Source organism: Patagioenas fasciata, chromosome 21, assembly GCF_037038585.1.
Source record: "Patagioenas fasciata isolate bPatFas1 chromosome 21, bPatFas1.hap1, whole genome shotgun sequence".
Lineage (NCBI taxonomy): Eukaryota > Metazoa > Chordata > Aves > Columbiformes > Columbidae > Patagioenas > Patagioenas fasciata.
The window spans coordinates 1,940,978-2,078,888 of NC_092540.1; the positions used below are offsets into that span (position 1 = coordinate 1,940,978).

General features: G+C 50.1%; 9 protein-coding genes and 2 long non-coding RNA genes across 21 annotated transcripts; 3 read left to right on the forward strand and 8 right to left on the reverse strand.

Annotated features, from left to right (window-relative positions):
- Positions 1-2,965: 2,965 nt before the first annotated feature.
- KCNA2 (potassium voltage-gated channel subfamily A member 2) lies at positions 2,966-13,602 on the reverse strand. Of its 7 annotated transcripts, none has more exons than XM_071817695.1 (3): positions 12,004-12,095; positions 11,194-11,579; positions 2,966-10,438 (listed from the first exon to the last, which is right to left on the reverse strand). In XM_071817695.1, the coding sequence occupies exon 3, from the start codon at positions 10,360-10,362 to the stop codon at positions 8,863-8,865; it is 1,500 nt and encodes a 499-aa protein (XP_071673796.1). In that variant the 5' UTR covers positions 10,363-10,438; positions 11,194-11,579; positions 12,004-12,095; the 3' UTR covers positions 2,966-8,862. The 7 variants fall into 7 exon arrangements, with proteins under 7 accessions (XP_071673796.1, XP_071673795.1, XP_071673794.1 ...); XM_071817694.1 differs by having other exon boundaries at positions 2,966-10,472; XM_071817693.1 differs by having other exon boundaries at positions 2,966-10,589.
- A 2,463-nt stretch (positions 13,603-16,065) lies between these two features.
- On the reverse strand, positions 16,066-31,888 carry LOC136110890 (potassium voltage-gated channel subfamily A member 3). 2 transcript variants are annotated; one of them, XM_071817585.1, is made up of 3 exons: positions 28,285-31,888; positions 21,246-21,366; positions 16,066-20,806 (listed from the first exon to the last, which is right to left on the reverse strand). In XM_071817585.1, the coding sequence occupies exon 1, from the start codon at positions 31,670-31,672 to the stop codon at positions 29,915-29,917; it is 1,758 nt and encodes a 585-aa protein (XP_071673686.1). In that variant the 5' UTR covers positions 31,673-31,888; the 3' UTR covers positions 16,066-20,806; positions 21,246-21,366; positions 28,285-29,914. The 2 variants fall into 2 exon arrangements, with proteins under 2 accessions (XP_071673686.1, XP_065710668.1); XM_065854596.2 differs by having other exon boundaries at positions 16,066-21,366.
- Positions 31,889-35,697: 3,809 nt separating this feature from the next.
- On the reverse strand, positions 35,698-52,473 carry LOC139829536 (uncharacterized). Of its 2 annotated transcripts, XR_011742049.1 has the most exons (4): positions 52,346-52,473; positions 52,123-52,252; positions 38,559-39,585; positions 35,698-38,287 (listed from the first exon to the last, which is right to left on the reverse strand). It is a non-coding gene; the product is annotated as an uncharacterized lncRNA (long non-coding RNA). The 2 variants fall into 2 exon arrangements; XR_011742048.1 differs by having other exon boundaries at positions 35,698-39,585.
- An 11,060-nt stretch (positions 52,474-63,533) lies between these two features.
- Positions 63,534-71,879, reverse strand: PNPLA1 (patatin like domain 1, omega-hydroxyceramide transacylase). 2 transcript variants are annotated; one of them, XM_071817587.1, is made up of 9 exons: positions 70,943-71,879; positions 68,415-68,647; positions 67,338-67,403; positions 66,635-66,847; positions 66,343-66,403; positions 66,122-66,262; positions 65,732-65,831; positions 65,033-65,143; positions 63,534-64,324 (listed from the first exon to the last, which is right to left on the reverse strand). In XM_071817587.1, exons 1-9 carry the CDS (start codon positions 71,142-71,144, stop codon positions 64,285-64,287), a joined length of 1,167 nt encoding a protein of 388 aa, XP_071673688.1. In that variant the 5' UTR covers positions 71,145-71,879; the 3' UTR covers positions 63,534-64,284. The 2 variants fall into 2 exon arrangements, with proteins under 2 accessions (XP_071673688.1, XP_065710919.1); XM_065854847.2 differs by having other exon boundaries at positions 63,534-64,473; positions 70,943-71,874.
- Positions 71,880-76,346: 4,467 nt separating this feature from the next.
- LOC136111028 (uncharacterized) lies at positions 76,347-80,057 on the reverse strand. Its single transcript, XM_065854848.2, has 5 exons — positions 79,218-80,057; positions 78,373-78,507; positions 77,942-78,003; positions 77,414-77,677; positions 76,347-76,825 (listed from the first exon to the last, which is right to left on the reverse strand). Exons 1-5 carry the CDS (start codon positions 80,005-80,007, stop codon positions 76,781-76,783), a joined length of 1,296 nt encoding a protein of 431 aa, XP_065710920.1. The 5' UTR covers positions 80,008-80,057; the 3' UTR covers positions 76,347-76,780.
- A 4,198-nt stretch (positions 80,058-84,255) lies between these two features.
- ETV7 (ETS variant transcription factor 7) lies at positions 84,256-87,316 on the reverse strand. Its single transcript, XM_065854849.2, has 6 exons — positions 87,104-87,316; positions 86,731-86,838; positions 86,344-86,526; positions 85,890-86,032; positions 85,640-85,740; positions 84,256-85,195 (listed from the first exon to the last, which is right to left on the reverse strand). Exons 1-6 carry the CDS (start codon positions 87,165-87,167, stop codon positions 85,084-85,086), a joined length of 711 nt encoding a protein of 236 aa, XP_065710921.2. The 5' UTR covers positions 87,168-87,316; the 3' UTR covers positions 84,256-85,083.
- A 1,809-nt stretch (positions 87,317-89,125) lies between these two features.
- KCTD20 (potassium channel tetramerization domain containing 20) lies at positions 89,126-108,525 on the forward strand. 2 transcript variants are annotated; one of them, XM_065854362.2, is made up of 9 exons: positions 89,126-89,199; positions 91,411-91,483; positions 101,796-101,995; positions 102,285-102,564; positions 103,093-103,195; positions 103,736-103,856; positions 104,141-104,338; positions 104,807-104,917; positions 105,476-108,525. In XM_065854362.2, exons 3-9 carry the CDS (start codon positions 101,845-101,847, stop codon positions 105,766-105,768), a joined length of 1,257 nt encoding a protein of 418 aa, XP_065710434.1. In that variant the 5' UTR covers positions 89,126-89,199; positions 91,411-91,483; positions 101,796-101,844; the 3' UTR covers positions 105,769-108,525. The 2 variants fall into 2 exon arrangements, with proteins under 2 accessions (XP_065710434.1, XP_065710432.1); XM_065854360.2 differs by lacking the exons at positions 89,126-89,199; positions 91,411-91,483 and adding an exon at positions 97,697-97,796.
- Positions 108,526-109,269: 744 nt separating this feature from the next.
- On the reverse strand, positions 109,270-122,573 carry STK38 (serine/threonine kinase 38). Its single transcript, XM_065854342.2, has 14 exons — positions 122,357-122,573; positions 120,560-120,692; positions 118,777-118,828; positions 118,514-118,636; positions 118,083-118,166; positions 117,414-117,537; positions 116,635-116,789; positions 115,483-115,585; positions 114,972-115,033; positions 114,318-114,435; positions 114,059-114,182; positions 113,261-113,356; positions 112,928-113,022; positions 109,270-112,285 (listed from the first exon to the last, which is right to left on the reverse strand). Exons 2-14 carry the CDS (start codon positions 120,688-120,690, stop codon positions 112,155-112,157), a joined length of 1,398 nt encoding a protein of 465 aa, XP_065710414.2. The 5' UTR covers positions 120,691-120,692; positions 122,357-122,573; the 3' UTR covers positions 109,270-112,154.
- Positions 122,574-122,693: 120 nt separating this feature from the next.
- LOC139829537 (uncharacterized) lies at positions 122,694-124,470 on the forward strand. The gene is made up of 3 exons (XR_011742050.1): positions 122,694-123,097; positions 123,696-123,786; positions 124,174-124,470. It is a non-coding gene; the product is annotated as an uncharacterized lncRNA (long non-coding RNA).
- On the reverse strand, positions 123,379-125,532 carry LOC136110738 (parathyroid hormone 4-like). Its single transcript, XM_065854344.2, has 2 exons — positions 125,415-125,532; positions 123,379-124,634 (listed from the first exon to the last, which is right to left on the reverse strand). The coding sequence occupies exons 1-2, from the start codon at positions 125,501-125,503 to the stop codon at positions 124,232-124,234; spliced, it is 492 nt and encodes a 163-aa protein (XP_065710416.1). The 5' UTR covers positions 125,504-125,532; the 3' UTR covers positions 123,379-124,231.
- A 5,920-nt stretch (positions 125,533-131,452) lies between these two features.
- SRSF3 (serine and arginine rich splicing factor 3) lies at positions 131,453-137,172 on the forward strand. Its single transcript, XM_065854428.2, has 6 exons — positions 131,453-131,575; positions 132,374-132,581; positions 133,133-133,267; positions 135,441-135,479; positions 135,987-136,073; positions 136,329-137,172. The coding sequence occupies exons 2-6, from the start codon at positions 132,376-132,378 to the stop codon at positions 136,354-136,356; spliced, it is 495 nt and encodes a 164-aa protein (XP_065710500.1). The 5' UTR covers positions 131,453-131,575; positions 132,374-132,375; the 3' UTR covers positions 136,357-137,172.
- Positions 137,173-137,911: the final 739 nt, after the last annotated feature.

A 137,911-nucleotide genomic window follows, 5' to 3' on the forward strand; every position in this document is an offset into this window, starting at 1 on the left:
ACTCACTCAATACAGGGCTGTATCCCCTGTTGCCATCTCCGACAACTCAGAAATGTATTATCCCCAGAGCCAAAGCCGGTAAACTGCAAGATAAAAAAAAATGCTATTTCCGCAGCTGCCTCCCAGATTTTGCAGCCACTTTCTACTTATTAAGGCTCAGCTCTGACAAACTGTGTTCCTTCGGCAGAGATTTGCCTTTAATTAGCCAAGGAGAAAAGGACGGTGGAAGACAACCCCGCGCCGCAGCGGGAAAGGCTGCGCTCTCTGGCGCTGCCCCCAGCGCTATTTCGCAAGGCGGGGAGCAGGTGCCTGGCAGAACAGATTTGTTCTGCTTCCCTCGCTCGCCCCCCCCGGCCCCCTCGCTGGGTAAAATCCGCATCCTTGGGGCCCAATCCTGCTCGGTGCCCGCGGAGCGGAGGCCGCGGGGGGACGCGGGGCAGCTGGTGGGTTGTCTGCAGCTGATGTCCGTGCCCGGAGCACAATGACCTTGGCACCTCCTGCTCCCCAAACCCCAGTGCTGCTCTTGCGGGGAGCTCGTTTTTGGCTCCCGGAGACTCCCCGGGTTCTCGCCAGCCCTGGGGTTTCTCTGCAAACCCTGAGGCTGCGGAGCCTGATCCCCTCGGGTTCCTACAAGCTCAGCGAACCATCCTTGAAACCAATAATCTCCCGAAGGCTCATCTGTGGAGCATCATGGTGCTCGGGCTTGGATCAACACCCCCATCTCCCGAGCAAGCTGTGCCCCAGTGACAGCGAGGACAGCGACAAACCTTCTGCCCAGCCTGCCAGAAATCTCCCAGGCACCCCAGAGCCAGCTTCTCCCCTTATTTTTAAGGATAAAAAAGCTCTTTTTATGCATTTCTGCAGCACAGGGTAACGTGACATCCAAGCAGGACCTCAGCTGGGTGCTTCTCTTCTCCCTGAAATATTGGAGCAAGAGACGTAAATATTGGGGTAGCTCTAAATATATGGGTATAGCCGGCTTTAATCCCTGCATCACACACGATTATTTTGTCTGCCCTAATGCTTCGAAGATCCAGGACCTCAGCAGACTCAATTCTGCATCTGTAAAACCATAGATTTATGTTTAATACGCCCAGATATCGCTCTCATTTGCCTGAAGCTCCCCTTCTCCCGCCCCGTACATCACGCCGGGGTGCGGGTGAGAGCGCTGCTCCCAGGAATAGGTTTTTCAACACCCAGCACAAATGCAAAGGAGGGAGAAGAAGGAGGAAGGAGAAAGTGGGAAGGAGAAAGAGGGACCTGGCCTGATTTCCAGAGCTGTGGGATAAATGTGCAGCTCAGCGAGAGCTCTGCAAGCACCAAACCTTCGCCTGGAGGTTACCTAAAGATAGGCTGCGGGGGCCCAGTTTGCACACCCACCCTTGCCAGTGTTTTCTGCACCAAGGTGCTGGGTTAAGGTTTCCCTGAATCCAGAGCAGCGATGGTTCCACTCTGCAGCACCGGATCCAAAGCACAGAGCTGTTTTCCCCTCTCGGCATCTTAATGGTCCCTTTGCAGCTCCGGTCCAGGAGGTGCTGTCGGGATCCAAGCGCTCACTTTGCCAAATGGAAGCGGACTCGCCTTTTAGCCAGGAGGGCTAAAAATTCCCGCTTGTCCCCAGGGCGCAGGTGATGGGCTGTAATGGGGTTTGAGCATCCTGAGCTTTCCAGGGCATGGAACAGAGGTAGTGCTTTCTTGGCACTTCAATCTTTTCCTTCCTCGATGTAAATGAGGAGGATTTTGAGGGCTTGAGCCCGTCAGCAGAGAGAGGAGCTCTTGCGAAGGCGTGCGGCGCAGTCTTCCTCGCGGCGAAGAGCATCGGCTGTGCCACCTTGGAGCTCTCTGCTACTGACGAGCTCCGGAGTGGATCTGCGAGGGGTTTCATGGGGTTTTGCCTGGCAGAGAAGCAACACTCAGCAAAGAAAGTGGAGGAAAGTAGGTCACTTAGAGGCGAAAGCAGCCAGGCTGTGCTCAGCGGGCTCGGCCGCTCGCCGCAGTCGGGATCACGGGCTGGGAGCTGCCGATTGTGGGGTGAAACGGCTGCCCAGGCACGTGGGGGTCTCCACGTCGGCCGGTGTAATCCTCCCATCCCTCTCCTTGTCTCTTTGAATGGTGTAAAAGCACAAGCGGGAGGATGCAGCACCCCTGACGGCATCTCCCGCATCCTCCGAGCGCGGCCGGGATGGTGCAGCACGCTGATAAACCGGCAATTTAAAATAATTACCGTATCTGCCTTGCAGCCTTCTCCTGCTGTCTCTTCGCAGAGCCTGTGCAGAGCTGTCTGTTCTGCAAATTCCTTGTACCGCTTGGTGTTTAGATATTTATGAGCCCACAAGCCAACAGGACACAGCTAAGGGAGGGTTTGCATCTACTGAAGCTGAAGCTTCTCCTGGGCTTGGAAATGGAACTGAGGAACACAAACCAGCCCGGTTTGGGGATTGCTTCCACTCAGCGTTATAGGAAACACTGCGACATTTCACTCATAAAGACTGATGTTACCTTTTGTGCACCCAAATGGTTTTCCACGCCTAAATGTTCAGAATTGGCTGCTCTTCAATACTTCTGACCACATCCATCGCAGGTTGAGCTGCCCATTTCAGCCCAACAGGTCCATCGCCCGTTATCTGCTGATATCCCAGCTGGCGCAACGATGGGAACGTGGGCTCGACCCCGGCCCCAGCCCCTTCCCCTCCGCCCACGCTGCCACTGGGGCTGCTTTGGAGTAGACCCCACCACACGCACCCCCGTCCTCACCCGTGCCCATCGCCGGGACCCCCAGCTCCTCCCAGGGGGTTTCCCCTCCAGCAGCCCCTGCAGATCGGCTGAGGGTGGGGAATAAGCTGATTTTTCCACCATTCCTTTCTTTTCTCAGCGAAAGTTTAAACATACCGAAAAAACCCAACACCCAGCCTACGGAAAACACCGTTGCTTGTCCTCCCCACCCTCCACAGAACTGATATCGAAATAACTCCTCAATAATATACATATTTATTTTCTCTTAATTAGTGCCGATATTTACAAAAATGGTGGTACTCTGTGAAGAATAAATTATATATACTCATGATAAACCAGACAGCAAATGCTCATTTGGAATACGTATGTACACAGATCTGTATATACCTATATACAACGGTCAGCCTTATTGACTCGGGCGCCTCGCAGCCCGTCGAACCACCCGACCCCCCCGGACACCCCCGCATGGTCAATAAGAGCAGTAACGTCTATACACACTGTGCAATTCGGATACAGCTGGTGTCTAAAGATTTGTCTAGCGAACGCATGGTTAAATGACTTGAAATTCCCACAAGTTCTCCTGGAACAGTTTCTCGGTCTCTCTCCATTCCCGGCCCCCTTTCTCCCGTAACCATGGAAACAAAAGGTTCAGCTCCAGCATCCTTGGGATGAGTCCTTCTCGGATTTCCTCTTCCTATCGATTTGCTCAAATTAGGCACCGCACACGGGGCTGATCCAATACCCAGCTGTTTTTTTCCCCTTGTGCTTCGATATATGACATTGGAGGACAAGAGCACGGTCTCGAGCAATGAGGGAGCAAGTGCAGACGGATATTTACAGTCTTACAGGCAGCAGAAATAATAATCATTAAAAAATCAAAGCTAACAAAAAACCCCAACCAAACCCCAAAAGACCAGCACCCATTTCTGAGAAGGGGGGATGGAATTCGGGCACCCAAATGCAGTAACATCACAGGGAAACCGAGGCCACGGGGTCCCCAGGGGGCGAGGGGAGGGCAGAGCTTTGGCTGGTGTATGGGGGGCTCCTGATGAGGGGCAGCAGCGGGTCCCCAATGGGAGGGACCGAGGGATGTGCTGGACACAGAGCAGGTTGAATGTTGCCAGGGGTGCGAGGAGGGAGCCACAGCCTTTTTTTTGGGGTGCAAACCAGAATGGTTTGGGGCTGATTCCTCCTCTCCTCAGCCCCTTCACCCCCAGCTCCCACTGACAGAAGAAACCCCTGAGACCCCCCATGGATGTAGAGCCCAAGGTAAACCCACCCCAGCTCCAAAAATCACAGAATCCCAGAGTGTCAGGGGTTGGGAGGGACCTGGAAAGCTCATCCAGTGCAATCCCCCCGCCGGAGCAGGAACACCCAGCTGAGGTTCTCACCAGCACCCTGGAACCCAACACCAGCGCAGTTTGAGGGACTTAAACCCCATCCATTCAAAGAAATAACCCAGCAGGCGTGGCACAGCATTTGCATCACAAACAGATCCCTTGACTTAGAATCACAGATGTTTCGGGGTGGAGGGACCTTCCCAGCTCCCCCAGTGCCCCCCCTGCCATGAGCAGGGACATCTTCACCAGCTCAGGTTGCTCAGAGCCCCGTCCAGCCTGGCCTGGGATGTCTCCAGGGATGGTTCATCCACCACTTCTCTGGGTGCCCTGGGTCAGTGTTCAGCCACCTTCTGCTTGGTTTTGCCTCCAAAGTCACAGAAATTCTAATGACAGCCCCAAGCTGGGGATTCGGGGTCCAGAGCAGAGATGCTGCAAAGCTGCTGGTTTGCAGAGGGATGCACGGGGAACGTGACCCCAATCGTCAGGGTCCCCCCACTTCCAAGGCCAGATCCTGATCTCCTCCTTCACTCGGGCCCATCCCCAAGTGTATTGCAAACTCTGGAAAAGCTACAAGAAGACTTTGGCAGCAATTTCAAGGGCTGACCAGGAATTATCTGATAACAAAGCAAGGCCCTTCCTGAAATACCTCCTCCTCCTCTGTCTTTTTCTCTCCTTCTGTGTATTTATGCACAAATATGCCCATATTTATACACCCACGTGCTGCACTCTCATAACACCAACCTAGAGATTCTTTTCTTTGTATAGCTCAGTGTTCAATCTGTAGGACTTGTGCACCAACCATCACTGCAGAGATGAGCCTTCCCGATCAAACACGTTGCCCCATACAGATGTATTTTCCTAGCAGCCCCAATCACTTGGTGGTGTCCAGCCTCACCCCACGGCCCTTCGCAGGGATTTTGGATGATACTGAAGGGCTGATGGGTTGCTTGCAGGTTTGGGCATGCGGTTGGGTGTTAGAAGACAACCCACACTGTAATCACCACTCTCCAGCTCCCCACAGCCACGGCACAAAGGGTAAAACCAAAATAGGGGTCTTGTCTTCTCTGGGTGCCAACCAAGGGGCACCTCCAGACCTCCATCCCAGCCCGGGAGACACGAACACCTCCATGGGAGGAGGAAAGGAGCCACATCACCTATATGAGGTGGTCCAACAGAATCCAACATAGACAGTGGGACTCTCCCCCGCCCAGGACCCCGATTTAGCATCTGAGCCACTTTGCAGCTCATTTTTGCACCTTTTCAGAGTCAAGGGGAGTTTTGGGTGCTCAGCATCTCCACAGAAATAGGCCCAGAGTCTCTCAAACCAAATTCCTCAAGAAAGAAAAAAAAAAAAAACCAGAAGAAAATCACAGTCTCCTCCTGAAAAACTGGTTCAAGATCATATCAGTGAGTCAGAAGCAAAGCTAGAAATAGCACTAGAGCTCCGACCTGCAGGCACAAATCCCATTAAAAGCTAGAGGGGAACCATCTCTCTGCGTGGGGGAGAAACCCGGACCCTTGTGCTTGGTGCAGCCCGACGGGTCCTGTCCAGCGCAACCCCTGCGGGTCTTTAACTTTACCCCAAACCAAACGTCCGAGCGCTTACCGGGGTGCATTCCCCATTTCCCAACCATGGTGCCAAGGGCAGCGCGGAGCGACGCCCCACCAGGGCTTGTTTAGACCAGGAACATCAGAGCAAGAGGCGCGAGGTCCATCCTAAGGAAGGGACCGGCCGTGCTGGTTCCTGCCATGGGGACAGGTGCCAGCACACATAGGTGACGACGGGGGGAATGTGACCTCTTGCTCTTCAGCCCTGTTGGACCCCACAATGTGGCTCTGGGGCTTCCCAGGGAAGCCAGGACCCCCCAGTTTGGTGCCGGGGTTTGGATGTGCCTGATCCTGCTTGTGGATCTTATCTCCCCTGCTGTCTGACCTCAGAAAGCCCATGGGGACACTGTGCCCAAAACAACATGTCCCCCCCAAAAACCACGATCATCCTCCTCACCAAGCCACGGCAGCACTCGTGCTCCTGAGATGCACCCAGCACTTGGGCACAGGCTGCCTGCAAATCACCCAAAGCCATCAAGCAAACCTGAGCACTTTGCTGGTTGAGCCCCCGCATCCTCCCCGAGCCCCGCAGCAGCCTGGGCTCAGCCCCGGCGCTTTCCCGCACGCAGGGATGGGATCACCCGGCACCAGGAGCACCCACGGGTGGGCGGGCAGCGTCCCCACGCAAACTCACATCCCCACGGACCCACCACGAGCCGGATCGATGGAAGCTGGAACACCGCCCTGGGAATCCTGCCCGTGCTGGCGACTGCGCCAGCCCCGTCCCAACCGACAGGATGAGCTTCAGAAGCAGAGATTTATTGCTTTTGGTTGCATTGCTTCTTTTTATGTGACTTTTACGATGTTAACGGGCTTCGGGGGCTCCCGTTTCAGAGCTGCAGAGAGGGAGGAAAGGGCTCATAATATAACAAGATGTAATTAAAGACAGGCCAAGGATCCCATGCTGCATGATGCTGAGAACCTTTGAGACCCAACGCATCGATGCTGCTGGTCCTCTACACCAAGCAGAAGCCAGGACTCTCATGCACTAATTATGGACACTTGGTATTAATTATAGCCAGGCCTGAATCAATCAATCAATACAGTAAAAGCAAGGAGTGATTCCACCTGGCTGAGTGGAGCCACATCAGCACGAGAGATGGATCCGGCCCGAAAGCAGCATTTTGAACCATTGCTGTAGAATACGCTAGCACCGTTTGGTTTATTGTTATTAGAATGGTTTTCCTCTCTGGTGAGCTCAGGAAGGGTCTGACCGACCTCGCTCACATGCTCTGCAATGGGGTTCCCACTTCACACGGCACCGACCGTGCCCCAACTCAGTCCAAATTCACCCCAACTCAACCCAAATTCACCTCAACGCCTGCTGAACCCCGGCTTGCACCACAACCTCAGCACGGGTTTCCATCCCTGTCCCCTGCGCTGGCAGAGGAGCGGGACACCCATCCCCAGGGATGGGCGGCAATGGGGGGAACACAAGGAAACCCACGCGGGGATGGGGGAAGCAGGTGAGACCCCCTGGACCGACAGCTCCTGCTTATCCACAAACAACACTCGGGGTGGCGAAGCAGCAGCGACAACCTCAGGGTCTCTGCGCCTCGACTCAGCCCTCCAAAAAACCCTGGAAAAAGGCAAAGCAAAGGCTCAGAGGCACCAGCTCGGACCCAGCCCAGCCCCAGCACGTCCCCTGTCCACCAGAAAGGAATGAACCGCCAGCTCTCAGGCTCTACATGGTTGAAAAGGAGTTTTCCAGCCCCAAATGCGCCCTGCCCTGGTGAAGCCATGGGTGCCACGGGGCAGGTCGTCCTGCTCCAGCCTGTGTCCCACCATCCCGACACCCCGGAGCGCTCACACCTGCTGAGATTTCGGCCCTATAGTCGCTCTCTAAATATCTATACACACACACACGATAATTGTACGGGAAACGGCTGAAAACTGCTGACCAGACACGTCAGGAGAGCCCATACCTGCTATTCCACCTGCTCCTCCTGCCCTCTCTGGTCCACCGTGGTTCCTGCTCCTGACACCCAGATTAATGACTAATTACTCGGCCCATAATGAGTGCAGGTGTTTAACTTTCAGCTCACCTTCCCTCACTCGTGTCAGCCGGCTCTCGCGTCTGGATGCTCCGACACTCGGGCTTTGCCTCGTTATCTATCAAACCGGTGTCAGCACACGCCTTCCCCATCCAGGTTTTAAACACAACGGAGAGTTTTTTAACTCGCCTGAATCTCCTTCGAGCCACCGGAGAATCTATAAACACTATAAACATGAATACTGTATAGTCTACTAAGAAAATATATATTTGTGTGTGTATTAAATATTCAGATTCATGCAACGAATACCCATGCAGCTGTACTGTATTACTGGTTACATTTCACTGCAGTATAAATATATTATAGGCCACAGCATAGTTGCTCCGGTTTGATATATAGATGTAAAAAAAGATGCTTTTCCCAACTCATTTTCAATGTGTCAGTGGAGGTGTCTTTGGTGATCCTGGAAATACAGGTGATGGAGGTGTCATCTAAAGAAATAACTAACAGCTGAGTGCTTGATTTATTTACTCGTCCCTCCCAATGCCTAGCATAGAAAATTTAAGACTTAACAAATAATGTGCCGTCACGCTAATTATCCCTCCCCTGGGCCTCACACTGGCACACTGCAGTGGCTGAAACTATTGCAGCATGCAGCACTCGCCGTTATGAAACACGAGCCTGGGCGATGCGCTCGGCGCTCCCGGGGCGCAAACCCGAGCCTCCCAGCCTTTGGGACACATCTTCCCTTCCCTAAAGCTCTGCCTGACCCTGCCCGGCCGGTCCCCACGCCTGGGAGCTGCTTTGTCACCCCAGGGGACAAGGACCGGTGCCTGTGGGACCCCGGAGCTGCCCGCCCTGCATTCCCATCCCGTTGCTTGAAATGCCCATTTTCTCCGTGCCTTTGGAAACCCACAAGCCTGGGATGGGAGAAGGGGAACAAAATGGTTGTTGCTTTTTGTTGGTTGTGTTTGCTTGCTTTTTTTTCCCCCTTTTTCTTATTTTTTTTGCACAAACGCTTATTCAGTGTGGAAATCAAAGGTTAAAAGTCACTTACACGGCTATTGCTTCCCATGCAGAACCAAATATACACCGTAGAAAATACTGTATTAACTACAATGCAGAGCAGCACTCAATATCTGCAGTTGTTCCACTTCAGCTTTAAATACGGTACTAGATTTTAGCGACTAGACATCGGTTAGCATTTTGGTGATATTCACATAGTTTGTGTTAGCTAGCGTGCAATTGGCTGTCTTCAAGTTCTCCTCCCTAAAATCCTCATTGCTATTGTTTACGCCTTCCTGAATCTCCATATAATCAGACTTACTAATAGTAGAGGCACTTCTGCTTTTCTTTAGGTCAGGGGAAGAGGGGATCTTTGGGCAGCTGGTTACTTGCAAATATTGAGCCTGCTCCTCTCCCTCCGTCTCCCGGTGGTAGAAGTAATTGAAGTTAGACACTATGACGGGCACCGGTAAGGCAATCGTTAATACGCCAGCGATGGCACACAAGGAACCCACGATTTTCCCCCCGATGGTGGTGGGGACCATGTCTCCGTAGCCAACAGTCGTCATGGAAACCACGGCCCACCAGAAGGCATCGGGGATGCTCGGGAACTGGGACTCGCTCTCGTCGGCCTCGGCGAAGTAGACGGCGCTGGAGAAGAGGATGACGCCGATGAAGAGGAAAAATATCAAGAGGCCAAGCTCCCGCATGCTGGCCTTGAGAGTCTGGCCCAGGATCTGCAGCCCCTTGGAGTGCCGGGACAGCTTGAAGATCCTGAAGACCCGCACCAAGCGGATGACTCGGAGGATGGCCAAGGACATGGCTTGCTGGCCCTGCTGACCGTCCTCCGGCTTCTCGGCCAGCTCCGTCCCTAAGGTGATGAAATAGGGAATGATGGCTACGATGTCTATGATGTTCATGATGTTGGTAAAAAACCCAGCCTTGCTGGGGCAGGCGAAAAACCTCACCAAGAACTCGAAGGAGAACCAAATGATGCAAAGGGTCTCCACGATGAAGAAGGGGTCTGTGAAGGAGGTGGATTGCTGGTACCCCATGCTGCTGTTGGAGTAGGGGGGGTGGCTCAGCCCGCTGCCGTGCATGTCTTCGTTCTCATCCCGAAAAATGGGCAATGTTTCCAGGCAAAAACTGACGATGGAGATCAAAATCACCATGACGGAGACAATAGCTATAATCCTGGCAGGGCCCGAGCTCTCGGGGTACTCAAAGAGCAACCAGACTTGTCTCTGGAACTCGTTCTCAGGCAACGGTCTTTCCTCTTCTTTGATGTAGCCTTCATCCTCCCGAAACATCTCCATCGCCTCTTCCCCCAGTTCATAGAAACGAATCTCTTCCGAGAAGATATCTAAGGGCACGTTAACCGGCCTCCGCAACCTCCCGCCGGACTGGTAATAGTACAAAATCGCATCGAAACTGGGTCTGTTCCGGTCAAAGAAATACTCATTCCGGAGCGGGTCGAAATACCGCATTCTCTTTTTAGGATCCCCCAGTAAGGTCTCTGGAAACTGGGCTAACGTCTTGAGCTGTGTCTCGAAACGCAGCCCCGAGATGTTAATGACCACCCTCTCGCAGCACTCGTGGTCGGTCTCGGGGTTGTACGTGTCCTGCGGGTGACCGGGAAGAGCTGCAGCTTCATCTGCAGGATCTCCGGTAGCAACTGTCATATTGGGGTTGGAAACAGAAATCCTTACGCTAAACTCTTCCCGGTGGCGGGAGCGGGTTCAGGGCAGGGTTACTATCCTGCGGAAGGACAGGTGCGGAGGTTTGCAAGAGTCTCATGAAAAGGCGAAGGGATGGTATTTAAGGAAAAAAGGAAAAAAAAAAGAGAGAGAAAATAAATTTTAAAAAAATAAAGAAAGGAAAAAAAATAAAAAAGGAAAGAAAATCGCCCCTGCTGAGAAAGAAAGAGAGGACATAAAGTTGGGGGGAGGAGAGCAGCTCCCTTCACCAGCTCCTCTATCCCCTTCCTCGGGGGCTTAATCCACCGGCTTTGGGACAGAGTTCAAGAACTCCCGTCTAAACCCATTAGAGGGAAGAGAGAAAACACCTGAGGAACCGTCAGCTATTCAAACCCAGCCTGGCAAAAACCGGCACTAGCAAAGCAGAACTTTTTCTTTTCCGAAAAATAAAAATTCAAATTAAAAATAAAAAGTTTGGGGGGGAAGGGAAGAGAAAGGAGGGAAGAAATATAACCCCATCCGGCCTTGAAGTGGAGAGGGGACCTGGTGGGTGCTGGGGGTGGCAAACCAGGCTCGGTTCATTTCCAGGCATGCAGCAAGGGGTTAATATTTAACCGTGCAAATCCCAGGCCACCTACCCTCCTAATTTCCAGCCGCTCTCGCCCTGGCCACAAAGCACATGCTGCCCTCCCTGCCTGCAGCTCCGCGCTGCCCCGGCCCCCGAAATCACCGCAGTCCCCTCCTCGAGCGCCGGGGTCCCGGCTCCTGCCATTCTCTGCAAACCGCCATGGCACACAGAAAACAAAAGCACATTACCTGGAGAAGCCAAATCTTAGTGTCTCTTAGTAACACCGATTATCTGACCCCTGGGGAAAATCCTAGAGAGAAACACAGGCTTCCAAGATCCCCATAATTTCCTCTCGCTTCAAAGTTAAAAATAATGGTGAGTCATCGTAGAAAAAGGAGAAGGGACATAAAAGGGGTGAGATTCCCAGATGGTGGAAGTCGGGTCTTGTAATGGTTTGGACTGGAGAGAGAGAGAGAGACAGAGAGACAGAGAGACAGAGTCTTCTTGGTGGCGGTTGCAGATCTGCACTTCAGGGCAGATGAGCGTCTGGCTGATGCCTTCGGTCCGACGATGAGAAGCTGCTAAGCTCAGCAAAACCCGATGTCCCCAGTGTCCTCGGGAGGTGTGGCATCGCCTGCAAAAAACACCCAGGAGGTAACAAGCTGCCGGGGGTTTAAAAGGAGCATCTGCAAAGCATCTCCTCCGGACACCCCCTTGTTTTGCTTTCCTCCCCGGGAGCCGTTCGCCCGCTGCCCGGCCGACCCGCACTGCACCGCGGGCACCACTGCACCATCTCCCCACCGTCTCCCTCCGCTCCCGCTCAGCGCCGGGGCCGGGCTGCCCGGGGGAGCCGGTGCCAGGCCAGGGGGGGTTGGACCGACGCAGCCCCCCCCGGTTGGTGATGCTCTGCAAAGCCGCGGTGGGCTCCCACGGGTGGGTACCCACGGGGTGCCGCGGCCATCGCGTCGTGTTCTCTGGAGGCTCCGGCTTCATCCGTGAGACTGAAGCCCCCGCCGGGCCCTCTCTGTGCACCCCCACCCCCCCACAAGGCCACTTGCCCCTGTAAATGGTTCCGAGGAGCCCTCAGCATCGCGGTCCTGAGCCACACGACCTGTATCCGCCATCCCCGTCCTCCAAAAAGCCAACCCCGCCCCCCAGCCAACACACCCCCTGTGGGGATTGGGCTCCGGTGGGGAAAATTTCGTATGGGGGTGTCGAGGTTTTGGTCCCCGTTGGGTGCCGGGTCATTAGCAATTCCTGCTCCTAACGACCGCTCATTTAGATCATCCGGCGCCGCCTCGCACTGCGGAGATGCTCAGCCCAGGGGGGTCCAACCAACCCCTCATTTTTCCTTTATTTGTTTTTTTCCCTCCCAAAAAAAGATGAAAATAAAACCCCTCTAACCTCCCTTCTTCAGCTCCAACTCGACTTGTCTACTTTGAGCCGGGATTACAGAACCGGAGAGGGGAGGCAGGTGGAAAATAACCCCGCGGTGCCAATCCCCAGGGCGAAGGTTTCAGGCGGCCCCGGGCCACGGGCGCCTGTTGGTTCCTGTGCCCATCTCCCGAGATGCAGAGATTGCCGCAGATTCCTCTTTTCTTGGAAATTTCCCCTTTCTGTGCAGCCTCCTCTCCCTTCTCCTTATGCACTAGAAAAAATAGTACAACCCTGAGCAGGCTTGCAGCATCCAACCGCCTCGCTTAACCCCTTTCTGCCGGGCTGGGAGGAGAGCAGCTGCAATTTGCCCCAGTTTTTCTCCTTCTCCTGCATTTTCTCCCCAGCGACTCGCTCAGGAGTTTCGCCGGCTTTGACCTTCCCCGGCTCCACCGAGCACCGCGCTCAAACACCACAAACACCCTCTTCCTGCTGCTAAAGAACCCAAATCTGGCAGCCGCAGCCCCCATTTCACCAAAAATCAACCAATCTTGAGTATATATTTTTTTCCTAAATACAATTTTTCTCCTGCATGAAAACTCCCTCCTCCCCTTTCTCCCCTCCCAAGACACCCCGGGTTTGTTTAACAGCACGGAGATTGACTTATTTTGTGGCTTTTTTAGTTGTTTAACATGTTGATTTTATTTGCCGCGAGGTGCTGGCTCCTTCCTCCGCGTCCACACCGAGCGGTGACGCTCGGCGCTTACCGGAGACGGTTCTGGCATCATCTCAGTTGACATCACGCATCCCGACACTCCGCAGCTCCGACTTTCTCCCCACCGCTCGCTTTGCTGGCAAACACCCCCCTCCCCCAGCATCTTTGGGGTTAATTCATGCAAATTTGGGGGTTGGAGGAGGTGGGGGGGAGGATGGAGGAGGTGAAGATGTGCCCAAGCCCCTCGGTTTCTCCCCGCTGCAGGCAGGAGCCATGCCGGCGCTTCCGAGGGGTGAGAGGACAAAGTGGTGTTTGCTGCTAAAACACAAATCCCTCCATTTGCGGAGTTGCTGGATTTAAGCAGGGCAAGGGCAGGGAGAGGGAGCGGGGGGGGAAGGATGCACAAGGTGCGGGGGGGGGGAAGAGAATAAAGCACCAACTCACACTGGGCTCCGCAGTCGGGCATGCGGCGAATGCACAAGCAGCCGCTCGGCTCCGCCGCCGGCACCTCTCACCTCCGGCCCCCCCAGCTCGGACCCCGGGAATCAACCTCCAAAGGCAGCAGAGCTTTGCCATGAATATTCATAAGATTAATATGAGCATCTTTCCTCCCCCCCCCCCGCCCCCCCGCCTCCCTCCTCCCAAGCAAGAGACCTAGATTTCAACCACTGGGAAATAATCAGATCCCTGGATACGGGATGCGGATTTCCCGGGCGGCTCCGGTCCACAGTGTGTTCTTGAGAGCAGCCTGGGGGGGGGTTGGGGGGGCTGGAGAACCACCAGCCCCCTGCAGCTTTGGACAAGGAGATGGGGCAGGATTGGGCTCGCAGCGATGGGGTGAGAATGGAAGACGCAGTGATTTTCTCTCACTTGGCATTTCCAGAGCTCCCTTCCCAAGGAGGCATCTCCTGGCCCTGAAGGATGGAGATGGCCAAGCTCCTATGGACCTGGTGTATAAACCCCATGGAGCAAGGGGGAGATGCCTCCACCTGGACCGCTCTGCGTCGTCCCGCAGCAACAAGTCCTGCAAGGCACCCGCCACCCAGCGAACAATAGAAAGCAATGGGAAATATTTCTATTCCCATACACAGCTGGCAAATTTGCAATGAGCTGCTGCTGCCAACAGTGATCGCCCACAGAATCCCAGAACCGTGGGATGGTCGAGGTGGAAGGGACCTCTGGAGATCCCCCAGCCCTGCTCACATGGGGCCACCAGAGCAGATCCAGACCCCTCGGCATCTTTGTGTCCCTCCCTGGACTCTCCCTGTCCACCCCAGGGACAACAAGGTGGGTTAGGAGGGCATGGCCCACCCTCAATACCCAAGAAACTCAGTGCTAAGTGTAATTGCACATCAGGCAGGGGATGTGGGGACATAGGAAGGCTAAATAATGTTATTTTAGCTCCCCAAGGGGCAGCGGGTGGCACCGAGCGGGTGCAGCACCGGGGCTTGCGGGGGGTGTTTTCACCCACTGCTCCTCCCAGCCCCACAAAAACCTATTTCCCAATACTGAAAAGGACTTTCTAAACCTATAGCAAAACTGTGAATCCTCAGTGCACGCATCCGGCCGGGCAGGAGGCTCCTCCACTTGGGTTTAATGTCATCTGCATCGTTTTGGCCTTTTCCGAAGGCAGATCTGCCATAACAGGTTGAATCCAGAAAACGCTCTGCCCGAGGCTCATCCTTATGCAATATGCAGAAACTGAGGCCGGGGAGAGAACGACTCGAGTGCAGCTGAATTTCTAACTTGTTATTCCTGCTGCCGCCTTGCGAAGGTTTTGAAAACAGTGTTGTTGTGGGGTTTTTTTTTTCATATAAACAGCTCCAGCTCCTTACATGGAGCCAAAAAAAGGTCTCTAGCAAATCAGGGGAATTTCTGTGAATTGAGTGAGCTCTCCTGATTTACGATCCTAATTGTGGAGCTATTATTGCAGGGAGCGGCAGCACCCACCCCCAGCCACGCTGACATCTCCCGCGTATCCCAGCCTTGCTCAGGCTGCAGGAGCTGGGGAATTGCACCCACTTCTCTGTTATACGCGGATTTAACCACCCAACATCTTTGCATTAATATTAAAATTAAAAAACTACACCCTTCTGGATTATTTATTTTATCTAAATGGACTTTATAGTCACCCAAACTGGAAATCTTACCCCATCTGTATGCGTGGCCCTGGGAATGTCATGCCAGGTGCCGAGAGGGGCCGGCGATGCCCCGTGGTGGTGACACCAACCTGGCACTGCAGGTGTGTCCCCAGCTCGCTGTTCTCACGGGTGACTCGGGCAAGTGACACTGAAAGGTGACACAGGGAGGACAGGTGACACGCCCAAGGCCACCCAGGCAGGCAGTGTCAGAGCCCACTGTGCTCCCTTCCATCCACGGGGACTCCCCGACCCGCAGCATCCTCATCCCTGTCATTCCTCTGCCGTATTTACTATTTCTTCATCTCCCACCCCCTCTTTTGGGAAGAGACAGACTTCCCCGTCTCCATGGCAACCCTCCCCCTCTCCCCTCACTTCTTCAAAGAGGTTTTCAGCCCTTTCTTTCAAAAATAGCTATTTTTAGCTGCGGCTTCCCCTTCTCCCCCTGCTCACCCCTGGCTCTCAGCTCACGCGTTCCCAGACGAGCAGCACCCACCGGGGCACCACAACCGAGCACCCCTGGGAGCCGCAGCATCGCCCGTGGGGCTTCAGTCCCTGCTCAGGTCCACAGTCCAGATCCTGGAGGTTCCCGTAATTTCTGCTTAATTCCCTCCGGGCTGCAGAAATGTTGGTGTATAAAGGAATTGCTGCTGTTCCACAGGAAGGTGTGGGGAGCATCCAAAATCCTTCATCTCCATCCATCCAACCCTCCAGGGATGGTGACTCCAGCACTGCCCTGGGCAGCCTGTTCCAATGCCCCACTGCCCTTTGGGGAAGGAATTGTCCCCAAATCCAACCTCAACCTCCCCCCGCAGGGGACACATCTCAAACCCCATCCTCACCCACCCCCTGCATCCCCATCTCCCCTTCGCCCGCTTCAGCTTCGAACCACGACGCGTTACGGCCATTTTATTGAACTTTGCGTATGAAAGAACAGTTTCGATTTCTAATGAAAATAAACCAAACATTAAAAAAATAAATTCGACATCAGGTAAAAAAATCACACAACTGAAATAAACCCCAAACAAAATCACTTTTTAACCGGTAACGGAACACAAGGTCCCCAGGGCGGTGGAGGACGGGACGACGGGTGCAGCGGCTTCTTTGAGCATCAGACTAATGTCAAAAGAACAAGTTTTAACAACCGCAACACAGCTCACTGGCAAAAACAGAGTTTAAAACGAACTCAGAGGAACAAGACTGCACTTCACACCTCCAGTTCAAAACCGCGTCATTCCCGTGGCACCTCGTCAATCGGGATTTTTCCTCCTTTAGTTTTTCAGTCAGATGCACTGATTTTCACACGGCAAAACTTCACTGTTCAGATGGACCCGCCGTGTGTTCCGGGCCAGGGGAGCATCCCTTGGCTTTGCACGCCAAGGAGGGAAAGCAGAGTCAAAGTGGTATCCAGCCATCCAGCCCCATTTACTTTGCATAGTAAATGATGGGACATTAAACAGCAGCTGCTCCTGTGCTGGAGGCCGGTGCTCAACACAACATCCCCATCTGCAATGCTTTTGGACCTCAGGTGATGGATTTAATCCTGTGCTCCTTGAAAATTCAGCCGTGGGGATATCCGACCTTCAACAACAAAGGTGGGTTTCCTACAAGACTGGAGCAATCTGAATGACCGAGTCCCATGTCCAATATACTAATTGCACAAATACATCGTTTTGTGTTAAAACTGCCCTATTTCAGGCACTAGTTTACAATTTCCCGGCTACGTCTCCCCTTAATACCATTCGATGTGCAAGTCCAGCTCTATCAGTGACTTGTGCACCGCCAGATAAATTGTCCAGCCCCAAAATCATCCTTGGGAACAGGAGCGATGCATTTAAAACACAGCATCAGTGTCACCAAAGCAGGGGGTGGTGCCAGGGGGTAGTGGCGGCTTGGGGAGGGCAGAGAAAATGTGAAAAAGACACAGGATTTACCTGTATCAGAGGCTGGCGGATGAAAGCGTGGGGATTATAGAGCTGGGTAAGTTAATTCAGCCAAGGCTGCTCCTTGGGTTTAGTCTCAGCTCAAGGGACAACTTTGAGCTGACTCTGTGCAATGGAAAGAAAAGGCTGGGGAACACGCCGGCTCCCAAAGGTTTTCAGGGAGAAAAGCGTTATCCCACAAATTCCCTAATTTTAAAAGGATTCAGTAGCAATAACAGCATTCAAACATCTGCCTCCGAAAACATCCAAGTGTGTGAGCAATTCAAGCCCCTGGGGTGCTCAGAGCCTGGGTTCGGAGACACAAATATTCAGGGTTTTGCCAGCACCGGTGGGAAGAGGCTGAGAACAGGAGCCCCGAGTTCTCCCCGAGCCCAGCGGGGCCAGCGGAGCCGCCTGTTGGCCGCTGTCTCTTCTCCAGCTGCCTGCGACCCCTCATCCCATCCCCAGTGCCCACCGAGCCCTCCTCAGCACCTCTGAGTACTCCGGGAGGTATTTTGCTGCCTGATTTTGCCACCTTCTTAAAATCTGCTCTTAAAACAAGTGGTTTACCTGCCCCGACCCCAGGGCTGGGTTTCCTGCCTGCTCACCAGGGTGGCCCCGAGGACAGAGCCCTCATCACTTTAATTGCGCCCTGAAATGAAAAGGGGTCCAGGATGGCGTTTGGCGTTTGCCAGAGATGGCAGCAGAGGAGAAACAACGCACAGCACCCCTGAGATGCTCAGCATCAGAGCTGGGCTTTGAAGGGCTATGAATAAAGATGAGCAGCCTGCGTTGGGATGATTACAGGAATCAATGCACGCTGCGTTTTGCATCTTCTCTTGATGTCAACCATCATTAAATCGCTCCCTTTTTTGTTGGTGTTTTGTTTTAATCGACTGGATACGTTTTGAGTTTGCGTTCCCTTGCCAAGCCCAGCGCTCCGCTCTCAATGGCGTCGCAGCACGGCCGTCCTGGTACCACGGCTACCGGCCTTTAAAACGCACGAGGCTCGAGACGTGGCGACACAGATTAATACACCGGACTGACAGCTAAAGACTATCGAACTGTCGATTATTTTGACAAAGCACATTAACAATTAGCTGGCTTGGCGGCCAAGCGAAAGAAACCCAACAGCATGGAGCAACAGAGCAACGCCGTCAGAATGCACGACAAGAAGAGGTGGAAATGTGGCAGGATTGCTGGGTTGGGAGATGTTGGTGGGGTTGGGGAGCTCCAGGAATGGGGCATTTCTGCTGCATTTCTTCCCCAAACCCAGACGGGTGAAAGGATCTGGTTTATTCCCATCTCTTTGCTCATCAAACTACACCTTTTGAACCGTAACACAGCGATGCTCTAACAAAGAGGCTGTTGGAAACAGATGGTTACACATGTGCCATAAAAAAGCTCTCTGTAACACTGGTGAAAAATAAGAATAACTTTAGTACTGATACATTCTATCCCCCATTTTAAGGGCTACTAGATCATGTTCCAAAAGAAACTAAATTTAACACCTTTGGGAGCAGAGCTTCCCAAGATCCAGGTCTGTGTTGCCATCTGGAAAATCAATCCTCCTCCTGTTAATGTCCTGTTACCCCCATGGGTGATGTGGGGGTGTCTGGTGCTTTGGCTGTTTGCACCCCAAACCCCCAGCGTGGTGGAAAAGCCCTTTCTGGGTCAGTCCCTCGGGATTTCGGTTGTTAAGCTGTTGTTCTCCCCCCTTCGCAGCCCCCAGAGAACGTTACGAACCCGCCGCGCTGCGGGGAAAGCGGAAAACACAGCTGGTTTGCAGCTGCTTCGTGGTTTTGGAGGTGAGATCTCCCCCCCAAAAAAAGCCCAGCCCCATCGGCCCCAGGGAAGGGCCCACTGCTCGGTTATTGGGGCACAGCCAAATGTGAAGTTAATAAGAGCCGCCACTCTAATTAGCTTTAATTGGCGCGGACGGCTTCCACACCGCATCGATTTCACGCTGCGGGGGCTCCGGGACCAGCTCCTCCCCAACCCACCTCCCTCTGCACCTTGTGCTGCAAAACCTGCGTAAAACCAGGTGCCCAGCAGCACCACAGCAGCAAAACCCTTTCTAATCCATTTATCCACGGGGTTTCTGCCACGCTGGGAATGAATGCAAACGAGCCCAAGGAGCAACATCCCACTAAGGGCCAGACCCACGCGTGCTCTTCGTTCCCCGAGGTGAGCAACGCAGCTTTGACTAAAACCGCTGCTTTTCCCACTGTTATTTCGGCCTGTTCTCCCCAGCCCCAGCGGTTTCCGTCTTTGGGACCCCGTGACCAAGGTCTCCATCACCAACGATGCGTAAGCCAAGACAGGAGGAGGATTTCAAGCCAAGGAATGATCCCTGTTTAAAAACCAAACAAAACAAACGCGTCCTCACCGAAGTCGACGCATTCCTTAAAAACCACGTCACATCCCCGCCGTGCCGGGAATTTCTCAGCCCTGATTTCAGCTGAAGCTGGAAGGAAGATGAGTTCTGCTGACCCACAGACAGGCCCGGAGCCATCGCAGCCCGAACGATGCTCAGAAACCCACGTGGGTTTCACTCCTCTTCAAAGCTCTTCTGCAAGCAGAGAGGCCTGGTGCAGGCAGCCTGTTGCTTTGCCACGAATATTCCCCTGAGTCTTCCCATTTCAGAGCCTTTCGTCTGGGTAGGATGTGTATTTTTAAGTGCATCCTCACCTGGGTTGCACCCTAAAGCATCTCACGTGTGTCTCCTGTGGATGTTCCCCATCTCCTGCCCGGAATCTGGTTTGAAATGTGGGTAATGAGCTCTGCTTGGTGATGGATCCAGGTTTTGGTGCTGCTCCTCGCTCTGTTTTCCAGGTGTGGACCTCAAGGCTCGTCCTTGGATATGGACCTAAAGCGATGAGCAGCACGAATTCAGAGTCTGCTCCACGCACCCGGTGATGTGTCCTCTGTGGTCTCTCCTTGAGCATCCCCAGCGAACTCCATCTCGCTTCGCTTGCTCCAGCCCAAACGAACGTTCCCCAAACGACCCCCGGGGAGTTATTGCGATGCAGACACAGGTTCCCGTGCTCACCAGAGTCCCCATGACATTATTTTCACCCAGAAACCCAGCTCTGTGACGGGACGGAGTGTGTGCCGCGTGGGTTTCATCTCCAAGCTGGGACGGAGGCAGCGTGTGGAGGGATGAGCTGGGGCGAGCGGGGGAACCAGCAGCACAGAGACCATCAGCCCCTTTGCCATTTGCATTTATGCCTTTGCAGAGCATCGATCCCATTGCACGGGGCTGAAATTATCCACCTATACATTCCTAGGAAGTGCGGTGAGGTTATAGAAACCCCATTTTCACAGCTTTACAACAGCGTGGGCGACCCCCGGCTCTTAACCCCTCACCTGCAAAATGAAACAACAGCGGGCAAAGGGGCGATGGAGGGCCCGTTTATTATAGCGTTAGCAATACAATACTTCATATTCCCTGGGGCCTGAAGAGCCGTGGGACAGCAGAGAAAGGCGCCTGGGCTCTGGTGAAATGCAGCACGGGCACAACCGGCCAGGATTGGGTTTTCCACCTTTTCCACCCCTGGAAGTTCGGTTGCTCCTTGGTTTTTCATGAAGCGATCCTGAAAGCAAGGCACAGCTTGTGGACGGTCGGACACCGCTCTCCTCAGCATCGGCGGGGATGTTGCTTTCTTAATAAGGTCTTAAAATAAATCACAGCCTTTGGTACAACACACACCTGCTTACAAAGAGCATTTACAGGAAGGTCAGGAAACAGGACAGAAATTATTCACCACCAGCGCTGCAAACCACCCGTGGGCTTGGGCAGGGAACAGTGAGAGCAACCCAATCTTCCCCATCTCCCTCCCACCCCGAATGAAGCACTTGGATGCGTATTAGTAGCTCTGGTTAACGTTTCCTTTCTGGTTGCTTCATCTTTCAAGAGGTTTTTCTAAATTAAAAAACAAGACTGAAATAATGTCCAAGCGATTTTCACCTCCCCTCCTCCTTTTTCCTGGCTTTGTTCAGTTATATTGCACATGGTATGAAAATAAACTTCGGGCTGCAAAGATATTCCCTTCTACATAATGCACTTGGTAGGAAACACAGATAACATGGCAAATAGTTCATATATATAGATATGAAATATGAAATGGGTTCAAGTGGGGAAGACAGACCCTCCATCGGTCGGGTCCACAGCAGCGTCGGTCACGGGGTCCGTGATGTTTTGCCGTTTCCTTGGAGATGTTTGATCTCTCAACACAGTCCTGAAGGTCTTAGTTTGAGACGTCTTGTCATCTGTGGGCAGAGCAAAGAACCACTTTATGCACAGCCTGCTCTGGGAAACAAGCAACAGGTTATGGTTGTTTTTTCAAGGCGAAGTAGAATGAACGTTGCGCATTGGTGCCCTTTGACAGCTTCACATCCCCGTCCCCCAAATAAAACAGGGAAAATTTGCTAATTAAAAGTGTTCGACAGACCAAACGCAACAGGCTAAAGCAAGCTAAAGATAGAAAAAAGAATCATTAAATATATTCCGGTTATTAACTATTATCTCACATCAACAGCAAGTTCCAAATCCAGAATAATTAGCGCAAAGCGGGTTTTCCTCATCATGTTTTTATCTTAATCAAGCTGGGTTTGTTCCGATTCAATATGATTCACGTAATATCAAGCAATTGCTTGATCTTACAGATCTGATCTGGGGCTGATCCCGCACCCAGCGCTCGGACCGCGCAGCTCTGTCTTTCAGACACCAAAGCGCCGAGAAATTTCAGGTAACTGTTCATATCCTTCTTGCTCTGCCGAAAAATCAGTGCTCTGCACTCAGTGCACAGCGCGGCAATGGGCGCTCCCCACCTCCCGGCCACATCTCCCATGGGTTTCAGCCCCGGCCGAGCCAGCGGGAGTCGCGCACCCCAATTCTGGCCCTTTCGCGGTGATTTTTCAAGAGGGAATTAGTAAAGCTTCCTATAGCGAGGTTCATTAACTGTATTAAAACCAGTGTGTGGTGCACGCTAATAAGATGAGCGCTACCGCCAAATCAGATTATGTGAGCCGGATGCTTCATTAGCAGCCGGTGATGAGCCGAGGGTAGGAAGGATCTGCAGATCCCAGCCTAAGGCGGCAGGACCTGCCTGATCCTGGCTCATCCCCAGAAATGAGCCTGTTTGCCCCAAAAAGAGAGTCAGGATGGAGGGGATAGGATTCATGCACTGAGGAGGGGGAGATGTGATTTTGGATGTTGCAGAGATGATGTAGGGATGATGTTGGGGAAATGAGGTTGCAGGGATGATGTTGGGGGATGATGCTGGGGGATGATGTTGGGGGATGATGTTGGGGGATGATGTTGTGGGGATGATGTTGGGGGATTATATTGCAGGGATGATGTTGTGGGGATGAGGTTGGGAGGATGATGTTGGGGGATGATGTTGGGGGGAAGATGTTGGGAGGATGATGTTGGGGGATGATGTTGGGGGATGATGTTGTGGGGATGATGTTGGGAGGATGATGTTGGGAGGATGATGTTGGGGGGATGATGGGGGAATGATGTTGGGAGATGATGTTGTGGGGATGATGCTGGGGGATGATGCTGGGAGGATGATGCTGGGAGGATGATGTTGGGGGGATGATGTTGGGGGATGATGTTGGGAGATGATGTTGGGGGATGATGTTGGGGGATGATGTTGGGAGGATGATGTTGGGGGATGATGTTGAGGGGATGATGTTGGGGGATGATGTTGGGAGGATGATGTTGGGGGATGATGTTGAGGGGATGATGTTGTGGGGGTGATGTTGGGGGGATGATGTTGTGGGGATGATATTGTGGGGATGATGTTGTGGGGATGAGGTCACAGGGATAGTGTCGCAGGGATGATGTTGCAGGGATGCTAAAAACAGGCAGAGAAAGGATTTCCCACAAGAAGCAAAGATCCCTCGCAAGGCAGCGCGGTGCTCAGACAAATAAGCTACCAGAGAGGCTTAGTGCTCCTTCAAGGAGCTGGTTATTCAAGTACCGGCTTATCTAGAGGTGCCAGCAGGACTACTCATGGGCTTAAAGCTGACTGGGGTTTATGCTTTATTGGACCGGGCTTGCTGGGGGGATTACGCGCCCCTCCCACCCGCCAGCAGGGAAGGGCTCCTGCTTTTCTTTGCAAAGCAATGGTCAAACTGCCGGGATCCTCGAGCATTGCTGGGGTATTACACAAATAAAACCCAAACAGCACCTTCGGCCTCGCGCAATGCGGGAGATACAGTCAGTTTGGCTGAGAAGGGGACGGCAGAGCTGAGGCTCTGCAGGTTACACGGTAAATGACAATTCTCTCAAGCTGGGCAAATAATCCAGTGGTTTGGGGTAACCTGGTGCCTTTCCAGGCTCTATGATCGCCCTTGGAGAACGAAGCCCCAAATCCTCAGCCTAACGGTGACGTTATTGCACTGAATTCAGCAGGAACAGCAGTGGGAGTGAGGAGCCCGGAGATATTGCTGCTCCCTGAAGGGATCCAGATGCATTCCCATCGTCCGGGGGTGATGAAATCCTCTCCGCTCTGTGAGAAACACAGGATATTAAACAGCAGCCCCTCAAATTAGATGTTTTGTAAGCCAGCTGAGCCAAATGACTCGCATCCAAGCACTCGGAGCTGGCGAAGCAGCTCGTGGGACTGCAGGGGCTGAGCATCTCTTGGGGCTGGACCTGGTGAAGATCCAGAGGGCTGGAAAATAGCTCCTGTTGGGCCAATTGTTTTAAGGGATAAACACAGCGACCTGCAAAAACGATGGGTCTGGCCATCTGCCGCCGATCCCAAACAACACGCTGGGACGGCCAAGAGTCTCAATACGGAATTAAAAAGGAAGGTATAATCGATGCCAACCAATGCGGGGGTTAAGGAAAAGAGATCATCTTAACCTGATATCTCTACTTCCTGAGTTCCACGTTTGGCTGATGAAGGTAAATGTTCGTGTGATGCTCGTGACGGCTTGGTTGAGAAAAAAGAGCAATAAAGCCAATTCCCAGGAGGTATCAGACGTCAGAAAACCAGCTGAACCCGAGCTGCATCCGAAAAGCCCGGGCTGTTCTCTCCTAGGGCTGGAGACCCTGCAGCGAGATCTCTCCGTCCTGGTCGCAAAATGTCTGGAGAAAGGAAGGAGATGCGACCCCAAGCACGGACCCTGCGGCCAGCAAACCACGGCACAAGCCCAAAGGACCTTCTGTATCTTCAGAGGAAGCAAAGCAAAGCAGCTGGTGCTGGTCAGCATCAAAATCAATGGGTTGCTGTCCCTGTGTGAGCACAGCCAGCTGCTGGCTAAGCCGGTCGTGCGAGCCGCCCATCCAAACCAAGCCTTCCCACCCAGAATGTGTGAAAGATGCTAAAAATGAAGTGCAACAACTGCAGAAAAGCCACAGACACGACAGAGCTTAAACAAGCTCAGAAAAGCATCTGAATTACGAGGTTGAAGGAAATGAATCATTCCTGCACAAACACAGCAGCGCTGAGCCGGGGTCTCAATATGAGTGTGCAGCGTATGTAGGTGAAAACTGTTCCCGTTATGAGTAAGGGAAGACCAGGCATCGGGGAGTATTTTAGCTACTCCTGACTCGAGTGACAAGATGAATGAGATAGGAGATGGGTTTTAATTTACTCGAGCATGTCCTGGTTCATAAGAAGAAGAGAAGTGACGGTGCCCTGCGGGGAGGTTGGTGCGGGAAGGTTTCCCTGCCCGGCTGCAGAGCATCCTTAGTGCTAGAAATTCAGGTGATGAGACACAGACAGAGCCCGAAACTTGGGGGTCTCATAAAGCAGAGCCTTGTTTGTGGAAGGAAAAGCACACGGGGGGACTTTCTCAGAGCATTTGTGGCTGAGTTTTGCCAGCAGAGGGGACAAAAGGGCTCCAGCAAGAAGGGCGGCATGGGACCCTGCACGCACCCGTCACGCGGAGGATGGTTCTCATGAGCAAAAAATGGGATTTGTGGGTGACAAAAAGCAGGAGCCCTCGTGTCTTCCCAGAGTAAAGCAGCAAACATGCGTCCCACCAGGTGGGATGAACATCGCTGTGATGGAGACACCATTACTCATCTTCCTGTTTGGGAAGCCAAGTTTGGGAGTGAGAGCTCTCAGTTGTGTCCCAGGCTTGGCCACGATGGAGCCAGCAGAGCTTCAGCTGGGGCAAGAGCCAGATGCTGCGGACACGAGGTTGGGGCTGCTCTGCAGGAAAACAACGTATAGGGAACGATGTATAGGATACTACCCTGCCCACAGCACCCTATGGTGTCCAGAAAGGCTCTATTTCCCTGCACCCATCGCCCATCCAATTGCCTTTGCACCTGAGCTCTCCTTCCCAGCACCTTCAACAGCTGAGACTGAAGGGCAAAATGAGGCGTTTAAATTCCGTTTGTCTGTCTGCACTCGCAGGTTTGCAGCCTGCCCAGAGATCACTTGTTAAAGCGTTTGGAAACGGGGGTAAAAAAGGCCCTGCCTTCCAGCAGGATGCAATGGAAGCCTCCATGCGCTCTCATCAAGAGATGCATATTTTAAAAGCTTGGCAGGAAGAGGGCTCCAAACTACACAGTTGAAGAGATTTCATGTCAAATGCTCTCGGCACACACCAACCGCTGCAAGAGCCCCTTGCCCTGTGCCGCAGCCCTGCAGGACAGAGCTCTTCGCATCCCCTGCGCGCCGGGTGGCTCCTTCCCTTCTCCTGGGGAAGCCGCTCGTCCGCCCTTTGCCTTCGCTTAACCGTCCATAGACTCGGGATTAAAAACAAAGCCCGATGTCCTTTGTCAAGTGATGGAGCAGGAACAATTGCCTGGAAAGAAATTGAACCCTTTGGGAGGAAAGAGATATCTGCAGCGCTTGTTGGTGCCCGCACGCGGGTGGGATGGACGCTGCTCCGCTCCTCCGGCCACCCCGAGCACCTGAAGGGCACCTATTGTGCTGGAGAACAACAGAACCATTTGAGAAGAGCTCAGGCCTGGAAACACACACACAAAGGGCAAACAAGCAGGAGGAAAAGGTGACGGTGTCAAAGTACCAAGCAGAGGGGCCGGGGTCAGGGCTGCTGCGTGTCCCCTGTGTCCCTCTGCACCAAGGATGCGTTTCGAGGTGGCATCCAGGGCTGGAAACGGGGAAGGGAACAGGTCCTGGAAAACACGCAGAGGGAGGGGAAAGGAGGCAGGAGCCTGTACAAGGTTCTATATGATCAGTGCTCTTATAGATACCAAATATGTAAAGCATCAGGGGAGGCAGCTACAGCCTCGCAGGGCTGCATCCCTGGGGCAGGAGCTGCATCCCTGGGGCAGGAGCTGCATCCCTGGGGCAGGAGCTGCATCCCTGGGGCAGGAGCTGCCCGCTCCCCTCCTCTGGTGTCACTTTGTCCCTGAGGTGACAGGCACGAAGGACAGGGGAGGAGGACACGGACATTTCAGAGAGCATCCCTGCCACGCCGCACATCCAGACAACCGACCGGGGAATCCAGGCCGGGGACGACCTCGGGACGCAGCCTTTCCCCTGCTTGCTTTCCGTGTGATCTTAAATGTCAGCCAGCAGCTTTCGGTAATGCACTTTCCTCCGGTTAATGTAATAAGCTGAGTCTAGGCAAGCCCTTCACCCCGCCTGGGAAGGCTCTGCAGCAGCTCCGCTAATTCTCATCTCCTGCTGCTGCCCCCTCTAAGCACATCAGACCCAGCCGGGTCCAACCCGCTGCAAAGGCTGAGGCTCCGCTTTAACTCCCCAGCGACCGTTAAAACCGGCTCAAGTCCTAATAGGAGCCACATTGCAAGAGAGAAGAGTAAGTTAAATAAGCAGCTGGCTGCAAAGGGAGCAACCTCGCAGCGACCGCCGCGATTCCTGGCACGACACACACGGCGCTCAATGCACGAGGAGCCGCCAGCCCCTGCAACAGCACAAAGCGTTGATCTCGCCCAATGGTCCCTAACGAGACAGCGCAGAGAAACGGGGCAGAGCATCGAAAGCATATCCCTGGTTTTCCTCTTCCAAATTTCGGGTGTATCTTAAAGACAGAGCAGCAGTGCTTGGATATTTTTCAGAGATACCACTTGATACTGCAGCAAAACTTCCTTTGGCTCCAGTGGATGAAGCGGTTTTCTCGCCGCCTCTCCCACACGGCATCTTTTACCGGTAATAAAATCAATTTGAAATTATTCTACCCCTACAAAATAAGGTGGGGAGTTGCCAGGAAAGCAAACCAGCAACCTGCAAGGCTTCTGCTTATTTTAGATGACACAGAAACTGAGAACTGCGCTGTGCCATTTCCAGGAGAACATGTGGTTTCCGTACCCCGTGCAGCTGCCACGGGGAGAACGCAGACACAAAACCCATCTGCAAACTCTCCCGCGTGGGGCTGTTTCCACTGCTTTTCAACCCAAACCCTCCTTTAGTAAGAGGTGTGCGGAAAAAAAAGGCTTTAATAACAATCAAAACGTTAGAGCTCGTAGGCAGAAATGACGTCTCAGGAAAGGGAAAGGCACGCTGGGGTGATCCCGTTCTCCCAGACAAGGGATCCAGGGTTCGTTGCCCCCGCGATGCTCTGGGGCATCTTCCTAATAAACACCATGTTAGGCCACCAGTTTGCAGCAGCCCCAATAAAGCTGCCATGTACCACGAGTTAAGACGTTGTTCTAAGGTTTTTAGTACCTGGGGCTAAGGCAAGGATGAGGGAGAGCGTTACAAACTGTCCCGATCCCAGCGAAACTCCGATTTCGGCATCGCCAGCGTCTCTCAGGACAAATCCCCCTTTCCACGTGCTTGGGAAAGGTGAGATGAGCACAGGCTCAAATCTCTCTTTGTCACAAGAGGTTTGTAACAGCATCTTCGAAGGAATCTGGTTCGATTTAAGCCAAACCCCAGCAAAGCAGAGGAGAAAGGGAGCTGAGGCCGAGCAGCCAGGCCCTGCTGCCACGGCAGAGCTGGGGCCGCAGCGTTAAAACCGCTGCAAATAACCCTTTGAGCACAGCACTGGAGAAATGCAGCTGCGGAAACCAAGCAGCAGGGTTTTCCTCCTATGCACAGAACTGAAAAGCAAATTGAAAAGCAAACAGAAGCAGCGGAGCAATAGGATGTTATCCCGCTTTACCTAATGTGCACAAAAATACCTGAGATAAGCTGAAAAATAAAAGTAGGCAGTGGAAAACATCAGGTTTGTCCAAAAGAGCAACATTACTTTATGATGCTATTAAAGTGGACCCCGTGCAGAGCTCACCTGGTCCCATCAGATGTCCCGTGGCCCCTGGTGCACACGTAAAGACGAAGCCGGTGGATTTTCCCCGGCGGGGTTTTGGTTACTTTTTGATCCCGTTCTTTACAGACGTGTCCCCCTCGTTTCAAAACAGCCGCTGAGGTTTCTCAGCCGAGCCGCTCGGTGCCATTTCACACCGGGTTTTGGGGGAAAAGCCACCGGGTTTGGTGCGGCGCAGGGCGAGCGCGGGGTGGTTCTGGGGTGCTGGTTTTTGCAGGATGAGGCTCCATCCCCAAATTTCCCTGCCAAGGTGTGAGCTCCTCCACCAGGGACAGGCGGATTCGGGGGGTGCTTATTGCCTATGGGTGCTTTGCTGGGTGCGGGGGGCACGTGGCGCGGGACGGGGCGCCGGGCTGGGGTGACGCAGCGGGGCAGATCCGCGGTGTCCGTCGGGATGGAACCATCTGGAAGGGTTTTTTGCGGGAAGAGCGAGGAGCTGGGGCGGGGGGGCGGGATGGGAGCAGGGATGCCATGACAACCTTTGGGGGTTTCCCAGGAAACCAGGGTCGCCATGGCAACTGCATCACTCCGCTCGGAATTCGCGACTTCCGCTGGAAGGCGTGTTCGCCGCTTTAATCTTCTGGCGATGAGCGGCTGCATCGCTCCCGAATGCATTGCAAAGAGAAAAAGGAGGAGGAAATATCCCTTTTGTCTGCCGCTGGGGGGGCTGAGCCGCGGCGAGGAGCGGGTCCCAGAGCCCGGGTCCCAGAGCCCGCGTCCCCGCCAGCAGCGCTGCCCGCGCACCGGCGCCTCCCGAAATCCGTTCCTTGCCTCTCGCCGCCCTCCTCCCGCACGCAGACCCGCTGCACGGCCTCTGATGGCCGCTGGATGAAACGGTGCCACCGGCTTGCAGCGGGAGGGAATGCAGAATAGAAAACGAGTTGCTTTGGGGTTTTTTTTCCTGTTTAAATCAGCGCTGATTGCACTCGGTCTCTGACCAGATTAGAATTTCAGAAGCGATCTAACGGGGCAGAAAAGGGAATCCGTGACGTGCCCGTAATGGCACACCACAGGTTTCAATATTAAGCATCATTTAACAATGTGGTAACAGAGACTCTCTGCGAAATTAAACGGTTATTTCCTCCCAGCCCCCTTCCAGTGCGCTCTGCAACGTGTTCTCCTCGTCTCCCCACCCAAGCCGGGGTTGTTAATCCAACAAGTGAGCTTATGCCATGGCACAGAAATCGGCTCCGCGCTGCCTTTGGGGATGGGGGGGATCCGGGAGCAAAGCGACACGTCCCCAAAACACAAGGAAACACAAGCAGCCCCGCAACACGTTGCAGAACAAACACCTGTTTCGACGGTGAGTGTGTTTCGTCTTCATCTTCCTTCTCTTTACCCTTTAGCCGTCCTCTTCTTAGGAGAATTTTAAATCCCTTTTTTTTTGGATCTTTAGAAAGGAAGGATCTAAAAAAATCAACGTATAAAAACGAGGGCACACACAGACCGACGATGGTGCATGTTCCACACAACACCGAGCACACAGTCACTTTGCATTATTATTGTTATCATTGTTATTTGTTTTACCGCATCCTCAGGTTTGGTCGCTGTCTGTTTGGTTTTGGTTTGTTGTTGGTTTGGGTTGGTTTTGTTTTTAAACATCCGTAAAGATCTTTTTGATGTTCACACAGTTGGGATTGTTTGTGGTTGTGCAGTTGGCTGTTTTGAAGGCAGCCTGTTTGAATGCACTGTGGTTGATTCCCCCTTCCTCGATCACCATGTACTCGGACTTGCTGAGGGTGGAATTGCTGCGAGCCTTCCTCATCTCCTCGCTGGACGAGAGGTGCTGGCAGCTCCCGACGTGCATGTACTGGGCTTGCTCCTCACCCTCCGTCTCCCGGTGGTAGAAATAGTTGAAATTGGAGACTATGACGGGCACGGGGAGAGCGATGGTCAGCACCCCCGCGATGGCACAGAGGGACCCCACGATCTTGCCCCCGATGGTGATGGGGTGCATGTCCCCGTAGCCCACGGTGGTCATGGTCACCACCGCCCACCAGAAGGCGTCGGGGATGCTACTGAAACCCGAACTGGGGTCATCGGCTTCGGCGAAGTAGACGGCGCTGGAGAAGAGGATGACGCCGATGAAGAGGAAGAAGATGAGCAAACCCAGCTCCCGCATGCTGGCCTTGAGGGTCTGCCCCAGGATCTGCAGCCCCTTGGAGTGCCGGGACAGCTTGAAGATCCGGAAGACCCTGACCAGGCGGATGACTCTGAGGATGGCCAAGGACATGGCTTGCTGGCCGTTGCCCTGCCGCTCCGCCAGCTCGGTGCCCAGCGTGATGAAGTAGGGGATGATGGCCACAATGTCAATGATGTTCATGATGTTCTTGGAGAAGGTGGCCTTGCTGGGGCAGGCAAAGAAACGGACCAGCAGCTCGAAGGAGAACCAGATGATGCACAAAGTCTCCACTACAAAGAAAGGATCGGTGAAGGACGACACCATGGAAGGGGCTGAGGACGAGGAATTGGTGAAGACGTCAGGTGGGAGAGGAGCACCACCCGTCCCAAAGGTCCCGCCAGTTCCCTCATAGTCGTGGTCATCCCTGAATTCAGGCAGGGTCTCCAGACAGAAGATGACGATGGAGATGAGGATGACCAGGACAGAGACGATAGCAATGCCTCGGGCCGGCCCAGAGCTCTCGGGGTACTCGAAGAGGAGCCACACTTGGCGTTGAAACTCCTTGTCAGGAAGCGGCCGCTGCTCCTCCCGAATGAAACCCTCGTCCTCCCGAAACTTCTCCATGGCCTCCTCGCCCAGCTGGTAGAAGCGGATCTCCTCGGAGAAGATATCGATGGGGACGTTGACGGGTCGCCGGATGCGCCCGCCGGACTGGTAGTAGTAGAGGATGGCGTCGAAGCTGGGGCGGTTACGGTCGAAAAAATACTCGTTGCGGAGGGGGTCGAAGTAGCGCATCCTCTTCCGCGGGTCCCCCAGCAGCGTTTCGGGGAACTGCGCCAGCGTCTTCAGCTGGGTCTCGAACCGCAGCCCCGAGATGTTGATCACCACCCGCTCGCAGCACTCGTGCTCCCCGGCGCCCGCGGGCTGCCCGGCGGGGACGGCGGCCGGGGTCGGGGGGTGATCGTAGCGGTCCCCCCCGAGCAGAGGATGAGGATGCTGCGGTTCTTCCAGCAAAGGGTCTCCGCCGCCTCCGCCCCCCACCACGGTCATGCTGCCTTCCTCCCCTTCTTCCCCCTCTTCCTCCTCTTGCTCGGGGACGGGCTGGGGGGCGGCGGGGGGCAGCTGCTCGCTGTAGCCCAGGTTGTGGTGGCTGCTGGTGGAGTCGCCCCGCGGGTGCCGGCTGGCGGAGGAGGCGGCCGGAGAGTAGAGCAAGCTCCGGCGCTCGTCCATAAAGGTGAGGGGCGGAAGGGGAAAGGGGGGGGAGGATCGGAGAGGCGGCAGCTGAAGTCTCTTCTTCCTCTTCTCCCTCTTCTTCCTCCTCCTCCGGGCGGAGAGGGAGAAACAGCCGCCCAACTCCTCCAGCGGCTGCCGCTGCTCTGAGGAGCTGAGGCTTTTTCTCAAAAAATCCGCCCCCAGCCCTGGCACCGCCTCGCTCAGTCACCGCTCCGGAGACACCCACCGGCCCCCCAGCCCTGCCCCGCGGCCCCCAGCACCCACCGGCCATCCCCGCACCCCCATCCGCCCCCCCACCCCACCCAGCCAGGAGCTCCGCCGCCCTCCCGGGAGCATCCTCTGATGGTCACACCGCAGGGAGGGGTTTTTCTCCCTGGCAGAACCGCTGCCTTAGGAAGAGTTTTTCTGCCCTTCCCCCGGGAAGGCAAAATGTAATTTTTATTATTAATTTGGGGGTTTGCCTGTTTGTTTCGAGTCACCGTGCCGAGGCGCGGCGGGGCTGTGGCTAATGGAAAGCAGACGGCGGCGACGGAGCCGCCAACAGTTGTTTTGAATCAGCGTTTCGGCTCGAGTGCTGGGGATTTTTTTTTGTCTGTATAGAAGAGAGAGCATGTGTGTGTGTGTGTGTGTGTGTGTGTGCACGTGTGTGTGTGCATGTGCCTGCGTGCACACGCGTGTGTGTTTGCACACACGTGTGCATGTGCATCCCCACAGCAAAACAACTGGAGCAGTGAAGCCGAGCCAGCCCCCAACCAAGGCAGCTTCTGTCTGAACCCAGAGCTGCATTTCAGACTCTCCTGCAAGAAAGCCAAAAGGCTTCCAATTCTTTCTTTTCTTTCTGCCTTCAATTGATCTTCTTATTCAAACAGTTCCATTTGGGTCAAAAGGGATTTTTTTAAGGTGAAAGTCTCCTCTGCAGGCACCCGGTGCTGGAAAACGCTCCGTCCCCCAGAGATGTGCACTGGGGACAACCTCTGATCTCCGCACCCCCAAATGGGTCCCCATTTCCCACCCCCCCGACAGCAGAAGCTCTTTACTCCCCAGCCATGTGCCAAGTGGGTTTTGGGCATTTCAGGGAGTTCCCGGCTTGGGAAAGGTCCCGACCATGAGGGTTGGGGGAGTGAGAAGGGTGACGGTGCTGCCATTGCCACGCCGGCCGGGTGGTCCCAGCACCACGCAGGTTTAAACCCCCCACTTGAGCTCTGTTATTTTTAACCAGCATCAGCCTCCAGAAGGCAGAGAGAAAAACAGACGAAAAGATCAAACTTATTTATACTTTAGATTAGAAACAAGCTGTACGATATAAAAACTCAGGGGGCTAAACAATGATAAATATCAGCGTAAGAGCTGACTCCGGACTGTAAACGGCAAATGAAGAGCGCAGACGAGCTCTGAGCGAGCTGAACCCACCTTCCTGGCACCACCAGCGCTGGGGTTTCCACACCAGCAACAGGCAGCAGCTCGGTGTGGCTGTTAAACACGTTCACGATCACACGCAGGGACACTCGTCTCTGGGCCGTGTCACCTTCCCCCAGACTCGGACACATGTCCCTTGTTGCCACCTCCATCCTTGGCTTTCAGCCCCGCTTTCAAGTCCCATTTAGTTTGAGATCTCCTGGGAGGAGGGAGTTGGGGCAATGGGTCCCCAGTCTTGCTCCCCCATCATCCCTACAGTAATTAACAGTGCTAATCAGCGCGGTCCCAGGAGAGCATCCCCTGCTCCTTCCCACCACGCAGCATCTCCAGCCACCCCAAGCCCCACATCAAGCAGGAAGCAAAGCCCTGGAGCATCATTAACCCTTGAGCTGCCCATGCTGCTTGTAGGTTGAGAAAACACCCTGGAAACAACAGCTGACATCCAAGTTTGAGGATCTGTTTCCCACAGGTTTCATGATCATGAAATAACCATCATCTGCTCACTACACACACGTGTGTAGCACTTCAAGACTTGTCTGGCTCATCTCTTTTCTCTGCTAGGATTTCTGCCAATAAATCACTGTCATCTGGTCTAAGGCAAACAAACAAGGCTGCTTTAAACCATCAACATTTATTGATGACAAAAGGCTTGAGGCAACAAGGCAGAACTTCCATAATTGCAACAGTTTAATCCAGATCTCAGTCAGGGGCAAACTCTTTGGAAATTACCGAGAGTCGCAGCCCTTTGGGATGCTGCTAGGAAAAGCCTTTCCCTTAAAACCAGGAGGAGGATTAAGCTCTTGCCCCCCTCAGCGGCAGCCAGCCCAGCACAGACGTTAACCCTTGAGCTCCGGGCAGCTCTGGTCCCGCATGGCGCTGGCTCAAAGGATTTCTCCGGCTACAGCCCGGTGGCCCCAGGCACCGTGTGGCCTCCTGCCCCGTTTGCTCCTGCGCTGCTTCCCTGTAATCCCATCAAAGCCAATTAAGCTGTGCCAGACCAGCAGCGTCGCTGCAGGCAGAGCGAGCGGCCGCAGGGGCTGGTCACCTCAGCTCCATCCTCCTGCTGAGGTCCCCAGAGCCGAGCTTTGGCTCAGCATCGGGGATACAGCAACAGCATCACCTGCTCGGCATCACCCTCCGCCAGCCCCACACGTGTTTCCCGGAGGGGTTTGCAGACAGACACCCCCCGAAGCCCAGATCTGCCAAGCAGCAACAGAGGTGGCTTGGCTCCTGTCCCCAGACCAGGAGCTCTGAGCTCAAGGGAATAAAAGCCCAGGGGAAGGGACATCTCTGGGTGAGGTGCAGCATCAAACCTGCTCCTCCAGGCTGTGGCTTTTCTGTTTAATGCAGGATGTTCCAGTCCTCCTTCTGCAAGTTTTCCTCTGCTTTTTCATCCAGCTCTTCTGATGCATCTGCTCTCAACAAATTCAATTTTCTTCTTAATGGTCATTTAAGAAATCCCCCTGTGCCATGATCTGCGGGCTGATCTGTAACGTCAGATGCAGTTTCTATGAAGAAACAAAGCGAGCATCCCTCTTTTCCTCCTTTAATGGCCTTCTCGGGGCGGATTTCCAAGCAGAGGGGACACACAGCTGCTCTCCTCCCACAACCAGACCCGAATCACAAGGGGAACCCCCCAGCATCCCTCCCCAGGGGACAAGGGCTGCAAAAACCAGCTCAGGAGCCTTCCCCCGACCCTCAGCCATCCCCAGGCACGGGGCTGCCTTAGCACCCTGCAAATCCTGCCTCCTCCTTGCTGAACCCCATTGCCTCTCAAGCAGCATTTTGGGGTTGTCCTTCTCCTACCAACCCCGCTCTTTGTCCCCCATTGGCACCAGGCAGCGCGGTACGGTCCCCTTCCCAGCATGTGAATGGCAACCCTGCCTCCATTGATAAATCTGGGACAAATCCGCTCTTCTTTAGCTGGGAGGATCAGAAACCCTCCAGCGCAAAGGCTGTTCCAATAATACCTTAATGCACTGGAAGTGTATCGTCTCTGCTGCCGCGGTGGGGACCGCACGAAGCCCCAACCGCTCCGTCGAGGCAGCGTTAACGCCCTGGTGAGGTTTCTTGTATCAGCTCAGAGACGGGAGCTCTACCCCTGCTGCAAATAACGGGGACACAACCACAGATAAAGGCTCGAGGTTGTCACTTGGGTCACTGATCACAGCCAGAAACCTTTGCAGACAGACTGCAGAGGATCGTTGGCATCCGACAGTGCAGCATCAACCCAGCTTTTCAAGATCAGGTTGAAGCAATCCATATGTTATACAGCTAAAACATACATCATACAGCTAAAACAGATGAACAGATGCTCTAACCCTGCTCTGCTTTTCTTCCTCCAGCCAGGTTCGGCTGCTCGCCCTCCCTATAGCCTTCCACTGGTTTTCCCCTCTAGATTATCCCTGATTAATTACGATTACTTGCTTGGCAGTTGGGGAATAAGTTGAACGATGTGACCTGTGGCTCCAGACTGAGCAGTCCCGCCATCCTCTCCCTCTCCTTTGCAGAAGCATCCCCGAGGCTCACACTGGTCCAGGAGAGCAGATCTGCTATCCCAACATACACCCAGAAATCAGGCATCCCATCCCATCCCATCCCATCCCATCCCATCCCATCCCATCCCATCCCATCCCATTTCGCCACAAAAGATGAAGGTGACATCTCTGGGTAACAGCTGCAGTAAGACAAATTCTCCATCAACGCCACCCAGAGAGGCAGAGAGAGGGACGGGAGTTGAATCTGGAATTCCCAGGATGAATGTGGTGCTCTGAGTCTGGAGCACACGGTTCCTATTCCCGTCCTCGCCTTCCCCAGCCTCCGGGTGTAACTCAGTCGTGCGGTGAATCCTCCCATCTCTCCGTGCCTCAGTTTCTCATCTGTACATTAAGAGAATATTTCTCGCCTCCCACCTCCAGTCTATTTAAATCCTACACCAGAAGCCTCTCGCTGCGCTCACGGCTGCAAAAATAAGAAAGAGACTGAAATATGGAAGAGGGAGGAAAATTCAACGCTGTCGGAACACTGCGGTTGCTCAGCGCTCAGCTCGGGTCAAGAGCATCACTGTGAGCTTCACAGAGTTCACCCATGTTTTCCTTTAATAGCACCAAGCCCAACAGGACCCCAAACACCCCGGGATCCCCCAACTACTGCAGGCAGAACGACTTTTTAGAGAACATCTACTCATCTACTGTTAATAGATGAGGGGAAGTGAAAATTGAACCATGAACCCAAAATAACCAAGCATGGACAGGAGCTGATGCTGTGGTCTAGCAAGAGCACTGGCCCGCAAAGCCAAGAGCTGGTGGCTGAAAAAGATCAGCCAAATTATTCTGCATCACTCGGCCATTTGACTCGGTGACTCCGTCGTCTTTAACGGAGCTGCCTGAGCTAAATCCCATCCAGCCCTTTGGGGATGTAGGAGTTACAACTCAGGACAGAGTTAGACCTATTTTAATATCCTAAAAACGTGATTAACCGGGTGGGATTATGGTGGCCAAACAACGTTAATGTGCATTCCGCTGTAATGGGGATCATGTTCCAAGGCCTTCACAATGACAGCGAAACGATACGCCCGGACTTCTGACGCAGCTCCTGTTGCACCCCATTATTTGTTCATTAAGATCTAAGATTACATTGACAAAGCAATTTAACCTCAAATCCAGGGAGACAACGGGGCAACGTTACTGCGTTTTCATTACGAAGGAGCGGCAGGTGACCCGTGTCTCAATGAACGTGCTCGGGGCGGTTTGCCCTAAAATACAGGATTGCTCCTTCACAACAGTGTTTTAAGTTGAATTTTCAGAGGTTGCTGAAGACATTCAAGGTGAAACGGTGTCCAACTCCACTTGGCTGCACAATTCTGTCCTTAAGTATTTTGCTTTGCATAGAAATAGCGGAGAATCTCTAAGTCGCTGCTGTGCCACAAAGAGCCCTTGTACAGGCTAAAATCTTTATTTTTAGAGAGTGTTCTTTTCACCTTTTCCCCCACTATTTAGCCAGTTAAATTCAGAAAATAAATGGCACCACTGAAATGACTTTTCCTGTGTTGGGGAGCTGGGCCAGGACCCTTCTCTGCCCTGGCACCAGCACCGCGGCCTCCAGCAACGAGATGGGTGGAAACTGGGCAAGAAGGAGGTTTCCCGAAGGCACGGAGCTGTCTGAGCCGAGCACGGAGCCCCGTGACAGCCGCTGTGCCGCCTGGAAAGCAGGCGAGGACCTTCAAACCCTGTTTTGTCTCTTGGTTTTCTCAGCCTTTCCCCAATCTTTCCAATTTTTCCGTGACTTTTCATTTGCTGGTTCAGTGAACATTGCGTTAGAGAGGAGAGAGGTGAAATGTGAGCTTGCAGGAGTTTGATTGATGCAGCCCGGGAGCAAATAACGAGGGATGACGCGTTGCCGTCACGTTGTATCCGAGTGAGACACGACTGCCATCACCCACACACGTTCAGCATCGTTGGGGAAGAGCCATCATTTGGCAGGTTTGGTGTTAGGAAGGAACAAGAAACACAAACAGTGCTATGTTCAGACTGGGGACAAGCCAGGTCTTGGAAAGCCAGGTCTCAGAAAGCCAAATCTTGGAAAGCCAGGTCTTGGAAAGCCATGTTTGTCCCCCAGAGCATCCCAGTCCCCAAAGGGTCGGCGGGACCGGGGGAACCTGACCCAGCTCTGGGGACCCAGACCCAGCTCTGGGGACCCACAGCCCCCGCACAACTATGTGAACCCCAAAAAAACAAAGCGAGGAAGCGCTCTGGTTTCCACCAAAATCACACAAAAGGTTTTGCCGGAGGTGAAACTGCTGGTGGTTAAAATGGGGAAGATGATGGGAAGGGGACAGCCGAGAAGGAACAGAAAAAGCCTTTCATAGGATTTTTTTGTTTCTAAAAACCATGTTCTTAGGGCAATAACGGTTGGACTTGATGATTTTAAAGGTCTTTTCCAACCTAAAGGTTTCCATGATTCTACAAGAAGCTTAACTGGGACTTATTTTCTAACTCCCACGGTACCTGCACAGTGATGATCAGAAACTTCATAAAGAACGACTTTCTCATCGAGCTGGCCATCCACAATTTCTTCTTACCATAAATTCTTCTTTTTAATAACGGTTTTCAAGCTGCCTCTGCAGAAAACTGACGATGCAGCCATCGCTTTCTGCCTTCTGCCAAACAGAAGCAAACTCTCCGTGGTATAATTGTTCTGAAACAATCAAACTTCCATTAGAGTTGGATAAAGTCGTGGAAGGAAAAGGAGGGAGCCATGGTACAAAGCCAAGGATGCTCCATAACACAGGCCTCAGGCTTTCGGTTTGAAAGGAAATAGCTCAATAGAAAATTAAAACTTGCACAGGTCACCAGGCAAAACACATCACGGCAGCCCTGGCTTCCTGCTTAAGTTCGTTAAGTTAATGTTTGGATAATGCTTTGAAAGAACAAACAATGCATTAAGTGCTAATATGGTCATCACTCACTTCTTGCTGGCAATCCAGGGGGAATTCTTGTCTGTCTGTCCTCCCCGTCTTCACCATGAGTTTAATCCTCAATCACCGGTGCTGGGCACTGGTTTGTTATGACAAGTCCTCCCTCCCCCATAATGTTATTACAGGAGAGGCATTTTCTGCAGGGAGATGCATTTGCACAGCAGCATCTTGGTGCTTCCTGGTGGGCAAGGGGAAGAATTTCCAGCTGTTAAACCCAAACCAGCCCCAATTTGCAGCCAGGGAATTTGTGCAGCACCACAGGGGGGATGCAGCAGAGCCCAAGGCCCCCAGCTCAGCCCTGGGCTATATTTATAAGCAGATTTCCTGCTTTCTTAAGCTACGTCCCCTCTCCTCCGGGATCCCCCTCCTTGTACAGCGCGTTTCTGAGAAACCCTGGACACCCGCTCGGAAATCCCCGCCTGTCACAGGGCGTTTGCAGGAGGAACCCAGCGAGAACGGGGCGAGGGGTGGCGGATGAGTCGCTTTTGTGTCTTTTTAAGCCCTTCCATGGGGAACAAGGGGTGCAATGCTGGGTGATGGGTGACACAGTCCTGCCAGGACATCACCCCCGGGTGCACAGTGAACGTGTTCGCTCTGCTGACTGACATCATTCTGCTGAGAGCTGCTAATAACCAACGAGATCCGCTAACAATTAGCGCAAGATGCTCTCGAACGCCTTTCCTTACGCAACCTCAAAAGGAAAAGCCACCACGTTCCTCTTTTCCATTTCTCTGAGCCTCAAATGACAATGTAATCCATTTGGGGATGTTTTCTTTGGAGAGGGGGAGGCTTCCTGGAGCCTGGTGGGTTGTTTTTCGTTTATATATTGGGAAAAACAGGTCTTAGCTCAGGCTGGGGACACGGGAAGGCTGCTCCGCGCTGTCACCTGTGACAGTAACCCCAGCAACAGCTCGGCTGTGGCACAGGCAGGAGGATGCTGACTCACGGCTGCTTCGCTTCCACAGCTCACCCTGCAGAAAACGCTGCTCTGCAACAGTCTCGCTGCTCCTCTCCTCCCCTAAAAAATGAAGAAAGAAACCCCAATTATAAATGAACACATCAAAAAAAAGTATCAGTGAATATCAGGGAAAAGTTTCATTCCACGAAGGAATTAATTTCGGTTCAAAAAGCAGCGCCCAGCATTAATTCACCAAAGTCATTGCAAACAGAAATGACTCCCGAGATGGAAGGTTGTGCTGCAGATATAAATCACTGAATTATTAATAGGTTGGAGATGGCAAGAAAGGGGAGAAAACTCGAGAAGACCTTCTTAAAAGGAGAAGTCTCCCCAAAATGACTGAAAGTCCCTTCTCTCCTTGGACCTTATTTCTTTGTTTGCCACTTGCTTTCTATTTCTTTTTATAACGCAACTCTTGTGCTTTCTCCACTTTGTTCCCCTTCTTCTCTTGGGGAAGCACAAAATGAGACCCAGAACAGGCGAGAGAGAGAGAGGAAATAGTTGACTTTGCCTTTTTCTCACAGCTTTTGCTCCTGGTAAGGCCGTTTTGGCCAGGGAGCGATGGGAACACAAGGAGATGCTGGTGGGAGTGGGACCCAGGGCAGGTTCCAGCACCCTGGGGACACAATTCTGCAGCTTCCCCTTGGAGCAAAGCTATGGGACACCCCTCCTAAGAAACGGGGATCTTGGTGATTTAATTGCAAAAACCCCACACAAGGTATTATTATTATTATCTTTCAAAAATCTCCCATTTCTGCAACATGTGCCCCATGTTCAGCCCTGCAAATCAGGGTCATGGAAAAGCCCGGAGGCTCAACTCAGCACCCATATCTGGGTCTGGTTCAGCCCATCATTCATTATTTCATTAAGCAGATGATTTGGGGACTATTTCCCAAAGTGATGCTCAAAATTTTGGGGAAAAAGGGTCTCATCCCTGCTGCTGAGGCTCCAAAATGCCCTCAGGTGATGGTGCCTCCATCTTTTCATCTGTAAAACGGGTCGCAGGTCCTTCCTTCATGGAATGCCCTGAAATCTGGGGAAGACATGATTAGCATGGCAATTATAATTATTTACACCACCCTAATGGCGTCTCAGAGCCCATCACGGTTATGGCTGGATTTCTAACATTTGTTAGAAAGAGATAAAAGCTTTTTCCGCTGGATGGTCTGAAGGCTTTCAGGCTCTCTTTGATGTGCTGTGGCTAACAGCCCCTTCATTTGATTCATTTTCATTTCTGCCATCGGTCTTTAAGAGCTGCCACACAGACTTTGTGAATGGATTGGAAGAGACAGAGCAGCAATCCCCCCAAAGCTGCTCCCGTTCTCATGAACGCAAATCCCCGCAGGGCGAACTCGTGTGCGAGGAAGCCGAAAATAGCAACGTTTATGATAATAATAATAAATAATGGGGCGGGTGCCAGAAAGCACAAAGTGCCTCCAACGGATTTGGTGTGTGTGTTTGTACGTATGTGTGCGGGAAGGTCCCAAAATGCAAGTGACAGCAATAATTGAGGCTTTTGTCAGAGCGTGAGTGTTGGAATAATTGAATCGCTGCCTTGTTACATACGGACCGATTTAGACCCTCATTATGCGTTTGGCAAGTACTTAGCATAACGAATCAATTTAAAACGGCACATGAGACTCAAGTAATTCATAATGAAACTCCAAATCAAGATTACAAGGCAAGACTAAGCCTCCCCAGCTCAAAGTGATGGGATGGAGAGGCACCTGGTGATGAAGATGAGGGTGGGGAGGAGGCTGAGAAAGGCTTGAGCCTCTGCCACTGCCTCCCGCCTGTCCTTGGTTCAGTCATTTAACCCTCCCGGAGCTCAGGACCCTCCTATCAAAGTGGCACATGTGGCACTTCAGTCCCAGAGAGTATTTAATGTCTGGCTCCTTTCACAAAGCTCTGTGGTCACTGTTGGGTGTCCCCAGCTGTGCAACATCTTCTCTCTTGCTATTCAAGAAACAGCCCCAAAACAAACAAGTTTCTTCTCTTGAATTGACCCCATAAAAGCCCCTTTGCCACCACAACATAGAAGTGGCTGCAGCTCTGTTGTCCCTCTCTGCTGAGCCACAACACATCCCCGCCTCCCAAACACCGTGCAGTTTAACAAGCTTAAAACGCTGAGATGGGGAAGAGGCATCAGATGAGCCGCGTGGGCGAGACCGAGCACCCACGGCAGCGGCGACGTGGAGACGAAGCACGTACGTCCCAAAAGGCTTCACCAACATCCCTACACACGCAACAAATCCAGCACGCAGCGGCAAAACTTCGCAGGAAGGACCCAGCTGCTGTCCAGGAGGCACAGAGCAGGGCAAAGCCCGGCCTAAGCAGCGCTCAAGTCCGGCTTTGCACACACAACGCAGCAGAGAAACATAACAGCGCGTCCTCATAGCAGCTGTCTGCTAAGGCTTTACCTCTGTGCGTTTTAGGAATTATCCAGCTGGGATTAAAAATACCTCCCACTCCTTCATATTTAAATACAGGTTTTCACGCTAACAAAAAAAAAAAGACAGAGACAAGGTTTTGCTCAAGTAGAGCTGAATAATTAAGGATGACTAATAGGATGTATTGGGGGAAAGCACAGAAGAGACTTGTGCCAGGATGCAGACCCCGGCTGATCAATCCTGTTGTATCCAGGGCACAGGGCAGCCGGGGTTTTGGGGGCACCGCTGCTCCCACTTTCCAGCCTCTCTTCCTTCGGAGGCTCTGAACACGCTGCTTTGCTCTAATATCACGGGTAAAAGATGAGTTTGCTGGGCTGGGAGTACCCGTGTCCTCCTGTTCCTCTGAAGGGGACCCCAATATTCACCCCCATGGACGTGAGGGCTGGGAACTCTAATGCTACATAAAATACTTCCTAGGAATGAACAACAGAATGAAGTATCCTGATTTCATCCAAGTTTGGTCCATCCTTATAAATTTATTTAGAAATCCCCAGAAAAGACTGGGAGGAAAAAAAACACAAAGATAGAAATAATGGGAAAGGGAAAACTTGGTTCATATCCAGCTCTAAGGGATGTGCTGCAAACACAGAGTCCTTCTCCAGTGAAAACATGGGATTTAGAGCATCTCGAGCGAGATTATAGAGGTTTTTGGATGGAAAATGAAGTTGGTTACCTCGGCCAGCAATGGAGCAGCTGTGTGCATGGACACGCGGGTTCACGGAGGATAACTGGGACACCGGGGAGCGTGGATGGTGTGTTTCACAGAAATTAATGTGCTCCAGTGGTGGTTCCTCATTGGTATCTGGCAAACCGCACCCAGGTCCAAGGGGCCAGGTCCTCTGTGGACGTGCACAGCTGGTGTTGGTGTCACAATGCCTGGACAGCGAGTCCCCAGGTGTCACCCAGAATGAGAGCAGGTTTGTAGGTTGTCACGTAACCTCCTCCTGCCATTCGGTGGCTTATGTAGGACACGCAGCCCCCCGGGAGGCTCCAACGCTGATACAGCATCGCCATCACTGCGGTTTGTGCTGCAACGCGTTCGTTGGCAGATGGATTATCTGGGCCAAATCCCACACTTGGGGATACCCAACACAGCTCTCGATGACTTCACTGAGCTTTCTCATTTTGCCAAGTGACACAGGTGGTGTGACCCTGGGGTCTGTGTGCAGCTACTGGAACAGTGTCCCATGTGTTCCCAGCAAGCTGTCCCTGCACACAGCACAGGGACGGTGGGGACATCCCTCTCAGGGTGACAAGGAGTGTGTCCCCACCCCAAGGAGAAGGAAAAGGATGAAGGGGGGATGTTCATCAGCTCCCCAGCATGGGGGTTGCTGTTTTAAGTTAAAGGATGGGTCAAGACAGATTCCAGCTCCTGCTTGTTGTACTGAGCATTTATCCTGAATCCTCCCCAGAGCCCAGATCTTGAGAAGAGCCAAGTCCCAGCTGCACATGCTCAGCTTAGGAGCACAAATGATTAGAAACCTTCTCCTAAAGAGAAGCTTCCCCTTCCACCCCCTCACAAATCAATGGCCCCTTGCTGTGGACAGGAGATGACCTTAATTCCAGCTGTCCCCTCCAGCACAACCTGGGAAGGTGACACAGCTTGGAGATCCAGCTGTGCCTTGCAGGTTATGAGCCAGTGCCTTGGGCTTCGTTAGAGCATCCTGCAAGACGCCTGAGCCTAGCAGATCCAGACACACAGCTTAGCCCACTTTCTGATTGATTTTTTTCTGAGACGCAGATTTTTGAATGAAAAAAGCAATTTTGCTTCAGAAGAACACTTTATGTTCACTTCACATGCCACAGCCCTCAGCACCATCCCACAGCAAACACAGCAATCACGGCCATCTGAGGTCAAGGAGCATGTTTCTTACCCTATCTTAACACCAACTGGGCCCAGGTGGTGGAAAGACAGAACAAGTGCAGCCAAAGCTGCTGATTTAATTTGTCTCCTTCCATTTTTTCGATGCTGAAGCTATTACATTTGATACATCCCACGAAGATGCTGCACCGTTCTTCTCGGGAAGCGTTTCCACGCGTTATCCAAACAGAGCAAGCTCAGCAGTGACCAAATCCTTCCCGGTTCTTGCATTAATCCCCAGTCTCTCCATTTTACCTAATAATCTCTGCGTTGCTCTATTTAGACCACTCTGCTGACCTCCAGCTACACAGGCTCCCCTGCACTCCCCGTCTAGGAAAGCCAGGGATTAGGCTTGTGAATTTTCCAGTCCTGCAGGCATATACCCAGGTGATGAGTTAAAAATCCTGGCTTCAGATTCACAATCTGTTCCCTTTTTTTTCCCCCTCTCTCGCTTCTGGAGACTGAAAACGGTGTGAGCTGTGGGGTTTGGGGGACAAAACCGCCCCAGCAGCTCCCAGCCCCATCCGCAACGCTTGTCACCCAGGAGCGATGCAAAGGACAAAGAGCTGAGGATCCCCTGGGTGGTCTTTTCATGCCTCATCTCACACTGACCCAACCATAAATATGTAAGAAGAAAAAAAAGCTATTTTTAACCATCACTAGGTGGACAGGAAGGTTCACTTCTGAGGCTCCAAGACCAACCTTTGTGGGCCAAGGGACTGGAGCTCAGCCAAGCGTAACGAGTTCATCCAGAAAACCTGCTGCCCCTGGTTATCAGCGCTGCTTTAACACAGATGCCACAGGACACGGCTCTCTGCTTCGTTAGCCAGGATGTCTGTCCTCAGGGAGGCTGTGAAGACACACAGACACCCCACCTGATCCCTTCACCTGCATATCCAGACACCTCCCTACACACACACAGAGCCCCAAGGCCTCAGATTCTGCTCATGTGCCTGGGGGTGCGTGTGTGCGATGAGCATGGAGATGTTTTCCAGAACGGAGAAAACCTCACTGATTTCCCCAAGTCTTCCCCAGACGCCTTCAGCTCCCAGCCAGACTCTTACAGAGCCGCGTGCATTAAAATCAGATGCAAATCTCCCCACTGCAGAAATATCTGACGGATACAAGCCTTTGTTCCCTCCCAGGCATAATTGCAATTTGAAGAATGCTCTCCTCTAAGAGAAATGTCTATTTAACCTCCGCGTTATCTGGAGGTGGTGAAACTCCATATGTCCATCTGCAGCAGCTGATAGGGAAACACTGAAGGAAGCCGATACCATCTTTCATTTCTCATCAGTAACCCCACAGCTCGCCTGCTGCCAGCCGGCTTATTTTCCATTGTATAAGGCACCAGCTGCATGCTTCCGGGCCCTAACAGCCCACTTTGAGACCTATTCAAAGGCTGTCATTTCTACCAACATCCTTAACGAGAAGATTTGGGACAAAATGTTTTGCACCTTGGGTTTTTGTTCATTTTACAGGCACAGCTGGGAGAAGGAGGTTTGTTTTTTCTGCTTTGCAAAGGGAGCCGCTAGCAGAACGACAAGCCTTTGTTCTTCCTAGGGCGCTTGGAGAATTGGCACTTCCAGAACTCAAGTCCTTAGGAGGCCATTCAGACCCAAGGCTGTTAAGAAAATTGATTATAAATTCCATTAAGCAAGTGGAGACAAACCGAAGCACTGTTGCCAGCCCTGCTTGCCTCAAACACACACTCCCCAAAGCCTGAGAGGCCTTTGAGAAAAACCCTTTCTGCAAAGTTCTGCAACACGGCTGAATTGGCACAACCCTTCGATTTGGCCCCTGCCTTGATGGGATGTCTATGACGGTCACGCAGTATCAGGCAGCCTGGCTGTGCCAGAACTTGCACCCAAACCCTACGCAACCACTGAAAGACCACTTTTGTTCCAAAAAGCTGCAGTTGAATACGTTAAACTTGCTTCAGAGAAAGGAAACTGAGGCACAAGGTTTCCTCCAGCAGCCTCACATCAGGAACCACAGGCAGATCTCTCACACCTGACCTCAGTGTCCGGGACACTAAACCACATGCACCCCTTTGCCCAGCAAGGCACAGCTGCTGGGGAGCTGAACAGAAGCTCCTTTCAGTTGCAATTGCACAAAGACAGCTGAATTCTCCCCATTTCCAGAGCTCAGGCTGCAGCAGGATCTATTCCCGACCCAAGCGCCTGGCCGACATCACTTCCCCAGGTGTGTGTGACGCACCAGCACGCCTCTATTTTAAGGTGCTGCTGTGTGACGGCTGGAGAGGTGTTTTGCTTTTTCCAAATCTGTAGCGGTGTGAACACAGCATCGGGGAGAAGCTGGAGACGGGCGCTCCACCACAGCACAGTCACACGTTCAGCTGTGCAATGGGAACAACGCTCACATTGTCAAGCTGAGTCCTCACCGAGCCATGGAGAAAGCAGCCATCCCATCCCATCGTGATTCCTCAGGGGTGAGAGAACCAAGTTCCCAGTAACATACAAGCCTCCATCACCCCTTGGTGTCACTGGTGCCTGATGACAGCATCTTAAAAACATAGAACAGTTAGGGTTGGAAGGGACTTCTGAAGCTCATCTACTCCAAGCCCCCTGCAATGAGCAGGGACATCATCACCTAGATCTTCAACCACTTCTACCTGGAGACCACCACCCAAAACCACTCGCAGAACTCGGTGCCCAACTCTGAGTTTGCTGCTCCCATCCTGATTCCAGCAGCTCTGTTTTGCTTTCTACCCACCTGGACACACAGCTGAACTCAGAGAGGGAAGCTTTGTGCCCCACCAGCCCTGCCATGAGAAGACACATTGTGCTGAGCTCCCTCCAGGCCAGGAGTTATTTGTCTTCTGGCCTTCGGGAGGTTTATTAACGCAGAAGCAAAACTAAGCGGACAATAAACCCACAGTGTTAGAGCAGCAGCACGTGTTGTTTCAGGAAACTTAAAAATCCTGTCAACAGGGACTTCAGCCCAGTGGTGGTTAACCCTGTTCTGGTGAGCATGGTTCTGTTTATTTTTAATAATAATTCTTCTACTAAATATGCAGTGATTGGGGGTTGTGGAGACAGGAAAGTAAAAAGAAGGGCTATTGAACCTGGAAGCCCAGGCAGGGACCTCCACTGTTTTCCTTACCCTCACCAAAATAATCCTAAAAACAAGAAATCACTTGTCTCCCCAGCAGCCCATCCTTTCATCTGGGGCTCCCACAAACCCTTGGCAGACCTGATAGAGCAAAGGAAAAAGCCCTAAACACCAACCTGCCTCTGATAACCAAGTAAACCCACATTTAGGGGATCAGCTCGGATAATCTCTGGTAAACGCAGTTTTGTGGCACCACATTTGGATTCAGAAAACCACCAAGCATTAAAAAAACAGGATGAAGAGCAGCGGTGCTGGTATTTGGATGGCAGCAGGGAGAGGCAGGGAGGGCAGGTGATGGTAAACACTAAAACCCAGAAATCAATCCAAAATGGAGCCTAGGGGAGAATTTACGGTAGATGCAGGTAAACCCCGATAGGGAACCCCAGTAATGCCCAGTCCCCCCAGTGCAGCACTGCTGCTGGGAAGAATTAAGTTAATAACTCTGCTGATGGAGCAGACACCCCAGGGATGTCCCCAGTCCCCCCGTGTGCTCCAACACCTCCTGCTCTCTGCTGTACCCCAGCCTGCACGTCCCCCGTAAGGAATCCCACAGCTCCCTTCCCACCTCGACACCCAGGCTCTCAAAACGCACAGAGCGTGACACCATCCAGCGCACCCGAGGCCACATGAAGAATGCAAATCCCTTCTGCCAGCACGGCTGGACACGTTTCAAACCCCACGAGAGCTCACCTCAGACACCGCTTTCCTTTCAGGTCTGCAGCAACTGATTTTCTTGCTTTAATGTGACTTGACGTGATTTTTTTTTCCCCCCATGTACACTGTCTGTCTTTTCCTCTCTCCCTCTGGTTTCTTGATCGCTGCAAAGCTGTCAGCCTCATCCTGCTCCACAGGAGAAGGCAGAGCTCTGCAATAGCAGGGCATATGGGGGATTTTCATAGGAAGAACTATGAGATATTTTCTTCCCTTTAATTGCCAAAGGAGGGTTAGCTCCTGCTCCCTTCTTTCCCACAGGGACAGCTTTTCACAGGGACTACATATTGCCACAGCACCTTGCACAAGGACACCACAAACCACAGTAAAGTCCCAAAAATATCCAGATCCTCCAGACTTTAATGCAAACTAGGGTGGTGAATAGCAAGAGACACCCTGTGACCCTCCACTGTTGCAATGGCAGAGATGAAGGGTTACACACGGCAACCCAAGACTCACGACTGGTACAGCTTGAGACTTATCTTGAAGACAAACGCCTCCCCCAGCTCCCGCCCCCTTTGCCACGGCCTTCTCAACAGCAACAGCCCAGCGAGCTCAGGCCCGGCGTGCCAGATGGTGGACCTTGGGGCGAGCGAGCACGGTTGGGTTTAACGTGCTGAACAATCCCATCAAAATCCCGGGTCCAGATCCTACATCTGCTCCGGCCGCCCGACGGTGCCTGCAGCCAGACTCCATGGAGTTCTCTGCGCACAGGGAATCCCCAGCACGACACCGATACCCAGGGTGGCGAGAGAAAACAGGGTTCAGGCCGGGAAATCAAGCTATTCCTGTAAAAGCACGTTGGGGACATGTTACCATAGCCTTGGAGCTGGTTTAAGCAACACATGGGGCCATCAGGCAACATCAAGGCCATAAAACAGGGCTGGGTTGCTGCTCCGCTCTGCCAGAGGCTGCATATTGGTGCTGGTGACGCAGCCAGGCTCAGATAAGGCTGAAATTGCCCCATTCTATGCACCCCACTTTACAGCAGTAGTACTGCAGACCCCCCAAACCACACCTGCAGTGACACGATCACCGCCCACGTTTTGATACTCCATGTATACATCTTCTAGTCCACTGCAGCAGGATGGAAAAGTCCCAGGAACTCCAGGTCTGGCATCCTCCCAGCGCACCAGGAGATCCGTCGCAAAGGGAGCGCGATGGACTTGTTGTGGATGCCGAGTGTGGCAGGATCCTTGATGCAAGGCACAGCGTGCTATCTTTAGAAGGAACACATGCTATGCACGATTCCTTCTGCTCTATTTCCTACATGAAACCCTTCGCGGTGCACGCTTGCAGGGGTACGGAGGGAGGAGGAGGTTCCCATGTCCCACAGCTAGTGCTAACACAACCAGTCAATGAGCAGCAAGCAGGTTGGTGTTTAAGCTATGATACCATAAAACACAGAATAGTTTGGGTTGGAGGGACCTTCCCCGCTCCCCCAGTGCCACCCCTGCCATGAGCAGGGACACCTTCACCAGCTCAGGTTGCTCAGAGCCCCGTCCAGCCTGGCCTGGGATGTCTCCAGGGATGGTTCATCCACCACCTCTCTGGCCAACCTGGGCCAGGCCCTCACCACCCTCAAGGCAAAAACTTCTTCCTGGCTGGGGTCCAACCTCTGCTTCCCGGTCGAGTGTTTTCACTGTTAGACTTTGCTATAAAATGGGACAAAATTGTATTGCCTGCCTTGCAGAGTCTGCAGGAAAAGTGCTGATGGTTTTTGTGGGATTTGGGTGTGATCTCAGCCTTCTACCTCACAGCCCTCCTGAGACTCAGTCATCCAGCACCCCAGTCTGCAAACCACAAAGAGGTCAATGCAACGCAGAAAAGCTTGCAGTTCTTATCAGCCAAGACAGCTTCACCATTTCCCCCGGATTTCAGGGGCTTCCATGCTTTATGGGAATCTGTCCCCAAAAACGTCAGAAGTAAATGGCGAGCATTTGCACCACCTGGGATGGGGGGTCCGGGGACAACTTAAACCCTAGCACAGCCCCAAAGGAGAAACAGGAGTGAAGGGACACCCAGACTCTCCCCACACACACACTCCCCTCTCTGAAAGTCTTTTCAGGCTGCTCCCACCTCTGGGGTTTACAACTGAGCCAAACCACGTGAAACAGAAAGAAAACACTTGGCAAGGAGTCAGAGGCTGCTCTTCCGCGCTGCCAAAGCCCATCAGAGCCACCTCGGTGCAGCACCGCACACAGCCGCCCACCAGCCCCACCGCGGCACGAGGAAAATGCGCTGCCAGAAAAGTGAGCGGAAACTGCCCAAAAATCCTTGGCTCCTGGTAGAGCCAAGGCAGGATTTTTAAACAGCAAGACCATTCTCTCTATTAAAAAATAAATAGAGAGGTGGGTCATTTATTGTCTCCAGCAAATGTAAGCCCTGGTGCGTGATGTCTCAGAGGGGTGACAGTGCTGTCACCCATAATAACCTTGCCCGCTGCGTGCTGACAGTCACCCGAGGCTCCGGCAGGGCTGGGGACGCCAGGCTGGCTGGCGAGACAGCTCGGGTGACTTCTGGGCTGTTGCACAGCAGAGGGGACGCAATCACAGTTTATTGCAGTAAGAGGATGAATTCCTGTTCTGCGAGACGCTGCTCACCGCGAGGTGCCGGCTCCTGTTAACTTTGCAGGGTGAAGCGAGGGGGAAAGCGGGAACCCTGCGCATGGATCCAAACTGCTCCACGCACTTGAACTCAACTGAAACAAGGAGGAGAAACTAAACAGGGGGAGGAGGGTGCTTGATTAAATATTCATGTGAAAAAGCATTACTCTCCCTCATAAATAACAAAAATATGTTCCTTCTCAATTAACATGCATCACTACTAACTTCTTTAATGAAGCCAAGCTCTGTCCCAGGAACTGAATGCTAACGCTTTCTGTCAGCAACACGCAGTAGCACTCTGAGATGATCTTTCAGTCATTTTCTCCTGATTCTCCCCCCAAGGCTGTAGTTCTCAGCCTGTGTCTGTCCCCACCAGCACAACACCAGGACCCAGAGCCACAATATGTAGGAAAGAGCATCACACTAGAAATACAGGAGCAATGACACTGCACCAGGCAGTGCTACCCGTCACTGGTGGGTTGGGTTGTCTTGTTTTCTTGACTAGAAGTATGAGCAGTCCCTCTTGCTGGCCTACGTTTGAACGAGGATATTTAAAGACTTAAAAAGAGGAGAAATTTGGGGTCTTTTTAGTCAAAGAGCCGATGATGGACCCTGTGCAGCCTGAAGCCCGTGAACAACTTGTGAAATCACAATGCTGGCACCATCCTCCTCTCCCAACTCCTGCACAAGGGAGGAGAGAGGACAGCAGGAGCAGGACCAGTCACAGCAGCTCTACAGGTGAGTATTTGAGCAAGCTGTCCCATTTAATCCCCAAAATCAGGCTTGCACAGCCAAAGGGCAAGGCATAAGCCTCATTCCTACTAACAGGTCACACTACACAGCGCTTATGACACCACAGCGCAAGCGATTGTACAAATCAACAAATAATAGTCTCTTGTTTAAAATCTCCTTACGCAGGTTCCATTCAGGAGGGCCTGAAATTGATGGATCCTAAATTTTCTTTGGCCAAAACCTTGTGTTTGCCTGAGAGAGCACGCGATGTTACACAGTAGGAGAGCCAAGAGCGATACTTCTAATCCTGCATTAACAAACATGACTCACCCATTTATTTTCACTGGTATGTTCATGGTTATTTTAAGCTTTGTCTAAAGAATGCCAGCTACTGTATAATAACTGGAATGAAAGATGGCAGTGTTTTTATTTTGCTTTACAACTAAAGATTTAATTTTAGTTCCTTAAAAAAAAACAACACTGAAAAGAGAAGCTGGCTTGTAAATTATTTTAAAGGCTTGGGCACTGATTTCCTAAAGCAGATCCGCGTGAGCAAGTCCCATCTCCAGGCCAGAGTTGCCACCAGCAAAAACTGGTGGCCCAGGTGCTACCAGCCCTGAACTCAGCTCTTCACTTCCCCTGGGCATCCCTGGCAAATCCCACCTCACAGACGAGAGTTTACGAGATAAGACTTTGCTCTTGTTTAGTTCACGCCAAGAGCCCTCCTGCCTTTCCCCAACAGGCCATATGCACAACGAAGAACGTGACGCTTACACCAACACAGCACCAATTTCGGGGAGACTTTTGAGTTTATATAGCACAAGAGGAATCAAAAATGTCACAAGTGGATTATTTGGGTCTCCATTACTGTCTACTCCTAAAAAGATCTCAGTGTGCCTATCCTTGGGCCACCCCAGGCTCCAGACCCCTTCTTGTCACACCCCCTCCCGCAGCAGCACGGCCACTCCTGCTGACACCACCCCCAGACCCCACTGACGCAGCTCTTGCTGCACTGAAGTGGCGTAAGATTAATTCCTGGCACCCCAGCTCCATGCTCGCAGCGCTCCCGTTGTGCCAGCTCGCAGCCCGGCGCGTTTCCCACCTGAGGTTACACCATAAGCTCGTCTGGGGCGCCGTCTGCTCCACGCGGCTCCATCTGCTCCCGCAGTGAGGGGCTGGGTGTTGTCTGGGGTTACGGACGGTGAGGAGGATGCGAGCCCTGGGCTCTGTTCCTATAGACAAATCAACGGAGAGAGCACAAATATCCAGAGCTCATCCTCTCTGCTTTAAAAGTGGGGAAAAGGAAAACAATGTGCAACACTCACCCCAGAGAAACCGGTTATTGAGTAGTTAGAGCCCAAGGTGCAATGAGCTCACCAGGAATAGAGCAGGGGTGGAAAATCAGGCCAGTGCATTGGTCTGAACCACAATTTCTGCTTGGAAACTGCTGGAAACAGGAGAAGCAGCGTTTGACAAAAGGGGCTGAATGAGGGAACAAGCAGCCACACAACCACATCCAACCACCCCTTCTCCTGCCTCCAATAACCCCAAGTAAACACCCTCCCACCCCTTCTTGTCTCTTTCCCACTTTCCCCAGATTTGTATCTGGAATAAATCCCCCTTTGCCCTCCCCAGGAGGCAGAGGGATGATGGCCCCTGTGCCTCTGCTCACAAGCTACACCCAGGGTGTTCACAGCAGGGATGCTTCTCTTGGTTTTACTCTCACTGCACGTTTACACACCGGCTCTCCCGGCAAAGCCACAACACACTTCTGCCTCTGAGCAGAGCAGAGCGTCCCTAAGAATCTCCCATCAGAAAGCCACTGTCAGGTTTCCAGAGCCACTCGTGCTTCCGCAGCCGTTTTCTGCCCTCTTGTGAAGCTCTGCAGAAATCCAACCACTCCAGCTCTGCAAGCCCACGCCAGCTTGTTTCCCCTGCAGAGCCCTGAAGAGATAACCACTGTCCCCAAACCACATCGCTGAAGATTTCCTGCACATGAATTAAAGGTTTCAAGTACCATCATCCAAAAAAGAGAGCATTGCTATCAGTTCTGCAACAACCCACACCAGGCTCGACTGTTTTATCCTGCAATCGACCACCTTTTTAAAGCCCTGAACCAGGAGATTCCCCCGTGCACGGCCGGCCTGGGCTGAGACAAAGCTCTCGCTCCCTCCATCCAGTCAGGGCTTTCCTGGGATCCCACGGGATTAAAAGCTGATCAATCTATTGATTAGAAAAAGCCCAAGCGTGTCTGTGTGCTCTTCCTCCCAGCCACCCAGCACACTGCAGGGTTCAAGCCTCCCTCCCCTTTTCATAACCTTATTGCTAGTGTTGCCTGCACAGGACACCAGGATTTGGTGGTTTATCCCAGGGATACAGCTGGGAAAGGGCAGGGACGCAAGGAGCAGCCTGGGGCTCGGCGTGTTCCTGCCTGTTGAAGACAAAAGGTATTTGTCCAGAAGGAGTAGGAACCTTTGGCTCTAACCGGCTTTTGGTGCCACATGGGCCAGACCAGCATGGCCCAAATTTCCACTTCAATCCTGTGTCTCTCCTGTTGGCCACACAAAGGGACAGAAGGGACATGACTCATCCAGAAAGGGACACAGAGCAGGGACAGAAGGGGAGGTTGGCTGCCTGGGCACACCATGCTCCGAGCACACCCCCTCCCCTCACCCCTAACTCCACCATCTGATCAACAAGTCATTTTCTCATTCAGAGAGAACGGTCCACATTGCACCAACCCAGCCCAGCCAGATGGGTCCCTCCATAAATCCGCAGCTGCAATTCCCCCTGCGCCTACAGCCTCCAGCATCCCTCCTTTACAACAGGGAAACTGAGGCACAAAACGGGCTGCGAGCTGAAAATACCCAACCCTGTTAGAGACCAGAGGATTCGTCCACGTGCCCCAGCTGCAAAAGCCAGCCCAGGTCAAATTCCGCATAGCAACCGGCATTATCCTCCTTCCCAAAAGTGTCAGTGACAGATGCCAAAAGCTCCCTGGGGTCTCTTTCATCTTCCTGAGGCCTCTTTCATCTTCCTGAGGCATTTAATACTCTCATATAGATTGTTACTGGGCCCATCAATTACTTGACTTTGGCGTGATGACGCAACACAGAACGCAGGCTGCACAGCTTTTAAATGCCACGGACATAAGGGTAAACTCATTCCATTTGGTCTCCTCCAAACATTTGTCACAGACATTGCAGGATTGTTCCTTAAAATGCAGGGTTTTATTCTGGATTGCGTGACTGCATCCGACAGCGTGACAACACCATGTTGAGCCTTTTCCCTTCCAAAAGCCACTTTTCATCGCTTGGGCTCTGAACCACGCAGGTGCTGCCAGGGAGCTGCTTGTATCGACGCCGGACCCATCCCAAAATGTGACAATTGGAGCGATCCAGCACGTTCAGAGCCACGAGCCAGATGGCACAGCCACCCTGCTCTGTTCCCAGACAAACACTCAGCGACTCGCAGCCCAACCCGCTCCGACAAGCCAGACAGGAGGAAGGTCAAACCATCTGTTTGCCGAGAGCTCAGTGCCATATTTAAGTACAAATAGTTTAAAGACTGCAAAGCTGACCTTAGACTTGCCGGTAATTGCTTTAGCCTTGTTTCTGTTGTGTCCGCAGGAGTTTGCAATCACTTTGGATGCTGGAGCTGAATGGCCAGAACAGAACCAGCAAAGCACCTGACACCTACAAAGAGCAGCAGGACATTTATCCTCATCAAACTGGCGCTCCCTCAGCAAAGCATCGCACCCCAAGGCCAAGCCAGGCCTGTCTGTATGCTCAGAACTGGGAAAAGACTCATTTATTTTTCATTATTTAAGCTTCTGAAGCCCTTATTGCTAAAATATTTTGAAATCTCCCTGCAGCTTCCATCCCTTCCCAGAGCAAAGCAGCTGGTGCCTTTCATCGCCAGCAGCTGCATTTCAGAGTCTGCAACTGCTGCCAAGTGTTTGGGGGAGCCCTGAGACACACAGGCCCATCCACTCACATTTATTAATCCCTCCTGCAAACAAAGAGACCTTTCCTTTCAAAACCCACCACTCCCACACCTGAACCACGGCCTGAGCCTCCCGGTTTGACCTTTCACCACTTTCAACAGGAGCTCTTGACTATATGACCTTCTTCCGAGCTTGCTCAACCTCAATTTTTGGGCTGTTATTCCTAACTCTAAATAAGAAAAATTCTAAGAATCCATTTCTGGCCTGTTAAGTCTTGTTTGTTCACTCACCATCAAGGAAAGCAACTATAATACACAGACAACCTCCATGTGCAGAGAAACCTCAGGTAAAGCATCCCTCACTCCCCCAGGCCTTGGAGGCCTCTTGGGGGCCCCGGGAGCCCCAAGAGCTGGTGTACATGAGACTTAGATTTCATCGCACCAAAATACACACAGAGCAACTTAAGAGTGAGGTCTAACGTACAGGGGAGGAAAAAATATATACAGAAAGAAACAAGGAGAGAAGACCCAATCCCTCCGCCGTAGCAACATCCCCCGGCCGCAGCCCAGCGCCGCACTGAGGAGCCGCGGCCCCCGCCCGCCTTTTATACCCTAGGGGGCGGGGCCTCCTGACCTCACTCTTGCCCTTCTCCAAGATGGCGGACGCGGCAGACGCGGGCCTTGCGCATGCGCCCGCCGGCAGCCTTGAAAAATGGGCGGAAAGGGTGTATTTGGTTTGGCTTGGTTGGTTGTTTGTTTTCCGTGAACGGATTTTTTGGTGTCATATTTAATTCTGTCTGCGAGGTCAGAGGCCACCTGTGAAGTCAGCGCTTTTCACCGTCCTTAGGACGGTTCACCTGGCTGATGGAGACAGTGACGTCATGTCACGTGCCTGGGTGAGACACTTGTCACATGACCGGGGAAGGGATTTTGTGATCTTAAACACAGTGCGGGCTGGGGGGTCGTGTGCTGCACTCCTGTTGCAAAAAAAGGGGGAAAAAAGTGTGTTTGGTCACATTCTGGGAGCTGCCAAAGTCACATAAACACCAATTTATAAGGCAAAGTCTAGGATCGATCATTAATCTTTCTCTTTTTCCCTATTTATAATAAAGGTTCTCAGTGAAATCAGTGGCAAAACGTTGATCGTGGGAGGCAGCGAGGGATTTGGTTCCCGGGGGGATGCTGGATGCTGATCCAACGCGTGAGCTGGGCGAGCGGTGTGGGGTGAACGTGGCCACCATTTCCCCCATGTGGGCAAGTTCAGGCCCCTCCGAGCCGCACCTTTGTTCACGCTCCAGGTTGGGTGCGCTGGGCTGGGGAGGCGCCCAGGAAACTCCTTAATTAATCACGTTATGGGCTTAGACAGAAATTAAAAATGCATTCAGCTTGCATGAAGGTGATAAAGAGAGACATAAACTGGTTTTGCCAAGATTAGACTGTTACATGGGAAGATCTCGACCCAAAATAAAACTGTTCTCTTGAATTTCTACAGCGATTCCTTTCTCCATCTCAATCCTTGGTCTCTCACTGCAGGAAATGCCCCGTTTCGCTGGTTTGGACTCTGCAGCATCACAGGTTTATTATCAGATTATTCACAGAAGCAGCAGGGCAGAGAGCCAGGGTTGTGTGGGGCAGCAGGACACAGGCTCTAGGCTGAGGAATCTTTTGGTTTGGGGACACTCCTGTAGATGTGAACAAGAAGCCAGAACTTGCACAGTTCTGTTCCAGGATGAGGACACAGCCAAGGTTTAATCCCCGCTCACCCCAAGAGAGGAAACAGGCTCCGAACAGCAAGCGACAATATCTCAGTTCTGGAAATCCTTCCTGGTCCTGCGCGGGGTTTGTCCCTGCCAGGGTTCTCCCAGCTGTCACGGGGTGTTTAGATCAGTGTTGGGCTCTGCTACAATCAGAATTAGGAAGGTGACTCAGCTGGGATGAGCTCAGCCCCGCCTGACCGCTGCCTCCCGCCCCAACATGCTGCCTCGAAAACCTTCCCCATCCAGGGTGATGCGCTTAGAGCAGCCAGACGCTGCCGTCTAAGGGGAATTATTATAATTTGTGCTACAGGTGAGTGAAAAAGGCTTGTCCTTTTTCCTTTTGCTTTTTTCTCACCTCCAGGGGATGTTATTTCTGGACATCCAGTGGGAAGCAACACACCCATAGTGGGTTAAACTCCACAGGGCACAGCAGCACCAGCTCATCCGCTACACATTTAATGTGTCTGTCAATGTATGTGCTGGTGCCCGATGACTGATAAACCCCACATCTGATTAGAAGACGTGAGGTTGCTTCATTGTCCCACAGAAATCAATTCCTCAAAGTCTTTCTCTTGCGATGACTTGCACACCAGTATGTGCGTGAGGATGCCAGAACGGTACAGCCCTGGGGCCAAGGTTTTGGTGTTGCAGAAGATGTGGAAAGAAAGGTTTGGATCTGGCAACAGTTCTTTCTCCTCTGCGCTTCAGCAGCGGGATCTGCAACACTCCACACGGTGTGTGCAAGGAGCTGGGTGTAAACTGGATTAACGCTGCGCCCACGGTGCTGGGACAGTGGGAGCTGGGGTTTCAGTGGAGACCACAGCCCTGTTAGCACCAGCGTGTCCAGCACAGCCGCTGCGTGACCGCCAGGGTGGGTTTGCATAGATGGGGGCTGCATCCAGCCCCAAAACTCACCCAGTGCTACCCCAGCACGCAGCGAGAGAGAGGGAAACATCTCCTGGGTGGTTTTGGAAGCCTCCTTACCTGGAGACATTGGGTAGATTCCCACGTATCTCAGAGGAATCTATCCGAGTTTGTGCTGGGCAGCTGCTTCTGCTCCTGCCCAGCTTTCAGTGCTGTTTTTCCCCGTAGCACTTTCCCAATGTCTCACCCGCCTGCAAGACGAAGGTGGCTTTGCATTTCTGGATGGGCAATCAGTCCATCAACCGTGTTTGTCAGACTTTTCCCCCCTTCTTTACTCCTTTGTTGCTCTACTGAGCCCCCAACCATTTAGGAGGTGGGTTAAACCACAAGTTGTTACCTGGACTCTGCATTTTCACCCTTTTGTAAGCAACCTCAAGCCCTGACCTTGTGAAATCCGGAGAGCAGCTTGGGCTGTGATTTATTTAATAATCCAACCACCTTCTCCACTCCCTGGGTGGGGTTTGGTACAATCGGGGCAAGGCGCTTTTGAGCAACATCTTGCAAAGCTTTTTGTTTACTAGGGAATGTTGCTTGATCCTGACATCCCAAGAGGCTGGAAAATCAGGCTGGGACCCCAAGGTGCTGCTGGAGCACCCACCAGCTCGGGGAAGGAGCTTTTCTCTCTGGAGGACTCACACACAGCCCTGGGCTGCTTCCCCAACGCATCGGGGTGACACGGAGCATCCTGCATCAGCGGGGCTTTCGCCTTAGAAACACACTGCAGTGTCATAATTTCATTTTAACGAGCGGCCTTAGGCATTAAGACATCGCATCACTCACCTCCGCCCACTGCTGTTCTTTCACGGGCTGTTTGGCTTGGAGATCTGTGGCAAACAGAGGAGCTATAAGACAGCACGAGTGGGGTCAGAAGCAGCAGCAGGTTGGGAACAGCCACAGTGAAGCATTGCTGGGGTGTAGAAGACAGAAAACCGCTGAATTTGTCCTGGGCAGTCGCTTTGTTGTGGGTTGAGTGCTTGTTGTTCGCAGAGGGGATGGAGGAAAATGGAAAGGAGGGAGGACCCTTCTCCATCCTGTTTAGAGGCTGCAGTTTCTTGATAGTGTATGAAGCCGGAGTGGTCGCTGCTTTGCGGGATTTGGCGCCCGACATCCTGAAATCTGCGTCCAGGATCTACGGGGCATCGTCAGGAGCGGTTGTAGCCACGCTGGTGTTGTGTGAGTGTGATATAGGTAAGGACGACGCGCTGCGTTTGTTCTGTGTCTGAAGAGGTTGAGTGCCTGGAAGTTTTGGCGTTGCGCAAGACCATTTATTTCAGTAAACATGGGTAAATTAACCAGCACAGAGAAAACAGACTAGGTATCATTATCAAATAAGCCATCGCGTCTTATTAATTTGAATTAGCGGTAAGCATATTTAATGTAAGAAACAGAATTTCCCTCCCTAATAAGGCATTTGGGGTTGTTGGTAGATTCCCAAGACACAGAGGGGAAAGAAAATATTGAATATGGAGAGGATCACTATGGCTGAATATTGAATATGGAGAGGGTCACTATGGCTGAATGTTGAATATGGAGAGGGTCACTATTGCTGAATATTGAATATGGAGAGGATCACTATTGCTGAATATTGAATATGGAGAGGGTCACTATTGCTGAGTATTGAATATGGAGAGGGTCACTATTGCTGAATATTGAATATGGAGAGGGTCACTATTGCTGAGTATTGAATATGGAGAGGGTCACTATTGCTGAATATTGAATATGAGAGGGTCACTATGGCTGAATATTGAATATGGAGAGGGTCACTATTGCTGAATATTGAATATGGAGAGGGTCACTATTGCTGAATATTGAATATGAGAGGGTCACTATGGCTGTATATTGAATATGGAGAGGGTCACTATTGCTGAATATTGAATATGGAGAGGGTCACTATTGCTGAATATTGAATATGGAGAGGATCACTATGGCTGTATATTGAATATGAGAGGGTCACTATGGCTGAATATTGAATATGAGAGGGTCACTATGGCTGTATATTGAATATGGAGAGGGTCACTATTGCTGAATATTGAATATGAGAGGGTCACTATGGCTGTATATTGAATATGGAGAGGGTCACTATGGCTGAATATTGAATATGGAGAGGGTCACTATTGCTGAATATTGAATATGAGAGGGTCACTATGGCTGAATATTGAATATGGAGAGGGTCACTATTGCTGAATATTGAATATGGAGAGGGTCACTATTGCTGAATATTGAATATGAGGGGGTCACTATGGCTGAATATTGAATATGGAGAGGATCACTATGGCTGTATATTGAATATGGAGAGGGTCACTATTGCTGAATATTGAATATGGAGAGGATCGCTATTGCTGAGTATTGAATATGGAGAGGGTCACTATGGCTGAATATTGAATATGGAGAGGGTCACTATGGCTGAATATTGAATATGGAGAGGGTCACTATTGCTGCTGCATGAAATAGAAAGAAAGGTATCGTCATGGGCCTGAGAAACACATCAGGGGGCACAGATGCAACAGGACGAAATGTTGTGCAAAGGCTTCCTGTCAATTTTTGCCCGTATCTCAAAATAAAATGTTAAGATGTCTTGTGGAGGAAATGGAGAGAAATCGGAAAAGAAAACAAAAAGTTCTGTGTCCTGCAGTATTGAAGCTCCTTGGAAAATCTGGGTCTATTCATGAGAGTTTCAGCCCTGAGGAAAATAGCGGCTCTTTAAGAGCATTTACCAGGATGGTAAAATGTCCCTTTAACAGGTAGAACAGCCCGGAACGCACATAGATAATAATACAGGGGATGCGGACTGATGGCTTTGCTTTTCCTTAGAGGAGATTAAGCTCTCCTTCCTCAGCGCGATGCAAACCTCTTTGCGGAGATGTTTTCCTGGAGGCAAAATACTGGAAGTGCTGCAGGAGCTGCTGGAGCGGCGCCTGCCTCCGCGCGCCCACGAGCTGGTGTCGGGGAGGCTGCACGTGGTCCTGACGCGCGTGCGCGACTGGCGCAGCGTGGTGGTGTCGCGCTTTTCCTCGCGGGACGACCTCATCCAGGTGGGAGGAACATGGGGCGTGAAGTCATTTTGGGTGGAAAAGACCTTTAAGATCACCGAGTCCAACCGTTAAGCCAGCGCTGCCAAGTGCACCCCTAAACCATGTCCCTAAGAACCCCATCTACATGGCTTTCAGACACCTCCTTACCGCCCTCTGAAGCCAGGCAGGGGCTCAAGCTGAAACGAATTAAAAAGTCAGCCCCTGACTGAATTACCTACAGGGCCTGAGGATGCAGGGAGCAAAATGAGGCGTTTCACAGGTTTCCTTCCTGCTTCTCCAACCCTGGCTGTGGGTACCAGATGCGGTCTGGTCCACAATAGTCGGTGGTGCAAATAACCCAGCCGTGGGTCCCCATTTTGGCATTTGCAGATGAGCCTCCATCCCAAAGCAACAGGTTTTTATGGCCCTTTTCTCAGCTCTGTTGGGGATGTTCATTTCCCCTGGATTCCCCGCAGCAGGGACTCAGGCATGGATCCCAGAAATCCTTCTTACACCATTTGTTTCCAAGGTAGAGTGTAGAGCAGCTCGAGCTGGTACCTTCTGAAAAGGGACACTCAGCAGAAAAAACACTTGGACAATTCTACCCCACAGACCCAGTTCCCACCCCTGTGCGACACTCGGGGCCAACTGCAGAATTAGAGTCTGGGGTCTCCCCGTTCTTCATCAGATCTCTCCATTTTTGTCAATCAAAGTCCTGACCTTCAGTTGCCATTTTGCACCTGCAGCTGCAGAAACAAAGTTCTTGGCAAATGAAAATGTTCTTCTGTCAGACACCATCCTGGTCCTTATCTCCCGCATGCATCCCGCTCCTCCCCTTATCTCCCGCATGCGTCCCCCAGCTCCCCTCACCTCCCAGCTTGAAGACTCTGAGGCTTTATTCACGTGGCGAAGCAGAAGGTTCAAAGGTTCTCATCTTGCAGAAGTCATGCTAAGTGAACTTCTTTTGCTGAGTGAATTTTATAGGATTCTAGCGAAGCTCTGTAAGCAGCAGGATGGCCGATGGCTCGATAAGCTCGGGCGGTCTGTGCCCTGACACCTCCGTGTTTCCATCTCGCCCACAGGCCGTGATGTGCAGCTGCTTCATCCCTCTGTACTTTGGGTTTTTACCTCCTGTGTTCCAAGGGGTGGTGAGTAGCCTTGTGCCCTGGAGACCTCGTCCTGGGTCGAGCCAAGGGCCCCCAGCCTGTGTCCTTTCCGCAGTGGTGGCGTTGAGTATGTTTATACCTGTGGTTGCCACCAAAGTTGCTTGGTGCTGTGTTCACAAGCATCCGTGGGGCGCTCAACTCCTTTCTCCTGCACTTTCCCTCAACTTCATTGAAGAGCAGTTTTTCAACTGGAAGGGAGGAGGCAGTGGGTGGACACCTGGAGCACATGGGACAGCGGTCAGGGCTGTTCCCTGCGAGGGGGTCTCTGTAGTGCCGGTACCTCAATCGAGTCTGGGACCGGGTGGGAAATAAACCCCAAATGCCTGCACGTGTGACATGTCACTCTTCTGTCCGAAAAGAGGAACGCTCAGGGTTCCTTGTTTTCTCTCCTAGCGTTACGCCGATGGGGAGCTCAGCATGTGGCAAAACGACTTCGTGTCCCGGACCACGATCACCATTTCTGCTTTTGCTGGGGAGTACAACATCTGTCCCAAAGAGAGCCCGGCTCCCTTTTTCACTTTCCAGTTCTTTAATTATATTTTACAGATATCAAAAAGAAACATCTCCCTCCTCCAGTATATTTTTCAGCTTCCTACATGTCAAGTGAGCTGCTATAACAGGTACCCAGAGCCATGAGGCCCCTATGGCTGGTCCACCTGCCCTGACTGTCCCCTCCTCCCTTTAGGTTCTGGAGCAGTTTTATACCCATGGCTACCAGGACGCAGTCTCCTTCTTAAAAAGGCTGAGTAAGTGACTGGGAGCGAGGAGCAGGTAGGTCGGGTGCTTCTCTGCCGACGTTGGTGAGAGATGCTGCCCACGCATCCGGTGACTGGGGCAGCGGTCCCTGCGTCCCTGCCAGGATTGTTTGAGTCCTGTCCTCTCTATGGCCTCTCCTGAAGCTCCCTGTCCACCCCTTTCCCACTGACAATGTCAGGTCCCCTCTTCTCTGCCACACTGGTAGAGCTTTCCAGAACCTGTACAAAGGTGTAGGCTTGTGTGCTCGTGTGATGTTAGACCGATAAGCCACTGAGGCACAAAGCAGCAATATGTGGTGGTCCCTGGCCCAGAAAGCCAGCTCAGATTAGCCCTGTGCTGTTCCAGTCAACCCTGGTCGTGTCTCACGTTGCTGGAGACTTGGTAGTTGAGTCACAAGCAGTGAGACCTGGATTCTCTTCCCACCAGGTGAATTTGGTATAAATTACCTTGATGAGGGCTTTATGCCTTCATTGGCTAATGATTCATGTCGGAAAGGTGAAGGGACCCTGCACGGGAAACCAGAAGCAGGAATACTTCGCTGCAGAGCCCCCAGCGCTGAGGATGTCACCAAAGAGAATGCAGGGACCATGCAGGCAGCAGATGAAGTGGAAGAGGAAGCCCCACGCTGCCTTCTTCACCAGTGGAAAGGTAGAGGACCAGCTCTTCCTTCACCCCATCAGTTTTCATTCGCTAATTAACGGTTGCCCACTGCCAAAAGAGTCCGTCTGGGTTTCTGCAGGAATGGGAGAGTCCTCTTGTGGGTCAGTGGTTATCAGTGAAGCCTCATGCGGAGCCTGGTTTGGGATTGAGGCTTTAGGCTGTGACCAGGTCAGAAAGGCTCTTTGGAGAAGTAGCTCTTTCTATGAAGAAAATCATTTACTCAACTTGCAAGGTAATAACAGGTTCTGCCCACACATCATTTCGTTAAGGGTGAGGGAAGTAGCGGTGTCTCAATGGTTATTCAAATGGTTTATTCAAATAAACAGCTTGTGCTGTTGAGATCCATTTCTTGCCCATCGGGAACCAACAAACTGGGGAGGCAGTGGGTACAACCAGTCCATCAACCCATGGTGTGCAAAGTGTATTTGGGATGTTAAGTGCTGCCAATTAGTTCTACGTACAGACCAGCAGCACGAGGCATGTTTGCCTGGACCATACGGTGTTCATAGCAGTGATTTACAGAAAGAAGTAATGTATTTGTGAAATGTCGGCTCTCCCGGTGCAATAGGAGGTGCAGTCTGCAAGACTGCGGCATTTTGAAGGACAGGGAGGTTAATCTTTAGGTTTCTTCACCCTTCTCCACAGCTGCAAGTTCAGAGGGGTCCAAACGTGCACCTACCGCCACTGGCAGGAGAAGCAGGCATCCGAGCGTCTGTGAGGCTCAAGAATAGGTAATTGGTAAAATGACTTCGGGAAACTGGAGGAAATGAGTTCCTGCCCAGTGTGATGCTCCCTAAGGCTTTTCCCTCTGTTTGATGCATCTCTGAAAGTTTTTGAGCGGGAGGCAAACACTTAAAATGTGGCATTTCCCAGCTAATGTCTGCCCTGCACTCTGCATTACAGCAGGGGCAGGGATGCTGCTGGAGGCGAGCAGGGGGAGCAGCCGCTCTGTGTGTGCGTGCAGGTGAAGGTGCCCCATGTCCCCAGCGCGGGCCGCGGGTCGGTCGCAGGTGCAGCGCCGCGGTGCTTTTCCTCGGCTGACGTGTTAAAGCAGCTCAGGCCTGGGCAGGGAAACTGCAGCAGCACTGCAAAGAAAATCAGCCGGTTTCCCCAAGTGGGAAACGAACAAACAAACAAATGATTTCCTAAAGGAACAGCAGCTGTGGGGCTGTGTGACGCGAGCTCCGGAACCCCGTGATGTCCGAGACCTCCAGGGCCCATCCAGGACGGTTACCTAAGGGAACAAGCTGGCAATTAGAGTCAGAACTAACAAACCAACAGGGGCCGGTTCACCCCAGGGACTTTGCTGCTGAAAGGCTTTTCCATGGCTAAGGGATTGTGTCACTGCCTGCAGTGTGAAATCATTCCGTGCCAGCCTCTCCACCAGCTGCACGTGAAGTGACTTGCAAGCAGGTTTTGGGGGGTTTGGCTTAAATGCTGTCTGTGTGACAAGTTAAATGCCTTGAATCCTCGAGAGTTTAGTACCGAAACACCTCTCAAGGTCTGGGTGAAAGTGCCTGATGTCCTGCTAGGACAGAGCCCAGCAGATAAATGCTCTGGAACAAGAATATGTTGCTGTTATGAAGCAGCACTATGCTGGTTCATAGCTCATTTGAGTTGTTGCTAAATAAATAATATTACAGAGGAAAAAAATACAGCTACTTTGGATGTGAAGTACCCCAGATTTGGAATTTTTAGGCAAGCTCAGCACCAGTGACCCCTGAGCGATGTCCCCAGGGTGTCCCTGCCCTGCCCTCCCTCTGCTGAGGGTTTGCAGCCCCCAAGCCGCTCACCTCCTGGCCACGGCCCTTTTGGGCAACCCAGGCACCACGGTTTGGAGAAACTTCTGGAGCCGTTTTACCATGGAGCTGATACCTTCCAGCAGCCCCCGCAGCCTCTTCAGCCTGCAAAACCAAAATAAACAGGCAGATTTTAACGACTGGTAAATGCAGCAGAAAAGGGAAGGCGTTAATGGTAAATGCATGCTGTAATAATACTATTTTTTGTAACCAGGTGTAGAAGAGTTATAGAATGGTTCGGGTTGGAGGGACCTTCCCGGCTCCCCCATCCCACCCCTGCCATGAGCAGGGACATCTTCACCAGCTCAGGTTGCTCAGAGCCCCGTCCAGCCTGGCCTGGGATGTCTCCAGGGATGCTTCATCCACCACCTCCAGCAGTCCTGGGGTGTTCCTGCTGGTGATACCCACTCTCCCCAAGATCTTGTCTATACCAAATCCCCCTGCACAGGACGGGAATGCCACTAAGCCTATTTATGCAGCAGGTGTGCCTCAGTTTGCCCTGTTCCGTACAAAAGGAGGGACTCGCTGCCAGCCCACGCTGTCCCAGAGACAACCCCAGGAGCTTCCCACGGAGCCAACACTGGGCTTGCAGGGATGCCCGCCTCGCGCTGACCCTGCACCGTGTCCACAAAGGCACAACCGCTGGTTTCTGCATCGCTCGCAGCTCCGATGCCTCTACCCAGCTGTTCTTACCCCTTCCTGACGGCAGCCGGCAGCCCGTGTGGCTGCAGCAGGACCTTTGAGAGCGGATCCTGCAGTCCGGCCACCTGCTGCTTCCTCCACACAGCCAAGCCTGTGCCCGCGAACGACAACACAGAAGGAAATCAATAACCCAATAAACGCAATAATTCCTCTTGTCCAGCAACTCTTGCCGCAGCTCAGCCCATCGGTACTGAAGCCCAGGCCAGAAATCCAGCTTGAGCTGCTCTTACAAAGCATCTTTGCAAACAGCTACTGAAATATTAGAAGTATTTGCTACAATAAATAACTTGATAATGTCTTAAATATAATGCTGCACCTCTCCAAGGCCACAGCAGCCCCAGCCACCCCCAAAGCTGCCGATGCGCACCCCGAATGCCCTACCTGCCAGGACACAGGCGCTCAGGCACTGCGGGACCATCTTGCAGAGGCTGGTGGCCGTCCTGCTGGACTGTGCAAAGTCGTTCCTGCCGCACATGCTGGCGAAGCGGAAATTGCCGTCGCAGTAGTTCAAGCCAAAGGCATCTGTGAGATGCAGAAAGGGCTGATGTTTGCGTGTGTGTCACACTTCGGGGCTGCTCGTCAGGTTTTGGGGTGACACTTACTATTCCTGTATAGGAAAAGGACTGTGTCCTGATACCCCTGGGAGAAAAAGTCATTCAGGACCTGCAGGGAGAAACACTTGAGGTGACTGATGTTGGGGAATAGGCTGCCTAAGCTTGTTGAATTGTTTGGTATACTGCTTCTTATAGAACTTGTTTAGAGACTGTCCCCTCCCCTTGAAATCTGATTAATTAGCAATGGAGAGTGAGCTGAACATGAAAGCTTGGGAAGGCAGGTCCAGCATTGATTTGGTTTAACCAAAACGAAGCTGGGAAGAAGACCTGGTGGACTTACCATAGTGCTCGGTGGGAAGAGAGCGTAGCTGATCCGCAGGAGGTTTTCCATCGAGATCTGGATGCTGCCGTTGAAGATCTGGAAGCAGAAGAAGGTGGCGGGACAGTCCCGCGGGCAGATATCGAGCTCTCCCGTGAAGGGGGACACGGTGATCACGGCTTCCTCCAGGCTGGAGACGGGCTGCAGGCCGGTGAATCCTCCGTCCACGTATCGCTGGGGGGAAGAGCGGAGGGAGGGTTTGTCCTTGGGTTTGCATCAGACTGGACGGGACTCCAAGCAACCTGGTCTGGGTGAAGATGTCCCTGCGCATGGCAGTGATGGCACTGGGGGAGTTGGGAAGGTCCCCCTAACCCAAATCATCCCATGGCATCTGCACTCCAGACAGATCCCGCCCCGGATAACTGGGTTGTGTGCCCAAGTCCCAAGTGTGGGCGTCCTGTCATCTCGCTTTGGAGATCTCCAAGGCAAGATCTAGTCATCCAGGCTCTGTCTGTAGGCAAAGAAAGAGAGGACTCGCCAGATGGCAGTTCCACCCAGCTATAATCTTTGGATGGGATGAAGAACAAGCTAAGAGGTTTTATCGTCCTCCATTGACTAAAGAAGCAGCCTAGACATACATATCCCTCTCTGCTCAAGAGAATGTGATGTTTAAACCCAAGATCACACTGCTGGGAGCCTGTGTTTTATTGGAAACATCACTCACCACACCTCGGTAGGACGGGGGGATGAATCCGCAGTAGACAGGAAGAAAGCAGCTGCAGAGGAGAGCCTGGGAGAAGAAAGGGTTGTAAATGTAAATGCTCCTGTCAAAGTTCTCCTGTCGCTGGTTGTCTGTGAATTCAGGCTTGACAAACGTTCTGGAGCCAGGCGGTACCACCTGGACTTTGCACTTGACTGTGTCAACAAGAAATGTTTCAAAAAGTGGAAAACATCTCATTGCAATAAAGTCGAAACCCTTCTCTTGATAAGGGCATAGCCCTTCATGTTTTATTTTTATAGCTGCCAGCAAAGGTAGAGTTGTATGTGTGTAAATCACTGTCCTTTGACAGCAGCAAGGGGCAGCTTTGGGGTCGTTTTTCATATTTGCAGGGTTTGGGTCGAAACCAAGACTGCCTCACAATGTATTTCATCCTGCTGGGGTTTGTCAATGGCAAAACCACTGCTGGGCGGTTTGCAACTGTTTTGCACCAATCTCATCAGCTGGGAATGAGCATCCCAGGCTCCTGGGTTGGCACCTCCATGGACCTGCCATCTTCTACCATGTCCCTGGGACAAGCAAGCCCACGACCTCCTGCTCAGCTCCGTTTTATCTGGGGATTCTTTGCCCAGCATCTAATTTACTGGTTAATCAGCTGCTTGTTTGGCACCACAGACACTTTGTCCAGCTCTTTCCTCCCAGGAATGTGCTGAGGCAACGAGGAAAATTACCGCAAATAGGCCTTGGCCGAGAAGAGACGTGACCAGAAAGCTGAAAGGTCATGTTAACATTACCACAGCTCTTTGCAAAGAGTCATTAGCACTTATTAGGCCTGGCCAATGTGCCAGCGTCAGCTCTTTGAGGCAGCAAACAAGCGTTCTGCTTTTTTATCATGATTTATTCCTTCCTGGACCTAACAACATCTTCCTCCCTCCTGATGGAGCTCACTGGTGTGATCACAGCTCTGGCAAAGCTTCCTGACGCTCTCCCCATCTCAGGTAAAAAACAGTGCAGTTAAAGTGATCGATTCTTAGGTACCCCACCCCAAGCAGTGGGTATGGGCATCAAGGGAAGGTCCTGTACCTGAATGAGCTCCTCCTTGGAGCTGAACTCGGAGGCCATGACGTTCTGTCCGTCCACCACGCGTGTGAGCGAGATGTGCAGCCGCCCCGACGCCAGCTGGTACGAGTCCTCTGGGAGCATCTGCTGCAGAACAGCCTTGATATTGGCCAGCAAGCTGCACTTGGGAGAGAAAGGGCCCAGGATGGTGTTCCTGACTTCTTTCACCGTGGAGAAGAAAAATTCCTTCAGGTCATCTGAGACAGCGGGGGGAAAAGCAGAGAGAAAGTCAATTCCCCACTGCCCTAACAGGTATGTATTTAATCCTGGTTTTAACACTTCCCACACATAAAGCCTCTTGCAGCTCTGTGTACAACCCCAGGATGACAGTGCTGCTATAATGGGGGACATAGTGGTGGGGCAGAAAGGGGGAGGTCACCCCCACAATGTCCTCAAAGGACAATGTATGGCTGAGTGTGACCCCACTGGTGAAACCCCCATCTGCACCAGGGGTTTGCCTGGTTGGGAACTGGGGAAAGGCTCCAAAGAACCCCAGGAAAGGGATTGTCCTGCCAGCCAGGCACCCCAGCTCCATCATACCGGGACTCCCCGCTCAGCCGAGCTCCCCCAGTGACCTCCTGGCCGTTGTTGAGTCATTACACACATCTGCACACCCCAGGAGCTGGATTAAAGGAGCAGGAATGCTGAAGGCTCAGGAGAGGCTGCAAAGTGATGGGGAGGGGGGAGAGAGAGGTGCAGCAAACCCCACAGTCACCCCCATCCCAGGGAGGGGTCCCTTTGCCGAAAGGGGGAGGTTGCTTGGGAAAATCTCCCACCTTGGGTGGTTAAAGTGTTTCATCAAAAGCTTTTCCAGCTCCCCGATGCTGCAAAGAGCCGTCCTTGCAGTCGGGTGGGCTCCTGGGCCCCCGCGCTGGCACAAAGCCATGGGCTGGTCTTAGTGCTGAGGCTTTGCAGGGGCAAAGGTTTCTGTTCTGTCTCGTGAGATCGCTTTAGAAACATGGACAGACAGACGGATTAGATGGAGTGCCCCGAAGGCAACTGGAGCAACACAGGTATTAAGAGGGGTTATAAATGTTTGAGCGGATGTTCAGGCCATGTGGTGTGATGATTAACGCTCGGCGGGTTCATGTGGGGTCCCCGGGGATGCCGAAAGAGCCAGAGACACCCCAGGCGGGGGATGCACTCACTGGGCACTGTCTGGCTGCTCTGTGTCCTGGAAATGGGGGGAAACCTGGAAAAACTGCCCACAAGCTGCTGGGCAGAGGGTCTTTCCTTCCCCTGGGGCAGATGTTTTGGGCACAAGATCATCTTGGCACCTCTAAGTGGATGGTGCCTTCCCCCCAAGTGATGCCGACCCCCAATTCAGCACTGGTCCCCACAGCAAGACCAGTTCCCAAGCCAATCGATACCAGCTGGACAGCCCCAGCTCCATCCAGTTACACCAGCACGAGGAGTCAGAGAGGGAAGTTTTGGGGCCCTTGCTGTTTTGTAGAGATGTTCATCCCCATATGGGCAGAAAGGTTCCTTTCTGCCATGTCTAAATATATTTCCCAAAGTTTTGCATTATTTTCAGCTCTAGCAGAGCGGTTCCAGCATCCACCAGAGGTTTCGAGCACTGTGTGTTTCCTCCCTGTGTCCTCCATCATTATTTGGACTCTAAAACCCCCCATTCCTCCTAAACGTCCCCATTGCTTGAACTGGGGCTTGGATCAGCGTTCCAAGATTTAAGTCTTGTGTACACTTGTTTACACAGGGACACTCATTGGAAATATGGGAGGATGTGATTATTAAAAGTGGATTAGCTGCTCTGAATTAATTCTACACATAGACAATCGTATTGCTAGGGGGTCCTGTTTCCACATTGTCTAGAGATATTCAGAAGAAAACCTCTTTTGCAGCAATAAGAGAAACCCCAGCCCTGGGCTGGAGTGGCAACCAGTCTATCCCCAACACGTCCCGCTGACGAGCCCTTGAGCTTTTGGCAGGTTCTCCATCATCTGGAAATGGGAATTGCCCACATCTTCCCTTTGTGCTGGGGAGGCTGAGCAGGATAACTCAGCTCCATAGGTACCCACGTGGATGCCACTTGTGTCCCTTCATAGCTAAGGATTCCGAGGGGTCTGATCCACAGGGGACCAAGGGCCTTTAGGTGGGTTATATCCACCTAGACTTGCTTTGGACCACATCTCAGCACTCCTTAGACCTTGGAGCAGAAGATCCGGTCCTTCAGCAGGAGCAGGAAAATGAGCCAATAAAATACAGATACGTCCAGATTTATCCATGCAGCATCTACCTGACCATCTGAGATAACATTCAGACAGTAACAAGGGGCTTTTACAGCTTACGCTACCCAAAATTGCTCCAGGGTGGCTGTCGAAAGTGGCAACACCTGCAGATTTCTTGTGCATTGTGAGCGATAGGAATTACACCAGTATCGCATCCCCACCGGTGCTCCTCTATTTCTAGCTCCTCTATTTCTAATTTTGAAATTAAAAGATCTACAGTAAGGAAATGCAGGCGATAAGTCTTACCGAGGCTGATGCCGCACACCACGGCGGCAGCGATAAGGGAGCCGGCGGACGAGCCGTAGACCTTCCCGGCCGATTGGAGCAGTTTGGGAGCCAGCTCCAGGAGGGACTGCACCACCCCGACCTGGTACAGCGCCAAGAAGCCGCTGCCCGAAAAGGAGAGCGAGAACGGGGCGCTGGAGCCCCGCAGCTCCTCCCCAGCCATCTCCAGATCAAACGGGCGTCTCCAGCTCGATGCCTCGGGTTGTCCTTTTTCACCAGGTGAACCTCAAGCTCTTGTCTCCTGGGCTTTCTCCAGGCTCATCCCTGGCTGTAGAAGAGTCCAGAAGATGGGTTTTCTGCCTCCTTTTGTGGCAGCTCCTGAGGTGTTTAGATTCACGAGCTATTTTAATTGCCGCCTGTGCTAAAAACAGAATTTTTCCCCTGATCGAAACAGCTCTTGTAATCCTCGACCGCAGCCAGCTCAGATTCTTGGGGCTGAATTAAGGCTCCTTTTTTATCCCAAGCACTGGGAAGTGCTACGGGAGCCCTCCCGGCGATGGTCCCTGTGTTACTGTGCCCGTCACGCTTGGAAACATCCCCGCAAAATTTCCTCTTTGCTCCGTGCTCTCTTCATCAAGGGTGTTTTCCTAAATAGGATTCTCCGTCAATCCTGGCTTAGGCACAGCTCAGCACAGAGTGAGTAAAGGCTTGTGTAAGACACTTAAAGGCAGAGGGTGTTACACAAGGAGTGGATGCAGGGCGTTACGCTGGGGTAGGTTTGGAAATATTGCCTGTACTTGCTCCCTGTTGGAAGGGTTTTTTCCTCAGCTGACTCTTGGATATTCTTGGGTGAAAAATAAACCAAGGATCTGGATTTTCTTTTCTCTTCCCCCAGCCTGCACTATAAGGCCCCAGAAGGACACGCACAGCAGCACCATGTTCCCCAAATCTGGAGTTACTGAACCAAAATCCAGCTGCCTTTGGGCTGTCTTCATTGGCTGTGTGATAATTAAAAAAATACAGAGAAATTCAGTAGATTTTTAGTATCTTTACAGCCTTAATAACCTAATACTGCTGCCAGCACGCAGAATAAAAAGTGGCATTTTAAGCAGAGGTATTTATTAAATATTACAAAATACTGTGTTGCTTATAATGTCCAAATACCTACACCGTGCACGTTATATTATGAATATGACATATGTTAAATTCAAGGTTGTATACATGTACATAACATGGGCATGTGTACATAGATGTCACTTGGCATGGCCAGGGCCGTCGTCACCGGCTGCTGCCTGGACAACAGGACAAGCAAGAGCAAGTTGTCAACTCAAAGATATATTGAACCATCATCTGGACCATCCTGGAGGTGAATAACTCCTTGGATTAGGGTATTTGCATGTGACCATGTCCAGCCTTAGTGGATTTGGTCTTCTCATTTCTGGTCTTCCCAGTGTTTGATGTTGTTCTTACATTATCCCCTTGATGAGTGAGTCTCCCCACACGTTCCAGCCTTTCTACCATCCTGGCGATATCTGAGCTTTGATCTGTGATTGTCAAGGTTTAAAGCAAGGCGACAATGAACCATGGCAGATGCTCCCTGTTATCCCTTACCCTCCCTCCACCCTTTCCTTAGATTGGAAAGACAAGGAAGATAAGAAGGAAGAGAGACTTAGGCTTCAAGTTGGAAAAGGCTTTACTAATGCTACTAATAAATAGAAAAAAATATACAAAATATACAAACCCAATCTTGAACGCCCAGTATGGATTCAACGTGACTCCAGCGGTGGTGGAGCTACGAGCTGGTGTGGGTCCAGCAGCTACAGGGCAGGTACCCAGAAGTCATGGTGCAAACCTTGACAGCAAACAGGAAACTGGGTGCAGGGATTGCAGGGCCTCAGGCCTATAGATCATACACAGACAGAGAGGGTCCTCTTTAGATGCCAGCCATGGTTGAAGAGAGGCAAGGCGCTTGTGATCACCCTTTTATATATGGGATATGACGATTATGGAATGGCATACCCAGTTGGTCAGTTTTAGTCACCTGTTCCGTCCGTCCCTCCCGGCAAACACACCTCTCGTGGGAAATCTTATCGGTCTGTCTTGGCTGTCATAGCAATAAACCTAAACATCAGCTTCTTCAGCATTCTGTTGGTTCTGACCTTGGCGATATCAGCGCCAAGCACCGTGTCCGAGAAAAACATGCAGGCAAAAACTCAGGAAAGTACGGTTCCTTAGAAGGACTTAGTTGAAAGGAAAAATCACCAAAAGAGAACTGGTCTTGTTTTTAACAAAACCAGGGCAATGATTCACTCCATTGTTTCCTCCAGCCCTTTGGAAAGCAAATTCTGTCATTTCAAGGGCTTTCTTGCAGCGCTGACAAACATCTGCAGATAGGACAAGGATCCAGATGTGGAAGCGCGTGAGTGCTTGCATGTGGGCGGGTACCATTTCCATGTTCCCTGTGAATTAACTCTGCCAGTTATGTGTGAGGCCCCCAGGGAGCTCAACAGGAAGAGACGCAGGATGCTTCTGCTTTGCTCAGCACTTCCACCTCCTCGGCTGAGCCCAGCCCTGGCTGCCAGGCTTTGGAAAGCTGTGAATAATGCTGTGGGACCTGTGTGAACATGCTGCTCCATCCTGTGCATGACACGAGGATGGTTTCCCCGAAGGAGATGGAATTGCTACAAACCATGGTGCTCCAAGAATACCTCGTGAGTGCGAACCCCGGCCAAGCTCAGCCAGATGTTCTTCCCCCAGCTCTTCTTTGGGCATCTTGTTTCTTCCCTTGCAGCTGCCATGAAGTAATGTATTCAATGGGATTTTCCATTCCCACAACCAGATGACAAGGGACCGTGTGGTGGCCATGAAGACGCTGTTTTTCCTGGAAGAACACAAGTGAGTAGCTCCATGGGAAGGTGCACGGTGAATGCAAGAAGGTCCTTGAGGAGGAGAAAGCCCAGCAGACAGCACAGCCCCAGGAGAGGGACAGGGGAGGTACAGCAGGATGGACAAGAGGACAAGTGTCCATGCATGGGGAAGGACAGGAGACGTCTGAGCTGGCAGCACCCCAAAAACCGGCGGCTCAGACCTGCGAGGACTTCATGCTCAGACAACCCTTGGGATCCTTGACACCCAGGAGGAGCCAGGCTTTGGGGACACACCACGGGCTTTGGGGACACTCCATGGGGGTCTGTCAGCCAAGGGGGGACACATCTACATCACAGCATTTCCCAAACTCACCCTGCCCTGCAGGGAATTACAGGGGGCTTCTCAAGGCAGGGGGGCACACAAAAGCTGCCCCACACCCTGTCCCACTGCAAACACTGAGGCCCCGGGACAGCACCCCAGGGGACAGCATCCTCCTGACCCGGTGCCACACTCCCGTGAGATGAGACCGTGTCATCATCCTCTTAGTGACAGCGAATTTTGCATTACTTAGCCCATTAAGTGCCAGGCTGATTTTCTAAGCCGTCCTCCCCCACCTGGCGCTTGGCAAAGCAGGATTAGTGGGGACTAAGGACTTTGGGGATGCGAGATCCCAGAAGCAGCCTGAGGAGCTTTGGGGAGAAGCCCCCAGCTCACACTGAGCACCGGGCGGGCAGGGGGCTGCAGGATGGATGCCCAGATGGTGTCCATGGTCCCGGCGATTTTCAGAGCGGGGCGATTGCTTTTGCTGGTTGAAGCCACGACAGGGTGTTTAGGGAAGGATGAAGGTAATACCGAGAGTTGGAAAGCGATCAAAACCCCGGGGCTAATAACTTGCCCTTCTTTAATACCTACTTAATATCTTCAGTGGCCACAGGCAATCGGGGCCTCAATATTATAACCAAGAGATTAAGTCAAGACGCTGGAGTCGCTCAGGAGAAGGGACCGGGGCTCTGAGAGCCGCCAGCCCTGGGGTGCTGCACTGATGGCACTGTCACTGCTCCTGTTCTCGTCCCCCTTTGCTGGGCTGGAGCAGCACCCCTGCTTTGGGTCGGGTTATTTGAGACCAGGAGACCCTTGTGACTGTGTGGGTTTTGCTCCTTGTTTCCCCAGCACTGGATGGGGAAAGGTCCAGTGACCGCAGAAGGAGGATATTTGGTTCCACCGTGATACCAGGAAAAGCGCAGAGGAGGGAATGGGAGAGATGAGCTGGTTTTCCCTCTGGTGTTTTGCCTGGCAGGCACATCCCACGTGCCAAGGGACAACAATGTCCTCCAGGAACCCAGCGAGGAGACAAAACCCTCTTCTGCTCCATGCAAATCCCAACCCACACCCAGCACCGCGTGAGCTCCGATGCAAAACAAACAGGAGCATCGCGTGATCCTCCCGCCAGGTCCCCACCGCGTCCCCATCCTCAGCAGTCACCTGGGCAGGGGACGGGGACGTCACCGGGGTGTGCAAACAAGCACGAGCGGTTTCGGTTTCTCCTGCAGTAAAACTCTCGCAGCTTGGTTCCTGGCCAAAAGGAAACACAACGCTGGCACTGCGCTCACTGGCGTCGCTGGGCAGGGACTTAAGGGGACTGGGACTTAATGTGTTTCTTAGTCTTCATTACCCTGGGCTAAACTACATGGAGCCCCTGCCAGGTGCCCCCGCTCCCTGGGGCTTTTCAGCAGCTGGTGGTTCAGCAGCTCTGTCAAATGTTTCCTTAAAGGTTTTGCAAAGAGAGACGTCGACCTGCACGGGGAAGGGCTGTTTCCTCTTACCAGGGCTCTGCTTCCCCCTTATTTTTTAACTTAGCATTTTGAAAGGACTGAAAAGCTCAAGTCCTTCAGGAGAGCAGGTGCTGGGCCAACACAGGCTGTCAGTGGTGGCCCAGGGGGCTGCCGCCCCACGCATGGCGCTGATCGAGACTTGCGGGTTTGTTTGCCACCATCGTTCCCTTCAGCCCATTAGATTGTCCCACCTCTTGCAAGCCCCAAAAATCTTGTCCCCGTTGCCCCGGGCTGGGTCCAACCCTAGCAAGGGAGATGCTCCTGCTGGTGGCACCACGCTGAGCGCCGGGAATCCCTCTGGCCCCAAACTGCCTTAATCCATGGCCTGACTTAGGGGTCTGGGCAAAGCTGAGCTGGGAACATTCCCAGCGATTAGGATTTAATTGCTTTGACATTTCACATCTTCTTAGACCTCGTAGGTGAGACCCCAGCAGCTGTAAATCCCCTCGGCCCTCGAGGGACCGACAGCAAGGGCAGCTCGGGAACCAGCTTTACCCACTTCTTTGTGTCAGATCAAGCTACTTTGCATGATATATCCCCTTCTGCTGGAAAGAGAATGGCTATAAACTGTGAAAAATAGAAGCACCGCACTGTATATCTGCTGTAAAACTCCCTTTGTGCCACTTTACATCTGGCTTGAAAAGAGCAGCCCACAACAGCTGGAGCAAAGCAAACATTGTTCCATGTATAACATCTGTACACATCACCCATTAAAGGAGCCTGGCTGTCATTTAGGGATCAATTTATTTGAGTTTTAGGGTTATTTTTTTCCTGAACTGAACGCTGGGCTGAGAGCAGAAGCTACAAAATTACGTTGAACATTCACAGATATGTATAGAAAAGCAAGTAAATAAATACACATACACGAACACAAACAAACCACAAGGTTCAACACGTGCACTTGGTGAAAACTAAAACACAAACACAAGGCAATCTCTGAAATTTGGCCTGTGTGTGATTTATGGACTCTTTGCCCTCAGCCAGCTGGTTTGAAGCATTTCACGCTGCTGCGGCTGTCGCTGGGGTTTTCCTTAGGAGATTTTAAACCCACAGCTCAGAAAATCATCCCACATCCAGGTCACCAAGAGGGACGGTCCCCCCATCAGTGAATCTGCATCCTCGGGTTCCAGGCACCGCGGGCCCGTTGGAGCAGCCGCTGTCAGTCGGGGCTCTCGCAGTTGTCTGTGCTGAGCCGGTCTCTGTCCTGCAGAGACAGGAGAAAACATCCATCAGGTCCCTTCCCAACCTGAGCTGGTGCTGTTGGTCTCCTAGATGGGTTTAGGAGGAAATTCTCCCCGAGGAAGTGGCAGTTACACCAGGTTGCAGCAATGCTGTGCGCTACGGGGCATCTCCTGGCTGCATCTCTGCAGGCAAAGCAAGTCCTGCTCCTTGTGTGTGCATGGACCATGCTTGTGTTGCAGAAAGAAGCAGCCCAACAGCACAGGGCAAGATCCAGCACCCAGTCACACCCCCAGTATAAACCAGTATGACTGCTAACCACCTAGGTCAGCCAATCGCCCTAAAATTACACCACTTAGAATCATGGAACAGTTTGGGTTGGAGCGAACTTCCCAGCTCCCCCATCCCACCCCTGCCATGAGCAGGGACATCTTCACCAGCTCAGGTTGCTCAGAGCCCCGTCCAGCCTGGCCTGGGATGTCTCCAGGGATGGTTCATCCACCACCTCTCTGGGCAACCTGGGCCAGGCTCTCACCACCCTCAGGGCCAACAATTCCTTCCTCATGCCCTCACTCACTGCTGGAAGCTCAGCCACGCACTCAGTTCTCCTTACCTGGAGAATTTTGCTATAGGACAAGGGCGCAAACGAATCCTCCAGGTAGCGGGTGCCGAAGCCCATGATCCTGTTCACAGCCTGGCTACAGATCCCGGCCACCTTGGCGGTGAGATGCACCGTGAAGGCAAACTGGATCTCCTGGGGGTTGGCGTCAGGTCTGCTGGCCGTCATTTCCCTGTTGACATAGGCATCAGCCAGGTTCTTGAAGGAGCTGTAGGACATGTCTCGGAAGAACATCCGCAGCCGTGCATCCTCCTTCACCTGGTCAAGAAGCGGATACACACATTACAAGTGAATTACTCCATGTGTCATACTTGCGTTGATGCTTTCACTCTGAATGAGGATTGAATTTCAGGGAGGACAGACAGACAGCCACAATCACACCCCGTCGGGGAATTAAAAGATGCCATTTCCTTGATTTTACGGAGCGTTTCCCCACCCCAGGGGAATCAGTGGTGTTGCTGGTTTATAGCATCACAGAACTCAGCCCCAATTCCCTTGCTCCCGCCGCAGCTCTGCTCTCACCTGCTTGTCCAGCTCATCTCCGGCGCTCTGGAGCAGGGCGACGATTCTCCTGATGGCTTCATCTGCAGAGAGAGATCCCACGTCACCTCCAGCGCTTCCTCCAAGCCCCGCACCATGTAGCCCCCAGGAAAAATTCCCTCAGCAAAGTTTATCCATCTCCATCCCTCCAAAACCCATTTCAGCCGATTGCCATGTATCTTCTTATCCTTTAGCCAGGAAAAACATCCTCCTGCCTTTGAATTTCTCTCTTCCAACCCTAATGCTGAAAACCTCCCCGCAAAGGCTTCGTACGACTCTTTGGATCACACAACCCCTGGGGCAGGACTGAAGCGGGGTTTGGGTCCCATCCAGGCTATGCATGGGGGTAAGTCCCATGCATATATGTTTTCTATACGTGTCGGGGATGAAGGGCTCACCAGGGCGACACTCACCGACCCCATCGGCACCAGCGGGCCGCGGCGGCTCCGCGCAGCCCCGGGCTCTGCTCCCCTGGCCCTCGCTGCCCTGCACGATCAGCCCGATCTCTTCGGACACCCGTGCGTAGTAACCGTCGGGCTGCTCCACGTCTGCTGGGGAAAAACAAAACAAAACACATATTCGGAAGCGAGGGTTATTTTCTTTTTTGGCCATTAATTGAAAAGAAAAGCAGCCGCAGCAGTGACCGCGTCCCACCCCGGATTAGTGCGTGTCACTGGTGAACGATGGGGCTGCGCTCTCTGAACCACAACCGAGGGGCTGCGATTTGCCCTGAATCTGTAGAAGCTTTGCAGAAATGCTGTTTTTTGGGCAGGGGAAGGGCTGGGGTGGGGACGGGGGTGTCCCATGGGCTCTCCCCAGCATGCAACAGCAGCCGGCTGTCCGCACCCTTCCCCGCGGCAAATAAAAGCGGCTTAACATTGGCCCCAGAGTGGCTTAAAGTTTAATCTCAGCACTTGAATGCAGGTTTAAACTAAACCAGCACCACATCCCTCATTTGCCAGAGGGGGAAAACCTGTGTCTGCATGGTGCTGGGGGTCACTTGCTGTGCTCAGGAGTCAGAGCGATGACATGAGCTCAAAGCACCGGCAGATCAACCCTTCCCTGGGGCAGCAGGTTGAGATCAGAGTCCTCAAAACCTCCCCCACAGCCCAGAAAGCAGCAGGGGGGTGATGCTTGGGGTTAGGAACCAGCGCTAAGCACCGTTGCTTTCCCAAAAGGTGCCCAGCGGAGGTGCCGCTGGCACTGGGGTTGGGTTGGGGTGGTTGGGGCGGTTGGGGTGGTTGGGTGGTGGTCTCACCCGTGGCCGGCGCCTGCATCTGCCGCAGGGGGAGGCAGCTGGGCCGCTTGGCCCTGGCCCCGGCTGCCGCCTCTCCCCGCTCCTCCTCCATGTGCTTCTTGAAGGAGAAAACCCTCTTGCGGCTGGGTCTCCTCCTCGGGGCTCTGCCCAGCGGTGGGGATGTGCTCGCGTCCCCTCCAGGTCTTTTAGCCCCTTCTGGTTTGGAGTCGAGAGGAACTTTGGCATCTTTCTCCTTTGCTTTTGTCCCGGTGTTTTCCTTCTGCTCCTCATGGCTCTTCTTGAGGAGGAAATTAAATAAACTTTTGAACCAGGTGCGTTGGGTTTTGCCCTGGGAAGAGTTTTTTGTGCTTTTCCTTTCGGGTTCCAGCTCCTCTTTCGGGACCTCCCCAGGAGTTTTTCTCTCATCGTGCAGAGCCTCATCCAGGTCCGGTGCTTTGGGTCGCCCCTCCTGGTCCTGTTGGGGGCTGAGTTTGGCACAGGAATACTTGCAGAAGTCGCTTTTCGACCGCTGGAGCCCATCTGCCTTCTTCCCTCGGCCCCGGGCTCTCTCCCGGAGAGTCCTCTTGGTCGCCAGGGTGTTTTCGCAGCAGCTCAGCGAGCGCCTGACGTAGATCTCCAGCACTTTCTTGGCCCCTTGCCTGTCCAGAGAGAGGATCTTGCGCGACGGCTGCATCCCCGCATCCCACCGAGTCCTCACCTCAGCCGGAGCCTGCATGTTGCTGTGGAGGAAAACAGTGTTTTCAGCCTGGTTTTTGCTTTCCCCGGGATGCTGCAAGGTCAGGTTGGGCATGGTAGAAATCACCCCTACTTCGGCTAACGCTGGAACCCAAGGGTGCTTTGAGTGTCTGCGACTGTTTATGTTCCCGGTGAATGATCAACCCCTTTTATAGCTGTTATCTGAGTGCTGCTTATGCAGACTGCACACGCGGGGTTTTACGATGGGCTGTAGACGTCGCTAATTAAGGAAGTGAAACTATGGATGGGGAGAGACAAGCTGGGCACATCTGATGGGGAGAGCTGGGTATCAGCCAGCGGGCATCATCCAGACACCGTGATGCTGTGTCATAGAATTATAGAATAGTTTGGGTTGGAAGGGACCTTCAAAGCTCCTTCAGTCCAACACCTATTGCAATGTATCCCCGCGCTGTGCTCCACGCCAGGAGCACCATCCCCATGATGAATCTCACAACCCGGATTGTTTAATTTTCTCCCCTTGAAGTATTTATTGGCTGCTGAAAAAGGCCAGGCATTTCTAGCCCTTGGAGAAGCCAAGGGCAACACGGGCTCTTGTTAATACCCTCAGTCGCCACAATATTGGCTGAGCACCCTGCAGGAGTTCTCACCAGCTCAGAGCCCCTGGTCCTTTCCTGTTGCCTTTTTCCTCCACATATAGAAGCAAAATTAAACAGGAGATGTTACTACTGAAAAAACAGAGCGCCATGCCCGTGCCTCGTGCTGGTTCTGCTTCCAAAACCAACTTCACCCCTCAGAAAACCAGACCCAAACCAGACTTTCTCCACCACTGAACAGCACCTGGGAAGCCAACACCAAAATCTCAGCTGCACAAACGGCCCCGGAGCCACCCCAAACTGGCCTTTTTTGGGATCAAAAAGGCAACTTTCCTTCACCCAAACCAACACAAAATCCACTGAACCACCAAATAATGAATCGTTCTACCAAATGTAATCACAGCACAGCAACAACCCCCATCCTGCTTCAATTGACCCCGGCACATTGGCCAAAGAATTATCTAATTGCTCTTTTGGTATTTACCTTTCCATCAGTATCTCTGCCCTTCTGGATATGTCAAGACAACCTCCTCAGCCACAGCTTTAAGGACTATGAGCCTCCCCTGGGAGGTGCTGTTTTTATACCCGGGGCTGAGTTAATCCCTATTTTTAGCAGCCATTCAGGTAGGAGCGCGCCCAGCGCTTCCGCCTGGGATCCCCGCTATCGCCTCCCTCGTGGCGGAAAACCAGTGGGCGTGAGTTTCGCTGGGGGAGAAAACTATTTCCTTATGACAAACAGCAGAAAAAAAAACAACATAAAAATCACCTGTTACCTGGTGTAGGCGCTGCCCTGTGATAGCAGCTATCTAAGGCAGCTGTTTGCCCTTCACTTTGGTTTTTGTTTGGGTTTTTTGTCTGGTTGGGTTTTTAATGGCTGTGATGCCACGTATGGGCTCCTCTGGGTTGGTTTTGTAAGGAGAAGTCGTGATTTTCTCAGAAAAATGGGGTTTCAGTGCAGCAAGCACATCGCCCGCTCACATCCCTGGAGCTTCCAGGGAAGCGGATGTTGCAGCTGTTTTGGGACCCCAGATGCTCTGGGACACGGGGCTATCAGGGTGGCACCCAACCCGAGCACGGCTGGGCTGCCATGTCTCCAAAACCCACCCTGGGTGCTTCAAACAGCCCTTGCACCCCCCTAGAACACAAAACAGGACCAACTCCACGACTCGGATCCTTCACACCCACATGGCCCACGGGCAGAGCATCTCCCGGGGTCAAAACCTCAACATCCACAATCCGCCCCTGGGCCAGACAAATCTTCAGCCTTTCTTGTGGCACCAGGGATCCGTTTGGCCCCACAGGTGTCCCCATCAAGCCCTGGGCTTCCTGCACCTTCCCACCGGCTTCTGCCCACCATCCTCATGGCTATTTTGCCATCTGATGGCAATATTTCACATTGCACCTTGCAGGGCCGGGGTTGGATGCGGATGCATTTACACAGACTTTGGAAAACCCCTTGGCTGGTTGGAAAACACTTGAGCGGGGCTGCATTTTCTCTGGTTTTCAGCTGCAATTACGTGCTGCCCAGGTCCCTCCTAGATAAAAATGGTCTTTTCCTGATAACGGGTTCAGCTGGCAGTTCAAACTGCCAGGCTTATTTTCTGTTTCTATGAACTTTTCGTGCCATCATTTCCAATAATTAGGAGGGATCCAGTCCACTTCCCTCTGTTTCTCCTGAGCCTACACCGATGAATCAGAGTCTGGTATTGATTAGGAATCACCTGGCTTTGTTTTTCAGCATCCACATCTTCTGATCAATAATTAAACCACCCATCAGGAGCTCCCCGCTGCTAATGAGCGTCTGACCACGTCCTTTCATAAGCAGGTCGATTCCAGTGGGTGAGGAGTTTCACAATCAATTTTGTTTGCTTTTTTCTCTGCAACATCCATATAACAAAACCTGCACATCTACCCTGGCCATGGGGCGCAGTTTGGCCACCTCCAGTTTGGAGCCCTTGCACCACCCCTGTTCGTGGGGGATTTTCATGATTACACTGGGAATCAGCATTGACTTACGGCTTCTTTTGGGCTTTTCCTCTTTGTAGGAGCATTTCTAGACACACCCTGAAGATGGGATGCCCCAAGTGACCCAAATCTTGACCCAAGTTGTGACTTTGGGCCGTGGCAACGTCACGATGGCTGCGTGCTCTCCCTCCCACACACCCACACCAAACACCCCGGCACACGCAGCGGTTACTCGGCTGTTTACTGAAAGGGATGGGTCCTTGTTCCGGGAGAGCAGCAGATTTTCAGCTCTCTCACCTCTATTTACCGCAGGAAAAAGAGACACATCGCCCAGCAAGGACATGGAGGCTTCCTGGGAGCGTGGAAGGAGCTCATCATTGCAGCCCATCCTTGCAAATGTGCCCCTTGATTTTCACCCTCCAAGATTCGCGGCACGAGGAGGGTTGAGGGCGTTTGGCAGCTCCACAGGCGGGAGAGGAAATCCCCGTCCGAGCCCAGCGGGATCCTTACTCATTGCTGGAAGAAACAGAGGGCACCTGGCACGCTCCCTGCGGGCACGGGGCAAACGGGGGTCACCGACGGGCACCTGCTCCGACAACACAAACCACGTAGGCTGGAGAAGCGATGGGCTGCTCAGAGGTCTCCAGGGCTCTTCCCATGGCAAGAAAGCAGGTGGGATGTTGTGCTCGGAGAAGGTCAGGAAAATGCCCCCATGGGTGTGTATCCTGGGAGCGATGCAGGACCAGGGTGGGACGGTGGCCAAGGAAGGAGCTCTGTGTTCCCACCAAAGCTGTTCCTCAGGGCTGGGCAGGACTTAGTGACTATTCACCCCAAGAAAGATCTGGTTTTAGCCTTCTCTAGGGCAAAAAGCAGCCTTCGTAGAAAGAAGGGTGAGGACTGGATGCTTCATGACACCCTCCCAGTGTGGTGCACCCCCAGGCTGCATCTCAGCTGGGTGCTGGGTGACCCCCAGCCCTCTCCCAGCAGAGATTTTGGTCTCCTTTCCTAGCTAGGACCCCCCAAATGCTGTGACACGGTGAGGCTGTGCTCATTTACCCCACCAGAACTTCTCATTTACTTCTCCTCCGCCACTTGACTTGTTGAGCACTCACATTTTGCCGAGGAGCTGGTGATGTTTCTGGAAGTGAAACTTCTCAGCCCGTGTTTCCGGAGGTGTCGTACTGTTGATGTCCTTCCCACCAGCTGCTGCGTGTCCCACCACCATCTCTTGCCGGCTGCAGCCCACCAGCATCTCTACTTCATGGGTGCAAAAGAGTTTTGGAGGAGCAACACCAGTTATAGAGAGAGGGGCTGTGGGTTCAGGTTGGCAACAACCAATTTTGATTGAAACCTCAGTCACAAAACCCCTACCAAAGTTCTTCACAAGACTGACAGTTCCTGGACCCATTCACAGCATTTTTACCCCAAAAGCGGTGCCGATGCAGCTCTGACACAGCAGCTTGGGCTTGGGCAAGGGTCCAGGGCAAAGCCCTGAGGCAGGGGAATTTCTGGTGGTGCAAAGGCTGGGGTTAACTCACCTTTTCTTATCAGCTGTGAAACACGATGCTGCTTCACGACCTGGATCTGTGCGTGTCCACGTAGCTACAAATCACTGTGTTTGTTCTGCATCCACCCACCTGCTGAGCTGCTGGGACTGGCGCGTTCTGGTTTAGGGGTTGTGAGCTTGGGTCCCCACAGGAACTGGTTTTAAATGAGGAAAGCTTGGATTTCCCCGTTTCAGACCTTCAGCCACAAGACGTGGGATTTTTAACTGTACACAGCCACAGGGTTTTGTTTCTTTAATGAAATAGTGGATATTTTCATATTTAAAACAACACACACTCATTGTTCCTTCCAGGTCACTGACGGTACCTGGGGTTGCTGGGAGTCCTGCTTCAAACTCCAAGCAAATAATCCTGTCTCCGACGATGAGTATGCTCGTGTTCATCACCGGCTGTGTTTCCTTCCACATTATTTAGCCAGCTAATTACAAAAAGCATTACATTGCGGGGAAGGAGTTAAGACCCAGCTTAGGGCAGCCTGGAGCTCAGGCCAGGCCTGATCCAGGTAGATATTTCATCTGTTCACATCCTTAATCACGGGAGCAGCCCCACAGCAAGGTTAAAACGTACAGGGTATCTACGCTCTAGGTCCGCCTGGAATCGGGGAAATGGCTCAGATTCAGAGCAACACGTTCAGGCTCAGGACCACTGCTCTCTGCAAACACTTCGGCAGGGGTTTGACCGGGAGCACTGGGGTCCCCGCTCCGCACATCTTGCTGTGACAACGGAGACACCTTTACCAGCAAGTGCAAACCATGAAGGCAAGCATCAAAACGTACAGAGCGAAACCATCACATTCCCTCGCGGAGGAGAGAGGAGAAGCGAGCAGAAGTCCAGCTCACACGATCACCTGCGCTTTCAGAGCTGGGGGGCGATTTCTGGGTGTGTTTTGCTAATGGAGCCCCAGAGATTTCACAGCTTTGGCTCAGGACAGGATTTGAAATCCAAGATTAGCTTCGTGCCATCCGTCCAGGAGACGCAAGGGATGCCAGCGCTTCCCAGCGGAGCACAAATCTGCGATGTGCCAAAAATGCCACCTTCCGAGGTTTCCTACGGTGAAACATCCACTGGGTCTTCTTTCAAATCCTCATGGTCCTCGTTCTCCAGCTGCTCCAGTTTGCTGGATTTCTCATGGATGATCTCCCCAGGAGTCTTCAAAAACCTGCAGTACATTGTTTAATGGCTTTAAGCGTCCAAACGCAGCCCCACACAGGCTGTAAAAGCTGGAGCCCCTGCCCTCAGCAGCTGAGCTGCACAGGACTCATCGGCCCAGCACTAGCACCAGTCCAAACTGGTCCCAGAGAAGCAGCCAGCACTGAAAACAGGAGGCTCCCAACTTATTTCCACCCCTTCTTCTGTCCAGAGGTAAACTTCAGAGCCAGTGTCACTGGGGAACAGGAGGGACCTGGGACCAGCCCCCGATCTCCCTTATGGCACCAGAAAGCCACAGGACAGACCACATTCCCACACATTAACTCAACATACAGCAAAGATGCTGCAACTTCAGCTCAATCTGGACTATCAAGGACCCAGTGAGATGGAGCAGCTGCCAACATCTGGCTTCCCATGCCCCATCCGTGCTGTTTTCTGATCTGCTTCATCTCACCTGAACAACAGCTTCTGCCCCGGCTCCTTTTTGATAATGTTGAGTTTATAGTAATGTCTGAGTGCTCGTGACATCTTCTCATAGGTCATGTTCATTCGGTTCTGGAAGAAGAAAAGCGTTTGGGGGGACATGAGTAAAAGCAAGCGCCAACAGCTGGTTTGGGTCTGTCTGCGGCCGGGCCACACGTGGGACATTTGCGGTGGTTCTGGTGCATTGTAGGAACAATAAATTTGTTCTCAACTGCTTTTACCTTGTGGTTCCCCCAGAGCTGGGCAAGCCCGTTTGGGTTAATGACCCGGAACACTTTGGCTTCCTTGTCTTCCCACTTGATGTAGGGCTCGTAGCGGCTGTCAGAGAGGAGCTGGTACACGTAATCCCACAGCAACCTGCAGTCTGAGCGGTGGGGGAGAACAAAGAGTCACAGAGCCCCCATTAAGGCACCCGCGCCCCAGGGAGGATCAGCCAGCATCAGGACCGCACGTGTTAGCAACACTAATGAATGTAAGAAGAGCCCAGAGCTCACGTACACCACCTTTGTTGTTAGATCTCATAATCCTTGAGGGAACTACAGTTTTTCAGGTGTGGAAACTGAGGCAGGGAAGCAGACACTGATATGGGGAATAAATAGAAGGGAAACAGATGGGCAGACAGGACAAGGCACAATCTCATTTCCCCAGGGAATCAAGCTATAAATTAATATTTACCTGCAATTTTTCCATCCACTGGGGCTGTAGGAACGGAGCAGACGGCACCTGTGCTGCAGCTGCCCTCCGAGCTGTGATGGGAGAGGTTCAGCGGCTCCGCGTGGCTGTGGGACACGGGCTGTTCTGCACAAGCCAGGCAGGAGGAAAGAGAAACTGAGGCAGCTTCAGCACTACAGTCTGTTCCTGAAATACAAAATACCCCTATGGTGCAGCATGGCAGGTTCCAGATCTTCCGAAGCCCTGAAGCACATGGGGAGGGACAGCCCAGGCTGGTTGCCAGCCCAGGGACAGCCCAGCCACAGGAGACAAGTGCTGAACTGACTGAGCGTCACCCCCAGACGTGTACAACAGGACAGCCGGACGGACAGCTGCCGTTGTCCATCGTACCTTCCCCGGGGCTCCTGGCCTCTCCAAACGGTGAGCTGAGCAAAGGGCTGCACACCAGAGCTCTTCTTTGAGTCTTAATGTACTGGAGTATTTCATATAACACATCACCTGCCGGGAAGGGATGATTTTGTGTTACAGTAGAGACTAAGTTCATGTTTTTGCTTAGATTTCTGTGCTGCAGAGGAAGAGGTTAATCCCCATCCCAAGGCATTTGCAGTTCAGACGGACTAAAGGAGGAGGCTTGTCCTTGTCTCCAGCACCCAAGTGACCAGGCAGAGCTCAACCCTGGTCTGTTGGGACCCATCCAGCCCCGCTCAACAGAGCAAAGCTTCACTTGGATGATCCCCAGAAACCCGCTTGCACTGGGTCTAACCTGAGCTCGGAGCTCGGTATCTGAAGTCATCCTTGGTGAGGATACACAGGGCTTTGCCGTTCATTTCGAACCTGCTTTTGTCCGTCTGCCGAAGGGAAAACTCCTTCTCAGCCCACCGGAGCCAGTGGATCACGTCGTCCTTGCTCCACAGGGAGGGCTGGATTCCTGCAACCAGGGGCAGCCTCTGAAACCACCCAGACTTCAACTCCACAGCTGCTGAGAGGCAGAGCGGGATGCTGCTCTGCTCCATCACCAAACTTCCCCTCTATATTTAGCACTCACAGGTCAGAAATGCCCCAAAGTGAGAAAATGAACCCTTGACGACTGGTCCATCTTGTCCCCCTAACCTAGACAGCAGGGAATGGTCCCTCAGTGGGTCAACATGTCTGTACACACCATGTCCCACGCTGTGGAAACTCCATTTTTAATAAATACATTGATTTGCTCAACATCTACTCACTCAGCCTGCCTGGAAGCCTGAAGATCTCCCCCTCGCCGGTCGGTGCACGTCGGGTCTGGGACGGGGCGGGTAACGAAGCTGCGACAACGGGGCTGGAAGAGCCGTCTGCCACTTTACCCTGGGGAAACGAGATCAGACGTGTTGGGGGGGAAAACTCCCAGCTTTGGTGTTGCCTTCGCCTTGGAGACACCTCCATCATGGTAAATGCCGCTCGTGGAGCTTCTAACTGGTTCCGTGTGCCATCTGCAGCTCTTCCACGCTAGTTCTAGATCCTTTACCAGCACCGAGATGAATCTCTGCAAGTAGCTGCATAACTTTGCGTGAGGAAAATGGAGAAACTCCAGTATAAACTCTGAACAGGCTTGACAGCAACGCAAACTGTCTTTCGGATTCATTCTAAGCAATAAGCTTCAGGAAAAATAAAAGTGAAAGAAATTAGCAGTGTGTTTTGCCTAGAACTCCTCTAAAAGGCATTTTAGTTTTCTCCCATTGGTGCGATTCTCTTACAACAAGATTGACAGTAAAACCAGACCAAATGGGTGATATTTTTCTCGCTCCTAAAGATTTTAGGGCATAAGCGTTGCATTCTTAATTTTTATTACTTTGTACTGGTTTATGTTCTTGCTTTTTTGTCCTGTTTAGCTGCTTTCACACGTTTCTGAGGCGGCATTTCTTTGCTTCAAGAGGAAATATTGTCCTTGGAGGGGTTTGAGTGGGAAAGCGAGAAAAGGGGGGTGAAAATGAACCCCCAGATGTGTGAGAGCAGCTTTCGGGTCAGTACCAAAGGGGAAGGATGGAGCCCCCCGGCTGCTCGGGGCTCCGTGTGGCCGTTTGGATAGCGGGTCATCCTCCCCCGGGGGCATCAACTGCCAGCCCCTAACTGAGGAGGGGGCCGGTTCTTACCTGCATCCCCGGTGGCGCTGGGTGGCCGCTCCCGCCGCTCGGCGCTGTCCCGGTGCCCGGCACGGGCGGGGCCCGTCCCGGCGGCCGCGGCGGCGCGATCCTTCCGGGAAACGAAACCGAAACGAGCCCCGGGAGACTGGAGAGCGGCGGGGGGCAGCGCCCGGGGCTCTGTGCTTCCCACCCGCCCCGCTCCCGGTGCCGTGATCCCGCGTCTCCCCCTGCACGGCCGCCGCTGCCGGCACCAGGACAGCACCGGGAGACACCGTCCTCCCGGGGGTCCCATCCCGCCGCGGGCTGGAGCACGGTCCTGGGGGGGAAACGCTGCTGGGGGTGGGAGGAATCACGGGGCGCACGGGGCACAGCTCCAACATCTGGTTTTATTGTTTTTGTTCTCAACGGGGGGCGGCTGGAACAGGACAGCGTCGCTGCGACCGGAGTGAGCACGGGGAGGGGGAGCCCAGAGACACGGGGGGGTGACGGACACCGGTCCGGGGTGACGGACACCGGTCCGGGAACATCGGGAGCTGCGCGATGGCGCATGCGCACCGGAGGGCACGCACCTGTACCTGCGCACCGCTACGCACCGCTATGCCCCGCCCCTCCGCTCCCTCTGTTCCCATTGGTCAGCCGGCTTGTGCACGGGACCAATCAGGTGGCGGCGGGGGCCGGGGCGGGGCGCGGCGGCGGGAGCCCGCCCTCCGCCCGCCTGAGGGAGCGGCCTCGGCGGGACGCGGTGAGTGCGGCCTAAAGGCGGCGGGGGTGGCCGGGGCCTTTTTATCCCCCTGAGCGGGGCCTGGGCTGACTTGTGGGGCCTTGCCGGTTCTCCGTGTCCCTTTTGGAGTCCTTTCCGGCCCTTTAATGAGGCTTCGAGGGCCTCCAGGGGCCTCTCTGGCCCTCTCTGGGCTTTGAGGGCGACTGACGGGCCTGGGGGCGCCCGGTGTAGCTGTGCGCTCAGGGGAAGGGGATGGTCGGGGAGGCCTTTGCTGCGCCCCGCGGGTGTTGAGGAGGGTGTGTGGGCCGAGGGAATGTGCGGGTCACAGTGGGCTCCATTGTTCTCTGTGGGGCCGAGGGGCTGCCCTTGCTGTGTGGGTGTGGGGCCTCCTTTGTGTGCACCGGGGAGGGACACCCGTGGGGCTGGGTTTGCTTCCCCCTGGCCCGGGGCTGCTGGGGGAAGGGACCTTTGGGGCCTCGCATCCACTCGTGTTTGTGACAGGAGGCTGGGTCTGTTACCCCCTGAGTCAGTGCAGCATCTTTGACCCGTTGCCCCTTTCCTCTGTACTTTGTAGGGGGCCTCGGGGCCTGGGCTGTGCCTGGTGCCCTTTGGTGAGGCCTCTGCTTGTGACCACCACCCCCAGAGCACCCCAGGTGCTGGTTGGTGCTGCCTTCCTATGCATGTTCTGGGGTTGTAGGCTGGTGCATTGTTATTTTTAAGTGTGTTTTTAGGCTTGAGTTGCTCTTCCCTTTCCTCTATGCTTCCTGGCCTATGGTGCTTTGAAAGAGAGCAGAAGTTTCTAAGAGGTTTTCTCCTGAATGGGTGCAGGAGGTGAGACCTCAGCCTGCTTCTGCTCATTAGGCACCTTTTGCCTTGTGACTTTCCCTGTCAGAGCCTGCTTTCTCTTAAACACGTTCTCATTGACCTTGGGCTTTTCAGCGAAGGGGTAATAATAGCACCAGCAATCTTGGACATTAACCTGGCAGGCTGAGAACACACCTCTGGAGGGAACATATTTTGAATTACTTTGCCAGGGCTGCTGCAGACTCAAATCCGGTTGTAGCAGTAGGTTATGGCTTTAAGGCAGAAAATTTTCCTGTGCTCCCTCTGCCTCTGTTATCCTCCCCACAAAGTCACAATCCTTCCTGCTGGCATTAGCAGCAATCACAGACTGTTAATCAGGAGGAGGTTGTGTCTGGGGAATTAAGAGAAAGGCACAGCTCTCCCTTGTGAGGTGTGTCCTTGTTTACCCTGATGCCTGGACTGTGAGGCTGCACTGCTGACAGTCACCTGGATTTAAGGGATATAAATACTTCTGCCCTCGGTTCATAGAAACATTTTCAGTGATGTGAGCATCAAAGGAAGCAGAGTATAATATTGTTAAAAGTAACGCTATTAACTCCACTTTAAATACCTGAAAACCCATAAGTGGAATATTTGGGTGTAGAGAAAGGTAAATAATACTCAACCCATTGTAATGAATTTGCTATAAGGCTTCAGCGCTGTATACCAACTAACAATACCTTTGTCTCCTTTTGCCAAAAGCTGTGGTCATAAAGGAATATTGGCCAAACAGTAGGTAGTAGTGGTACTGTATTAATAATTACATTACAAAGTCACAGACCTGTGATGAAAATCACTGCCTGATGACAGGTTGACTCAGCAGCCAAATAACTTTTGAAAGGAGGCTTGCGGAGCTACCTGAAATAGCACACACCTGTGCAGTCTCTCTTGGGTACATGTTCTTGCCAAAGACTCTGTTGGAAGCTCTTTCTCTGGGTGAAATCCTGTTTAATAAATGCTAACCAAGTGTCCCTAAAACTGTAGCTTGGGAACAGACTCTGGGACTGCTTCGTTCTGCTGGGAGATCCAGAGGAGTGTGTGGACAATGAGCTCTTTCTTCACAAGAATAATGCTGAATTAGTGTCTGCTGATAAAGGCTGCTTCGGCTGTCTAAAGGATCTCCTGATTTTCAAATGAACTGCTGGCTGCTTTAACTGTTATCCAGACAAGCAGCATAATAAATACTGTTCTGTGGGGAAATGTAAAGGGATGGGGAGCCACCACCACTTTTCTTCCACTTTATTCATAAATAACATAACCAGACTTAATGATGACTTCAGGAATTATTGATTTGGTTAAATTAACATTTTCTTTAGAAGCAATGTGACTGCAATATCTGTTTTTTAGGGGAGCGGGCCAAACTGCTGATGTAAGTCCCTCTGATTTCAGGTTTCTGATCCCAACATCCCCTCTGACTCCAACATGCCGGTTCGCTAGAGCTCGTGGACCATATTCTGCCAAGGTTGGTACAACTTTGCGTTCCTGGCTTTTGGACGCCCTTGCCATGTGATTTGTTCCGCATTCAGTAATTTTGTTTGTTATAGCTGGGATTGTTCTTCCCCTGACTTTTACCCTCAGATGCGTTATTTGCAGCTATTAAAGATGGTTTTAATCCACTGATTGCTCCTGAATGGGGGAATGTTCAGTAGTTGCATCAGTTTTGCTACTGAACACACAAATACAGCAATACTGTTGTGAACTATAAATTAGAACAGGTTGTATGTATCCCACTGTCAGAGTGACTGCAGAACTAGTTAGCACTTGACTCTGAGAATAAAAAACTGCCTGGGATCCAATACTGAAACATGCAAAAGAAGCAAAAAGGAGTGAGGGAGATCGAATAAAGATAGAAAAATGAGAGCGCAGCTTTGTGTGTGTCAGGTCTGCCTTTGCAACTTGTTGACAAATAATGCGGAGTGAAATTTATTAGTCATACCTTCCATGACAGCAGCATGTATTACAAGAACAGGGAAATGAATACAGTACCGGCTAGTGATCATAAATTAGCGCTGTGCATCTGACCCGTGCCTTGGGATGTAGTGATTTATAGTCCATTGAATCAGGGTTTTCAGAAGGAAGTAGAGCTTGACAGCCATAAAAGTAGCAGAACTGAACCTTGTACCTCATGCTCGTCACAACGGAGCAGTTTGACAACGTGCAAGTCTGGTGGTAGCTGCTCTTGTGACAGTAAGAAGAAATAGTCTATAATAATTAGTGATAGCTGCTGCCAGATAATGCTTCTTGTATGTAAAGTTTTGGTGACGTGGCTTTGAAAAACACGTTAGGCAAAAATAGCAAGGCTCTATTTCATAAAAAAAGGGTTTCCTCAGTAAATATAATTCTGGGTCTAGAAAGTGTGGCTGGATCTCCTTCCACTGGGGAAAAAAGCAGGTGACATTTCCTGAAATTAATCTGCAATTCCATGTGTCACTGCGGGGTGTCCTCTTAGCTGTCCTGGTTAAGCATGTGTCCTAAAGTTAGTGATTTTCTGAGTTTAATAATCATTGACATTATTTTTCTCTAAATGGTAGCTGGTTTATAACTTGAATGGCTGCAGGAGAAAATGGAGTGAAAGGTCCACAAAGGAGGCGAGTAGGGAAGAAGCAGGAAGAGAGAAACTGTTCCCAGCTGCTGTGTTGCAGCAGCATCAGAGTTTCTAGTAGGACTGGAAATTATCTGGGTGCATTTCACAGTTCTTCCAGTTCATGTGTGGTTAATATCACCTGCTAGTTCAACATAACTGGAATAAATAACAGAGGAAAACAGAATAAGGAAGCTTTAGCGGATGTGAAAGCTGGCTAATTTCTTCTTCCTCTGGGTGAGTGGATTAAAAACGATGGAGTTGCATAATTTGTAGCCAGGCAAAAGGTTCCATCTGCCTGGAATGTTATCTGCTGGGGCAGCTGGTGGTTATGAATGAGTTCCCTCATCCATTGACATAAATGTTCTGGCAGGCGCTTGCAAACCTCCTCGTAGCTGAATGTTTTGTGAGAAGTCAGCCCTTCCTGAGGTGTTGGCGACTGATCCAGGCTCGGGAGATGGAAATTTGCGATAGCAAAGGCCTTTTTTACAAGTACCATTTTTAGAAAAAGACTTTAGTGAGTGTGTTGGCAAAGGTATCTGTGGAGGTTTTCAAAAAGTTTCCCTTATTTCTTGTAACTTTGTTCAGGAGACGAACTAAGGAATAGAAAAGAAATACAGGCTATTTAAATTTCAGGAAGTGTTGATTTGCTGTTACAATTTTGTATGTTAAATCTGTGGAGTTTCTCTAACATGTGTGAGCACCATCTTTTTTTCTCCAGGCTGTTTCCTGTAGGATCTACTTTGTTCTTTTTCCTTTCAGGCAGGCTGGGGGGTAAATATGAAAAATCATAAGATTAGTCAGAGATCTTCAAATCAGGTGGTTCAGCTGTATTTGTGCTGTGGTTTAGTTTGAAAATAAAGTCCCTCGAAAGATTAAGGTTTTGCTTGTATCTACAGTTTCGATGAGATCTATTCTTATGGTGTGTAAATTAGCAAATATTTGAGTAATTTTGGACTAGCCAGGTTTTAGCTTTTCCTCTTAGTGCTGCTTATCTCTAGATTAAGCTGTACTGCACAGCAATTCAAAACCTCCTTTTGGAGTGTGATCGAAAGCCATCGATTGGGATGTTACACTAATGGAGAAAAATATTGATCGCGTGCATTTCTTGGGCATGTGTGAGCAGCAGGTGGGAGAGGAGCTTTCTCCTTATCACTTCCCAGAATAGTTCCCTGTTTCAGATCCTGTAACGGGGCCTGAGTGTGTGTCTGTCACAACCTGTCCCATGTCAGATGCTGGGGTGAAGCTGTGCTCAGACGTGCTGTTCTGGCTGCTGTTAAATGGGATGAAAATGCAGCTGTGACTCAGCTCCACGTCAGTGCTGGCGATGGTAGTTCCCTCGCGGGGCCGTGTGATGCGCAGCTCTTAGAAAGACCTAGAAGTACATATTTGATGGTGAGGAAATGCCTTTACGTGCGGTTTTGCTGTCAGACGTCAGGAGCAGTGATAAACAGCTGGGTTTGAGATGGTTATGTGCTTTGCAAGATACTGGAGTGAAACCAGCCTTATAATGGCGTTACCTAGTGTGGGCCAAGCAAGGGAAAACTGGATTTCTGTTTACGGGTAATTATAAAGCTGCGGAGAGCTTAGTGCATTAGGGCTGCGCTATATTTAAATGGGACCCTGTCTGTCAAACGTCCCTATTATAAAATGTTCTTTGCCAAGATCATGGGGTTAGCCTCTCCTTTTAAAAGCTGTTTTTTGATCTCAATTGTTTTCAGAAAATTGGTTAATGTGCCATGGCCGTGGCGTGTGTATCTGTCTTCACATGGCGCTGTTCAGTCCTATTTTAAAGATGTTGCATGCAACCATGGGAAATGCCATTTCACCCCTTGTAGAGTGGAATTATTGCATTTCTGAGAGATGAAACTATTACTAATGCAGAAAATAGACTTTTCTCTGGTCTCCCACCCTGTGTTGCAGACACTTAGCATCTTATCTTTAATTAGGAGACAGTCACAGCTGAATTAAGAATAACAATTCAAAACAAAACCTCCTGTGAACTCGAGGCAGCCAGATTGACGGCCGTGAGATTTAAAGGCTTTACTGACCCGCAGAGCAGCTGGAGCCCCAACAAGGAGCTGAGCACAGACGGGGCTGCAAGAAACGTCCACCCGCTGGTGTTGAGTGTGCCCAGACTTCTGCCCATGGGACTCTGGGTCCTGATTTACCACCAAGAGCTTCATGTAGCGATGGTGGTTTCTTGTAAGTGGTTCCTCTAGTTGACGGCCAGATTGCAAACAGCAAGCTCATTTCGTGCAGCGCATGTTAAAAGCTCTGAAATGTCATGGCTTTGGTCGCGTCTGGTTGGGATTGAGTTGAAATCCTAGGGTTAGAGAGAGCTTCTTTGTACATTAATGCACCCTTTAATTAGCAGGCTCCACAGTAAGACCTATCTTCTTGTTAAGGATCATGCATAAGCTCCACTGCTGGAATATGCTGATTTATTTGTGAATCTCTTGGATTATTCAGCAGAGGAGCTGAATGTTCCTCACAAGGACAGACTTTAAAGACTGTTTCCTTGAATAAATGTTGTTTTTTAAATGCAAGCGTTTCTTCTGCTTGTTGTCTTTGAGATAAACACTCACAAAGCCAACTGCAATTTTGGCTGCAATATTGATGGGTTGCTTGATTGTCAAATTAGAAATGAGCTGGAGTGGACTGTTCTGGAATACATGTCAATTTTAGAACTTTCCACTTTCAAGAGTGACCTTATTCAGTGCCCACATGGGCACCTTTCCTCTGCACCAACACCTCATTACGTGTGTTGAAATAGGCATTGGCTCTGCTTTTTCAATTTTGTATTTTTCTTAGTGGTATTCGCCCTTTTTTTAAACTCCCACAAAATATGGCTACAGTTCCTGGCTAATTTTGCTGAAACATGACACTAGCCAAATATTTTTGTGAAAGAATTATTAGTCACGTAAGGAAGAATGTAACGGAATATTCTTAGAAAGTGTTATAACTGTGTGTGACATGTAAAATATTTATCCAGACATGTAAACAAAGCGAGAGGTGTCTTGCCAATGTACCATCGTAAACCTCGGGTATTTTGAAATCTTGAGCAAGATGTTTTTCAGATCTTGAAAATAAGGTATCGAGTTCTCTGCTGACATCAATTGACAGAGTGCTAATGATTGGCTTTACCCAGCTGGAATTTTAGCCCCTGCTCTTGCCTCCCTCAAAATAAATCAAGATGTGCTTTCCTGAAGAGCTGCGATTGTGCTAAATAAAACCCTCGTGTTTGTTTTGGTTTTGGATTACTTGAGTGTCAGTTGCAGAGTTGACTAATGTGGCTGCACTCATGGCCTTGTGTTTGTTTGCTTTTTGTTATTGTCTATATCTTAATGGGAATTAAAGAATGTGATTGATTGGGAGAGCTTCGTTGTTTCTGCAGACGGGAGCTTGGGCAGGTCCATCCGTAAGCACTGGGCTCCTCCTGACTGGAATGCACATGAACTGTTATTTCTATTTACTTTCAAATAGAACTGCATTTCTTTAATCACTGTGCTGTTTCCCTGGTTGTGTTTTGGTTTTTTATTCCATATGCTCTGTTCTGAAATCTCTTTGACAAATAGTTACTGTAACTGCATTGAACTTTCAAAAATCTGCCATCTATTGTTAGTTTTTCCCCGTGTAATTGGTTAAAAATGAATGGCAGTTGGAGCGGTAGCAGCGGAGCTGGGAATGAGCGAGCAGTTACTTGTTGGGATCCCTTCCAGGGAAGGAAGGTGGAGTTGAAGCCGCTCGCAGCCTTTCTAAAATAAGAGTCAAGGCAAGTAGGTGCTTTTTGCAATGAGTGAAATATCAACTGTGTAGGAAACTCAAAGCTCAGTAAGTGAGGAGTTTTGTTTTAGTCTGAATATTCTCTCAGCCAATGTCCTGCTGTAAAATAACCCACTCCTATTAAAACTGTGGTGTACGCTGATGTTTAATAGAGGACCCGCACTGGCTGGTTGCTGCACCAAAAGCAAATAGGGTGGTTTATGGTGCTGGTGTTGGGAGCCTGTGTTGTGGGTCAGAATTGTGGGTGATCTTGAGCACTGTGTGCTTTCTGTGCATTTTCGGGGTCCTGAATGGTGGCAACCCACCCCACATTGGGCGGGCCAGTATAAAACACTGAGTGATTGGAGGCTGCTGCTTTTCTTTACATCCCCCCAACCTCCTTAACAGGCCACAGGGGCTTTGTTCCACCTGGAGCTGGACAGATGAGATAATTGGGCATTAAAGAATGAATGGCATACCCCCAAACTGAGTGTAATAGTGCGTGCTTGCAATGGATTGTACATACGTACAGTACAAAGATGAGTGAGTTAGTAAATTAGTCACAACTTATATTAGGTTGGATTGATTGGTTTGTTTTTAATAAGATATCTCTTCCATTAATCAGGTGCTATGTAATGATTGGATTTTAGAACCTGTCAGCGCACAGACGTGCTTTATCACTGCCGTGAGCCGGGATGAAAGTACTCTTGGACTTCTTCAGGCTCTATTTGCATTAAAAAATACATATTATTGATGATTTGTGATATATTTAGTTCTCTTCTGGGAAATGGTGTTTGCAGCAGTCTCCGAGCAATGCCGATACGTCTTAGGGGAGAGCATTAAGAGAAGGTGCTGCTTTTCATTGGGGCTTGTTAGCAATGCATCTCATATCAAAATAACTCATTTTATCCCCAGTTACTGTAGATTTGTTTGGGCCCATGTCCAAGGTCTTCTGGACTCGGGGATGTGTATGCACGTGGTTCTGTACATATTCAGAAATTCGGGTGGTTAATTCCGTTGTGCCTGTGTGAGGGATGTGTGGCACGTGAGGGGTGGCACGAGTGTATTTAACCACACAAGATCGAGGGTTTAATAAAACCGTGCCTTTTCTACCACACCATTTGTGCAAAACCAGCCTGAACCAGGAGGAGAGATTTTGGGGGGCTTTTGCTGAAAAGAAGAGGCTTACAATAAACCTGTTTGTTACCGTGCAGATGTTTCTGTTCCAACTTTTCATGAATCAGCTGGGGGGGGCAGGACTCTTAAACTGAAATATTTACATGAATCAGACATCTGGGCTTTGGGGGAGTGACCATTGCTTTCCAAACAGTTTAAACTCTGAAGCTTTGCTGTGACTTGGTGCTTCCCTCTGTTAAAGAAGGATTTCAGGACACGGGTGCTGGCAGCACTGGGAACATATGAGCCGCCAGTAAGTAAGGAGCTGTGTTGTATAGAGGGGTCTCAGCACAGGGTTTGCTCCAGAGTTACAATAGGAGATGTGGGTGGTTATTTCTGTTCAGAAGTTCTGATGGCTGCAGGTGTAGCAGGCTTGGGGTCCGAGCCTTCTCAGAAATGCTGTTTTTCTTATGCTTTTTTGTATAGCTTATAATTGAGAAGCTTGACTTGTAGTGTAGATGTAGGAATTGTGATGAATTTGAGACCAAGTTAGATTTAGCTGCCTAGAAGAAGAAAAACTGAGAAAGTAAATAGCATTTTAAAACCTAAATGGATAAGGTAGCTCTTGCTTTTATGTTCTGTTAAAACATGGTTTTTCTCTGAAGCTTTTGGAAGTAGTTCTGCAGAAAATGTGGAACAGAGAGGGCAAAACTCTGCTGCTGTTGCTCCTGTTGAGGATTTTTACATAAGTATTTGTAGCTTAATGCAGCACAGGTGAAGACAAACTTGATTTAGCTCAGTATTCTGTTTGTCTTTCATGTGTCTAGAGCAGAAGATCGTTCTTATATTTGCAACAGCTCGTTTTTCAACAGAGTTTCCCCCCTTGTGCTGATCAGATCTGCGCATTCCATCCTTCTGCCTAGGAGGTGGATATTCCCCATGGGCATGGCCAGCTTTATGGGAATTGCTGACCGAATTTAACCAGCACTAGCGAAGCTGCCATGACTACAGTGTTAAGAAGCTCTTTATGAGGATCAAATATAAGAACTGTGATTTTCAGATGGCTGTCTTTAATCTGATAGTGTGAATTGTGGAAACAGCCTTTCCAGGTTGCTCGATTGTGCTGTTTAACAGCAGTACCTGTGAGCTTCATGGGGAGGGAAGTAGCATTAACCTGTTGCCTTATTCAGAAATTTCCTTCCCTTCTGAGACACCCAGTGGTAGGACAGCATTGGATGCACTTCATCTGTTCCAGTTGATGTGGCTGGCACGGTATATAACTTTCCTATTTTGGAAAACTCACTTCAAGTTAATAAATCTCAAGGAGTTTTCTGCATGTATTGACCTTGGTGATTATCGATTGGCAAAAGCAAAGCTGCGGTGGGAGTGGGGCCCCCATGCGGGTCGGATATGATTTTGCAGCGGGAGGAGCTGGTGAACCGTGGGTCTTAAAGCACAGTGTGGATGTGCAGTGTCAAACCATCCAAACCATCTTGCAGGCTGTAGTTTTGAACTGCATCTGTAGAAATAGTGGATTTTTGTTAAGACTCGAGTCAAGGAGTGAGTCTGTAGACTTTGTGAACAGTGAAGCACTATGCACAGAATAGGAGAAAACAATGCAGCGTTTCATCAGCCCTCTTGCTGTCTCCTGCCAGCATTTGCAGGCTGTCCTGCGTTGCATCAGTCCTGCTGGACATGATTTTCCATCTATGTTTCAAAGCCAGATGGAAAAGGAATCCACTGTATATTGATAGAGTTATTTCATAACAAGGGAAAAGCCTTTTGTAATGTGCCTGTGCTCGTTCAACCTATAAATCACCCTTTTATTGTCTGGTTCTGCTCCTGTCTGGAGCAGCAAATGAAAAGAGGATCATTAGTAGGTGTGAGAAAAGCACATTTAGAGGCTCCAGGTAGATTTTCTATCTGATGCAATTTGGGTCAATGCACTTTAATGTTGTTCTCCTGCGGTACAGAGTATATATAAAACACCTGCTAGTGAATGAGAGACCCTCTGAATCGTCAGATGTTTAAAGGCTGTACAATTTGACGGAAAGCAGGGAGCAGGGTTTAAACCCAGGGTGTCATTGCTTTGGAAGTGCTTTTATTCTAATGTAAACTGTGCAATACTGACAGTGTGGGCTCCTCAACTCACTTGGAATTGCTGCTAGATAAAGAATCAATAGGCATGTGTTTACTCCAAGCAACTTGTCAAAGGAAAGGCAGACTCTTGCATTTTAAACTCTAGATGAGCTTTGTATGGTTTTAACAGGCAGGTTTTATACTGATTTTTGTCTATTCCAGTGTCCTGGTGGTGCTGTGTTTCCCTCTTACTGGTAATACAGACGGGAACAAAGTGGAACATAAGACCAGAAGCTTTGGGACCAGGGCAGGCCCAGCCTGGCAGGTTTTCTCCAGTGCCCTTCTCTGCTGGTTCCTTGCCACGCTTTCTCCAGTTCAGGTTTTAAAATGCTCAGGGACAGTGCGCACCTGACCATGGCAAGGAAGTCGTTTTAATGGAAATTAGAAAGTTGCTAATTTGTTTTTCTGCTTTTATGTTTCGAGAAACTTTAGGCATGTTCCGGGGATATCTTTTAAGAAGTTAAAGCAAGGCTAAACTGTTTTGAAAGGCATACAATTATATTAGAAATCCATCTTGTTCTAAAGTAGTCGACTGCAGAATTAGGTCAGGCACACCCTGCGTGCGCGTGTTTCCTGCTTGCTCATATTTCTGAGAATAATTGTACATGAGAATGTTTTTGTAGATTTAAAGGAGTGTTGTCACCCTAAAAATGAGTCGTTTGGAGTTTTATTTAAGTCCTGTTGGTTACGCTGTGGTTTAGGAAGAGGAGAGGATCGCTGACCATCTGATTCACTCCATGTGCTCGGCGTTCTCTGCCGTTCTGCACCGTTCGGTTTGCGAATGGCACACAAACAAGTTACTGAGATGAGAGCAAAGCAGCCGGGGCGCTCATTGAGTGCTCCCGGTCAGCTCTGTGCTCACCACAGGGTAAAAACGTGCGTGGAAACGCCTCCCAAGCAGCTGTAACCTGCTGGTGTTCGTCCTGCTGGCCGCGGGGTGGTTGCCGCTGCACGGCCAGGGAGCAGCAGCAGTGAACGTGCTGGAAGTCAGAGCAGCACCGAGGTGGTTATTGGACCTGAGACTCTGGTTGGTCCTGAAGATTCGGTCTCTTTTTCTGCGTGTCCCTGTTTTGTCTCATAAAAGACTTCCCTGCAGTGTTTCCCAGGGCTCTTAGAAGCAACGAGCAGTTAATATTAGTAAAAAAAGCTTTGAAGATGAATAGTGCTAATTATTATTTATAGGTATTCATTCTCACCACGGGTTGTTCACCTTGATCCGAGGCATGAAAGGAAACCAGGACGTTTGTAAGCTGGTCAGGCCTGAGTGTGGCCTTCTGAAGTCATCAGTGGTTTCCCCGCCGGGTTGTATGCGTGATTGCAATACATTTGTCATGTTAAAAATACCACATGATGCGTAAGCATCAGATTTTCTAAAAATATACAGGTAAGATCATGCTGGCAACCTGGTATTGTGGAACAAGAGGAAGGAATTGTGGCTGCTAGGAGTGATGGGCTTGAAGGCCTCCATGGAGCTGCTCATTAAACCTCCATCCCCAGCAGGGCCCGAGCAGAAAACTCTCCAGCTCTTGTGTGGCATTTTGTTGTTTTATTAGTGCTGTGTTTGCTCTGGTTCGTGTCCAGCGATGTCAGTGTTCTGCCGCGCTCTACCCATGGCACCCACAGGCCTTGGGCGCTTCACTCAGCCAGGAGAAAAGACACAGGACAATTGTTCTGCAGGGGGGAAACTGGGAAAATCCATTAAATGAGGAAATTGGTGGTTTATGTTTGAGAGAGTGAAAGGAAAACACTTGAAGCCAAGAAAGAAGAGCTGATTCTTGTCCAAGGCAATAGGAGGACAAAGATGTGCCGAAGAGAAAATGGGGGAAAGAGACAGGAAAATAAATATGTTAGAAGATATAAAGCAGAGGTGTGAAGCAAATCTTAATGAAGGGAAGAAGAATTTCACACGGCATCGGCGACTTTAGACTTACTTTTAAAAAAGGAAAGGTTTTATAGGTTAAACAGACCCCTGCTTATTTAATACCTTTTTTCTCTCTTTGTAGGTAAGTGCAGGTATAACAAGCATCACAAGCCTCTCTGAAGCCCAGTGCAGTATCTGCAGAAATGCCTTTTGCACTTGAGGGACTTTGCTTGTGGTACAAGACACAGGGATTTGAGCTTTATTGCTTGGGAGCTTCTTTCCAAACTAACAACCTGGTATTTTCTCCCTTAGCTCTTCTCTTAGGAAACGCAACCAACTCCTCACATCGCGGAGGCCCAGCATGAACGTGAACTGTGCTGCTGGGACAGACTGGTCAAGAAATTCCGAGTCCAGTTGCTCTGTGGAAAACGTAACTGTAGCCGTCCATGGGTCGGATGGGAGTGATGTGGTGCTCGGAGGCCACAGCCCTGCTGCAGCTCCCAGGACTGAGGGTGAGGGTAGTGTCTTGACCGTAGGTCTTTAAGGGAGATATATACTTATATTTTTTTGTGAGTTGTTATGCTTTGGAGAAATTCCAGTATTCCAAGGCAGTTTGCAGCTGCATGCTCACTGGGGACCAGGCATTGAGCTCCGCAGGCTTAAAACACCTGTGTGCTTCTGTGCCAGCTTTCCTCTGAGGGAACATGCCAGTGTTTGGTGTCTGTGCATCTGAATTTCTGGCCTTGTTTAATTGCTGTGCTCATGCTCTTCACCCACGCAATGTTTGTTTGTCTCCCTCAGGTTTAGATTCTGAATGCCGACACGCTGCTTGTCCAGGGAGCCCCCAGATCAGCAGCATGTTGTCTGCTCCTGATGACACACACAGCTGTCATTTCCAAGATGGAAATAAGAGGCAGTCGGAATATTTTAGTGCCCAGGAACGCCACGGGTGCTGCGCCTTGTCCTCAAGCAACAGTTCACAAACGGTGGCTCCGGAGAAAGTAACGCTTGTGGTCGATGGCACTCGCTTTGCAGTGAACCCCCAGATTTTCACTGCTCATCCTGATACTATGCTGGGAAGGTGGGTGATTTCCACTGTTTTCAAGGTAGCTCAAGGGGGTCAAACGTTTGCTAAAATGGAACAAAACCCTATGTTGGTTTTGTGATCTCATCTGTGCGCACAAGTGAAGCAAGATTGAGTTTGTTCAGGCCTTGAAGATGGGACGAGATGCAGAGGGAGCTGGTAGTTCTCTAGATAACATTCCCCCTTCAATCCACTTCCTTCAAACAATGTGCACTTCTAGCGAGACACAGTCTGCTTTTGCCTTCTCTCCAAGTGGTTGCTGTGTTTGTAAGTAGTACGTCTGTTCAGAGCTGATAAATTCTCTTCCAGAGTGCGGAAAATGATAATTCTCAGTCCTCCTTCTGCTGGTCTTCTGATACTCTCCCATAAGAGAAATTACTTGGCTCCCTGTAATGTAGCTTAAAGGTTGGAGCCAATTGATGCAACAAGCAGTGCTCATTTGTGTATTGGCAGCACCTGTTGCTCTCTAAAGTTAATGTGTTTAAATACACCTGTGTGCTTGAATAGATGTTGTTTTTTTATCAGGATGTTTGGACCAGGAAGAGAATATAACTTCACCAGGCCAAATGAAAAGGGAGAATATGAAATTGCAGAAGGAATTAGCTCAGCCGTGTTCCGGACTGTTCTGGTAAGGTGATGTTTGCACATTGAAGGAATCAAAAGTAAGGCAACAACAACAACAACCTGTTTGTCGCATGTGCAGAACTGAGCCATCTCCCAGGCAGCTGCGCAGCCCCGGGCCAGATTCCTTTATTACTGTTTTGTATTGTGATTAAAAAAACAAATAGACTTTGGAATGAGTAATCACTTCAAACATTTGCTTGTGTTGCCATTTACCTTTCTTGTGTGATGCCGTTGTGGTTCCTGAGCCATGGCCTGACCTCATGATTGCATATAAATGCATGTGCAATAAATCCATATGTAGTACGCGATGTTACGAAACCCTATGCCATGGGAAAAACTGGAGCTCACAGTTTATCAGACCCAAGAGGATCTGTGAAGAGACGTAGATTCTCAGACAAGCAGGGTGGTTTGTACTGTTCACACAGCTATATATAGCCTCTGGAATTCTGCAATGTTGGTTAATGAAACAAAGAACTAAGTAAAAATGATGAGAGTCCAAGCTGTTCTGAATTTTTATCTCCAAAAACTGTCCTTGTATTTGCAGGATTATTACAAAACCGGAATCATTAACTGCCCTGATGGGATTTCCATCCCAGACCTCCGAGACACGTGTGATTACCTCTGCATAAATTTTGATTTCAACACAATCAAATGTCAAGATTTAAGTAAGTACGGAGAGAAACACAGTGGGAAATTCAAGTTAAGTATCAGAATGGATTAATTATCCAGTTTTTTACTGTTTTGCTGTATTGATTGGACCTTGGTGGGTATTTTAATGGCAATGCAGTCTCATACAGTTCTGAAGCTGGAGACTGATGCATCTGAACATTTGTTAAGGAGTTTGTCTAAAGAAGAATGTGAGCTGTGCTCTTGAATGTGACTGGAAAGTGCAGAGCTGAGACTTCCATGCTGTGTGAAAAAGCCCATGGTACGATTTGTGTCTCATTAGGTGCTCTGTTACACGAGCTCTCCAACGATGGTGCGCACAAGCAGTTTGACAGCTACCTGGAGGAGCTGATCCTGCCCATCATGGTGGACAGCGCGAGGAAAGGGGAACGCGAATGCCACATCGTGGTGCTGACGGATGAAGACACCGTGGACTGGGATGAGGATCACCCGCCTCCCATGGGAGAGGAGTACTCGCAAAGTAAGGGCGCTGCGCTGGGCTCCCGGCGCTGCCTGTGCTGTGCACCCCGACATCTGGCCCTGAGGAAAGGACCCGTTGCCCAAAAGGCGTCTTCCTTCAGGAAGATTTGCCGGCACATGGAGTCCTGTTTTGTACATTCCTTCTGAACCGGCTGCTGCCAGCAGCAGGATAGCTTTGGGCTGAGCTGCTTCCTTTTGCTCGCTGCCTCCCCCTCGGCCTTTTCCTGGCTCTCTGGAGAGTCAGTGCTCTTTGCTTTACACACCCATCACCACCCATTCTATCCAGGCCGTGATGTCTATCGCCACCCTCCCACCGAGGAGCTGTGGCTAATCCCAGGGCTGAGAAACAGCCACCTGAAGTAGTTCTTGGAAACCAAACCTAGTTTTTGGCATCCCTGCAGCTGAGCGCGTCAAAAACGGGGACAAGGTCCCTCCTTGTAGATTCTAATCACCCCTTTTTTTTCTTAAGTCCTTTACAGTTCCAAGCTGTACAGATTCTTCAAGTACATTGAGAATCGCGATGTTGCGAAAGCTGTGTTAAAGGAACGGGGCCTGAAAAACATTCGCATCGGCATTGAAGGTAAAGTATTTCTTCAGCAAAGGGAATTCTAAAGCAGGTGACTCAGTAGTCAGTAAAGCCTGGTTTCCTCCGGACTCATGGCATTTTCTGGTTTGATCTCTGTTTCACTGGGAATTTATTTTCATGCAACTAGCAGAAGCTGGGCATCTTCTCCTCTATCTTGTTACACTGAATTAGGCCAGGAGGCTTAAAAGTTAAGGGAAAAATGAGAGATACGTACCAAGCAAACAGGAAAGGGGAGTCATGCTGATCCAGGCGTCCCCTTATGGAGCTTGGAGAACGTGCTCTGTCCCAGGAGACCTGGTTTTCTAGTCGCTGATGTTTGCTCACAGTTTGCTAACACTGTGCAGACATCGATCCTGTGACTACACACAATACTACACTGGCTTTTTGAGGGAAAAGAAAGCCATCTTTCTCAAGTTAATAAAGCAGAATGTGAGCATTTGTGTGCTAATTAACCCTGTAATCACTCCTGCCTGGCTGATCTGGGATCCCATCCTTCCTTTGTGCAAGTCAGAGGTGTGTGTAGTGCAACTGACGGGCTGTCTGTGTTTTCAGGATATCCCACCTGTAAAGAGAAGGTGAAGAGGAGGCCTGGGGGCCGGTCAGAAGTGATATACAACTACGTTCAGCGGCCGTTCATCCAGATGTCGTGGGAAAAGGAAGAAGGCAAGAGCCGTCACGTTGATTTCCAGTGCGTTCGGAGCAAATCTCTAACAAACCTGGTCACTGTGGGTGATGACGTTTCGGAGGACCACGAGGTTATAATGCATCACCCCCCACAAGTAGATGAACTCGACAGGCTAAACGCACCGTTCTCCCAAATGGCTGTTAATGATCTACCAGATTAGTCGTGGCTCAGGGTTGGACAGTCCTGCTTAATCTTGGGAACGTCACAGCGTAGTTTCATCCCAGGCGATGGAACACAGACTCCTGCAAGGTGCTTTATCCTCCTTCATGCTCTTACTGTGCTGTCATATTTCAAGCATGTTATTAAAGAGCCACACTCCATAGTCTAATTGTGCAATCAAAAGCAACGTCTCCTCAAACAAAACGAAATTGTGCTGTTTGTTTCTACTACAAAGGCTTCCAGATTGGTGGGTGCTGAATATTTTACGTGAACTTCTAAAAGAGGAGCAGAAGTACTTAGAAACGTCTTGTTTGACATGAGAGAGGAAATTCTGGGCCTGTCAAGACAAAGCTTTCCTTTACCATTAGACACTTAGCTTTGCTTTGGAGGTAATCAGTTACAAAGGAGCGAACATCAAAGCAGGCGGGATGATGCTCTTTCATCAACCAGCAGAGATGTAGCACAGTTGTAGCAGCAAAATCCTGAGTGTGGAGGAATGAAAGCAAAAAACAAATGCTGAGTGCGGAGGAACCCGTTTACACGGCCACCTGGCTTTGCACCCAGCGTGTCGTTCTGTTCTAGGGAAGGATGAACTAGTTCCATAGGAAGCATATGCCTGTTCACAGGAATTTCCCAGCTGTATTTTGCTGTAAGATGGAATCACTGGTTTTAGGGATGTTGTCTGTAAACAAGTAGATGATCCTGAAGGAAAAAGCCAAAAGAAGAGACTGCAGTTGATATTTTACCAACAAAGTAAATCTGTTTAGTAGCCTGATAGATAGAAGAAGCTTTCTAGAAGTGATTGTGCATGCTAAAGACTTCCAGCTGTTTCCTCCATCCCCTGCTAAGACAAAAGGCCAGTGGAGGAGCTCCCAGTACAGTTAGTTTACTACCTGAGTAAAATCCTTGGTCTCATCAGCCTTATTGAGTCAGACTTGCTCTAGACTGTCCCAGGAGCATCCTGCTCTTGCAGCGTTCAAAGACCAGCTCCATTCTCCCCAGTTTGGAACTGACTGGACCATTTTGCTGTCAGGCAGCTAAAAAATACCAACAGTAAACCAGCCTTCAGTAGAGAAAATGACATGTTCCTAGGAGCAGCTTTCCTTTGCTACTCTGAATATATAATCCTAGTCTGTGGTCAAGGCTCTGTCCGTTTTGGATTCAGGCCCAACAAAGCTGTGACTGCGGGTACAGACACACTCCAGGCTGGTTTTAGCTCAGTTATGTTAGAGCCATCATTCCTGATGGCTGCGGAAAGGTTTGATGTGCCCAACGTGGAGTACTTCAACATGGTGCTGGTGCAAAGAAGAGTTGAAAGCCATTCAAAAAGAAACAGAGGGAGGGAAGGAGCTCTGTTAAGTTCAGGTTAGTTCTGCTCTTGCAATTGGCTGCTGTTGAAACTTGTGCTGCTTACACATTGAGTTACCTGGTCGTACTTGGCAGAAGAGAGGTGTCAGTCTGATCCTAGAAAGTTTAATCCTTTGTTGTCAGGGTTGCATCATCAAGCAAATTTTTACTCTCCGTCTGCAAAGTGTATGTAGTGTATAGGAGATTTCTGTTACTCTTTGCTGCTAAGGATGTTTGTTTTTATCAGTGGAAGTAGCATCACAATATCAAGCACAAATTTCCCTGAAAGTTTATGAGTCTTGTTTTAGTTACAAGTAACATCTCTGCCAAGGCGTATACTTACAGATACACCCATTTGTATGGATACAGCTTCCATTCTGGGCAGCGTTTTTGTTCTTAGCTTCTTTCCTAAATGCAGCAAATAGATTTCTTCCTTTTATAAGTGCCTAAGGGAAGATTTCCAGAAGTGCTTTGGGCCTCCTGAGAGTCCCAGAGTTCTGATGCCCACATCCACCTGGTGGCTCTTAAAAAATCCTCCCTGTGTGTCATTGGATCATTATAGAGAAGTGCCCTTCAGTATCTGCACAGAGATGCTGTGCAGTCACTTCCCATTATTGCTCTAGGTGAATTTCTATTTTTCTAGTAGAGAAAGAAAGACATATGGACCATTAACCTCCCTGCTAAGGGCCAGACCCAACCCATTTACCTGCCTTGGTGATGAGCCGTTCCCACAAGTCAGACGAAGGTGGGTTGAGACTGTCTCCCCAAGCCCTCTAGATTTTAGTTTTTTTGGTGCGTATTTATTTTTACAGCAGCGTAAGTTTGAAGTAAATGTGTGGTGGTGTTGACCAGCTGGCTTGGAACTGCAGTTGACACGTGTCGGGGTTGCTGCGCGCTGCCCTGCGGGGCTGTCAGGGCCTCCCACACCCACAGCGCCGAGTCCGATTCAGCTCAAGCAGCCGCCATCAGTGTCTGTCCCGGAGCCCAGCGGCAGCTCAGACTCTTCAAGGACTCGGTTTATTAGAAATAGTGACCCCAGCACTTAATTGCAACCAGCACTTGCCCCGAGGGATCTTGGAGGAGCTTTGTTGGTACCTGGTGTAACCAATGTGGACCTTCATGGGGTAGAGGCAGCCAGCTTCCGTGAGTTCCAGGCACTTTTCAGCACTCCACTTAATTGGCTTTCCCAAGTAATTAAAGGTGAATTTGGGGTTTATTTTTTTTTAGTAGAGTTCCATTGGAACACTAAATCAACTTGAAAAAGGATGCATTTGCTTTTCCTGCTCTCGTGGTCACCTACTTCAGGTACAAGGTCAAGTTTTGTCTTATTCTAGATATACCGAAGTGTTACCCGTGGTGTGTATGAACTACAGATGTATTGTTTCTTTTCTGTATTAAAGTATAAATTATATGCGACTTGTTTGGCTCTTTTAAAAGTGGTTTAAATGTGGATTAGAAGAATGGGCAGGGCCTGCAGCAGCTGTACGGAGGTGTTACTACCAGTTTACCAACTCCTGCCACTAATGTTCCAAAAGCAGCACATAGCACAGGTATGAGACAACTCCACTTAACCCACAAGCTATGCAGCATCTCTAACAGACCCTGGTGCTATTTTTGGTGGATATGTTGTGAGAGATGCTCTTGGCTTCTACCCACATCTGCCTTTGGATGAAAAAAGCTTGGGAGCAGGTCTGGCTTTTATTTCTGTTGTCATTGCTGGATGTATTTCAAGGGGTTTTCCTGATGAAGCTTGAGAATGGAGTGAAGAGTTTGTGAACAAGGTGGAATTTAGTGGAATTACTGAGGAACTTGAACTCACAAGTGGCACTGACACAATGAAGCAATGAAATAAGAACTGCAGGTTGATTTTAGCACGTTACAAAATGGTGGTAAAAAGGGTTGTAGCTTTGCTCACTGCTTATTACCTTTTAAAAATAGAAGACGACTTAAAACAGCTTGCCCAGGAGTTGCATTTACACAGTGCAGACACCTGAAGCCCAGAAAGGCTGCTTCTTCCATCCTTAATAGGGTTCTGAGCATCTTTTGGAAATGCGGTCTCATAGCCCAGCCCTTAATTCTAAGTCTAAACTTTAAGTCTGAAAAACAAACCCTGAGCTTCCAGTTTGGGAAACCAAAACATGCTGGCAAACCCACGTTTACTAAGAGGATTTTATTTACACAACACAATGCAAAGATTGTTCCATAAAAAGTTGGCTCCCCTAGCAACACACAATAGACTTGCCAGATTTGTACAGTGCAATTCAGTAACAGCTCTGAAATATTTACAGCACACTTTCTGAACGTGGAGGTTAAGGCAGACTCAGGGCACAGTGATGAACGCTTGGTGTGGTTTTGAGGACTGGCAGCACAGCTCACGCCATTCACTGCAAATGCAGATTGGAATCACTCCCACAAGCCCAGCAACTGCTTGTAGCTTAAAAGAAGAGCTTAAAGATACACAGGACCTCAATACACAAGCCTTCGGGTAAGAAAAATGTTTGGCTAACGCGGGAGATGGAACAGGCATAAAAAATCTTCCATTTGATAGCAGTCGAGTGTGGATCCTGGAAAGATAATGTGGTTTTATCCTAGTGTGGGCAAACAGCTCTTGCAGGAAGGTGACAAGCGTAATACAAAGTGTGCCCAGGAGGACAATGTATTCAGAGACATCCACCTTCTGCTGAAAAACAAGAGGAGTGAGGTACCAGCTGCTCCTTCTGCCTTTGAAAAGCTTCCTTTGACTCAAAAAGTGAACAGTCTGAGGTTCCTGGAGACTTTCACACGCATGCACTCAAAATGCACAATCCATACCACTAGATAGGGGTTTGTTCACAGCAAGTTATCACAACTTCGCATTGTATAGCTTCGTCTTTGGTATTTATAAATAAAAATGCCAGTCCCTTTGTGCAAAGGGTAATAATGCAGCTACTCAAAATAATTCATTCCTGATCCACAGCAGCTTTAAAGAACTTGGGGTTTTGGTTTTGTTTGTTGTTGGTTGGTTTTTTAATTTTAAGGCAATAACTGAGCTGTTAGAAATGTTTTAAAATGCTTTGATCTTAATACCTCTTGTTTTTCCAATGGTTTATAAGGCAACATTTTCAAGTGGCTGGAAGAAACTGTGGGATAAGGAGAGGCAGCAATTTCAGTCCATAAAAAATGTAAAGGAGCAGAGGTGATATTACTGAGTAGTTGGTAAAAAGCCTGATCCTATATAGCTCATTACTTCAGTTAGCCCTTGGTCATCTGAGTAAGCCCTACTGACTACAGTGATTGGGTACGTCTAATTAAGGCTATTTTTGCATTTCAGCTCTGTAGGATCCAATTGGGACCTAAACAGCTTATGGCAAGTCATTAAACTCCAGGACACACACACAAAAACCCAGGGGGTGGTCAGGGAAGGGATGTTAACGAATTATCACCCAGTTTTAGCTACGCAGGGCCCTGTCAATCCCCCAATCAGCCCTTCATGCTGGCACTCGGTTCAAAGACATCCAGGTAAAAATTCCCTAAAAGCACCTATTTTAAAAAGTTGCACTACAAAACCATTTGCTGTCATTTCTTAATCTAGAAAGTTAGGACTAAATCTAACTGAAAGCCTTCCTTTGGAACACTTTGTTTTCAACGGCTTTGCTTTGTGCGACATCGCGTTCAGCACCAATAGAAGTTTGCGAGAATCCAAGGCAGTTCAAATTGATCCACGCTTTTAGAAACCTCATTAAACTGATATTATTTAAAAATCTAATTGCAAATTCAAGACTGGAACCAGGCAGGCCCCAAGGTTAATGCCACCTGCCCCTGGAAGTGAGGAGTTATCAACAAACCAGGTTCAAAGGGGGGCTCGTGATCATAGAAAGGAATTACCAAAAGCTCAAGGGAGGCAGAATCCTCCTGCCCAAAACGCAGGCATGGGCGAGAGATGGCAAGGAAAGGCACTTTGGGGCTCTCCTGGAGAGCATCCTGATCCTAACTGAATGTACTTCTAGAAATGACACCAGGTGGTCATCAAATTGTGGACAAGGTGGGTTCTGCTGCCCCAAAAGTGGAAACCAGAGGGACGAGGAGCTCCATAGGAAACACCAGGAGGCCTCCAGCAGCGAGACCCACGGAGGAATCCCATCCTGTTCTGCCCAAACCGGGAGCAAGATGGTTTTGTCTTCAAACAGCTGGAGATGCAGCAGATCTCCGAAGTGGCCAAAAGATGGCAGCAGCAGGAGCACCAGGGATCGGTTCAATGAATTTCCCTCCCTGTTTTAATTCCAGATCGGCTTGTGCGAGCAGCTGTAGTTTTTATCATCTCCATCGTTTAGAGATCCGTCCTTTTGTACGGCAACCAAAAACTGTTGGCTCGGGGTGGGAAGCAGCCTGTTCCTGCTGTCGCTGGCTAGAAAAGAGAGAGTCGCACGTGTCTTTTTGAATTTAGAAGAAATATTAAATGGCTTGAGGGTCTTAGTACCACAAGTGCAGTGCACCACAGCTGGGGGCCACGGCGGCAGCGCGGAGAAATGCCATTAAAGAGGCTTCCAAGTGGCGTGATTAAAAACAGCACTACAAACTAAGCTTAAGGCAATCCAAGTCGTGTCCTACTAGATCACTGGAGAGCTGTCTGTCTCGGGCTTTAATTATTGCTTTGTTTCCTCTGTCCTGAAGTCCTCAGCCACTGGGAAACAGCAGAACTGAGTTTGTCATTGAATGCAGGACTGGGCATGGCGCGCTTTGCGAGGCCAGGGGGAAGGTTTGCTCCCCTCTCCGGCTGGACTGCGGAATCCAGCAAAGAATTTAAACAGAAAACCGAAACTCTGGCTCCTGAAGCAGCAAAATGTGCTCGCGGCAGAGATGGTGCAAACATTTCGTGGAATTTTTCAATGGTGCAGAAAGAAAAAATCCTTAGTAAAGACCAGGGTGTGTAACAAAGAGGGTCCTGAAGTCTCCAAGAGTTGATAGCCCTCAAGTTTTCTTAAAAAAAGGAAGTTCTAGGTATAAACCCAAAGTCCAGGAACGGAATTGCACGGCTCAGAAGCTGTCCCGGGTACAGGTGTGTTACTTCCCTCCTTTCATATAGGATGGTATCGCTCCTCGGGCTGTCAGGCCTTCGAAACGCTTGTAGGTGTAATTGATAAAAACCCAGTCCTTGTTCTTGTAGTCGGTCTCCGGGTGGTTGCCTGTGGCCACTGATAACACAGAAAAAATGACATGATCCTTTAAGTCTGCAAAGTTGGTTTTCTTACCAAACACTGGATGTGGAGTAGGGGAGAATCAGAGAATCATTTTGGTTGGAAGAGACTCTCAAGATCATTGAGTCCAACCATAACTCAACTCCAGCACTAAACCATCCCTAAGGACCTCATCTATACATATAGAAATAAAATGCCTCTAAAGAAAGAAATATAAATCTACAATTTCACTTTCATTCTTCAACCCCATGGAGGAAATGTCTGAATATGCTTTGCCATGTAAATACCAGGAGAGATTGACACCAAAATGTATCATCCCTGCTGTCCCACCCCTCGCTCCCCTGTACTAAGTGCAGACGCGGTAATCGCGGTGCTGGGCTCCCTCTCTGGGGGCTCTGCTGCCTCCTGGAGACTCCGCTCCTCAAAAAGCTCTGGCACTGTTCACAAGTCTGCATCCATCTCCCCAAACCCACATTCCAGCCTCACCCGCACCCCTGCACCACAACACTGCCGAGCTGGGAACCTGATCACCGTAAAAACCTCGCATCCGCTCACATCTTTTATCTGATTAACAGGAAAGTTACATCATTCCATCGGAGAAGAGGAAGGATTGTTCACGTGCAGAATCAAAGCATTTACCTGTTGGTTTAAGGATATCAGACTCTGGGAATTCATCAAAGTTTGAGGTATCGTCAATGCTTTTAATTTCTATTGAAATTGCAGCAGGTCTCTCTCTGCCAAGAAGAGCAGGTTCAGCGTTAAGATCTCAAAGGCAGAAGCAAGCAGGATTCAGCCACTTGCCCTTGCTTAACAGAATCGAAGACTGAAGGTACCTAAACCTCAGCAAGCTTCAGATAAGGAACAAAATACTCTCACCCACACCTCGATATGATAAATGCCAGTGAAGCTGCTCCTTTCTGGCTTTAAACAGTCCACAGAGAAGAGCAGCTGCTGTTCTGCAAAGCATCTTACCTGATATGCTCCCAATCAACCCCTTCAAAGAATGGGTTACTCTTTATTTCCTCCACACCAGATGCACCAATTCTGTGCTCCCATTCACAGCAAAATCTGAGATGGAAGGAAGAATGAAAATGAAGGAAAAATGAAAATGAAAGCATTCCATCCAGAAATGGAACGGCTTTCTGAACTGGTACTACTACGGTTTCTTAACATATAAATGGAGAAGGGCAAGAACTCCCACCACAAAACCAACACACAGAATTATGCTCAGGAATGTCATGTCAAATGCTACAAATAAGATGTGGTATTCTTTCGCAACAGCATAATGTGCCCTTTCTATTTCAGGACCATGCAGAGCAGGACAACATATAAAGCCTGGAAAGCTAGACATTCATATTGCTGTCCTGAGAACAGAGAGGTGATTGAAAATACAAGAGCAAGAGGCAGCAGGCACTGACACATCTGTATGCTCCAGCGCACAGTGTCAAAACCATTGCTATTGTAAGAAGCGCTGGCAAAAGGCTTTAAGTTACTTCCATGAGAAGCTTGCAGACAAAATAAAGAACATTGACATTTTGCCAGACTAGCAGCACTCAAACGGGAGCTCCTTTTAGTAGAATTTGGTCAGGGAACCACTGAGACAAACGCGTTTGGTGAGGGAGTCCAGCATTTGATGCGCGTGCATAACAGTACGTAGCTGTCGCAAGCACCACGGTTTTATCACGTGAAACAACCTATGAGAGGCACGTAGGACAGTCTGTAAGACAAGAAAATTAGGAGTATATAACTGGCAAACCCTATGGCTGGCACCTTAAAATAAGATCCTTTGCTTTATCGGATATTGGAACTTCTGGAGGAAATGTCAGAGTCTCCTTCCAATTCATTACTTTCTTATACGTTTCCTGAGGAGTCTCAGAACAGAATGGTGGATAACCTGCAAAGAAAGAAAAATACAGTCTTGTCTACTGCAAAAATAGTTCCTGAAGTCTAAACCAACCTCACAAAGCAGGGAGTGAGTGCTTTGAGAACCCCCCACAAGCACGTAACCACAGCCCAGCCGCTTTCTTACCGATCAGCATCTCGTACATGATGACCCCGAGCGACCACCAGTCACAGAGCTTGTTGTATCCCGTCTGCATGAAAACTTCAGGGGCAATGTAATCCGGAGTACCCACAGTGGAGAAAGCCTGGAGTAAATACCGCTGGTTACGTATCTTTAGGGAAAACTGCCCGATATGGAGGTGGGGACTCACGCAGCTGTGGTTACTTTGAGGCAGACACCAGACTGTCTCTAAACAACTTTGCTATAGGATTTTAAAGTCTTTATATTAAACATAGAGACAAAATCAATGTGTTCGTGTGAAGGAGCCTTAAAATACTGTCAGAGAAATGAGGAAGGTACCACTGTCCATATACACCTGGGAGTGGGTCGTTAAGCCTTTGTTATATGAAAAGTGGCGAGAACTGTTAGTTTTAGCTGGAAGGCATCAGATTTCAATTATAAATAATTACGACGGTGCCGTCTCTGGCACGTACGTCACCAGCTGTTCAACAGATGGATGAAGGACAAACTGCAATCGTTCCTTTTTTAAAAAGAAAAAGCAGGAATGTTTTATTTCAGCGTCATTCAGAACTCTGAATGGATTCCTGCCATTTCAATGTGTGCTACTCAAACGCAGCGGCTCAGCAGCCGAGAACGTCCCCAAGCAGGTGACACACTCACCAACTGCCGTCTGTTCCTCTTCCAGGTCTCCGCTTTCCTTTTGGAATTCATGTTCTGAAAAGCTAAAGGAGATTGGAATAAATGTGACTGAACGCTACTGGTCGCCCAGCAGACATTTCACCCCAAAACCATGACCATCACATTTACAACATCAAGGTACCAGAGACTCAGCTGTCCTGCTAAGAGGTGACAGTCCCCGGGTGCTCATCGCTGGCCCGTATGGCCAAAGTTTATCAAGCCTTTCATTAGTGATCCATCCTTCCAGGGTGTTTTTAACTCCATGATCAGTGTTATTCCCCTTGAGAAAACGACTGAATATTCCAAGAGACTGTGTGCTCACTTCTGATCTCAATAACACATGAGATACAGATAGCACCCACCAAAACATGGGAGTTTTCATTCCAAATCACGCTTCACGATGCAACGTCAATTATTGGATCCCCCAGCAGCCTTGTAACCTCACACTGAAATGAGTTAAGTCACCAAGAGCGCATGAGGCCCAGGAACTTACTGAAGTCGCTGGGAAGACTTTGGTTCAAGTTTCTATAGAATTCTGTTCTGTGGGCTTTCTTCAGTCCAGTACACAGACCAAAATCCGAGAGTTTCACGTGGCCCTAGAAACAAAACCACAAGCACAGTATGAGATATCATAGCAAATACACTTTCCTCCTTTTTCCCCTCCCTTGATTTTGTGTAATAAATAGATGCTCTCTTCTTGCATCCCTTGTTTTAGCCTAAGGCTGGATGTGGACACAGAATCAAGCTATTCATATTCTTATCCCTCCACAGGGAGAGGAAACGTCTCCAGAGGGAGCTGTAGCCCCTGAATTGCGCATTGTAGGTACAAATAAACTACTTAAATTCACAGATTGGATCTGTCCTAGTGCACAACGTGACCACACCGACTACATGCAATTTTTAGATGTATATCAAACTATAAATCCTTCCCAAAGACCTAAAATTATCTACATTTAGATGTAGACATGTTGAATTACGTCAGTAATTCCAACAGTGCATTATTAGCTGGCAACTGGTGACGTATAATAATGTACTGTCAACAAATGCTTTCCAAACGAGCAAAACTTTAAATAAGCTTGTAGTGAGCAATAGGAGGAGAGTGAGACAACCGAGCTTTCTGCAAACTGCCTGCAATAGGCAGCTCGAAGCGAGCGGGTGCAGAAACACGGCCCCATCCCGAGAGACAACCGCTCAGTCTTCCCTCTCGCTAATGGAACAGCAATGTCCTTCGCATCCGACACCAGCATCAGCCCCATAGCCGGTGAGCATCACAGATGCGAGACCAAAAGGAAACAGCTTTGACCAAGAGGGAAGAACTGAAACTGTGTTTGAGATTGCAGCTGAAAGAACCAAAAATAGCTTCAACAACCATCAGAAGAGAGCTCATAAGTGAGATATGAATAGAGCTGGAGGAGAGGGCTTTTCTGGCTTGGGTGTTTGGTTTGGTTTGGTTTGGTTTGTCTTTTTGGTGTTTGTGGGTTTTTTGGTGTTGGTTGGTTTGTTTTCCCCCAGGCCCTCAAAAGCTAAAAGGAACAGGGCTAAGAAAGAAGCAGCATTGTCTTTCTCAACTCTCAACGCTAATTCGGGTCAATATCAGAAATCCCAAGACCTCTTTACCACGCCGCAGCTGGTGCTTAGTCCGTACCTTGCTATCCAGAAGAAGGTTGTCTGGTTTTATGTCCCGATGGATAAAACCCAGCTGGTGAATGGAATCGATGGCCAGCACGGTCTCAGCTATGTAGAACTGCGTCTCTTCTTCCGTTAGAGTGTCTTTCTTCATCAACAGTGTCATCATATCACCTAGAAACCCCCCCCAGTGAACAGCAAAGGTAAATACGCAAACTCCACTCCCGCTCATTTTGAAGACGCTTGCAAAGAAAATAATTAATCTATTTAAAACCTCAGTTCCCCAGCACCTCTGTGACAAACTCTCCTATTTCCCCTTGTATCGCTTGTACTGTAGTTGCTTTCAACTGGGACGGGTAAATAGCAAAGAGATGCAATGTGTACATGTACAGAAGCATCCCTTAAACCAGAATCAGCTCTGGACTGCCACTCCTGCCTAAACATCTGAATCACACATTAAAATAGGTCCTTTCAGCTCCAGAGCTGTTACACCAAACAGATTGCACTCGTGCACTGTCATCTCGGGAAGCATTCCTGTGGTTTCATTAGTCACATTTATTACAGGCTTTCAGTATAACTTTCTTCTTCAGTGAATTGCAGCCGCGTTATCATTCGAGGACAAACATCATCATCATGCTCTGAAAAAAGGACCTTCAAAGATCTTCTTGCCACCAGCTAACTAAAAGCAAAAGGTTAGCAAACCCAAAAGCTGGTTCTGATCTATAGATCCATTTCATTCGGCATTAAGATAGAAATCCCCAAAGAGGAGGAAAGTAGCCTTTAGATTTTGGGGGTTACCTCCGGGCAGGAACTCCATGATCAGGTAGAGGTTCAGCTTGTCCTGAAAGCTGTAGAACATTTTCACCACCCACAAGCTGTCTGCCTCCACCAGAATGTCCCGCTCCGCTCGGATGTGGCCAACCTGGGGGTACACGTGTGCACCTGTTACATACAACTCTCTGGTGTATTACGTGCCTTTTTCTTTCACAGACAATTCAAGTATCATATTGAAAAGCATCAAATAGGGAAAGGACAGCGGTCAGACACGCCATCAAAACTTCAATAGTTACACTCCTTGATATTCTCGGGTAATAAAATGGCATCGTATACAATTCGAAAGGCATCAGAGATCGTTTGAAACCCTCTTCTGAGCACTGAGTTCCATACAACAGCCCGCAGCTCCTCCTGTGACCCTTTTTAGATGAAAACTGGATACTCCTCAAACTTCTGCATTGCTACAAGTAACGTTTTAATTAAAAAAGGACTTGAAAGATCCCACTAGAAGGTCCTTATAAATTCACATGAGATTTTTCTGACCTATTTCCTCTATTAAAAACCACCACCACATGATTTTTTAGCCAGTAAACCTGTCCACAGATGCCTGTTACTCTCTACACGTCACAATTACCTCCCAAGTCATGTAAAACACGGACAGGAGCAGCATCGCTGCTCGAGGTGACTATTCACCTGCTCTTTCTCAAGCATGTCGGCTTTACGCAGTATTTTCATGGCATAAACGTGCCCCGTGTCTTTCTTCTGGACAAGCCGCACCTGGGAAGGGCAAAAACCTGAGTCACATACAGCGTTATCACTGCAACTCTCGGCAAATTCGGGTGTCAAGCCCTTGGCTTCCATGTAATGAAACCACACCAGATTATAAAAAGCATGACACAGTGCATGGTAATGGTAACCAAGTTCTGCGTATTCGTGTTTCTTTACAGCACGTCATGATTTTAAAGCAGCATTTATTAGCTATAAAGACAGATGCACCGGACTGTTAAGCTAAAAATCAATTTGCAGTTGTTAGAACATATATCTTTCACTTGTATAAACTACGCAAGTCTTTAACGGATACCAGTGCCATGTGAAAATCCGTTTAGTTGTCTTTCTGGACTTACCTCTCCAAATGCTCCTCTGCCGATCACTTTTAAAGACTCGAAGTCTTCCAAACCGAGCCTTGTTCTCTTTAGGCGAAGAAACTCTGTCTCCTTCTGTGCATGTGCTGACCTCCTGATTCTCTTCTAGGCAAAACACCCCAAAAACACAGTGAGAATTCTGCAGGCGGGCTCCAGAGATCCCAGCAATTCCAAGCAAAGACCCCAATTTATAACATAAATCACTTGTATTTAGCCATTAAGATAATTGTCCCCATATTCCTTACCTCTTCATCTTTTAAGCCTTCTTCTTCCATCATTTGTTCCAGCTTCTTCTGTCTACAGCAGAAACAAATTGGAAAATAAAGGCTGAATCATTAACGTTGTTTCTTAGTCAAACGCCCATATCCAACACCTCCGAAAGGAAGACGTGACGGCCGCACATAACAACGATGAATGATACACAAGGAGACTCAGACACGAGGTTAATTTTGAAGAATCTAATCTCCCATTCCAGCCTTGCCCTATTGATGTTGACTATCCAAACCTGCCTCAAGTTCCACATCTTACTCAAGTGTATGGTTTTTGATTTATATGAATGTATCTTGAGGAGATCTGGGTTCTTCCCGGGAGAACTGGCAACTGATGCACGTCTGTGGGTCCGGACCATCATTTCTCTGCATCTCAAACGCATCATATGCAAAATGAGACAAGTTAATTTATAGTTCCTAATACCCAAGATACTCAAAGTATTTGGGAAGAGGAAGCAGTCTGTGCACATCGTCCCCCTTAAAAGAATCGGAAATATCTACAGCCTTAGTACAAAATGATTATTTGGGGGAAAAGAAACACAAAAAGGAAGCAAGACCTGAGAGAGGCAAGCGGCTCCAGGACATTTGTCATTATCACCCTCTGGGAACTCTTCCCACCACCAGTCGCATTAAAAGCCGCCTGAGCTGGGGCTGGTGGGTTTGTTTCTGGTTTGGTTTTTGCTTGTTTCTGCTTTTACCTGGGGGTCTTGTTGCTTTGGTTCTGGGGTTTTTCCCCTCTCCATGTGTAATGTTACACCGATAAACACACAAACATACTAACAAATTCCTTCTCTTTATGCAAGTCGTTGTGGGATCCCATTCCGTTCTCCAGCTGCTGAGACGTGATAATATTCGGGGTTATCGCTCCCGCAATCAGGCACATTCAATCGCTTTGCCCTTATTTAAGCCCTGTCCAGTTGCCTCATTTCACACTCAAAGCAGCGACTCCAGTAGCAAGACGACCGGTGCAACACGCAGAACTCAACAGCTCAGCATCACCAAACGGGCTAAAATCCCCCCAAATATCCCCACTAGGTCCTATCTGAGCCAACACCGTTTAGACTCCAAATTGTGCATCTACAGACACATCTATTGCTAAAAAAAAAACATCCCAGTGCTAGAACTTGAGGGTATTCAGGACATTAGAGGGTTCCAGCCAAAGGAAAGCGACACTTCTCAGTTAAATCGCTTGTTTTATTTTGACCAATATATTGACAGATGCCGCAGGTTGAGCCAACTCGAGCAGCAGGAGGTGCCAGTCCCCCCATTGTCTTTGGAAACATCACCTCCCTTTACTGGCTGATTTGATCTCACGTTCTAATCCAAACTGATGCTCTGGAAATGAGTTTTAAATATTTCAAGCAGGGACATCAAACGGGAAGAGGCACCAGAACACAGGCCACAGAAACACTTGCAAACCTTGGCTTGGGACCTCAATCGTCCCAAGCACATCCCACAGTTAATTTCTACTTAATCACATAATCAAATAGATGGTTTTATTACAGCTTGGTAACGCTCCTGTCACTTTTGCATTTGCAGACACGCTTCAATTTGTTTCAGAAGGAGCTCACACAGCTCCAGCCTGAAATCCCATGGGATGCTGAAGCCTCTGGATGCAGGTGCCCATCTCAGGAGTTCAGGTATGCGCTCAACCAAAATGCTCTATTTTCGCTTTGGCTCCAAAAAACTCAATGCAGTTAACAGGTATTTTTGGCTCGCAGCCGGTTTGGAAAAGAAGCGAGAAAGGTTGGGTTTTTACCTCATCTCTCGTTCTTCATGCTGTGCGATGAGGTTGCTGTAGAAGTTCTCTAACGTCACCTTTGTCATCGTAACTCGCTCCTTGGTGTGATTACTCATGGAGGAGCACGGCGTCGGGCCTGTCATCGCCATGGCTGCGAGGAAAGCAAAAGGGAGGAAACATTTAACGTCACAACCAACCTTTAAACAAGAGCTGAAATCAATTCAGTGATGCTGAATCGCAGCGGTAAGATTTTCACAACAAACGCGAACAGCCTGGTTGTCTAAGGAGGGAAAAGTCTTGCAAAATAAAAGGTACAAGTCAAACTTCCTGTTTTGAACATTTTTGATCTGAAAATAAGAGGGAAGGAAACTTAAGAAACACGATGCCTCAAAAACCACAATTTCAGGCAGTACCGCGTTTATTTCTCCCAGTGTGTATTTTATCTCTCATAAACGTTAAAAATTCAGAAACATCACACTGAAACATCTCATCCAGAAGTTCCTTTTCCTTTGATCCTTACAGAAATAACTCCACCAGTCGCTTGCTGTCCGCTGGGAAACATCAAAATCCTGAAAACCGGCCCATAACAGCAATTGAGGAAGGAGAACAGAAAAAGGGCATTTAGTTGATTTAAGCACTCTTGCTTTCACACAGAAACCTGGCAAAATCCAGACGGCCTTTGAACTAATGGTAGCTTATACAAACCTCTAGTGTAAGTATCCTACATCCACATATGGGATTATATATCAGAATATACCACTTTCAACCGGCAGCACGGCTTCAGGGCGCGTTTGACAACCCAGCTCCGCTTTGTAAAACGCGTTCAAACGCCAAGATTTCGAGCGTAAAACTCAGTCTAGTTCTGCTCGCAACGCAACGTGCAGCCAGGTAACCAAGGTTTGCAACGATTACTAGAAATTGCAGCCAAGCAGAGGTCAGACGCGCGCTTCCCGTTTCTACAACGCTGGCAACATTTTACGAGTTATTCTTTTCCGTTTACTTTTCGCAGATCATTCCAAGGCATCATTCCTGTGCCTTCGCAAATCACGTCTTTTGCAGACACCAACTATTTCGTTTGCAAGTTGGTTCAGAGAAAAGGTAACAACGTGGGAGCCGCTGAGACCCTCCAGCTGTGTTTCTTTTTTGAGATGGAAAATGTCTTTACAAAGGAGCAGCTCCGAGTGGCACCACGCGAGTGGCGGGGTCACATCTCCCCGAGGAGATGGCGGGTACGTCCCTGAGTGCTCTCACAGGTACGTGTGAAACCTGCCTGCGGTTTTCACTTCCTAGAGAACAAATACGGAATTTATCTGCTAGAAGCAGGTTACACAGGGGTGCAAAAAAGGGAAGAAAAGACAAAGTACCGGGCTGGAAGGCAGTGCCGAAGCACCTGTTGGTGCTGGGGTGCCCTTCCCACGGGGACCGGCGCTCAGAGCCCCCGCCCCGGCGGTGGGACGGAACGGGCAGGATGCTCGGGCACCGGAGCTCCCCCGGAGGCGGTGGCTCCGTGGCCCCCGGGAGCGGTGGCTCCGCGGCCCTTGGTGCGGCCCCACCCGCCGCACTGGCGGCGGAGCCCGGCAGCATCACCCGCAGCGAACAAAAGGGGCCCAAGCCCCCCAGCCGAGGGGGAGGAGAGGGCCCCGCCGCCGCCTCCCCCGGGGCAGGGGGGATCCCGGCCCGCCCCAGCCCCACCGGACCGAGGGGCCCTTGCTCCCCGCCCCCCGGGAGCGGCAGAGGGCCCCGCGGGGAGGGGATGCGGAGCACCGGGCGGGGGGGCACGGCGATCGCCATGGCAACGAGGCGGGGGCGGCTTACCGGAGCCCCCCGGGAGGGGGGCGGCGAGGAGCTGAACGCGACGGCGGAGTCCCAGCGCCACCGAACCAAGCGAAGCGGCTGCCGAGAGGCGGGACGGAGCTGGCGGGTGGGGGACCGGGAGCGGGGTCACTACAGCCCCCGCACCACCACCACCCCCCACAGCAACCGCGACCCGGACCGGACAAGCACCCCCGGGACCGCTAGCGCAGCGCGCATGCGCCACCATCCTCCCGGCCCCGCCCCTACCGTGGGCGGGGCTGCTAAACCACACCCCTCCAGCCCGCATGCGCGGGGTGCTGGCGCCAGAGGCGGCGCATGCGCAATGCGTCGGGAGTGCCTGAGGTGTCAAAGGCGGGCGGCGGTAGCTTGCGCGCACTTTATTTCAATTCTGTCTTTTTTCCCGTGTTGGGCCCAGCCAGGGCTGCCCGCGCTTCAAGCCGTGGTGTGGCACGTTGCCCGCAGTGCTCCGGCAGGCCTGGGGAGCCCTGTCTTGGCTCTATCACTGCACACACTGTCACCTCAGCACCCGCCCACTGTGAGGGAGAGGTGGTTTTTTCCCCATCCCCACACGGTTTACACGCATTGGGTCGGTCAGTGGTGACATCAGGAGTGAGGTGTACCCAGGGACAGTTGACATGACACCAATAGTCACCTCAGGCTCCCAGGGCTCAGGGAGCATCCTTCAGTCCGCACAGAAACCACATCTGCAAGGACAGACGGACAGAGCATGATTTCCCAGAGGTTTGAGCTTTTCATAGTTGGATACCCTGCGTTTCACCTGTGGCTCTGAAGGAGGGAGGTTTGGGGAGGAAGGGCTGGGCATCCCAGCTCAGCAAACTCTGCTGGGTGCCATAACCTGTGTGCGTCTTGGCCAACTTTTGCTCTTCAACAGCATCTGGAACCATCTGTTTCAGTAACTGTTTGATTGGCCTTGGGGAATCTAACAGGGAGCTCTGAGGAATGACACAATGAATGAAATGTAGTTCTCTACTCGTCCCAAATGTGTGCAGATACTAGCAAAGGAAGATTTTGCTTCATTTTATTTACAGAGGGTGAAAAAGGTGTTTATTATTACCAACATCGAGGAGTTTTGGGGGTTTATCACCAAGAAATATTTGCTGCACATTCAGTTGAGGTCTATCAGCATCAAAGGGATTTCAGGATTTAAAACGTGTACAGTCCCCTACATGATGGAAATAATATGCGTAACACACATGACACAGATTTCATTTCTGAAAGACTGATTTTTGCAATTAAAATGAACCTTGCTTTGCTTAGACAAGAGCTGGTGAGTTTGATATTAAAGCTGAATAGCAAAATCACGTGCTGCCTCTTTCAGGAAACACCGCTGGCCTCGGGAAACTGGTTTTCTGCCGAGAAAACTGCACTGTGGGAGCTCTTGGAGAGGATCTCACATCAACAAGGAAAAGGTAGGAAGTCCTGAAAAAAAAAAGGGCTCAAGTAGGGACCCTGGAAGCTGATTCTCATCTCTTCCACCAGCAGAACAAGGTGGATGTCTCAGGTTTTGGCTGGGAGGGGTGGGGATCGCTGCCAATTTCTACCTCTGTGGCCTGGCAAAGGTTTGCCACCCTGAGGGAAAACCTGAGAGCTGAGGGACTTAAACCATTCTGTGTGCTGGAGAAGCAGGACAAAACCAAACAGGACAATCGTTATTAGTGCAGAACGGGGCAGAACTCCAGGCAGGTGTGAAACAGAAGAGAATCTGTCTCTCTTTAGCGGATCTCTATTTAACATCTAGGAGTAACTAGTGCAACAAATGGACATTTCTTTTCTTTTGCGGTTCACCTTTGCTCTAGAGCTTTGCTTTACAACATCACATGGCTAAAGCAGCGGACGGACTGAGCAGGATTGCGGCTACTGGGAAAAGTCCTGTGCCTGGGTGCTGGGATTCCTCTCGCTGCCCAGCTCTTTGCTTTGAAGGAGGTCGAAAAGGTCTTGTGGGCTCCAATTACCCTTTGGCATCTTCACATCCTGCAGCAAACCCAGCTGCTTTAACAGGGGGAAGCCCCGCTCTTTCTCCATCAATTCCAGCAGCTGCTTCATCAAGCTTGAAGTCTCCTCTCTGCTGATGCTGTTGTAGAGAGTGGAGGGATCCGGGCTCTTCTGCGCATCCCACATGGCGTTTGAAAGCGAAATATCCCGGCTGCTGGCGGTGTGCACGCTGCCCAGGGCGTTGTGGAGCCACATCAGGCGCTTCAGCCCTTGGAACGCCCTCGCTTTGTCGTGCATGAACTGGTGCTCCGTCACAGCTCGTTTACTGCAGCGGGAAGAAGGAGCGAGTTAGGAAACATGCACGGCCGGATCTAAACTATTTCAAACGTGGCTGATTTGCCTTCGTCAAGCTGAGATGCTTCTCTAAGCTGAGGAAGGAGTGTTGCTGGTGTCTGGACACGATGCGGAGGGCAGCCCCAGCTCTTACAGAGATTTGGGCTTTCCTAAATTTGGGTTCTTTTCAGAGGTTTAAATTCCCTTTTCATAACCGGAGTGTTCTAGGATTTCTGGGTTTGGTTCATTCCTTTCAGAGCTGTATGTCAGGGGTAATTTAGCTGAAATCAGTGGTGTGCATGTAATGAAAACAAAGCTTTATTTTCCTCAGAAATACCAAAAAATTTCGAGCCAAATGTTGACTGGGGAGGGCAGGCCAGTTCTGGGATGCAAATAGTTCTGGATTTCAGGCTGTTCGGATAACAGCTGACAGCAGCTATGGGCTCCCATTGCAGGTTTGGATCTGAATGGGAACCTAAATATGGAATTTTAGTATGTGCATTTCCGTGGCTTGTGTTGAGCATCTTTACATGGTTTGCTACGCTGTGTTTAAAAGCGTCAGCTGAAATGTGGTACCCATCACGCATCTAAAAATGCAACTGGTCTAATTTTATACTGCATAGAAGGTGATGTAAAATGTCGTTATATCAAACGTATAGAATTTTCCTTCCGCCAAGCCCTGGAGTAAAGGACAGCAGCAGAGAATACAGCACATCAAATCAAAGGCAAGCACTCTTCTAATGGTATTAAGTAAAAGGATGATATTGCTTACTTGTCAGTGTCTTGACATGTTGCAAAACAGGCAAAAAAAAGCATTGCCAAAAATGTAACCATCTGCAGAGATCTCTGGGGCAGGAACATGTTCTCTCTTCTTCAGATCTGCTCCACAGGACAAGAAGCTGACGCTGTGATCAAAAGTCTTTTTTTCTCGGTTTTTTCTTTCACCTGACAAAAGGAATTTCAGCCTTTAAGCCCTGGTGAAAGTGGAGCATTGTACTGCGGTACATCGTCCCAGGGCTTCCCGGAACGCCAGAGGGGGATTTGTAACACACCCCGGTAAAAGATTAATAGATACAGTCTATTCATCTTTTCCTGGTGTATGTTGGAAACTCTTTGTGAGTTTTGTGACAGACTCCTTAGGCAGCGATCCTGATCTTTTTGTCAAATTTCTGCTAAGTTTTCATCAGGCAGGTCTCTCGACGTTTCTAAATGAAATAATCTCTTGTGCTTGCAAACGTACGAGAGTGGGAAGCAGCATATCAGAGGCAATAGTAGAACAGGAGATTTAGGACTCCAAGCAAGGAAATGTAGAAATATATAGAAAGGCAACTTATACATTTGGCTGCAAAAATTAAGCTTGTTCTTAATAACCCTGCTTCATTAATTTGGAAGTAATTTTGTAAACTAGACATGAAAGAACAAACAGGTACTTGTTCTAGTTTAAAAAACTCTGTATGAAACACAGTAATACACACAGAAATAGATGTGTATTTACATGCTGTATGATACTTTAGGTTACACTAGTGTACAACTCCTGCCCATATATAATGAGTAAGCTATACTTTCCTATTGTGATCAACAGTAAACTCTGTATTAGTTAAAAAGCATCTTCCCGTTACAAAAGTAACGTTATCTACTCACTGATGATCTCGTGGAGATCCCGGTGAAGCTCTGAGCTGCACAGGTGGGTCTCCTTGCCAGTCTTGTCATGAGGTTCCAGTCGCAGTGACACTGAGTGCCTGTCACCTCCTTTTATACCTGCCCAGAACCGCAGAAACAATAGAGCTGATCTCTCCAGCACTTTGTGACTAAGACCTTTCCTCTCATGTCAGTGAGATGCGACAGCTCCCTGTTTCCAGCCATAATAAACGATGGATTCTAAAATGTTCCGTTCGACTGTGACTAAGGAAAAGATCACAATTTGTGGACAGTACATTATTGCTTTGCTCTCCTATTTTGTGAGAACTTTTTATTCTGACACAGAGTGTCCAAAGATGATGCAAAAGAGATACTCAAGCCATGGTTAATGTAGAAAAATGCCTCTGGTGTGCAAAAGAGGTCTTGCTCCTTTGCTGTCTGCATGGACCCGCAGATGGGACGCTAATGTTGCATGGGAAGAGTCTAAATCAGCAGCACCGACGAGCTCTGTAACGCCGGTTATCACACACCCAGCAAAATGAGACAGTTACAGAAAATGCAACTGAGGAGCTGATAGATTTTAATGTTTAGTTAAATCCATTGATTGGACAGTAAACAGACTTGTTGTAAATCTTGGAAACTGGGGAGATACGGAGAAGACTTATCACTGACTAAACAATGAAAAAGCGAGTAGTAGCTCGGCAAAAAGCCAAACTCTGATATGCTTTAAAACCCTTTGAGTTGATGCCGTGCAAGGTTTCACACTCACTTGACGGTCTCTGACCAGGTAATTTCAATAGAATTTGGATACTCAGGATGTGGCCGGACTGTGAGCTGAAACACCAGCCTGCTTCAGAGGAGCAGTTCCTATTTCTCAAAGTGCAAGAAAGTGAATGTATGTGTCATGTCTGAAGAAAAATTCCCTGGAAAGATTGAAAAGATCATTTTCTTGGCATTATCAAAAGCTACCGATTCCTTCCACACAGACAGAGCTGTGCCTTCCTGTTAAACCCAGTTTAGGTGAATGCAAATACGTTGTTAAACCCAGTCTAGGTGAGTGCAAACACATTGGCCGAACAGACAGGCCCTGTTAGCAGCACTCACTTGACCTCATCTATTCTCGCAGCTTCTATGGACATCACATTGCTTTTTATTCTGTTCCTCCTGACAGCTAATTTTGAGCCCTGCTATTTCAGAGCAATCAGAGCAGCGTTCCTGGTTTCATTACGTGAGTTCCAATTGTTCAGGAGAGTGTCACTCATTAAAGAGAACAAAGTGTATCACCAATTAAAGATGACATTTGTTAAATGTTGGTAAAACAGGGGTGCGCTTCGCGTCTTGGTTTCCAGGGTAGCAGTTACTCTGCAGCTACACTGAATTATCTGCCTGTGGAACCAGGGTTTCTTAGTTACATCTTCAAGGACTAATAAGCACTGGCCAAAGTCATATCCAAAACATCTGGTCTAATTCATCCTTGAACTTTTTGAGTAATATAATGGGTTTTCATTGACTGCAGTTACTGGCATCTCCACCCAAAGAACTAATATTGTGTTAATCCGAGTGACTGCAGGCAGGCGAGAGACACTGACGTGGGGTCGGTAAATGGGCCAAAGCACATTGCCATGGCCACACTCTTCCTCTGGATTATTTCTTTCCACCCAAGGATTCAGAAGAAGTCAGAATAACTCTGGATGTGACTTTGTACCATCTGCTTGAGAGGCGTTCTGTGAGGACAGGCTGCGCTGAACTTACCATCTCTCTTGGAGAAGCGTCCGGCGCAAAGACTCACTGGCACTAACGTGCTCGCAGCGGTTATTTCCATGGTTTGCAGTATTTCTAAAGGAAACACAAAAATGTGTTGATTGCACAGCTTATACCACAGCCACACACATACTAGTTCATATTTCTAACTAGTATGGGAACGTTGCTAATTTCACAAGGAGAAATTGTACAAACAGCACTATCAGGTGGCATTTGTAGCTGCTGGAGATTCATCCCTGCAGAGCCCTGAGCAGCGTAGAGCGGAGGATGATCCCAGTTTACCAGGGAAGGAACCAGCAAACCCAGCCGACTGGAGTTCGGTTACCCCGAGGCCTCCCTCCCAGCGCACCCGGAGCCATCAAAGGTTTTTGGTTTGGCTTCAAAGCCTTCGCTCCCACCCTCCGGCTTTTCCTGCTCTTAGGGCCTGACTCCGCAGAGCCCTTTGGTGGTGGGAGCATTGGAGGGAGGAGGGCTGAGCAAATTATGGTTTCCCAGTGAGTGGTTCTTTTGTTTTGCTTCCCAGCCCTCTTCCCCAGGGAGCCAGGTGGGGGAGGCAGGGAAGCTGGCTTGCTGCAGAGCGGGGAAGAAAGAGGAAAGAGAAAGCCTGGAGGCCCAGCTGAGGGGGAAGCAGGAACCGGAGGAGGGAACAGAAAGCAAAGCAAATGTGCAAATAGCCTTGTTAGGGCAAAGGGAGATCCTTTTGCCTGGGATTTGAAAACTTAATTAAACAAAGACTGTGCTGCACCAGAGGGATCATGTGTCTTTAGGGAGATGGACGGACAGATCTGGTGAATCTTTATGTGCTGTTCTGTGTTACTCATCAGTAACAGGAGTGTGGGCTCCAAAATGCTTCGTGCTTCTCTGGTATAAAAATCCACTTGTTTTTATTTTTTCATTTTTCTTTTTTCCCTCACTGCTCTTAGCCTAACAGAGTAAAATTCATCCGAGCTATTCAGTGCGGTGTGTGGAAAGCTAGACACCGCCCTGCTGAGAGGAAACTGTTTGACCGCACTTGGATGGTAAATATAGTTCCCCAGCGCTGCTGGTGACGCCGCCGCCCATGAAGGGTGAAGAGCTGCGCTCCCTCCCCAGCCTCCCGAACTGCAAATGACAGCTCACAGCAAACCTGAGGCTTTTGCACCACCACACACACATTGCTACAGGCCATCAACATCAGGCAACATCGCCGCTGTGACCACTTAAAGCAGGTGAAATTCAGGTCCTTGAGAGAGCAGACTCCAGGCTTCCCCTTCCTGTAGCTCCTCTGTAGCGCTTTATTGCTGGGGGGACAGTCTTGTGCAATCCGGAGAGGCCGAAGTAATGGCATTTGTGGGGGGCAGGATCCAGGCCCAGCATCTGGACTGCGTGGGCAGTTTTTAATCCTGTTCTACCATGTACTGCATCATCCCAGAGAGAGCTCCCGTCTTCCAGGGGATTAAAATTGAGTTGAGCAGCAGTGAGTCAGGCTCACTGTTTTAATTTTCCATTTTCTGATTTCAAGCCAGATTTACAGAGGTGCCTGAGACTCACAGCTCTGAACGCAGCAGCAAGGGCGCGTGGATTGTGCTGCAAAACCCACCCTGGAGCCAAGCCTGGGCTCTTTTTCCTTCCCCAAACAGTCTCCAGATGGAATATGTTCTGTGTGCAAAGCAAACTCAGGTGAAGCTGAGACAAAGCCTCCGGTCCCTTGTGCTGCTTTTGGAACACCTGCTGGGCTGTGGGAGCAGATCCTTGATCCGGTGGGGTTGCAGTGTGCCTGGAGAAGTCTGTGGAGAGGAGAATCCTGCAGGGACCTCGCTGGGACCTGTACCCTGTAAACACCAGAGCAGCCACGGCAGGAATAAACTTACACAAGCTGGTTGTAGCTTATCTAAAGATCAAACAAGTGTAGGTCACGGTTTCTTTAGAAAATAGCTTTCATTGAGATTAGTCTATTGGCAGGATGTGAAAATGGGTTGAATCCCCAAGAACTTGCCCAGCAGGCAGCTGAGGTGTGACTGTGCCCGCAGCTTTCGGGCTGTCCCCTCACACCGACCCCTGTCCCCTCACACCGGCTCCTGTCACACACACGTAATGACAGTTCCCAGCAAAAAGCCTTTCTGTAGATAGAATCGTGCCCGTAAATAAGTATTTTTTGCTAATGCAATCTAGTTAATGTTGCAAATGCCAATCGAGAGTGGAGTCGAGCAGGGGAAATGATCTCAAGTCATAAAGGGAAATGGCTGAACAGTCCCAAGTAAAGCGCGAATTATTTCCTTTGTTTGTGTTACCTCAGGAAATAAACCATCAGCTAATTTAGATTACAGCGCCTTAGATTTCTCTAATTAAAAGCCAGTAACCGTCAGGTAACTGTACACATGATAAAGGCACTTCAGAGCATCTCATATCAAAATCTGTGGTTTTCTGTCCCTTGGCCAATTTTGACCCCTGGGAGGATTTTACTGAGAAGAGGCTCTTAAAATGAGGGATGCTGCAAAAGTTCTTGGAGAATTCTAATGAATTATACCAGCTGGTTGTCTTTAATTCCAGTATTTTTTCTTTTACATGCTGGTACAATTCAGATAGGCTGAGAATGCTCCATCCTCTTCACAGTTCCTGCTTGAAAAACACAGTGCGTGTGCATTAATTTGTACTCAAATGCTTTATCGCATATAATATCACTCAAAGTAGTATTAATTTTGCTTGTAACAGATAAATTTGTCTTTATCTGGCCCAGGTCAAAGAGGTAAAGTGACATTTTGAGAAGTTATTGCAGTAACAGCCCTGGCTGGGTTTCTTAATTACCTGATAACCTAAACCAAGGGGTTTGTTATCTGAAATTTATACGTTCTAGATACAGGAATGAGAGTTCAGTAAAGCACATCAACACCACTGACTGCTCTGTGACTAAAATTGCCCAGTTCAGATCTTTTTTTGCTATTTGCTATTGAGTGCTGATAAAAATCACCTCAGGAGGTGGGAGCCCAGATGTAAAATTTAGTGAAAGCTGCGGGTTAGCACCAATTTGCTGAACACATTGATTTAAAGCCCCCTGCCCATGAGGCGAAATTGCTATTAGTGAATTGCAGCTTTTAACGCTGAGGGGATGATGCTTAGAAAACGTGGCCTGAATGTATCCCACCGGCTCAGACACAAGAAAACAAAACCTTCTTTTTCCTTTTAGCCAGCAAAACAGCTTCCCTGGCTGTGTTGCCGTGTCCTGATTTCAGGGTCTTCCCTCGATTTTCTGTTTATAAAGAGAAATTTGGGCCGAGAGGAGGGGAACGGCCGGGCCCGCGGAACCGCCTCAGCGCTCCCGCCGCTGCCGCTGAGGAGGCGGGATGAGGCGAGGTGTCAATCAGCGGGACGGCGCGCTCTGATTTGCTGCCGCGTTGAGTCACGTGGAAGTGGGCTGTCCCTATATAAGGGCGGGCGGGGTAGGCGCCCGCCGCCATTTTGTCCAGTGAGGAAAAGCGGAGCGGGAGTCTCGTTGAGGGTCGAGTCGGCTACGAATTTAGCGCGGGCACCCTTCGGGCGCCCTCCCTCTTAGCATCGGTGAGGATCTTCACCTCGGAGGGCGGGGGGGGAGGCGGCACCCGCGGTCTCGGTCTCCCCGGCAGGGGCGGATGGAAGCGGCGGGGCCCGGTGGCGGCGAACAAAGAGCAGCCGCCATTTTGTAAAGCTGGGCCGCGGGTGGCGGCTGCCTCTGCGCTGAGGAGAGCCGGGCGGGGAGACGGCGGGTAGGCCACGGTTTGCCTTGAAGAGCCCGCGTGTCGCCTTTATTTTTCTTTTTTCTTTTTCTTTTTTTTTTCTTTTTCCATGAGGCCGGGCGGGAGGTGCCGGGGGGGCGGGGAGGCGCCTTTCCCGCCCTCGCCGAGCAGCGCTGGTGCCTTTGGAGCCGCTCCGAAGGGATTCCCCGGGCGTTCCTGGCGTGGCCTCTGCCGGAGATGGCGCTGCTTCCCCCCCGCGTGTGCAGCTTCTCCCGCTCCCAGAACAATGGAGTTTTCTCCCGCCCAGCGCTGCCCCTGCAGGCCCAGCCCCCCCCCCCCCCGCCCGCCCCGAACAGGGGATGGGGGCGCAGAAAAACACCCCCTTTCAAACTTGGGGGACTTGAGTCAACGGAATTCGCTCAAGTTGTGAATTCTAATGACGATTATGCTAGAGCAGCTGGCTTTTCTCTTTGGTTTTAAACAGCTTCCTCACTCCTTTCACACAGTTTATGATTCTGTCACATCCATATAACATCACTGCTGAAGTTTCTAGGAAAAGAAACCAACAGAATTCTTTCCCTTATAAGTGAATAAGCACTTGCTGTATGTTAAATATACATGAGTTGTTTGTTTTTTGTCCTAGCGATGCATCGTGACTCTTGTCCACTGGACTGCAAGGTTTATGTGGGTAACCTTGGAAACAATGGCAACAAAACTGAATTAGAGCGAGCTTTTGGCTACTATGGACCACTGCGCAGTGTATGGGTGGCGAGAAATCCTCCTGGTTTTGCCTTTGTGGAATTTGAAGATCCACGAGATGCAGCTGATGCAGTCAGAGAACTAGATGGAAGGTAAAATGTGTTTCCTGCGTGTCTGGCTTGCCTGGTGAAAATAGGAGAAGCTGTGGGTAGTGATACAGCTTAAATTGGGAAGCTTCAACTGGCAAAGCCATGAACTTGACATATTTGTTATGCAGTATTTATTTGTATGGTGGTATAGGAGTAATCTTTCTAGATAGTGCAGTAATAGCATTGAGACAGTTGATTTTACATTAAGAGTTGGGCTCCCAAGTGAGACATGACTTGGGCTTCTTGGTGCGCATTAATTAAATTAAAGATAGTTACAGATAGTTAAATTAAAGATTTTGCCCCTATAAAGGGGCAGAAGCACTCAGGGAGTTTCTCTTTAGTTCTTTCTCTGCCAGCTTTAATAGCGTAGCCAAACCTTTAGTCTGTCATGCTGGGAGTCTATTTTTTAGACTTTGAATAGTCTGTACTTTGATTAATGTGTATGTTTTCACTCTCACCTATTTTTTCTTTTTCCTCTCTCGATTCCGTAGGTTTTCTTCTACACGCAGACTTGTTCCCTGGCCATGCTAACCGCTGTCAGTCTCTTTCCCCAGAACCCTGTGTGGGTGTCGTGTCAGAGTGGAGCTTTCCAACGGTGAGAAGCGCAGTCGGAACCGTGGGCCACCTCCCTCCTGGGGCAGACGTCCTCGAGACGACTATCGCAGAAGGAGTCCTCCTCCCCGCCGCAGGTACCGCGCTCACGCTGCCCTCCTAGAGCTCTTGGCACTGTTACCACTTAGCATCCTAGAAGCAGGCTTTTTAAAAGCATGTTGTTGGATAACGTTCATCTATCTGATCACTATTTGGAGATGGCAAATGCTTTAAAAAAAAAAAACACCCTACAAAATGGAGGTGAACCTAAGTTGTGTTGAATGTTGGCTTTTGTCCCTAGGTCACTGTGCAAGTTGGTAGTCAGTGCCCTCTGTCCTGGACTTACCCTCCTTCCTCCCAAAATCTGCTCATCTTCTAGTCACACTTCCCTTTCTCCCCCATACTTCAACTTAGGCCGTTCCTTTCCTTTATTCCATAATGGCAAAACATGACATACAGCGGCTTAGCATTTCCATGCAGATGTGTTTCTCCGCTTTGTTTGCACAATTAGAATGTTTTCCAAGTAGGCAGCTGTTTAATAATAGATCTAGTAACAGTTGCTCTAAGCATCTAGAATCTTTACACTTTAGTTTGGAATTAGAATGTGTGACCCTGTCACTTAAGGTTTGCAAACTCCAAAATGTAGCAGGATTTTTGGTAACTGAGACGATCTTGGACCCAGAGTAGCTTGTCTGGCGGTTTAAGTCTGCAGCGTGGTTTTTGCAGGACTGAATTTACCTGTTGCAGGTGAGTGAAGTCCTCCCAAGTCAGGGCATCGAGCTTACCCTTTTGCTGTTGAAAAAAAATAACACAGTAGGAGTATTTGTTAGCTAATAGATGGTTGTACTGATGGCTTGTTTTTCATTTTTTTTTATGCTTTTTTTTTGGTCCATCTATTAATAAAAATGAACCCGTTACAGAGTCACCATCATGTCTCTTCTCACCACCCTCTGAGTCTGCATTAGCCAACTAGCCCTTTCAGCGTCATGTGACCAGCGCGCCCCATGCAGCTTGGCTGGTGTCGTTTCACATGACCCAGGCATGGCCAGTCGTCAGGTTGCACCGCCCTTTGGTTCCCGAGCATGCTGTTTTCTCTCAGCCTTCTCTCCAACCTTAACCAAATCGGCAGCAGCCACCTCGACCGCCCACACATTCCCGGCCAATCAGCTCAGCTGTTTATTTACCAAATGTCTTCACAACAACTACAGCAGCAGCCTTCGGCTAACAAAAAAGCAGGAAAAATCCACAACACCCCCTTCGCCAACCAACTAAATACAACGCAACATCTGGCAAAACCTTTTCAGCAAATTCTTCTTGGCAGTCAGTCCGGCAGCCTCACCTCACCATTTCTAGCTTGTTGAAACCAAAAACTAGTAAGTTTTTCCTGCTTATACAGTTTACTGCTGGTTAAAATAAGGAGTAAGCGGCTTATAAGTAATTACTTTTCTCAATCAAAGGCTGGCTGTGCATAATTGAGTGGTAACGTACATATGTTGCTTGAGAAAACTTTTAAGGGTGATACGGAAGCTCTTACACTGTGAATAACGTAAAAAAAAAGGTATATTTGCATGTGAGATGCCAAACTAAATTTTTAATAAAGCTCTAACAAATATAGCTTTTCCTTGCCAGAAAAATCCTATCACCTTTAAATGGTTTTACTAACAGTTTTCAAAACTTAAAACGATATTTTTTGGGATGAACTGGGCCGAGCTAAGGTTATTTTTTCTTTATTTTTTAATTTTTTTTTTTTTTTTAGAAAATAGTCTAAACACACTCAATGGCATTAAAAATTACAATCACAGATATGCAGTTCTAATGTAGCACTTAATGGCATTATCAATATTGACACTGAGCGCATTTTCACTTTTTTTTCCACTGGGTATCTCTTGTGTCTTGTCATGGACCTTTTTGCCTTGCATGGGTTCCAAAACTTTTGGTCTGTGCTATTTTTTGTTATTTTTGGAACCACTTGTGGGACTTTGCTGTGGTGTTCTGGGCAGTGTATTTAGTCGAAATGGAAAGTGTTGCATTGGACAACTCTGCTGTGAAGCGTTCTTAGTTTAAAGTGAATTCGTGGTTGGAAACGTGCTGTTCACACTGAGCTTTGTTTTACTGCCTAATCTTTCCATGCCTTTTACTGGATGATGGATGCCAGTTTTTCTTGGCACGTTCCCTGGGCCCAACAGTGAGTTTGACAAGTTGGGAAATGCCTCACCCCGTTAATGCTGAAAGAATTGATAAAACGCCTCACATTTCTCTTTCTGGTTTTAGATCACCGCGAAGGAGAAGCTTCTCTCGTAGCCGCAGCAGGTACGTGTGCATCAGTGAATTACAACATGGGCCACTTTGTCCAGGAGGTTTAAAAAGAACCAAAAAGCTTAACAGTTGAGTTGTGTTGAGTGGCACAGTGATGTAACGCACTTCTGTGTTAGGATTTCTGAAGCTTCTAGAGCTCGTGCAGTTTTAGGTTCTTGTAGCATGGGAGGCTGCATTACTGTATGGAATGTGCAAGTATCTGTGCACACCGTGTTAGCAGGGGCACGGTTGTGTCCAGTCTGACTCTGAACAGATTTTAACTAGTGCAGGGGAATAGGTGCCTGTTCACAGCACAACTTAAGCTGTGGTGTGTGGCTCAAGCTGATTATTCTTACCTGCTATTCTTACCTGGCTAATACCGTAATCTTTAACAGGTTTCCCCCGATTGAGGAGTTACAAACTGTAACTTCCTGAAGGGGAAGCTCTTCAGATAGCTTTGTAACCTAATTAGTTTGGCTTTGCTTTGATGCTATAATCACCTTGCTTTGTAATCTTTACCAGGTCCCTCTCCAGAGACAGAAGAAGAGAGAGATCACTCTCTCGGGAGAGGAATCACAAGCCTTCTCGTTCCTTTTCCAGGTCTCGCAGGTAAGATGAGTCTTAGAATGGTTACAGATTTTGAGTAAATCTTGTTAAATAAAATATTGTTTCCATGTCTTGGTAATACTGAAGTAAGTCGTGGTGGAGAATCACCTCTAGTGTCTTAATGTTCTTTAAATAACTGAATACTCAGTTCTTTTAAAAGAATAGTATTTTTTAAGTGTCATCTGCTGAATTGGGCTGGGGGATTGAAGTGAAATCTGCTCTCGGCACCTGGAAACTAACCCGTCTTCTCTTCTTCAGTCGCTCCAGGTCAAATGAGAGGAAATAGGACTGTGAGGAGGAGCTGTGTACAGGGAGTCATGAGATCTGAGGACAGGAGGAGTATGTACAGAATGTTATTTTGTTTTGAAACTTCATCAAAGCTTGGTGCATTTTTAAAATATTTTAGCTGTTGAACTTGCTTTGTTCCTTGTATCTTGTAACAGGTGGCAAATGTAAAGATGTGAATCTGTATATGGTTCGGAGCAGATCATATGATTTGTAATATTAATCACTTCACAATGTACCATTATACATCTTTTTTTTTGTTTGTGTTGAATAGTAAGCAGTTTGTCTTGCATAGATAGAAGGATGTTCCTGGTTCTGCCGCGCTGGGGTGTGTTTTGCTGGGGTCCAGCATGCATTGAAGAGGGTTTGTTGCAGAAGCATGGCTGTGAACAGAGTCCATCTGCGCAGAACCTGCCGTAGGGCTCCGTAGGACGGTTCTCGGAAACGGGCAGGAACGTCGAGCCGGTAGTGTGAGAAGGGAATAACTGAGCTGCAGTTTTATCCAGGGCTCTAGTTCTGACTTCGTTACCTGAAACTGAGCTACTTTATATTATGTGAAATATAAATTTTTAGCCGTAGGGTCAGTTAATTTTGTACTTCATGTGACTAGAGTACTTAAATAGATGATTGTTTGACCATCTATTCCAGAACCTCTGATAGACCAAATACACAGCAGAACTGACAACTGGAGTGGATGTGTTGGGTGTGTAATGGTACATTGTAGAAGTTGTTCAACATTTCTTTACTGTACAAGAATTTTCATGTCACTTGTAAAATGTCTTTTGTGAGATCCTTGGGATTAAAGTTTTGGTTACAACTTGTTGTTCAGTATTTAACTCGAGTGCCTGCTGTAGACATTCACTTTGCAGAACACGCGCTGGGTCCTGTGGTGCAATTTGGTTCCAGTGAAATGCGCCAGGCAGCATGGGGTGAGTTGACACTCACTGTGTCTCACAGTAACACCCCTGAGAGCTGCTCAGAGCTGCTGTGAGGGACCCGTCACCACCTGCCACTGCCCCACACATCTGGGCAAGGGCCAGGGACTTGTCCTCTTGCTGCCATTAAGGCTGGCATTACAAATCCAGCCCAAGTAAGCTTGGCTTCTAGCCTAGTGGTGAGCTCCATCACACTTGCTCGGAAAACTGGAGATTCAAAGGTTCCCCACTTCTTGTTTGGTTGGTTGTTTGCATCCTGGATGTGGATTGCTAACAACATAAGGTGTTCTTCACATCTCAGTTTTGAAATTGCTGCTCTGTAAACCAAAGCTTTGCATGAAGGTTTCACCCGGAGAGTAAAACCGTGGCATAGCTGGAGCACAGCAGAGCTACCCAGCTGCCAAATGGCTCCTGCTTTCCTGTATCCAGGAGGAGGCCCATCAGTTACAATCCTGTGTAATTAGATTAAATCCGTCAACAGTCTCGGTGTTTAATTTCCTTCACTGTGGTATCCAGGCGGGGACAAGACTGACCAAGCTGTAAATGGAAAGAAGTTCTCCTGCTTCCTGTGCTACCCAGGGAGGGTTTGTGTGGAGAGGGTGGGTGTGCAGCACAGTTTGT

Coding starts and splice junctions, on each gene's coding strand:
- LOC136111028 (XM_065854848.2), bottom strand. CDS start 80,007: ATGCCCAACCTGACCTTGCAGCATCCCGGGGAAAGCAAAAACCAGGCT. Junction 78,508..79,217: donor GATGCAGGCGCCGGCCACGG/GTGAGACCACCA, acceptor TTTCCCCAGCAG/ACGTGGAGCAGCCCGACGGT. Junction 77,678..77,941: donor GAGATGAGCTGGACAAGCAG/GTGAGAGCAGAG, acceptor CTTCTTGACCAG/GTGAAGGAGGATGCACGGCT.
- LOC136110738 (XM_065854344.2), bottom strand. CDS start 125,503: ATGTTCCTGCCCCAGAGATCTCTGCAGATGGTTACATTTTTGGCAATG. Junction 124,635..125,414: donor ACATGTCAAGACACTGACAA/GTAAGCAATATC, acceptor TTCCCGCTGCAG/TAAACGAGCTGTGACGGAGC.
- KCTD20 (XM_065854360.2), top strand. Junction 102,565..103,092: donor CCTGATACTATGCTGGGAAG/GTGGGTGATTTC, acceptor TTTTTTTATCAG/GATGTTTGGACCAGGAAGAG. Junction 103,196..103,735: donor CCGTGTTCCGGACTGTTCTG/GTAAGGTGATGT, acceptor TTGTATTTGCAG/GATTATTACAAAACCGGAAT.
- PNPLA1 (XM_071817587.1), bottom strand. CDS start 71,144: ATGGCTGGGGAGGAGCTGCGGGGCTCCAGCGCCCCGTTCTCGCTCTCC. Junction 66,404..66,634: donor TCTTCCCACCGAGCACTATG/GTAAGTCCACCA, acceptor TTCTCCCTGCAG/GTCCTGAATGACTTTTTCTC. Junction 65,144..65,731: donor CCGGCTGCCGTCAGGAAGGG/GTAAGAACAGCT, acceptor TTGGTTTTGCAG/GCTGAAGAGGCTGCGGGGGC.
- LOC136110890 (XM_071817585.1), bottom strand. CDS start 31,672: ATGGACGAGCGCCGGAGCTTGCTCTACTCTCCGGCCGCCTCCTCCGCC.
- KCNA2 (XM_071817690.1), bottom strand. CDS start 10,362: ATGACAGTTGCTACCGGAGATCCTGCAGATGAAGCTGCAGCTCTTCCC.
- STK38 (XM_065854342.2), bottom strand. CDS start 120,690: ATGGCGATGACAGGCCCGACGCCGTGCTCCTCCATGAGTAATCACACC. Junction 116,790..117,413: donor CATGGAGTTCCTGCCCGGAG/GTAACCCCCAAA, acceptor GGGGGTTTCTAG/GTGATATGATGACACTGTTG. Junction 115,586..116,634: donor ACCTTCTTCTGGATAGCAAG/GTACGGACTAAG, acceptor TTTTGTTTCTAG/GGCCACGTGAAACTCTCGGA.
- ETV7 (XM_065854849.2), bottom strand. CDS start 87,167: ATGAACGGCAAAGCCCTGTGTATCCTCACCAAGGATGACTTCAGATAC. Junction 86,033..86,343: donor AGTGGATGGAAAAATTGCAG/GTAAATATTAAT, acceptor CCCACCGCTCAG/ACTGCAGGTTGCTGTGGGAT. Junction 85,741..85,889: donor AGCTCTGGGGGAACCACAAG/GTAAAAGCAGTT, acceptor TTCTTCTTCCAG/AACCGAATGAACATGACCTA.
- SRSF3 (XM_065854428.2), top strand. CDS start 132,376: ATGCATCGTGACTCTTGTCCACTGGACTGCAAGGTTTATGTGGGTAAC. Junction 133,268..135,440: donor AGTCCTCCTCCCCGCCGCAG/GTACCGCGCTCA, acceptor TTCTGGTTTTAG/ATCACCGCGAAGGAGAAGCT. Junction 136,074..136,328: donor TCCTTTTCCAGGTCTCGCAG/GTAAGATGAGTC, acceptor TCTCTTCTTCAG/TCGCTCCAGGTCAAATGAGA.